This window comes from Nelumbo lutea, chromosome 2 (assembly GCF_056320005.1).
Source record: "Nelumbo lutea isolate HS-2025 chromosome 2, American lotus-T2T, whole genome shotgun sequence".
Classification (NCBI taxonomy): Eukaryota; Viridiplantae; Streptophyta; class Magnoliopsida; order Proteales; family Nelumbonaceae; genus Nelumbo; species Nelumbo lutea.
The window spans coordinates 34,369,536-34,477,826 of record NC_142685.1 but is presented as its reverse complement, the minus strand read 5'-3'; the positions used below and the strand labels follow the sequence as shown (position 1 = coordinate 34,477,826).

The 108,291-nt window shown below is 37.9% G+C and overlaps 3 protein-coding genes and 2 pseudogenes across 6 annotated transcripts; 3 read left to right on the top strand and 2 right to left on the bottom strand.

The window, feature by feature from the left end:
- Positions 1-4,994: 4,994 nt before the first annotated feature.
- LOC148869775 (VQ motif-containing protein 11-like) lies at positions 4,995-5,974 on the bottom strand. Its single transcript, XM_088967612.1, has one exon. It carries the CDS (start codon positions 5,827-5,829, stop codon positions 5,125-5,127), a length of 705 nt encoding a protein of 234 aa, XP_088823738.1. The 5' UTR covers positions 5,830-5,974; the 3' UTR covers positions 4,995-5,124.
- LOC148869774 (putative membrane-associated kinase regulator 1) lies at positions 5,845-7,444 on the top strand (annotated as a pseudogene). Its single transcript, XR_016106579.1, has 2 exons — positions 5,845-5,988; positions 6,476-7,444. The product of XR_016106579.1 is annotated as a putative membrane-associated kinase regulator 1 (transcript).
- Positions 7,445-28,084: 20,640 nt separating this feature from the next.
- On the top strand, positions 28,085-80,616 carry PNT1 (mannosyltransferase family protein). 3 transcript variants are annotated; one of them, XM_088971869.1, is made up of 6 exons: positions 28,085-28,760; positions 28,840-28,959; positions 48,068-48,340; positions 74,351-74,533; positions 79,293-79,840; positions 80,028-80,616. In XM_088971869.1, the coding sequence occupies exons 3-6, from the start codon at positions 48,079-48,081 to the stop codon at positions 80,340-80,342; spliced, it is 1,308 nt and encodes a 435-aa protein (XP_088827995.1). In that variant the 5' UTR covers positions 28,085-28,760; positions 28,840-28,959; positions 48,068-48,078; the 3' UTR covers positions 80,343-80,616. The 3 variants fall into 3 exon arrangements, with proteins under 3 accessions (XP_088827995.1, XP_088827997.1, XP_088827996.1); XM_088971871.1 differs by having other exon boundaries at positions 28,114-28,760; positions 48,110-48,340; XM_088971870.1 differs by lacking the exon at positions 28,085-28,760 and having other exon boundaries at positions 28,824-28,959.
- An 8,026-nt stretch (positions 80,617-88,642) lies between these two features.
- On the top strand, positions 88,643-92,427 carry PRPL35 (Ribosomal protein L35). The gene is made up of 3 exons (XM_088967601.1): positions 88,643-89,268; positions 89,389-89,505; positions 92,192-92,427. The coding sequence occupies exons 1-3, from the start codon at positions 89,020-89,022 to the stop codon at positions 92,267-92,269; spliced, it is 444 nt and encodes a 147-aa protein (XP_088823727.1). The 5' UTR covers positions 88,643-89,019; the 3' UTR covers positions 92,270-92,427.
- Positions 92,428-98,553: 6,126 nt separating this feature from the next.
- Positions 98,554-98,739, bottom strand: LOC148869771 (U2 spliceosomal RNA; annotated as a pseudogene).
- Between the last annotated feature and the right edge of the window lie 9,552 nt (positions 98,740-108,291).

Below are 108,291 nucleotides of genomic sequence, written 5' to 3'. Positions count from 1 at the left end.
CAACAATAAACAAGTGACTCGTATATATGTGATGTGTCAATACATTTTTCACCAATTTGTGATCAATCCAAAATGTTTAAGGTAGAAACAAAATGGTGTTGATGCCATTGTATCATACGTGCCAATAAGAAACATGTGCCCCACCTCGGGGCCAATATGGTAACTTCACATCACATGATCAGAGGGTAAATGGTAAATTTGCCAGGTATTTTGAATGCAACATGCGGAACCATAACAGATGCCCAGTACATGTGGGACCTGACTGGGTCATTAATGCCCGTGCACTTGTCATGCGCTAACAGTCAACCACGTGGCCTTAACTCGAAAGTGGATGAAACAAACCGACCTAGGGAGCCATTACAGGATCCACTACTCTCACAAGGTTTAGCTGAACATTTAGCAGTTTATCGAGCTGTGGATCCAATAATGAGGTTGCATGTCAGTAATAAAATACATGGGGTCCTTACTTTTACACTTTTACAGTGAGGCCCATGAATTTAGACGAGTTCTCGTTATTGATTCCACAGCCCTGAAACTCTTCTTCTCTTTTTCTCTCTCGACTCCCTTTTGAACAATCAGAGTTCTCTCTAACTCTCACGTATCTCGGTATAACTCACACCTCTACCCATCTACCAAGCCCCTCAGCTCATCTTCATAGCAAGCCGTTTTACTCACCTTGTGGTCTCTACTCTAATATCTATTTGTAACCACAAATGACACTTTTGCCAAGGTCTCCGGTCCAACTTTCCACTTCTACCCTCATCACGGACTGAGCATTAGCACATACCAAACACAACATTAGTCATTATGTGGGGCCCATGAATACCTTGTACGATTATGAGTCACGAAAACTCTATTCTCAAGTGGAATATGGAAAGCATTTATTATTGAAAATTTTATACCATAGTACCTGCAAAAACAATTATCACTATCAAACAAATATAACACAAAGAGAACTAAAATCTATCTTATCATATAGGTAAAAGCATGAAACCACAAATGAGCCCTTGTCTCATTAACCAACCAATTCTTGTTTTTTGTGGGTATTGAACCAATTCTTGATTGCGAATAGTTATTTTCTTTGGATTTTTTGTTACCTTTTAAAGAAGTGATTTATTTTCAATTGATTTTTTTATACTCTTTTTTTAATTCTCTTGAATCAACTACATAACAACTTTTGTCTTTTCTATGTTTTGCCTTTACCTCGTATCAATCTAATTATAATTACTTATTCTTTGGGGAAAAGAATTTAAAAGTTGGATGAGTCGGTTTCATTATTTTCCCTTGCCTTTTTATGAATATCATGATGAACATATATTTACTGGCCACGGTTGTTAATTTCTACTACTAGAATATTGTAATAGGCATCTGACAAAACACAACAAATATCTGATTCATAGTATATGAGCTTTGTATTGTAGCCTGATCATCTCCCCATTTGTACCTTCTTCTTCTCCTTCAATAAGTTTTATATTTTTATTAGAACTGAGGAGTTCACGCTCTATTCTGGAATAGTTGTCTTTCCAAGCTCAAGGCTGACACTGTCATTTTGCATGTTTATTCTTAGTCTTTTTCTTTTTTTTTTTGTTAAGTTGCACTAGATTTTAAGAATATATATGCAGCATTAATATATTTCAATTCATGGATATGAAGCATAGTTATACAGATCGGTATATGATGGCTAATTGTGTATGGTTTAAGGGGTTTCAATTTTCAAGCTAGTGTCCTCTAGTTCTAATCATATAGTATGCTAATTAAATTATGTGCCCACCAAAAATACTAAAATAAGGACAAAACATATAATTAAAACCCTCATCAATAAATAAAACTAAAATTTTGTAACTAGTTAAAGCCATAATCAGCTCCATGAGAAAAGAAGCTAGCTAGCTCATCTTATCTATCACTATAATAGTATAGAGGAAAGAGGGAGGCCAAGAGTCTTCCAACCTGAAAGCTCAAACATATCTCCTTCTCGATTGATTACCTTGCAGTAGGGACTTTTCATATATAGCCAGTGGAGTTCAAATCACACCCCCCCCCCCCACCCGCAAGATTGCCCCCCACGTCCCACAGCACATCTCCGCCATGTATTGAGAACATCTCCCGATGATAATATAAAAAATGATTATGTCATCATCGGGAGATGTTCCCAATACATAACGGGGATGTGCTGTGGGATGTTGTGGGGGGCAATCTTGTGGGGGACTGATTTGAGGCTCCGGATGTAGTAGGTACGTTAGGTAAGCACAATGAGTGAGCACCTAATAGTTGTGTGACACATGTCCCAGCTAATGTGTCTTTCAACCAAACGTTTTTGTTTCGTTAGACAGGAATTATCTACTATTTTACTATTTTGTCAAAATAATTAAAAATAAAAAACAAGGAAAAAGGAAAAACCTCTGAAGGTTCGGAGGTGGGAGAACCCTAAACGACAAAAGGTCGGAGAGAGTCCAATGAGTTCTAACTCCCAACACGTTTAGGTTTTTCTTTTTCATTGTTTTTTATTTTTAATTATTTTAACAAAAATAATAAAATAATAGATCATTCCTATCAAATGGAACAAAAACGTTTGGATGAAAGACACATTAGTTGGGACATGTGTCACACAGCTATTAGGTGCTCACTCATTATGCTTAGCTAACGTGCCTACTGCATCCGGACCCCTGATTTGATCTCTAGCCAATGGGCCTCATGCGCATGCATGCTCTACCCCACCCCTAATTCCTATGCAAAATAATAATAATAATAATAATAATAATAATAATAACAACAACAACAACAACAACAATAATAACAATAATAACAATAATAATAATAATAATAATAATAATAATAATAATAATAAAAAGGACCTTCTTCTTCTCATTGTTCTCACACATGTGTTTATGTTATTTTTAAATTAAATTGTTAATATATAAGAATTCACAATAAAAACTTCTCATGTCTTAATTTTCCCTAATAAAATCCATCATTGCTCTTTCTAATAAGACTTTTTTTTTTTTTTGAAATCTACCTCTCTCATGGTTAATGTTTGTAAAGTCTCCCTTCTCCCCGATAAATCCCTCCTTTTTCTTTAATCTCTCTTAAGTATTAACCCCTTTCTAGTTTTGACTCCCTCTAATAAACCAAGGCATGAGTTCCGGGACCCCTCCAATACCCCCCTACAATGGGTGTATCAGGTGTCTGACTGGTTCAGGGGGTGGAGGAGCCCTAAACCGGGCCCTGAACCAGTTGTGTAAAAAATAAAAAAAGTAAAAAATGCAATATCGATTCGCCCGATATGCTCCTATCAACGTATCGGGTGTATCGATATTTGAACCTTGATAAATACATGAGAAATACACACTTTAATAGGTTATATAAAGAGAAACATTACAATCAACAATACCGGAACTTTGGAAGCTGTACATGTCATACAATAATTATCACCCTATTTCAATTTTATAATTATAATTTTCATTTTTTATTCATTTTTTGAGAAAATTTTCTATTTAGTATTTTTATACAAATAATCTCTATTTTTTAAAATAATAAATATATTTTTATAATTTATTTTTAACATACAAATTAGTTCAATTTTTATAATTAAAATTTACAAATTTTATTATCTTTTTGGGAAATTATATTTATTTATCATTTTTATATATATAATAACTCTTTTCAAATAATAAATATGTTTTCATTTTTAACATATAATTTATATATAAAATAAAACATATAAATCATTTAAGATAAATAAAATAAATTAATTTTATAATTTTTAGATCTTAAGTTGTAGGATACGCACTAGACTTGGCAATTGGGTTGGGTGGGTCGGGTTCAGGTTGGGTCAAGATAGTTTAGGTTGTTTTCAAGTCGGGTTGGGTTATCAAATGCTAGACCCCAACCCTAAATGATTGGGTTAGGATTAACCCATGGGTCAATTTAGGTTATCCAAAAAATAACTAAAATTTAAAAAAATAAAGAAAAACTACATAAAAAATGTCAAAACTAAAGGAATTAGCCTTAAAATTCTAAATATAAAATAAAAAAAAACTTAAACATTTAATAATTTAAGGAGTAAACAATAAAAAGACTAAATAGAAAAAAAATCAGAGGACTGACCCATGACCTAACAGATTGGATCATATCAGGTCATTCTCACATTCGAATAATTAAATATGGGACCCTAACCCTGTTTTTCCATTTGGATTGGGTCAACTTTTTGCAAAGTCTAATACGCGTAGATACGGATACCGTAAGTCTTGCATCCGTGTATGGTATCGATATATCGAAACTCATGAAAGCAACAAGAGAAATGGCGTTAAATGGAATAGGGGCCACGGAGTTATAGTCCTTATCATGTGACCTAAGGACTAGAGCTTCTAGGTATTCCCACGACAGACTAATCAGATCACTGCCGTCCGTCTCGACCCTAAAGCATCCAAAAGGTCCACATCACACCGGGCATGTCGTCTCTCGACAATGATATCATAGCCCAACCGAAGCATCGGAGACTTGTTCTGCCTGTGGGGCCCAATAAAACCGAATAAGAACGCATGTGGGGCCCGGTACACAGAATTTCAAAAAGAAATGAAAGGCGGATCGCTCCAACGGTTTCATTATTCTCTCAGAAATGGATTTAATCGACTCATCACTCATCAGTCAAAATTTATTTAAATTACTAGAATACCCCTATTTTTACTTTTTTTTTGTAATTTTAATTTATTTAAAATTAAAAATCAAGTACTGTTTCTGTTTGTCTGTTTGAGTCTTTGAGCTTCCTGATTACGTTAGTGATTTTGTTGCCCAATTTGAATGAATTCTTTTACGAGAAATCGATGAGAGAACTGATTTTAGACTTGCTTCAGTGTTCAAAGCGCTGATTTTATCATTTTAAGCAAAATCGACGAAAACTGGTTTGAATTCCCAACGTAAAGATCATGATAATACGTCCATTGGAGTTCTTTGGGAGTTCGGATTCGATGAGCCATATTTATCAAACACAGAAACCCTGAACAAAAAATTTAGGTTTTTGAACTGTGCGCAGAACGCACCAAAAATGGCAAAAAACGAAAACATCGTAAAAAGAGAAGATGCAGAACCCGAAAAATTCTCCGTCGTACCTACGGTTGTAGGAACTTTTTAAGGATCCCCAGGTTGATGCTTGAGAGATGACAAAGGAAACAGTGGAAGAAGCTCGGGCGGTTCAGAATCTCGAGGAGTATTCAACGGTGACGGGTGCAAGTAGAACCCTTTCTCTGCTATCACTTTTTCTTCCTCCGACACCGCGGGCGACGACGGAGACTGGCTTCCGGAACCTGGGAAGTAGGCGGAGAATAGCGGGTCGGAGCTCAGAGGGGTGACCGGGCTCGAAATTGGTGGGGAGAAGGTGGGTGAGTTGCGGAGAGACGTGAGGCCCAGCTTGATTTCCATCTTCCTTATGTTCTGTCTCCGTTCTTGGAGCTTGAAAGCTGACCGACGAGGGCCCACGACTTCGCTGTAGTTCGACGATCTAGCTGAGAATCTCGCCGGAAGTGTGATCGGGAGTTTCTCAGAATCGTCTTCCCCGGCTCCCGTTAGCTTCTGCACGAGCTCCCTGAACGTGTGCGCGTCTGCTTGCACAAACGTTGTTGGCGTTGCTTCCATCACCGGCGATGACCCTATATTATATATGTGCTTGTCCATGTGTGTAAGAGAGATGAAGAGAAGACAGGAAAAAAAACCGTTCCCTGTGTGTGGGTGTGGGAGAGAGAGAGGGGTCTGTGGTGATGGGTCAGTGAATGGAAACCAGAGAATTTTCAGGGCTGCGTTATCAAGTCTTTCTGAAAGAAATAAACACAAGGCCATTTGTTTATATAGAAAGGAAGAAGGTGATGATTTGGAGAGAGAGAGAGAGAGAGAGAGAGGGAGAGAGAGTGGGGACAAGAGTGGTTTGGGGATTTCAAGCGGAAGAAGAGTTGGGAAGAAGTTGGATTATTAGGTTTCAGAAAGAAAGTTATAATGAGGGTAAATTACAAAGACCCCTATACTTTTTTTTTGCGACAAATACCTTCCTATAATATGACCGTGAGACAAAGACCTTCCTTGACCGTTAATGTTAGATGACGGAATGCCTTAAATTACCAAAATATTCTACTAAATTTTTTCTATTTTCTTTTTTTATGTTTATTTCCTCTTGAAACCTATTTAACCTATTTACTTACTGATTCGATTCAGGCGACGAAGCCTAGATACAGATTTTATATATATTGTTATTTTTATAAAAATAAAATGAAAGTTATCATTTCTCTCTATCCTATTTTGAGGAGTGTATCTCTCTTTCTTTGATCCCATTTGGTATGCCTCTTGTTCCAGTCAATTCAAAAATAGAAAAGACTGGAATAGAACTTGAAAGGTCTGAATTTCTTTTATGTTCTATTATTCATCGTCATAAGATCTCACCCACACTCTATTCTACTCTATTCTAATCATTTCTTTTTTCTGTTGGTATCAGAGCGGAGTAATGGAAATTTTCCACAAAGACAAGGCTGTTCGTCTCCAGAGCCACCATGAGAAGTACCTCTTCTTCGGACTTCGAGTTCACCATCTTTCTATCCCCTCGAATGGCCTCCTCCAATCTCTGTCCAGCCGACAAGCTCTTTTACAAGGGCCAGCTTCTCCCTCTCCATCTCCCCCCGCCTCTTCATGGTTCGAACTCTCCTGCTAGCCTCGTCCAGCCCTTCGTCTTGCTCCAACTGCACTACCACCGCTTCTCGAGACTCGACCTGCAGCTCCAATGACTCCAGCTCCTCTTTTTCCGGTGATCTCGTCTTGTTCACTGAGTGTGATTCGTCGCGGCCGAGCTCGGTGACCGAGGAAGACGAGTTTAAGCGTCTCAACCACAATCATCACCATCAGATAGATCAAGAAATCCAAGTACTTCTCTCTAGCGAGGTTCTCTTCTGTGTTTCGCAAGGACAACAACAAGCATAGAGACCAAGAGAATGTATCGGGTCCTTCTTCTGTGAAGCGGATGAGCGCGTCGGCCAAGGACGTGATAAGGAAGTATTTGAAAAAGGTGAAATGTTTATACGAGAAGTTATCACAGAAGCAGCAGCAGCAACAGAAGACGGCGACGATGGTAACAGTGGCTTCGTTGGCGATGAGGACAGAGAAGACCGGGAAAAACAAAGAAATCTCTGCTTCAAGTACGAGGATAGAGAACAACAGTGTATTCTCTCATTTCTCTGGAAACTTGAAATATCCACGAAGGAATAACTGTGTTTCTTCATAAATCAGAACAAAACGCTAGTGAGTAATAATTAGATCTGAAAGTTAGCGTTAATTTTGCTCAAAAAGAATGTATCTAAATCTCTGTTTAATTTTTGTTCCTTTCTAATCTCAAGAACTTAAAACCAGATGTCTCTTAGAAAAGAATGTACCTAAATTTCTTGTATTATTGGATGATGATTACTACGAGAAACCTATCTCGATTTTCTCTTGGTTTGGCTTGACAATCTACGTTTACGGATCTGGGCTCTTGGGCTCTGAATTTATTTGGCTTATGGGTATTCGACGTTTCTGACAATTTCGATCTACTTGCATGTTATGGATGAGAATTGAAATGTTCACGATGCCATTGAAGGGTCTTCGTTCATTTTGAAGGGACTGGAGTGAATGAAATGAAGCAAAAGTTGGAGGAAGAAACAGGGATGAGGATGGGAGCATGAACAGTGTTTTCCTCCAAATAGGGATTCAAAAATATTATAACGCATTTTTGGATGGAAGGCTAACAGAATGGGGTCTTTATCGCAAAACAAAGTAGAAGGGGCCTTTGTCACAGACCCAATAATACAGGGGGTCCTTTGTAATTTACCCTAATAATAATGGTGGTTGCTAATATTGTATTAGGAAGGTTGTGCTCGACCAATCGATCTATCTTCTATCTATCTATCTTTGTCTACCAATTTATCTATCTCTACTTTGGCATGTTTGTTGTCTCCCTTCTTGTGAGACCACATCTACGCCCCACAAATGCCCCACATGCACATCTCAGCGTGCATTGGAAACATCTCCCTAGTTTCCAGTTGGAGATATTCCTAATACACGGTTGGATATGCTGTAGGGCAATTGTGGGGTGCATTTGTGAATTCCCTTCTTCCAAAGAATCTAGGAGGAGCATTGCAACAATAGGTGATAAAATGAAAAAAAAAAAAAGAAAAAATGGGGAAATTCCTGATGTACTGAGTACTTTGGCTTGAGTGATGATTTGGTCCCTAAACTTTAAAATGCAACAATCCAATATCTGAACTTTCAAAATGTGACAATCCAGTACCCAAACTTTTAAAATGTGACAATCCATTACTTGTCGTTAACAAATCCGTTAATAATCCATTAAGTGACATTTGAAAAGTAAAAAATGCCCTTCGAATGCCATCTAATTTTCTTCATCAATCATCCAAACGTTGAAAAAAACTGAACAATCCCAAATCCTAGCCCCTTCTATTCAAAAAGGTTGATGACTATTTAGAAGAATCTAGAATTTGAAACTGTTCATTTTATTGTCAATGTTTGGATGGTTGATAAAGAGAATTAGATGGCATTCTTAGGGCACTTTTGACTTTTCAAATGTCACTTAATGGCTGATTAACAAATTTGTTAACGACAAGTACTGAATTGTCACATTTTGAAAATTCGGGTATTGGATTGTCGCATTTTAAATTTGGGGACCAAATTGTCACTAAAGCCAAAGTATAGATCGGGAATTTTCCTAAAAAAAAAATAGACTAAGATGCTTTGGTCACTTGCAAAGTCTTCATTAAAAGCATCCATAAGAATAAGTGATATGTTATAATTTAAATGAGATAAAAGGATTAGGGATAGAAAAAGTACATGGGTTGAAACAATAAGAAATGCTTGAAGTGTCTGTAATTTAACAATGAACATATGTGGCGTTAATCAGAAACCAAAGAATAGGATCCATGTAACCAACCCTATATAATTGGAATAATGATTTTGATGATGATGATGATTGTTGCCTAGAAACGGTGGACAAGCCTTTAATATTAAAAATTTGTTTAAGTAATATAGTATTTGATATTAATATCCTTCTTTTAAATAATCAACCTCATCATGAAAAGAATTATATTAGTATCATCTTCTTCTTGGTAGGTTTAGTTATAAATGGCTCAATATTCCAAATATATTATTAGATTAAGCCAAAAGCAATTTCCATAATGGCCTATACTAGAGAGAGTATTGTATTTCAAATTTGTTATTAGTTGCCATTTGATCATTTTGATCTTTAATATAAATCATTCAACTTGTTTGGACGAGGATATTGAATATTATTAATAAATTAAAATAAGGGGTATTCTTTTTTTGGATTTTGAGGAGGGGGGGGGGAACTTGGCCAATGGAATTTTGGTTTTCATTGACCAAGAAGCCCATGTTTATTTGTCATATTTATGTGGGGACCAAGGAAAGTTTATTTTCCTAGGTACCACTTACCCGGGTAAGTGATACCTATCTCCTAAGTGGGTAAATAAATTTTTCACCTAGGGGGGAAGTTGCTAACACTTGAATGGAATGCCCCTCTTAATAATGGATTTTTATGCCTAAAATGGCCATTACCTTATTTACTTGGGAAATAAAAAAACATGGGTAAATGCACTTACCCAGACAAGTGTTTCTAGGACTGGCAATCTTGACCTTAACCCATTTGACCCACCCAACCCACCTAAGCCCACTCAATCTATTGGTGGGTCAATATGGGTCAAGTAACCCATTAGTGTCAGCGGACAAGAGTGGGTGGGTTGGGTCGATGATACCCATTAGGGTCAGGATGGGTTGGGTCGATGATACCCATTAGGGTCAGGATGGGTTGGGTCAAAGTCAACTCTATCAATACTCGCCAAGTCTAAAAAAATTAGAAGTTGTAGTGTTTCGAACAAATGCCTCTTCCTATCGTGGCCACATCTCATTAGACTTCAAAACCACCATGCCACATTTTATTTTGAGATTAAAACTTAAAAGTGAAATAAAATAGATTTTATTAACTCTTGTGTTTACATGCAATTTTATACAAAAGCACTTTCACAAAAGCAATTTTATGAAAAGGACTTTTACAAAAGCACTTTTACAAAATTACTTTTATACAAAGTACTTTTATAAAAGTACTTTTACACGAAAACACTTTTATAAAAGTACTTTTACACGACAACACTTTTATAAAAGTACTTTTATGAAAGTACTTTTACAAAAGCACTTTTACACGAAAGCACTTTATGAAAGTATTTTTTTGAAAATACTTATGAAAGTATAAAGGCACTTTTACAAAAGTACTTTTATGAAAGCATTTTTGTTAAAGTACTTTTACGAAACATAAAATCACTTTCATAAAAGTACTTTTACATCACTTTTATAAAAGTAATTTAACGAAAGCACTTTTATAAAAGTGATTTTATGGAAGTACTTCTATGAAAGCACTTTTATAGAAGTACTTTCATATAAGTACTTTTGCGAAAGCACTTTTATAAAAATTTTGCATTTTTTGCAATTTCTACATTTTTTTTTGTTATTTTCTGCATTTTCTATATTTGTTGGTATTTTTGTGCATTTTCTATATTTGTTGGTATTTTTTGTATTTTTTACAATTTTTGGTGCTTTTCTACATAATTTTTGCATTTTTTTTGGTGTTTTTCATTCATTTCCTACAATTTTTTTGGTATTTTTGCATATTTTCTGATTTTTCTACAAAAGTTCTAAATTTCTGTAATTTTTTAGTTTTTTGTTTTTGTATTTTTCTACTATTTTTTGGTATTTTCTTGCATTTTCTGCATTTATCTACAATTTTTGCATTTTTGGGTATATATTTGATTAAATGACTCATTTTATTTGCACTGCGAATTTCTTTAGTGTAAATGCATGAAAGTGCAAACATGTTGAGTGTAGATTCTGGTTCAATTACTTTTGTTTTAGATTTGACTTTACATTATTTGTTTGTGAGAAGTAAAATGATGTGTTCCCAGTTCCCACTTATTAGCAATAGGAGGATTGTTTATTTGTTTCAAAGTGAGGTAATAAGCAAGATGATGTGATGTACACTTTATATGAGAGAGAATTGATGTAGGAGGGATGTGGTGTAAACTTTGCATCAGGTTTTATGATGCAAAAAGTTGCACCTCTGATTCAGATTTACACTATAGGCAAACACAACATGTGGCTCTTATTAAATAAACAGCATTTTAAGGTAAACGTAAGTATAAAACTTTAAAAATTATGAGAGTGGATTTTTTGATGGATCCACATGGGGCACAATTATAACCAGATCAATTTTGAATTCGAATAAACAGATGAAACCCTTTGGTTTCCTTCATCAACATGCATGAGTAGCAGCATGTAAGGAGGCATCTCGCAGGTGTGATCAGCACACAAATACACATATATTGGTAGTGCTAAAAGTATATGTGATGATCCTTGTCTACCATCCTAATAATATATTCCCTAGCTACTTGGTTTTGTCAAATATCATAATCTGGTTTTATACACCCTCGATCTTTTGATCAATAGTTGATTCAGAGAACCCAAGCTTTAGACATGCTGCAATATGTCTCACCTGCAATCATTTATTTGAGAACCAACATGCCTTACATCTACTTTCCAACTTCCTCTAGAAAAAATTTCCCTTTTCTCTGACAGCATCTCAAAAGAGAATCAGTTGGAGATAAAGTTCATACCCATTTTCAGGCATTATTGGTCTGATCTTCAATGACAAGAATGCCTCTATGCATTAGTCCTTTTATGACTCAGATTCAACTTGTCCACTACAATAGAAAACCACAGCTATCTCATTATTAAGGCTTTACTTCCCTGTAGATGCTTATTCCAGGTCCACAGTCCAAATTTAATTAAGCATCTCCTTTTTCTCATTTTGATTTCAGGTCACTGAGGAATCAAATGTCCTACATTTTGGTTCAAAGGGTTTAGCAATTGGAAGTGTGCTTGAGTTCATGTAGCATAGAAGAATAAGTCCAGCCCATAAGTTCTAACTATCAAGTCCTCGATTAATTCTAACTCATATGATTATGCAGGAATATATGTAAAAGAAAATTTAGGGCATTGATTGCTTAGATCAATAATTGAGAATCCCAATTAAATCAAACCCGGCCGCATGGTTTCTTGATAAGACTGCAACAGCAGAAGAAGAAAAAGGAAACAAGATATAGATGCATCTTTGTATTTCTGCCAGGAGTGGAAGAACATCTTCTCCTAATAATCAACAAGAAAGTTATTTGTATTTCTTTGGTTTGGGTTTTATTTAATTTAATTTATTTATTTATTGGGTGGGGGAATTCCTTCCTCAAATGCCGATTTTTAAGAGTGTCAATGGACCGGTTGAATTAGACCCCGTCTAATCCAAAATCAATTTTGATGGATTGGATAGACCAGTAAGATATATTAGATTGGACCAATCCAATCCAAAATATTTATTAGATTGGATTGAACCCGGTCTGTCCGTAATAAATTTATATTAGATTGGGTTGGATTAAATCAATATCTGGTCCATCAATATAAGATAAGAATATAGGTGTCAATGGACCAAGTTTGGATTGAAACCAATCTAAATGAAAATAAACTTGAACAGATTGAATGGTCTAGACATTAAATTGGACCAATCCAAAATGCTGCAAAATATTCATTGAACTGGATTGGACCTGATCCATTTATAATGTACACACATTGGAATCCAATCCAATTGACATCCCTAACTATTTATTCAAGTACAAGTAACTTTGCAAGGTTAACCATTAAAAGTACAAGTAACTTTGCAAGGTTAACCATTAAAAGTGAACAAGCCATCGTTACTTTTATTTTTTTTCCACTGGGACAGTACAATTTAATGGAATGTGGGAACCACCGCCGATCATTGACAAGTAGAAGTTCCCACTTAAGATTCTCTGATCCAGGGAATGATTGTAACTTCATCAATTAATGAAGCTTTTGTGTTGTATGGTGTTAAGAAATGGATGGATAGCAGGAGGGATTGCTACAACACGAATGTTTTTGTTTTCATGTTTTTGAGAAGTATTAAGAATAAGTTGGTTTTGTTTTAAAAAAGCAATCCATGGTTTTGAAATCATCAAAATAATGGTTTCTATACAAAAATGAATTTTGGAGTACAAACATATGATCCATAAAACATGAAATCAATTACCACAGGAAAAAATTTTCTTTAAACCAAATATATATTATTCAAGAACACATTTTAGGGTTTTAGTTTTGGAAATAAAACCACATATACAACCAAGATTGTGGTTTCTGTGTTTTTGTTTTAAGAATCAATTGTTTTCAAATTAGATTATTTTGATTTTTGCTTATGGGACTCGCAACAAGAAAAACAATTCACACTTGAGAAAACCCCCTGAAAGATGTTGATTTGGTTATCTCTGTTCAACAGTATACTAAGTCAATGTGGACTCAAAAAATAAGTAAAAAGTAAATTAAAAATATATATATATCAAAATTCAGTGTGCATGAGTTCACGGGGTTCTTGAAATTGCACTGTTTGGTTTGAAGCAACAAGACAAGATGTGCCTAGTGGATGTACTTGTAACACCCAAGTGGGGATACTTTGGGACAATTCCTCCAGCTGTGTCTCAATGGCTTCCGTAGTCAACATGAATAATATTAGGAATGGCTCTGGTCTTTTGGCAATTAAATGCTAGTCAAGAAGAATACCATTTTGCTTAGTTAATAAGGTATTATTTGAGGGAAATTAATGCATTGGAAGAACCCTAATATGAGATTATTAGGATTATTAGTCGCTTAAATCATAATAACACATGACCCAGTCTATGTTTTAGCCCCAAGTCCTAAAATATTTAATGAATTGAAGACATTGATGAACGAGAAATCAATTGATCTTTGGCCTACAACTACACTTAAAATGTATGGTAAAAGACTTAAACTCCCTTCAAATTTCTTGTAAAGGCTGAAGCATCCCCTCAATTTTCAAATTGGATTAAGACTTCCCTTCTATTATCAAATTGGACTAAGATTTACCCTGTAGGATGATGTCATCAGACAAAAACCTCCCTTGGGTTAACACTTCACCCAAATCTGTTTGCATATGATGTCACATATTTGTTAATTTTTTAAAATCCCAAATCTGTCCATCTCTATATTCTTTCTTTTTTATCATTTTCACATGAAGGAATGTTAGGATCCATCATATAGATGGCCGAACCATGCTAAATGATTGGGTGAAATTTTAAAAAATTTCTTAATCTTTCAGGAATTGAATTCCATGCAATTCGAAAAATTGCATTTTTCTAGAGTCGATCTTGCACTGAAACCGGATACCACAAGTGTAGCTCCCAAGGTAGAAGTTCATGCCCAAATCAGTTCCTAAAACCAGCTTCCACTAAAGATGGTGCAGCTTGATGTTGATGTCAATTCAGCAACGCAGTTTTCAGCAAAAGTGCAATCCAACAGTTTGGATCAAACTGGGGAGGTGAGCACGAATTTTCTCTGAATTTTTCTTGCAAAAATCATAGGAAGAACTAGTTTTTATTAGTCCCAAAAACTGTAATCGAACTAGGGTTTCTTGGGCAACAAGAGAAGAAGAGAGAGAGCAGAATTTTCAAGTTATTCAGATCAGTTTGCACTCTTCTTCTTTTATTTCTTTATGGAGCACTTCTCTTAATCAAATTAGAAAATTATCCATATATTTATTTGGATCTGGACTCTATTAAGAGATGGATCTTATCCTCTTTAGAGAATGGGTGTTTCATACCCATTTTCCAAACCCAGATTCGCCCATGTCACATGACAACTTAAACTATCATGTGACATTTTAATTAATCATTATGGGCTCCCAACCCAAGAATGTTGCTTGGCCAATTTATTTTTGATTTGTATAGGATAGGACCCACAATGATTACACATAAGCCCATACGTGTTTGGCCCAACCTGTGTGAAAAGGCCTAGCCAAATTCACTACCAAACGCAATGAACCCCTAAGCTCATCACTTTGGGCTCAAAATGGGCCCAATATTAAATTTAAATGATCATTGAACCCAAACATCTTATGAAAACCCAAGGATAATGGACTTAAGTAGGATAAAGCCTATCAGGTAATCAGCCCTTAATGGTCTCTTACACTTAACCTCTCAGCCCATAATGATCAAACACTACTCATGAGAGAATGACATCTCCCCTGACTGCAAGGCGTAGTGTCACACTCTCTGCTCAGATGGATTTCGGGAATTAAAACCTTTTGTAAACACTTTTCTTAATTCTTTCAAGTAAGATAAATACTAGTAGATCTTTTTGTTCCATTTATTCTCTGTAGCTTTATCAATTGATGTTGATAATCACTACTATGCTTAAAGTGTGTGCAATATGTGTTCATGTTCTCTTAATCTATAATGTTTAATTTTGTGATGTTTTGTTCCTTACTTGTTTTATTATTCTCTTAGTCAACTGAATAATTGTTATTTGTACTAATGCCCGTTGATGTCTCATGTGGCCCCACCTATCAGACCTGGGAGAGGGGTGCTTAACCCCTTCCCTCTCCCATAGTCTTACCCGGATTGGTTAGTTGGTGCCTCAGGCTTTGGATTCACTATTAAACCAAAATTATTTTTAAGAATCATTATTGGAGGTCCCATCACCTCCATTTCATTCACTTGATGGGTGGCGACTTCAAACCCAGCCTAAATGAACTGTTTTCCTCACTCTCACATTTATCTATCAAAAAAAGGAAAAATCTAGGATAAAAGACTTAAATCTCCTCTGAGGTTTCTTTTAAATAATGAAACATCCCTTCTCTTTTTAAATTGGACAACACCTCCCCTATAAGGCGATGCCATTACACAAAAACCTCCCCTCCTTCAACAATCTATCCGATCCCTTTTGAACATGACGATATGTATTGGCTTTTTTTTTTTTTTTTTTCAATTCAACTTTGCCCTTTACTGTTTTACTATCTCTTCACCTGCTACAGAACTAACCTCCTGGAGCTTTCTTTTGGTAGAAGTAAACAATTTGCCCCTCATATAAATTTTTAAAATTTTAAATTAAGACCCATGCAAGTAGTATGTTAGAGATTTCCATATATATATATATATATATATATAGATAGATAGATATATTATTTAATGGAGATTCTCCTCAATGGCTCAACCTTAGAGCATCCATACCCATTGGGGGCATACCAATCAAAAACAGGGAGAGTCTTGACTAGCCCCCGCCTCATACACCCATATACCATTTCCCTTAAGATAAAGATGGAAGATTACTCATGACAACAATACCAAACACAAGGCATGCTATGCTCCATGAGGATTTTCTTTCTCAATTGTATTAAAAAAAAAAAAGAAAAAATAACAGTGCTGCCAAAGTACCAAATGCATACTACGCCATTGCAACCTCTTTTCCAGAATCTACAACTTTGTGGGGGTTGGTGACATGCTTGGGTTCATAGTAGAGAGACATGGTAACAGTAGGAACAAACATGTCGACAAGCTCTCTTGTTTCAGACAGTCAAGTGTCAAAGGAGTCAAAAACTAAGATATTTGAAGAATTAACCACGGTAAAATAGACTTTTTGATGATTTTGTTAGATATAATTTTAAAAGGGGAGGTTTTAGTCAAATTTGAAAAGTTAGGGGAGGTTTCAGTATTGGACAAACCTCAGGGGATGTTTAAGTCTTTTACCCAAAAATCTATGATGTCCAAAAGATATGATATTGGGGAGGCTTTGAGCAATCAAAACACCCGTGAATTTTGATGGAAATCTATCAGATTGGTTATCACTTATGATGCCGGTTGATTGGTTATAAGTTTTTTGAAGAAAAACCATACTTCCCAAGCCATCTAAACCAGCCCAATTGATCTACAGGTTTTATATGGGTCATGTGTTACTGGTTTAGTGTTCAAAGAATCTCACTTATTTCTCACTCTTTTGCTTTCATTCTGCAAGTCTGTATCTCCATCCACCTCACATTGTCTCAATTCACAGAGAAGTCAAGCTTTCATTTCCACCAGCATTGATGGTACATTGGTATGATTTAGGTATGCCACCTACTCCTCATTCTTTTACTTCTTTCTTCTTTCCTTTTTTCTGCGACTCTATGCAAATATTTAATCTATGTCTCTCTCTATTTTTTTGTTAGTTCCATGTACCATGGAGCATGCTGATGAGATTTCTGTTTTCAAAACATAGGGAAATCAAGAAAAGAGTTGTGGTTCTCTTGCAGAGTTGTGTTTTTGGCTGCTCTTAAGGTATTTCTTCTTTGATGCTGTTATTTTTTATTTTTGTTGGTTTGAAGCATTCTCTCAGCAATTCATGCCCAATCTCAGCCAATTTACATTTACTAACAACCTTGTCTAAAAATCTTGAATTGATTAGTGAAACATTTTCCATAAGATTTTGGAGTATCTACAAAATGGGAAAGTTTGTGATTCTAATAGACGATAAAAGAGGGTTTTGTTCTTCAGAACTAGACAAGAGATGAACTCAACCATGAACTGGAATACTGAAACACCCTTTTCTATCCTTTTTAGTAAAAATAGACAAAAAGATTATATGCTTGAGATATTCTTTTTTCTTTTTGAGCTTTGTATTATCTTCTTGATTTTGAGTAACATACTGGACTGTTTACCTTTTTTCACTTCCAAGTGTACAAAATCTAATTTTCCAATAAAAAAAAAGTGTACACAAATCAATAAACAAACTGTTTACTTGATTCTTTTGTAACAAAAGAAAAAAAAAACAGTTAAATAGTGATGAACATAAACTTCAATCTTCGGAAATTATATAAGGTGATGATTTATCAAAAAAAGAAATTATATAAAGTGATGTCTTAACCAAATAACCAATAGTGGTCTTGTGGAGTGTTTCCTTAGATAGGGTGAACTGGATAAAGGCCTACCATTGGTATTTATTTTTCACCAAAGGTCCTTATGAGATACCATCTACATTCATTCTGATATTTTACCATTGCACCAACCCTAATTCAACTTGTAAGTTTCGTGAAGCATTTTTTTAATTACTTATTTTGGTTTAAAGTCCATGAAACTATTTTCAAATGACACAATCCGGTGTCATGAATCATGATAATTAATAAATATGAGTTGGGTTTTGGTGAATCATTTGCATCCTTGTTTGGGCATTTTATTGCAGATGGTGGGAATTGGCTATGAACATCTGTTGTCTTTAAGCACAAGCTAATTAAACGGAAGGCATGCGATGATTTAAGTATAAAATTGTAATATTAAATAATGAGATATACTCAACCTAAGTTTTCCCTCTTCTGCTCAATTAATGCCCCAAGCTATTTCAATATCTCCAGTGCAACCAAAGAAACTTTAGGTGTCCAAAAATATCCATGCAACATTTCTTTCCATTACAGAAAACCAGCTTACATTGCCATTAAATGCTAACTAGACCTTAAACACTGAACATTCCCACCATCTGCCTATAACAAAGCAGGACCCATGCACAAAATAGTTACCGACGTGCTCTTGCCAATTTCAGGTACTAAAATTGTAGAGGATACTGTCCTTTTTTCATGTGACTCTTTAAGGTTGGCCATTATCAAAATTGCTGATTACCATGATGTTGTTAGCAGCATATTATAAATATGCTAGAACTTGAACCAACTAATCTCTTGCTTTTCTGGAAAGAGAACTTCAAATCAAGCTTGGGGATGGTTAGTTTAGCATGTTCAAAACTCCAAGTCCAAGTCCTAGAAACTGCAGACGCCCCTCTAGGAAATAAGCAATTGGGATTAATCAAGAAACAAAATCAAAAAGGAAAAAGGAAGTTCAAATTAAAAACATGAACGTAAGGGGAAACTAAACATTCCTAGAGACTAGAGAGAAATCAAAATTAACTATGATTAGATCAAATCCTGACCTCAATTTTATGTAGGGAGATTTTCCGGTGGAATTCACAAGGGAGGAACTCAAAACTATGGAAGAATAAGTAAAATATGCACGGGCGGTGTAAAAGTAATGATTGGGCTTAGGACAAGGACAAACTTTCTTTAAGTGTATTATTGTGTGATCCCAAAGTTTGCACACCATTTCTAAACTTAGAGTCATCAAACTATTGGCCATTATCAGTGAATAGCATGTGCGGAATGCCAATGCGGTAAATGATGTTCTTCCAAAAAAATCGTATGGCTGTTATTGTAATCGACCGCAAAGATGAGGTGCCTTTTGTTACCCGTAGCCAAAGGAAAAGGGCCAATAATGTCCACTCCTCACTTGGTAAAGGGACAAGGAGATTACTAAGAGCTGAAAGGGCCGTGATAGGCCGATGGGATATGTTGGAATGCCGTTGGTATCAATCACATTTTTGGACTAGATGAATCACATCCTTTTGTATGGAAGGCCAGAAATATCCTTGTTTAAGTGCTTTTTGCGCGAGGGGCCTATTCCCTAGATGGTTGTTGTAGAGACGTTCATGGATTTCTCTTAAAACATAATCACCCTCGTCTAGGCATAAACATCTAAGATATGGCAATGTGAGTGATCTCCTATACAACCTATCCTCCAATATCATGTATCAAGTCAATTGGCGTCTGATTTGTCGTGCTTCATTTTTATCATGTGGTAGTTGCTCATGCTATAAGTAGGCAAGTATTGGGTCCATCCAGCAAGGCTTGCTTTGAATTGGGCACACCCGATTCTCTTCAATGCTCGGGCATGCAAAATCTTCTATGTATACTATGTAGCCGAGAGCTGAACCCAACGACCTGGCTAGCTCAGAAAGGGCATTGGATCAGGCATTTTTCGATCGTCGTATCTGATGTAGTGTGGAGTGTGAGAATTGTCTAATTAGCTCTTAGACTTTGCTCAAATACTTGATCATACCGGGTTTTCTAGTCTCGTACTCCCCATTCACCTAATCCATGACTAGTTGTGAGTTGCTAAAGGTTTTCATATACTCAACTTTGAGATCTTTAGCCAAATGCAGGCCGACAAGGAAGGCTTCATATTCGGCTTCGTTGTTGGAGGCAAGAAAACTGAACCGAAGATGCCAACTCTGTTTCCTCTTGTATTGGAGGATTTGTCCACATACAAAGTCCAAGTGGGCCGAGGTATCGGGGTGTTGTTAGAGTTGAAGGTGCATTTGACCAAGAAATCTGTCAGTGCCTGTGCTTTTATCACAGGTCTTGACTAGTAATGGATGTCAAACTCCGAAAACTCTATAGCCCACTTTGTTAGTTGACCCGAGGTCTTTAGTCAGGACTATTATGGTATAGGCTTGAAAGCATGGTCTTAGCTTTCAGGCCGAGATAACCAATGTGGAGGCTATCTTTTCCATGTCGGCATATCTAGTCTCAACATCATGAAGAACTTTGTTGTAGTACATTGGCTTTTGTAACCACTCGTCTTCTCATACCAGTACTAAATTAATCGCCTTGTCCCTCATCAATAGGTACAGGTAGAGGGTCTTTGTTGGATTTGGTTGACTGAGTAGCGATGGTGAGGCCAAGTATGCCTTTATTTCATCCAAGGCTTTTTGACAGTCTTCTAACCATTGGAAATCTTTTATTTCTTGATAACCCGGAAGAAGGGTAGGCACTTATCGACCGATGGAGACATGAATTGGCTAAAGGTTGCTACATGGCCTGTAAGCTTCTAAGTCTCCTTGATTGACCGTGGGGTTCCATGTCAATGATAGTCTAAATTTTTTCGTAATTGACCTCGGTGTCCCATTGAGTGATACAAAGCTAAGGAATTTGCCCAAGGTGACCCCAAAGGCACATTTTGTGGGTTTTAAGTTCATGTGGTACTTTCTCAATATGCTGAAGGTTTTGTCGAGGTCAATAATGTGTTGGTTAGACTTAAGGCTCTTTACCACTATATTCACCAATCTTTGGTACATGGCCTCATCATTCTTCAGTTTGAAAGGTGTAACCTTGTAGCAGTAGGTATTGTACTCAGTGATGAAGGACGTTTTTTCTTCATTGCTAGGGTGCATTATGATTTGGTTGTAGCTAAAAAAGGCATCTACGAAGCTGAGGAGATTGTATCATATGCTAGCATCAACCACACGATCTATTCTTAGTAAGGGAAAGTTGTCTTTGGGGCAAACCCTATTGAGATCTATGAAATCAGTGCAAATAGAATATTATACCCATTTGATGAAGTTGGCATTGAGTAACTTACCCACCTCATCTCCAATCGCTTTCCAACACTCTGATGCAAAGTTCCTCTTCTTTTGCGGAACCGACTTACAGCTCGGGTCCATGCTCAACCTGTGAGTAATGACCGAAGGTCAATTCGTAGCATATCAGTGGAAAACCAAGTAAATATGTGAGCAGTGGCTTTGAGGAGCTTATCAATTCGTGAAAGTTGTCTTGAGGGAGGCGTTAGGCAATCTATGCCTTAACTCCAATTAGAGTAATGTATGTAAATAATTATCAATGAATGAATAAAGTATATTATTGTTTCATGTTCTTATAGGTATGCTTTCTGTGAAATACCCCTTGAACTGGACACTTATGAGACTCGTGATAGTTTAGAATATTCTTGGCTATTGGATAGACTTGGGGATTTTATCTTGACAAGGATGGCACTAGTATGTTGTTGAACTGGTGGAGCAGCTTGTTTATTGGTGGAGATCGAATTCTATTTAAAGCACACCATGGTATGAATTCTTGAATTCTTGAGCTGAAAGTGTGATGGAGATCGAATTCTTTATTGGTGGTAGGTTTAAAGCACACCATGAAATATTGATTTATTGGTCTGTAATTAATTCTTTTTATATTCTAGAAAATATGCTTTAGGGTTTTTTTCATGATGTAAGCATTAGAAATTAGAGTTTTTCCTTTTTTCATTGAAATGTTCGCTGAAGATTGCAGAGAGTGATGGAGAAAGTGATCGATGTGAAGAGCATAGTGATGCTCTCCTACGTTTTGTTCAGATTAAATTCGAACCATCACACCATCAACCCTAGTTGTTTAATTCTATTATGTTGTTGATTATTTGCTTATTTGATTGTGAATCATACTTGTGAATTGATGCATGTTTTGGGCACCAAACCATAGCCTGATTTGACCTAGTTTTGGTCCACTTTACATGGACCGAACCTTGGGTTCTTTGGGGACTATTAACAATCTCTCAGAACACTAATTAAGTGATCAATTTTAGACTTAGGCCAAGGGTTTGATGGGTCATTGCATGGACTAATTCAGTCCACACTTGTTAAACCTAGTTGGGTTTAGACTAAAGAAAGATAAGTTCATTTCAGCATGGACAACTATATGGGTCAAACTGCTTTTTACAATTAAGCTTATATACCAAGATAAAGTTTTATTAGACAATTGGGTCCATTAATGAGATATTAATGTGTTAATTTAAATCGATATGGGCTTTACAAGAGTTAAGTTGATTCTTGATTAATTGTGTGTGATGTGCTATGTGAATGTGATTCATACATGGGTCATAAGTGTTTGGCCAAAAGATTTTTTTTGGCTATCTACGCCCATCATGGCTAAATGCACATCATTGCCATGATGACCATGGATCATAGAATGATCTCCCTTTTAATAAGCCCTTATCTTGTTTCCTCAAAGAGGGAACGGAACAGGAATTCGATTCGATATCCTATGGATATTGAAAACTAATATTCGAATTCAATCCGATTAAATATTCAAATATTCGATTCGAAATTGACTAATTAATTTTTAGGTAATTAATAAATATATAAAATAAAATTTTTATTTAATATAAAGTATATAAATATATAAACTATTTATGCAATTTAATTATTATATAAATTATATAAAACATTTAAATTTTTATATATTATATATAAGAATTAAATAATCAATTGAGTTTGAATATTTATCAAATTGAATCAGGTCATATACAAATTTGAATTCGATTAGCTATTCGGTATGAATAGGATATCTGAATTCGACTGGTTAGATGTTTGAATTATCTTAATTTATATCGATTATTTTAATTCTCAAATTCGGAATCGGATTTTCAAATACCATTGACACCCCTGATAGGGAATATCATAAAATGACATCTCTAAAGGCCTTTCATCACTAAAATGAAAACGGGCTGAACTGATGAACTGAGATGCACCATAAAATTGGATCGTCTGTTTCACTGATGCAACCAATTGAATTGCTTCATTGGATGATAGAAGCATCATAGACTAATGGGAGGGGTCTATTCTAAAATGGATGGTTCTTCCACAATACCTTAGGGCTTTTGATACGGCAGGTTAGCACTTACCAATTAGAAAGGTTTAACCTAAAATGAATATTAACTTTATCTTATGGAGGCCAAAAAAGGAAGCTCATAAGACATGGGTGGATTTATGATCATTCATAGAAAGTGGTAGGGTTATATATATGAAAAACTTGACCTCATGCACTTATATGATTTCCCACTTTTGTAGAGACATGAATAATGTCTCTATTCCTGGGATAGAGGGAAATCTCAAAGATGAACAAATGGAAAAAGTTCATTCTACAGTATATAACATGAAATAATAATCAAGTTTGTGGAAAAATTACTCATTACATTTGCCATAAATGGCACAAGGACCATTTGCTAAACTACTAGATGATAACAAATTCAAGGGACTTAACTACGTAGACTGTATTCGCAACCTTAACCTAGTGCTTACATTTGAAAAATTGCACAAAATTGCCAACGATAAGGCATCAAAATGTTCCGATGAAAGAGCTTCTAAGGCAAAAAAGAAGGAATATTTGGAATTAGAAAAAAATAATTCTTTTGTTCATTGTTACATTATCACCTCACTAGACAATTCTATCTAGAGACAATTTGATAAAATAACTATTTGCAAAGATATTCTGAATAGTGTGAAGGACATGTACGAGTAGCAAAATCGTTCTATATGACAAAAAGTTCTCAAATTGTTGATGACCACTAGGATGTCCGAGAACTAGTCGGTTCATGATCACGTCTTTTAATTAATTTGTCTTCAACTACAATATAAACAACCTACAAGCTAGCTTGTAAGATCTTGACAATATGTTGCAAAGGGCTGAGGATTTGATTAAAAAGAATAAGCCAGTAACTGGTCTTATTGAAAGGGGCAAATCTGAAAAGAATAAACGAAATGACAAGAAGATACCTCTGAAAAAGGGTGGCAAACCAATGAAGTAGAAGAGAGACAAATCATCAGATGAATGTCACTTCTGCAAGTAGATTGGGCATTAGAAAGGAATTGTCCTCAATATCTAGAATTCTTCAAGAAGAAAAGGAAAAGGTATTTTCGAAACTTAGGTCATAAAGAGCAACATGTTAGTCATTTCTACCTCTTGGCGTATTGACTTTGGGGTTTCTACTCATACATGTAACACTTCGCATGGGGTTCAAGGAAAGTTGAGGGTTGAGTGATGACGAGATTGTTCTCTACATGGGTACATCTGCAACTATTACAGTTGTTGCTATAGGATCAGTAGATTTAGTTTTTAGAGAAGGGATAATTACCTTAAAAGTAGGTTTGTAAACGGATCGAATTTGAATCGAATCAGGCTATATTTGAATTTGAAACCGATTATAAAAAAATAATATTTGAATTTGATTCAATATCCAATGGATGTCGAATGTTCAAATTTGAATTCGAATTTGATTATTAAATCGAATATTCGATTCGATTCGAATTCGATCGGTATGAGGCCTAGACTGAGTTTGCAAAGGAAAACAAGTGATTAGCTTGAGAAAAGAGGTAGGAGATTGATGGTGGCAATCATGGGTTCCGGGCAGTGGGCCAAGTCTGTGTGAGTGTGTGATGACGACTGTTGTGGGTTCCTGGCAGTGCGAAGGCAATGGTTGTGAGCAGTGTTGGGTGGTGATGTTGGAAGGTTGGGGGCCTTGAGGCGTTGAGCTTGAGCAGTGGCGAAGGAGATGGTAGTGGCCGGTGACTGGTGCTCGATTGCTATCACTGATGTTGCCATAAATGTTCACAGCTTGCAAAGATTGGGAATAAAAAGAATAGAGGGAGAGGAAGAGAATAGGAGTGCAACTGTGCGAATAGAAAAGACAGAGGGAGAGAGAGGGAGATAAGAGGAGGAAGAAGAAATTAAAAGCGGGAGAGGAAATTGGTATCTGGTTTATATCAAAAATAAAATAAAATAACGAGAGAGGAAAGGACGACTAGACGCGAGAGAGAGGGGGGAGGGGAGGGCTTTATTGAGAATGAGAGCAGGTGATATAATTGTAGAAATAAAATAAAGTAAAAGTGAGAGAGGAAAGGATGATTTGATGAGAGAGAGAGAGAGAGGAGGGGAGGGGTTTATCGAGAATGACAGTAGCTATCAGCTTTTTTTATGATGGACTCGGCATGACCCCTCTTTATGACTTTAACCTTTATATTTTATTATATTTATTAATATATACTAAATGTATATAATTAATCGAATCAGATCAACACGAATTCAAATTCGAATTCGATAAACTAACCGGTAAAATGTATAAATTCGAGTTCGACAATTAAATTTATTGAACCATTCGAATTTGATTCAATTACGTCGGATATTGAATTTGGAATCGAATTATTGGATATCGTTTGCACCCCTACTTAAAAGATTGTCTTTATGTTTAGTAGCTTAAGTGAAATTTGATTTTAGTTTCAAAGTTATGTAAGGATAGTTATTCTATTTTATTCAATAATAAGATTATTGTTAAGTAGAATGACAAATTCCTTACTTATGGAGAATTTGAGAATGGTCTTTATGTTCTCCACCTTTCTTTGTAAACAAATTTGTCCAAAACAACATTCAAATACATCCCCATGAAAATAACATGAAAAACTATTAACCCCACATGCATTACCGACTTAGACACATAAACATAGAATAAATCACATGATTGGTGAATGATGGTCCTCTAGATTTTATCACAGTTGAAGATCTAACAACTTGTGAACATTGCCTTCAAGGCAAGATGAGAAAGATGTCATTTACAGATAAGCCTGAAAAAAGTACAAACACACTTGACCTAATACGTAGAAATGTATGTGATCCCCTAAATGTTTGGACACGCAACCAACAATCTTATTTTATAACTTTTATTGATGATTATTCTTCGTAAGTTAAGCAATATTAGTTTTTTTCTTATTTTTATAGCTGAAAAGCATATTTAGTTTTGGTACAAAAGAGCTAATTGCTAAAAGGGTACGTAGGTATGCAAAGACAAATGGAAAGCATAGATAGGTATGCTTATGGTTTTTTTTTTTGATAATTGAATTATGATTTTATTAATCAAATGATATGGATAGTATAGGCATTGAAGGAGAGGCACGAGGTGCAACCTCTCCTTAAAAGAAAAATACAAGAAAATTACGGAGACAACAGTAGTGAAAAATTACAAACAAGGGGTCAATAGGAATGTAATGCTTATGATTAATACGCAATACTTCTTAGAATTTCAAGAATTATCTTTACAAAAGATAACAATTTTCTCTAGAAGTTAGTACCATTTGACATCAGGCTTCCCCACATTGTTCAATTTTTTTAGCAAGTTTTCATTCAAATTTTCTTGATTCGTGATCTCCTTGACCAACCTTGTCTATGATTTTCCTTTTTGCCCATTTGAATGTGGTAGAATTTTAGGAGTAACTTCTTTTTTTACTGTTTTTCTAGTTTTTCGGGATATGGATATAGAACGTGCTTAGTTTCTAAGTTAATTTGATGAGTGTTGTCAGCATCCGATTTTTGCATGGCCTGTTATATGAACCTCCAATTTACCTAAAATGCCTGATCAAACCCCTCCAATATCGCTAAAACACCCAAAACCCAAGAAACCCAACTTTCAACCCCAAAACCCTAAAATTCATTGTTAAACATGCCCGATACCTATTCAATGACCCCGATCGACCCCTACTCACACCTCAACCATTAGATTAGACACAACCATTAGACCTAGGACCTCCCTAAACACCGACCCATGAAATTTGAACTCAAAATTCCTCCCTTTACCCTTTTATCAAGTGAAGATTTCATTATGATGCCTTTCCTTAGCCTAAAAACTCAGAACTCAAATTTCCTCAATCTTAACACATCTGAACCGATGAAACCACACCATTAAACTCTTGGCATATCAAAATACCTTCCCATGAAGTTTCAATCCCAGATTCTCCTATTTGTCCTTTCATCAAACAAAAAACATCCCCTTGACCCAAATTCCTACGATCTTGACCCCCTAAACCGATTAGACACCATCATTAGACTCCAAACACACTGAAAGACCTTCCCATGAAACTTCAACCCAATGGTCCCCAATTTACCCTCTTATAAAACAAAGATTCTATTTTTATCCCTTTCGCACCCACAACCCATATCCACTTGATCCAAACACAACTAAACCAATCAAACATTTACAATCACTCCAAAATGGCATAAAAACCCTACATGTAAATTTTTAGCTCAAAACACCTCCATTTACCCTGAACCTTACCAAGATTCTATTTCAAGGCTACAGATTGATCAGAGTCCAAATTCACCCGATAACAGCCTAGTTGGCCCAATTTAACCTTACAAATCACCTTAGATTGCCCCAAAACCCTACCCTATGAAAATTCACCCAAAGTTGCATTTATTTGCCCCTTGATCACATGCATATTTGTTATGAGGCTCCAAATTAGCCAAATCAAACCCATTCTAGATCCGCTTGATTTGGGTTAGTTGTCCCAATCAAACCCTACCAATCAACTTAGAATGCCCAAAAACCCCACATGTCAAATTTCAACAAAAAATTCTCCAACTTAGAAAGATTATGTTTTGGCCAATCTCACTAGCCTGTACACACAAAACCCCTCTTTGTGGGCAGACCAATCTGCACCCTCTATTTTTTTGCCCAAAAATCTCCACCATTGTACCAGAATCCTTGGTTAAACCCTTTGAACCCAATTTGACCTAAATGCCCAAAATTACAAAAATGCGACTAGTTCGAGATCGAGAGATGATAGAGATAATACGCATCATTTCCAAAATATTGTAAGGGTATTTTGGATTATGCACCATCTCTAAAACGTGTTTAAGCGCATTATGAGCCGGCGGAATCTCTATTATTTTTCAAATATGAAAATAACATTCAGATCAAATTTAAGAGGTAAAACCAAATAGAGGATTTGAAAACTACATTTTCAGATTCACGTTTCTGGAGCGACAGAGCTCGCCTCAGTCTTTTCCTCCCCCCTCTCTCTTTTTCTTCATTCTCCCTTGTTTTTGTTCTTCTGTAACCACCGAACCACGAACCAGACAGCTCATCTTCCTCTCCAAAAGAGAACCAGCGGCGGCCGAACGTCTATCTTTCGTTTCTTCGACGCCTGAACGGCGGCGGCGACCAGATCCCTTTCTCCCTCTAATTGCACTTTTTTCTCCCATTCTCTCCATCTTTCCCTCTCTTCCCGTTCCCTGTTTGTCCTCTTTTCTTTTCGATTAAGTCATAGTTCATCGCCATCGTCGACGATAATAGAGGCGTTTCAGTGGCGGGATTCCTCCTTCATTCCTGCTATACCCCAGCGTAAAGTTCAACCGTGTTCGAGCTTATTTCTTTTTCCCATTCTTTTCCCACGTTCTCTCATTGTTTTGATCGTCCCAACCATTGGTTGAGTCCTCTGTTCCTACAAATTCTCCCGCTTAAATCGAACGAGCTGCTGCAGGTGGAAGTTCCATCACCGAATAAACTCATTTCTGTCCATCTCGGGATCATCCTCTGCCATTTCTAGGAATTTGGGAATTTGATGTCGAGTTCAATGAAATCTCCTGCGACATCGGTTCAATTTAGGTCGAAATCCCAACTTAGCTACGGCTACTTGAGAACTGCGGCGACGAACGTTGCTAACCCCTCTATTTTTCTTTCTTAGTGGCTCAGCAAAACAGAGTTATTAGTTTGGATGATTATGGGAGTTTGAGAGAGCGATCCAAACCCAGGAAATTCACATACTCTGTTGCAGCAACCGATCTTCGTCTACAACGCAATTCAGGTGAGCTCCATTTTACCTGCCCATTATGTTTTCTGTGTTTACTACGAATGGATTGAGTGTGGAGATCATTTGGTTTCGCTGGTTTTGACTTGAAGAATCTAGATACTTTACTTCTTTTTCAACATTGAGTAAGTTTATTTGAATTACAATTGTTTTTGGTTTAGTCTTTGGTGCTGAGAGGGGAGGCCCTGGATTCTGTTGGCCATGTTATTATCAAGGGTGGGAAGAGACCGTAACTGTGATACTCCCGCGAGCAGTGAGACTGCTACCAGAAATGGGATTTCGACTAAAGTAAGAAATAAAATAAAAACAAAAAGAAAAAAATAAAAGAAAGAGAACTATAAGATGATGACAGGAATGAAATATGAGGGCAGAGAGGCTCTTTTGTTTTTTTAGATGCTTAATAGGGAAGAATGATCATCCGGGGAGAATAAATTAGCTTAATTTAAAAAAAAAGAGAATAACAAAAATCAAACATTAAAAAAAATAAAAAATGAAGTAATAAATAAATTAGGCAAAAATAAGTAAACTGGAGAGGTCAGTAAAATCGATTATGCCGTACTTAAGTAATAGGAGAAAGAATAAGCTACTAATAAATAGTAAAAAATATAAAAATAAAAAAAAATAAGGAGAAGGGAAAAGTAAAAAAAATAAATTTAAGAAAATATAAAAGATTCAAAAAAATTAGAACAAAAAAAAAGTAAATAAATAGGGCTCCATAAGAAAACAACAAAAAAGTAAAAAAGAAATATAAATAAAAAATAAAATAAAACTATAATGGGGGGATTCTCTTTTGATGTTTTGTTCTCTATTTTCTTTGCCTTATTATGCTTTTTATTCAATTAAATAAGTATGTATTTTTCATTGTTTGTTTAGAATCCCATGTGGGCCCCACCTATTGGACCTAGGAGATGGGTACTTAACCGCTTCCCTCTCCCATCCGAGTCTTACCTGGATTGGTGTAGCCAATGCATGGGCTTCGGAGTCACTGCTAAACCAAAATGCTTTTTGATGTATATCTCAGAGGTCTCATCACCTCCTTTTCGTATCTGATGGGTGGCGACTCCATTTCAGGCCAAGTGAGCCGTTTCCCCGACGCTCACAATGTGTTTTCCAACTAAATTAGAGAAATTGTTTTTTTTTTTTTTATCAATAACTGAGCATTTTGCTAATGTAGATTAAAAGTACATATTACAAGCAATAGTGGGAGTGATAACAAGTTTTTATCTCCCCACCCCTGGCTTAGCTAGTTCATCGGCCATGCTGTTGGCTGTTCTTTGAACCCATTGAAGTCTCACATCCATCTCTTTAGTCTGCCATAGGAACTTTTTTAGCTCATTTCTATACTGCCATAGTATTGCCTCCTCACTCTTTAACCACCACTCCATCACCAATTTAGAATCTCCCTTAATAACTAACTTATTTACATTCATTGCTCTTTGAACCCTTCTATAATAGCCATGTCCTTCACTCTTAAGGAATCACCTACTCCCTCAATTGATTGTTGTTTTAGGGCCTTCAAACTTTTCAAACCACGCCTTTTCCACCCAAATAGAAACTTTAGAACCTTATTTTGCTTTACAATGTTGGCAACTAGCTTAATCTACTATATAGGTATTCCCCTTGGTTTCGTTATCAACGTTCACAAGAAGTAGAATCTGACAATCTATTATAACTTCAGAGATTCAGACCTTATTAACTTTAGATAATGACTCGTATTGTCATACAATTGTTTCCTTTTCTTTTTCTTAATATAGTTCCACCTTTTTTCCTTATGAGTGACAAATTTGGATATGTATTTGATGTTTCAAATATTTTTCTAATAACATGGTAAGAGCCACCCAAGTGTTATTTGGCAATATAATGTGTAGATACCCCATTTTTTGTGCCCTTCAATCTTTCTACAACACTTAGAGCTTTGAGCATGCTTCAGCTAATCTTGTAGCTGATCCAAGGTATTCTTGGAATTTTATAAAACTTTGGACCTCTAGATTAGAAAATCTGATACCATAGGTACGTAGAGCCCAAAATTCCAAATCCGATGATACCAAGATCACTTAAATTTGACACTACTTACCCCTCCATCCTAAGACTTGAAGCCAGAACCAATTCCGATCGTCTGATTGGGATTTTTTTTATCTTGAAAAATTTCCACATAAAGTAAAAAATCCAACCATGTAGGTACATAGGTTCTAAAATTCCAAATCTGGCAATACCAAGATCGCCCAAATCAGACACCATTTACCCCTTCATCTTAAGACCCGAAACTGGAACCAGTTCTAATAATCTGATTGGAATCTTTTTGATCATGAACCTTATCCCACACCAAGTCACAAATCTGACACCATAAGTACATAGGTCCCAAAATTTCAAGTCCAACAATACTAAGATTACCCAAATCCGACACCGCTTACCCCTTGATTTAAAGACTGGAAGCTGAAACTAATTTCGATCATCCGATTGGAATCTTTTTTGATCCTGAACCATACCTTACATAAAGTCAGAAATGCAACCCTGTAGATGCATAGAGTTCGAAATTCCGAGTCTAATGATACCAAGGTTGTTCAATTCCGACATTGTTAACCCCTGCAACTTGAGACCCGAAGCTAAACTCGACCTGAATCCTCTGTTTAGAATATTTTTCATTGAAGCTTTGAACTGAGGGACCCACGCAACTATATCTTGTTCCCAACCTCTAGAATAATCTTCAAATTCAAAATTTACTACCTAATATCTCTCCAATCAATCAAACCAATCACCTAAACTTGGAAAATCTATTTTATGTAAATTTACGCTTTTATCTCTAAGACATACCATCTATTCTCTTGATTGATTGAAAGAATCTCTCACATGGCTGGCCTGCCAGCCCTCTCCCACAATTAGTCTCCCTCCAAAATCACTTTAAACCCCAACCATTGATTTGCTTATAGAGCAACTGATTATTGAAGTGGATTCCGAGGTGGTGGTGGGCTGGTTGAAGAACCCCGAGGATGCTGTGTAGTGCTATAACAATGAAATCAAGAAATTCAAATGGCTGACAAGGAATATGTCTACTTCTATACAGTGTGTGGAGAGATTAATAAATGCATCGGCTGATATATTAGCTAAGCAAGGGGCAAATAGGAAAGATTTGTTGTAGGCACAGTTGTAATTTCTGCACCTTCTTTCAAGTTTCCTTGTAATCTGTTGGGCGAGGATGCAGCTCACGCCTCTCCAAGGGCTGTTGTATGAGCTTACAGTTCTAAATCAGTTTCTGAATTAATAAAATTTTCTTTACTTGTTAAAAAAGATCTCATCTCTAGCAAAGCAATATAGTTGTTTGGGGTATTTTGAGATATGGGAAATGGGTAACTCAGTCAGATTTGTTGTAGGCACAGTTGTAATTTCTGCACCTTCTTTCAAGTTTCCTTGTAATCTGTTGGGTGAGGCTGCAGCTCACGCCTCTCCAAGGGCTGTTGTATGAGCTTACAGTTCTAAATCAGTTTCTGAATTAATAAAATTTTCTTTACTTGTTAAAAAAAATCTCATCTCTAGCAAAGCAATGTAGTTGTTTGGGGTATTTTGAGATATGGGAAATGGGTAACTCAGTCAGTTTTTAAGTGTACCAAAATATCAGTTTCATATTTCTGATTTTCATAAAATTGTGTTGACGGTCTTAGTTATCTTTTAGCTTTATTATTATTTTCTGTTTTATTCATTGAATATGGAAGCAGGGGTATTTTTTTTGTCATTTTAAGTCTGGTCTTTATGTAGTGGTGGTGCGTATGAATGAAAGGGTGCAAGCCCAGATCTGTTTAGTTTTCTACTTTTCAGTATTTCTGTGTACTCTTTCTTCCTTGTAGTATTCCTAGTTTTCAAAAACAAGCATTCATATGGCTCAGTGTTTGGTGCTCTGATCCCATCTCAGAAATCAAGCACACTAAGAATGACCGATATATGGTGGAATTTATTATTTTGATGCATGGAATTATTTATAACTTCATTCTTTTTTTTTTTTCCTGAAAGGAATGGAAATAGTTGGAAACTTTATGCCCTTACTGCTTGTTTTTTGTTGTGCTAATCACTAAGTCAAATAAAGTTTCGATTTTAACATTAAAGAAATGTCAACAGAAAATGCAGCATTCATTTTTATTATAAAATTTATTTATTTTTGAACTTCTTGTGATCTCTACAGGTTGGAGTTCTGATTTGTTGTTGTCAAAAGTGCAAAGAAACTCTATTATTTTTTTCTTGTTGTGTTAATTTCATTGGTCTTTTCATTTGAATAAGAGAGGTTTTTTTGGATTGTTAACATAAATTTTCATGAATATATTATTAAAATAGTGACTTTAGATTGTGGATTATGATACTTTTTAATGATCTAATAGATTTTTGGTTTTGCATAAACATTTTGAATATAGTATTGTTTATGCTTGTTTGGAGAAACAATTCTGCTGGAACTTGAACCTGCATCTGTTGGTAATAAGATAATTTGTTTACCAAATAAGCTATATAGGATTGCATAGGAATTTAATTACATCTTCCTCCCATGTCTTATTTGTTTTTGGAATGTTAAAAATAACTTTTTGAGGCTTATGGTTCAAAACAACTTGAGGCTGATTCCTCACCTCTCTCTCTATGTCCTAACTGCCTTGTCTTAGTCTTTAGCATTGTAGAGCCTTGATACTCATATACATGCAATGGAATGGTGAAACACAATTCATGTTGCTGACCTCATATAGTTGGGACAATGCTTCTATGATGATGATACTGATTTGCATTGAAGGTCTATTTCCAATCAGGCCAGCCTGGCTTTCCCCAAATACAATCCAACATAAGTGACTCATGATTAGGAAAGGACATTTGAGCTGAAATAGGCAAAAACCTTGTGCACAACTACCGTGCTGGGCTTCAGTTGATCTATTGCTAACCCAGCCCAGTCTAATATGATGTCATGTGTACTCACCTCTAACCTAACCATTATTTCTGTTCTCTGGATCTCCACAGGGAGATTTCAAGCATAAAAAACCTAGTTCTCTGGTTCTTTCCAAGTATCATAAACCCAAAAATCCCCAGTAACCAACTTGTAGTGAGAGAAGGGGCTAGGAACTATTATTATTTCTGCAAGGAGAGAAAACATGGAGGAGTTGGGGTTGGATCACTGCTCTATGTTCATTAGGAAAAGAGGAGGAAGAGGGTGAGGAGGTGGATTTCCACCTTCCCTTGTTTTCTGTTGATATTTTGATTCATTTTACATTTTCCTGTTTTTTTTTTTTTTTTTTGTGGTAAAAATCCCTGTAGTTTTAGTTTCATGGTGATGGTGAATCTAATAAAATTCTATCTTGGCATCGAAAGCATATGTTTTTCCTAATTTTGATTTATTATACTATTATGAGAAAGTGCTATGAGAGTTGCAACGAGTCAAGGAGGAAATTATGAGCAGTCACTGGGGAGTTGAAGGATTACGGTTTTCTTTTAACATTATTGATTTCTTGATCTAGAAGCGGTGAAAATGTATAACAGTCACGGTGGTTCATTGGCTGAAATCCCTGAAGCTATTCTCTGAATACTCAGTTGCTGACATTATAAGAAAGTGGCAGGAAGTGGCTCTTACTTCAGTTTGGAAATCTAGGACCAGTACTTATTGAACTCCACCAGAGCTTGGGTATATTAAACTCAACTTTGATGGTAGCAGCAGTGCAAACCTTGGTCCCTCAGGTGTAGGAGGTGTGTTCCAGAATGAAGTAGGGCATGTGCTGGCTCTGTTTTCAGGTTCGATTGGTTTTGGGGATTCCCTAAAAGTTGAAGTGTTGGCATTCTTGGAAGGTGTATCTAGAGCAAAGGAGCTGAACGTGCATAAATTGATCATTGAAGTTGATTCAAAATTGGTCACCAAGCAGCTTCTAAATAAAGGGAATGATTTGTGGATTTATAACATTGATTTCAAAAGGTTTAAATGGCTGACCAGGGGTATGGATATTAAAATTCAATGGCTGCAAAGGGTGGCTAATAGCATGGATGATTCTATGGCAAAACAAGGGGTTGAGAGGACTGAAATGTTTTGGGCTAAGTTGTAATTATTCTTATAGTTGTGGAGATAAGCTGTTTTATTTCCACTCTATACTGTACTCCTTGTAATCTTCTTTAATTTTAATGCAAGCTTAGGTTATTGATAAAAATTGAAGTAGGTTCTTCTTTTTCCTTTTTTTCCTGATTTTATGGACGTTTTTGTGTAAATTTTGTGAAGTGAGTTGGTTTTAACAAGAGGGGCTAAATTTGTAGTTTCTTGATTTGTTTTGATATTTTTAGAGTTTTAAGATTGGATTTAGTGATTAGTTTGGAAAAGAGGTTCAGGTCTTTTAGTGGTTTAGGAATTTAGTTTTAAACACTTGTGAGATTTGGAGCAAAATTTGGCAGGAAGATGACTTGTTTTCTTTGCATGTAATGGTGTGCTTTTTTATTTTTTTATGTACTAGTAAGTGTGCACATGCTTTGCATGTGGCAATTTTTGATGATGACGATGACGATGATGATGATGATAGAGTGCAAGGAGATGGAGATGGAGGAGGTTTTTGAACAGCAGTTGACATGGAGGAGCTCTTTGAAGGCTGAAGCAAAGAAGTTATTTTTCAAAAGAACTAGAGTGCAAGGAAAGGTCACTCTAAAGGTGAGAGAATTGAAGAAGGCCATGATTCTTTTCTACTGGGAGGGACTGATGTGGTTGAATGGCTTCAATGATTTGTAGAGGGAGCTCTTTCTACCAGCAAAGAGATAGGATTGGAAAAGCTCGAAAGAAGGAGAAAGGAGGAAATACTTAGCTGAGAGAAAGTGTAATATCAAAGGCAGTTTTTTGGTTGTGATGGAGTTCTTTGGACAAAAGAAAAGACAACTTATCTGCATTCCTGAAGGAAGAAAAGGATTAATCTGGGCGGAGATTAATAGTCTATTGCAGGAGTTCCTGAACTTGAAGAGTGAAGAGAGAGGCTCGAAACAATCCTTGGTAGAAATGGAGGCTTCTTTCTCTGAAAAAGAACAGGGAGCAACAGATTTTCTGGTGAGTGCTTTGGGTGCTAGAAAATTAGCCTATAGAGAGGAGAAGGCAGATTGGGGAAAGAAGCTAATGGCAGTACTGAAAAAGGAACCAAGGGATTGGGGGAAAATAGCTGTATACTTAATTAAAAATTTAAAACTGAAGGGTCCTATCTTGATCACTCCATTTGAAGAGTGTAAAGCATTAATTGATTTATCGGAAGATGAAGTCGAAATCAGTACTTTGAATGTGCAGACAGCTGAAGGAAATGCTACAGTCATGAACTGGTTCCCTGGTTCAAACTCAAAGGGCTTGGCATTGGTAGATGGAATCAGAGTGAGGATTGCTGGCTTGTCGTTCCATCTGCGGAAGAAGGAGGCTTTTGAGTCCATTGCTTCTCTATGTAAGGAAAAAAGGGTTGGTGTATTCCTACTAGACCTTAGATCAGCAACTATTAGATTGAGTGGAGTTAAGCCAGAAGAAATCCCTAAGAAGATTGAAATTTTCTCTGTTAACTGTTTTTACTCAGCTTGGCTTCTCTCTTTCATTGAAGCTTCACTCAGGAGGAAGTCCAGAAGGGAGGAGGAAGAGGAGGTGGAAGAAGAATACATACGTGGAAATCAGGGATTGGCGGATTTGAAAATGGTTGAGGTTTACACAGTTTTAGAGAGTCCTGGAAAGAAGAATGCAAAAGGTGAGATTGCAAGGAAATTCCATGAGCGTGCAAGACAAGTTAAAGACACAGATAGGGGCAGGTCCTATGCCCAAGCTTTGACAGGTGGAGCATTAAATGAGCCATCTGTTAGAGGGGCTCACTTTTTGAGCAAAACCAGGCCAAGTGTTGAACTGGGTAACTTGAAGAGACTCAAACCAAAGCTCACAGAATTTCAGTAATGGGCTAAATTGAGTGGCACATGGGTTTGGGCCTTTGGACAATTCAAAGAATTTCAGTAATGGGCTTTTAAATGGGTCATCACCTAGTATTTTAAGGCTTAAGGAAGGGGCTGGGCCAAAGGAAATAAGGGCATCAGGTGATCACTTAAATGGTCACCAAGGCTGGATTGAAGGTGATAGACTAGTGTTTAAGTCTATCATCTTCTAACTCGAGACCTGACTTGAAGAGGGGGGGGGGTGTTCGAACACAACAGTGGCGGAGAAGTTCAGTTGGAGGCCGAGACTAGTCTCCTATTCCACGACCTCGGAGCGTACAAATCCAAAGTTTGATCGGTGGAGGTCTGATGACGATGGTTTTGATTCAGAGTGGGTAAACTGTGAAGAAGAAAAGGAAGATGATGAGGTTCTCCTCGAAAGTTCCAGTATAGGAAGTTTGAGAAGCAGGTACTCGAAAAGCTCATCTATAGTGGGTATAGACCTTGGAACAAGACTTCTTTTTGGAGAAGATTTTACCCCTGAGCCTATAAACTCTTTGGAGCTGTTGAAGAGCTTGGGAATGGGAGGCAGTATTTCGAGGGAGGTGAACGTCTTGACCAAATTCAGAGAAGAACCTGCCCCACATCTAGATCAAGGTCAAGCTGTCAACAGTTTGAGTATATTGTCTCCCAAGTCAAATGGCAAAGAAATAGGCAATCCCTGCTTCCCTGTTAGTGCAAACACAGGTTGATCCTAAGGAGACTTCTCCCAGCAAACTCCCTCAGAACCTAGGCAGAAATGGTAACATCTCAGGTTTTGATGTGTCTAGTTTGTTTTGTCTTGATTCTTGTATTCCTCGAGTTTTTGATACTAGTCTGCCCCCTTCCTCAGTTGTTGTTTTGTCTCAGCCCGCAGGTGAAGCTGACACTCATCCAAAAGCTGCCTATCTTTGTGATTCAATTGAAGTAACAGAGATGTTAAAGGATGTGGAGGCCTTGATGATACTGCAGATGAAAGAGAAAGGATTTGGGTATTAATCTTGCAGATCTTTAGACTCTTGGTAGAGGAGGAATTAGGGGAGAATTTTGAAAAGGAATAAGAGGGTGACACTCCAGTTCCTATTTCCTAGGTAAGGGGAAGGGAGGGAGAAAGGGTAAAAACGGATGAAAAAACAACAAAGAGAAGAAATAGGAAGAAAAGTCAAAAAAAGAAAAGAGCGGAAGAACAAGATAAATCGAAGAAAAAGCTTGAAGGAGGGACACCTAAAAGGAGGAAGAAGAAATTGAGTGAAGAGGAGAGATTGAGGTGTGAATTGGACTATGATAAGGGGTGTTCTAGGAGAAAAGGAAGGTAGTCAGGTTAGCAAAAGGTGGTTTCTAGGGTTACTCATAAGTTAGGTTCTCAATGAAGATTATTAGTTGGAACGTAAGGGGATTGGGGAATTCGAGGAAGAGAAGAGTGATAAGGGAAATGCTCAAAAAAGAAAAGCCAGATATTGTGTTGATTCAGGAATCAAAACTATCAGAGGTGGATAGGAGATGGGTGAGAAGTATTTGGTTGGCTAGAGGGCTGAGTCGGGCTTTTGCATAGTCTTGGGGGGCCTCAGGGGATATTCTGACAATTTGGAAAAACGAGGATTTGGACTGTACAAAAGAATTAATTGGTAACTATACTGTTATAGTGAAATTCAAAAGAAGAATTGATGGATTGGAATGGGCTTTAACAAATGTTTATGGGCCAAATTCGTATAGAGAAAGGGAGGGGTTTTGGGAGGAATTAGCAGCTATAAGGGGATTGTGGGAGGAGATTTTAATGTCATCAGGTTTGTAACTGAAACAAATAACCCCAACCATAGGATCACCTCAAGTATGTGGAAGTTCAACTGTTTTGTGGATTCTTTTGAATTGAGGGAGCTACTGTTGGTGCAAGCTCATTTTTACCTAGTCTAATTTTCAGGAAGAACCACTTTGTCGTGAGCTAGACAAATTTTTATTCTCTTCATATTGGGAGGAAGTATGGGGTGGTTTGTTGATGAGGGTACTACCTAGACCTACACAGGATCATTGTTCAATTAGACTATCCCAAGAAAGACTAGGAGGAGGACATTGCCCCTTTAGATTTGAAAACATGTGGCTGTTACATCCAAACTTTCAAAAGAAAGTGAAAGAATGGTGGGAAGAGGATCAGTTGGAGTTTAGATGGAAGGGATATAGATTTTATAAGAAGTTACAAAAGCTTAAAGCCAAGATCAAAGCTTGGAACAAAGAAGAGTTTGGTAGAACTGAAGACAAAAAGGAGACTATTGGTAAAAGGATTCAAGAACTTGATGTTGCTGAGGCAGAGAGAGGATTGAGGCGTGAAGAAAGGGAAGAGAGATGGAAGTTGAAACAAGATTTGGAGAAAATTCTCAGGAAAGAAGAGATAAGCTGGAGACAAAAATCAAGATGTAAGTGGTTGAAGGAAGGAGATGGTAATACAAGATTTTTCCATAGCTTGGCAAGTGGAAAAAAGAAGAAGAACATAGTGGAAAAGTTTGGAATGGAATGGGGCAATGCTGACAAGGGAGGAAGAGATTGCAAAAGCTTTTGTGGAGCATTTTAAATCCATTCATGACAAGCCTAGTAGATTAAGAGAGATTCTAACTGACTTTGAGTGGCATGTTGGAGAAAGGGAATTGTTGGAACCCCTAGAAAGACCGTTTGAGATTCAAGAATTAAAGGAGACAGTTTTCTTTATGGAAAGGATCAAAAGTCCTAGGCCTGGATGGATTCACTATGGCTTTTTATCAAGATTGTTGGGACATCTTAGGTGATGACCTAGTGGAGTTCTTCTTGGAATTCTTTGAAAGAGGGAAAATAAATGCGGGTGCAAATGCTACTTTCATAGCTTTTATCCCTAAGAAGGTACCTGCAGTTGAGCCCAAGGACTTTAGATTGATCAGTCTGATTGGGAGTTTGTATAAGATCATTTCTAAAGTTCTTGCACTAAGACTCAAGAAAGTCCTTCCTTCCTTAATCTCACTAAATCAAGGGGTCTTTGTGAAAGGGAGACAAATTATTGATCAGATTTTAATAGCCAATGAATGTGTGGATTACAAAAGTAGAAAAGGAGAGAAGGGTTTGATTTGTAAACTTGATTTAGAAAAGGCTTATGATTTGGTGGATTGGGATTTCTTGCTAGAAGTGTTGAAGAATAGAGGCTTTGGGGAGAGATGGTGTAAGTGGATGAAGGGTTGTATTACCTTTTGTCACTTCTCAATCTTAGTGAATGGAGTAGCTAGGGACTTCTTTCCTACAAAGAGGGGCCTTAGACAAGGAGACCATTTGTCACCTTTCCTATTCACCTTAGTAGTGGATGTACTAAGTGTCTTGATTCCTAGGGCTGACTCAAGAAATCTACTAAAAGGTTGGAGAGTTGGGAGGCAACAAGTGATTGTCACTCACCTATAGTTTGAGGATGATATCATTCTCTTTTGTGAAGGGGAAATTGAGGAGGTGGATAATTTGAGATTGGTGGTGATGCATTATGAAAGTCTCCAATCTGAAAATCAATTGGAACAAGAGTTGTGTAGTGGGGGTGAATTTACGGGATGATGAAGTGTAGTTGGTGACTAGGGCTTTAGGTTGTGAGGTAAGTGGTTGGCCTCTGGTATATTTAGGTTTGCCCTTGGGGGGAAATCCTAGAACATAAAACTTTTGGTACCTAGTTTTAGAAAGATTCACTAAGAAGCTAGCAGGGTGGAAGAGAAGTTATATCTTACTAGGGGGTATAATCACTTTAATCAAGTCCACTATGGGCAACCTTTCGGTGTATTTTTTGTCTACCTTTAAGCTTCTTGCCAAGGTTGCCAATAAGTTGGAAAAGTTCATGAGAGATTTTCTGTGGGAACCGGGTGACTCAAAAAAGGACCATTTAGTGAAGTGGAAAGTAGTTTCTAGGAAAAAGGAAGGGGGGTGGTGTCTAGGAATTGCCAATTCCTGATTAAGAAATGTAGCTTTGTTAGGAAAGTGGTTGTGGAGATTTCCTTTGGAGCACGATATTTTGTGGCACTTGGTGGTGTAAAGTATTCATGGGATGGCAGCTAATGGATGGGATGCTAGCGTCGACCCTAGGGCTTCTCATTTCTCCCCTTGGAAATAAATTTTTGGAGTCTTGCCTTCTTTTCAGCCTTTCATCAGATTTGTGAAGGGATGAGAGATCCATCGTATGGATGCCCAAAGATTGCAGAATAAGGGGCGAATTTCAAAAATTTTTCTCTCCCTTCAACTTGGAACCGCATTCCCTATTTAGAAAATCATATTTTCAAGGATCATTCTTGAACCATAAACTGAACCAGATCTGAACCAAAAAGGAGTAGGAGAGGATTATACCTGATACGGAGAAATAGTATCCCCCAACGAAGGTGCTCATGCCCAAGGAAGGATCCAAAGACTGATCCCACTGAAGATGGCGTAGTGCAGGATGGAGCAGATTCAACAGTGTTCTTCTCCAAGAACTCTGTCCTTCGCAAGAATCAGCAGGATGACACGTGAGCACAGCTTCCTATCAATTCTTTCTCAAAGAACTGATGTCAAGATCGAACCTTGACTTCTCCCACAACTGGAGATCGAACTGGCAAATAGGGCGGCATGAACAGGGAGGCGACAAGAAAGAATACTGCAGGGATGCTTAATTCTTCATTCTTTTGATTTCAGCATTAAAGAAGATCTGAATGAATCATACTCAAGGCTGCCACTCCCTCCTTCTTTTGTTAACCTAAAAGATCAACTCCTAATCCTATCAGGAGCTGCTTATCCAAATCGTATTTGGATCAACCTTCTCTTTAGGTGATAAGGATAAACCCTTATCTTATCTGAAGATTAGATCAACTTTCTCCTAATCTCATTAGGAGGTTTCTAGATCTGAATCACATTCAGATTTGGACTCTTTGAGTGGATTGGGTCAAGACCCTATCCTATCAGCTAATCCATCTCAGATTCGCCCCATAATTAACTAATTAAATATCCCAGTTCGAAATGGGCTTTAGGCCCATTAAGCTTATGTGCTCACTTAACCTTCCTAACTACTACCCAATTGGGCTTCCTTGTATGGCGTGGGACCCAAGCATTGATCTACACATCAGCCACATGGGTTCGGCCCAGCCTTTGTTACAAGGCCTGGTCGAATACACTGTTATGGACAGTGCACTCCTTGAAACCCATCAAATGGGCTCTATGGGCCCAACACTTACCCTAAGTGGTCCCTGGCCCAAGCCACCTTGTAACACCCAGGGACTGTGGGCAGATGCAAGATTAGCCCATTAGGTATTATCCTCAATGGTCTTACACTTAACCTATCAGCCCATAATGATCATACACTGCCCGACAAGAGAGGACCTCTCCCTTGGCTGCAGGAACAGTGTTGCACTCTCTGCTTACATGGATCCCGGGAATTAAAACCTTCTTGCAAACATTTTAGAAACCATAATATATATACTTTTATATCTCATATAAAATATATTTTGCAAAACAAATCTCAACGATTGAAATCGGCTGCCGGCAGTCTTGGTTTCCATCAGTGAGAGTGCATCCCCGATCATTACCTTTGTCCGACAAAGGGGCTGATCCTGTTACTATGATCACCCACTCAGATGAATTCTCAGACTGTCCCAACATACCCAGGTTTTGACCCTCGCTAAGGATCTCACTGATTGGTATATCAAAGAGAGCTCAATCCGACACCTAGTGCAGTATCATAATCGAGTCTAGGGGTCGGGTGTAACTTTCCAGTTTTGCCCATCAATCTCCAAGGTCTAGGGCAATACTGGAAATTTGGTCCAGTTCAAAGATTCAATTAATCCTACACTGTATGTGCCTAGGGTCTCACCCTGGCAACTGAGACAGGCCACCCCAACCGACTTGGTGGCACTACAGTGTCAGCCTTGTCAGGATAGGTCTCCCCAGACCGACCCATTGGCTGTGAACATTCTAAACTAACACGAGTCTCATTAAGTGTACAGTTTAAGGGTATTACACAGAAACATACCAAGGGAACATGAATCAAATATGCACTTTTATTCATTTACAATAAACTCATAAAGTACATCATTTTGATTGAAGCTAAGGGCATACAAAACTGTCTAACAATTTGATGTGTGCTTAGGTAATAAAATTCTGTTTTGGGAGGACCTTTGGCTTGGCAACACCCCCCTTAAGGATAGATTCCCAGTAATGTATTATCTTTCCCTTAATAAATTCAAAACCATCTCCTCACTTTGTGTGTCTGAGGGGACTTGGGATTTGGGTTTGAGAATAGGGTTGAGGGATTCAGAATTGGCTTTTGCAGATGAGTTATTCACTGTGTTGAATTCAGTTTTCCTAGATCTTTCCTGCCCAGATAATAGAGTTTGGAAAGAGTCCTCTTCAGGGACTTTCTCTTGATCATCTTTTTTCAACGCCTTAGTTCAGTCTTCTTTTGTGTCTTGTCTCTTTTCTTGCTAAAGAAATCTGGTATTCTCCTGTGCCGCCAAAGGTTAGGGCTTTTTACCGGGAAGTGATTCTTCAAAAGATCAATATTGTGCTTGTACTTCAAAGAAAAAGTCCAGACTGGAGCCTTTTTTTTGACAAATGAGTGAAATTTTATTAAACTAGCTAATAAGAGTTACATGCAACCCGTGGAAAGGCACGAGATGCGACTTTTCCTTTACAGCTAATTACAGAAATATAAGTACAAAAGAACTTACACTGAAGCCCAAAATAAAGTATCCTGGGAAACCCCTTGTTTTGAAAGTGAATCAGCCAATGAGTTTGCTGATCTGCCTACCCACTGAACTCTGATTGTCATATTCCTTGTTAACCATTTAACCTTTTTGAGAAGATCTCTAAAACCCCAAATCATAGTGTTTGGATCATTCAGCCAACCCACTATCACCTGGGAATCTCCTTCAATAATCAGATGCTCTATACATGGCTGATTTGCAAGCTGGATTCCTTGTACAACAGCCAGTAATTCGGCCCTTAAAGAGTCTCCCACACCCGTAGGACCTGGGTACAAAGATATCATGTTACTATCTTTGTTTCTCAGCTCTCCTCCTATGCCTGAAGGTCCTGGATTTTCTCGGCTACTAACATCAAAGTTTAGCTTGATAAACTCCTCCCCTGGTGGCATCCCTTCAACCCCATGTCTGTCCTTCCTAGTAGAAGTATTAGCCACTATTAATCATCTTCTCCATAGGTCATAAAAGGAGTATGCATCAAAGATCTTCAGAGTTTTCAGCCACTGAATTGCCCTTGTCAAAATACATTCCTTAACTTCTGAGAAGCTCTTTTCTTTTTCACAAAAGATTTTGGTGTCCCTTCCCCAAACTGTCCACAACAAAGCTGCTCTTATGCACTTCCACATAATTCTCTCTCTCTTTGTGTGCCATTCAAAAACAGACGGACTAAACAACAAACTAGTATCAGATGGTAGGTTCTACCTACACTCAAACAACGTAAGAATCCAATTCTATAAAGTTGTAGCAAAGGAGCAAGAGATCAGTAAGTGGTGACGATCATCATTCTGAGATTTACAAAGAACACACCAATTAGGGGATAAGCACCAACTTGGTCTTCTCTTTTGTAGGTTTTCAAAGGTGTTAATCTTACCATAATAAACTTCCCAACAAAAAACAACAATCTTTGGGGGAATGGGCCTAGTCCAAAATTCTTTAACTAGGAAATTTTGAGGTGCAGAAGTGGAACAAAGGGACTTGAAGAAAGAGGAGCAAGTTAACAAACCTTTCGGGTTAGGGGTCCAAATTCTTGTGTCAGGTTTGAGGGGATCTATACAAATAGATTCAAGTGAAGACAATAAATCTGAAACACAAGCACTTTCATCATTACATAACCCTCTACAGAAACCAAAATCCTAGTTTAGGGCCATAGAAGAATCTGAGTAGGAAATAAAACTAGAAACTGACTCTTCCTTATAAAGGGAAAGAGAGTAAAGAGAGGGAAAAGGTCTTTAGAGGTTGGTTTCCCACTCAAATGTCTTCCCAAAAAAGAACATTGTGTCCAGAATTAACATCATACTTGACCATATTGAGAAAATGGGGTAGAATTCCATGAATGGCCTTCTAGGGTGTTGCAAGAGTCACCCGTTAAGATACCCCGACATCCCAACTGTTCAGCAAATAGCCATGAATACTATTCACCACCTTGTGCCACAACCTCTCTCTCTCTCTAATGGCCATCTCCAAAGCCACTTCCCTAGTAAAGCTTCATTCTTAAGAACTAGATTTCCCAATCCTAATCCCCCTTCTTCCTAACTCCTACTGACTATCTTCCACCTAATCGAGTGATCCTTCTTCTCTTCCACTGACTCCCACAAGAAATCCCTCATCACCTTTTCTAGCTTCTTAGCTTCCCTTGAGGGTATCTTGAATACAGAAAGAAAACAAACCGGAAGACTAGCAAGTGTCGCCCTAATCAAGGTCACTCTACCCCTATCGATATGTAACTTTTTTTCCAAGCAATCAACCTCTTTTCAAACTTTTCCATAAGTGGATATCAGAACCGACTTTTTTCCCAAGCAGCCAGACTGGAGCCTTTCCCCACATGTCTGTTACCTTTGCTTAAAAAATGGTGAGACAATGATTCATCTTTTAATTTCTTGTCCTTTTTCTTATTATTTGTGGGATTGATTCTCTTCTTTGTTTGGTTATAGATGGAACCCCCCTCGGGTGTGTTGAACCTTTTTAACTCTTGCTTCTTCCGACAACCAAAGAAAAGGGGTAGGGTAATGTGGAGAATAACAAGAGCAGCCATCCTATGGTCAATTTGGGAAGAGAAAAACAATAGGATCTTCCTAGGGCAAGAAAAATCCAAGGAAGCACTTGTGGAGTTTGTCACCATCAAGGTTATGCATTGGCTAAAAGTACATCATATCTTCAAGGACTTCTCCTCAACTGGCTTAATTAGAAATTGGAGTGCTATAGCTGTATCATCGACTTCCTCCCCTTTGGTACAAGAATGTTGGGTATCACCAACTCAGTTCAAGGTGAAGATAAACTTTGATGGAAGTTCCTTGGGTAATCCAGGTCAGTTAGGAATTGGGGGTGTGTACAGAAACGAGGAAGGAAAAGTCTTGGTCCTTTACTCGGGCCCAATTGGGGTGGGAGATTCGTTAAGGGCAGAAGTAGTGGCTTTGCTTCAAGGTTTGAAACTAGTGAAACAATGGGGAATGCAACAATTAGAAGTGGAAGCAGACTCCAAGCTGGTAGGTAATAGGGTGGATGCAAGCTGGAAACCTGGGAGTGTGGTCTCTTAGACAGCCTCTAAGAGAGATTATTAGCTTAGCAGGGGAGATTGGGGTGCATTTTAAATGGGTAAAAAGGTCAGCAAATGGAATGGCTACACTTCAGCTAAGCAAGGAGTTACTAGGGAGGCTTTGTTTTGGGCCTGTTTGTAAGTTTTTGTTTTTCTTTTCCATCCATTTTGTGTGTGGTAAGCCTATAATCTTTTCAATTCTCTAATGAAATTTACCGTTTCCTATAAAAAAATGATGATAGTAAATAATACGTTTCCAAAGTCATCTACAATTCCTTTATATTTTCATGTCTATAAAAACTATTTTATTTGTCATACTTATTTTTGTTTATTATGATGAATATACAATATTGGAGATGTGCCCAAGTGTTTTCTACAAACTTTTTGTATTTCTTATGCTTTTGTATGTTATTATCTTTTTTTTTTTTAATTTTATTATTATTTAATCAGGAAATCTGTGGTTGACACATTTTACCCAAGAGGTTGAGTTGTTGACTCACCACCAAACAGGGAAAAAAACTCCATTTTTGTCTTGGTTTTAAATTTGTATTTTTTCTTCAATAAAAACAATTACTATTTCTCACACATTTTTCCTTAATATGGTTAATTAATATAGAATTCAATGAAAGAATGGGAGTTAATACCCTAAATATAGGACTTAATGAGAGGGAATTGAATGGGGAGAAATGTAGTTCAAATTACATTTTGTGCCCTCACAAGTAGAGAGGGGCCAAATTAAAAAATAAGGGTATTCTAATAAAAATATGACTAAATGAATGTTAGTGGGAATTAATACCTTAAATATAAGACTTAACGAGGGAATTTGAATCAGAAACGTGGTTGTTCAAGTTACATTTTTGTCGTTACAATTAGATAGGGACTGACTTAAAAAACTGAGGTATTTTAGTCAAACAGAAGTTCCACACTATCATTCCACACCTTTAATAGTAATATAGATTTCTTCAAAAGAGAAGATTCCAGGATTTGTTATTGAAATTATGGGTTTTCTTGGTTTTTTCAAGCTTTTGATTGATTTTTTTTGGATATTTAGTGTTGAATTTGGTCTTTTGTTGTACCTCTGGGTCAATGTTTAGTTCAATTACAGCATTACTAAAAACCATTCCAGTAGCCTATGGTTCTCTTTTTAGAATATTCTGGGTAGAAATGGTGTATTTGGGTAAATTGTTTTTCAATTTCTATCCTTCTTTATCTTCACAAAAAGTTTTTTGTTGTTTAATTTTGAGATTTGTGGAATTGATTTGGATGTCAAGTGTAGAATAAAGGTTCAGAGACAAAAAGGTTCTTAACTTCCTACAACATTAACTAAATTTTGTATTGTAACATTGCATTTATTTTCTTAATATAATATGTTTTAAAAAAGGAGACTAAAGCTTGTCATAGATGGTTATAATCAATTTTCTGAAGTTCCATAGCGAATTAGTTCTCTAATAATAGATACCCTTGAGTTGTTTTTCTGAAGTTCCATAGTGAATTAATTCTCTAATAATAGATACCGTTGAATTGTCCAAAATGCTTTCTTCAAGAGGTGGAATTCCTACACAATCATGAAGATAATTTGGTAGTGGACTGGATATCCAATGAAGGGATTAATTCCCATCTGTTATTACTACGGTCTCATGATTTACCATCTAGTTTACTATCTTTTCTTGTAGCAGACAGCTGCTTTCTTCAAGAGGTGGAATTCCTACACAATCATGAAGATAATTTGGTAGTGGACTGGATATCCAATGAAGGGATTAATTCCCATCTGTTATTACTACGGTCTCATGATTTACCATCTAGTTTACTATCTTTTCTTGTAGCAGACAGCTGGATAGTGGATACCTTCTTCAGTAGGCCCTGTTAAATTCTATCTTTATAACAAAATAAAAATGGCTTTTACGTCATTGGGTCTGAAGCTCAGTTTATTCCTTTTGCACAGCTATAATATCGATGAACTTCCGGTCACTTCTTTTGTTTTCAGCTGTTCTTCGAGTAGTTCTGATAATCTATGGTGAATGGCAAGATACCCATATGGAGGTCCGATATACAGATGTTGATTACCTTGTTTTCTCTGATGCGGCATCTCTAATGGCTTCTGGAAAGTCACCTTATGAGAGATCCACATATCGTTATTCACCTTTACTTGCATTTCTGCTCATACCCAATTCGTTTCTTCATCACTCCTGGGGAAAGTTCCTCTTCTCTGCTTCTGGTATTGATATATTTTTTTAAGAGTTCTTATTCATTTGTGGGTGTGCATGTATTAGCTGATGTGTATTACTTGATTAGTCTTTTCTCTGAGTTTGTATTTGTTTTGGTTTATAGTCTCTTGTTGATTACTGTTTCATAAATATTTTCTGTGGCATTTATATGCTACGCATTGTAAATGAGCTTTGGGTTCTTGCAACAAAGGTAGTTAAGAAATAGAGATGGTAACAAATTGATAAACACCGTCTATGATATTCTAAACCTTTTGTGGGTTTAATAGTATAATATGTGATTCTTTAATAGTTTTTTCCACCCCTCCTCAAGGGAGTACACTTCTAGTGCTAAATGCAAGGGAGGTTAAAATAAGAGAAGAGTACATTCAAGAGGAGGGATGATGAATAAACACCCCAAACAGCACAATATAACAAAAGGAAAAACACAGAAGAAAATAAAAAAACAATCTCCATTGCCAGACATCATGTCAAGAATGGACCAAGTACTAGAACCAAAAAGGGTTATGAAATTAGAAAGTTCTGGATGTGCCAAAATCCAGCCCAACATCCTTTTACCCACATCAGCACATAATCTTTTGCAATCTTTTTTTTTTCTTCCATTTAAATTCACTACTTTTTTTTTTCCAAATGTACCAACACAGTGAAAGGAACACAGCTCTAGAGGATTTTTGCCTTCTTAGTTCCATTGAATTCAGCCCAGAAGAAAAGACTTACTGCATATGCTCAGGTCGAAAAATTTTCTTCTAAACAGAAAAACAGTCAACCTGCAATAAACAAACAAATGTTTGGCATCATATATAACACTAACCGTTCAAGTATGATCGTCTTATTTTCATGTGATCTATGGTCTGAATACTATCAAAAGGCACCAACCATGTAAGTGCTTCAACTCTAGGAGGAATAGGATTTCCCATGCATCTTTAATCTTAACAAATTCCAGTTGATTATGAATAATGGCATTATAATAAGACTTAACAGCAAAGAGCCAATTTCATGTACTTCTACCATCTACCATCTAGAACTGAAGGAGAAATATGTTAATATTCAAATTTAACAAAATGATGTGTTCCTCTAATTCTCCATTTGACTATGGCCTTCTAAAATTTAGACACCAAGGAACCCTTTCATTCCTAAATTCTAAGCATTAATTAATTGTAATCATCATTGGAGCTCAACTTGTAAAATCTTTTGTTTTTTGAAGAAGTAAGGTATTTTATTAATGATATAGACAAAAAGCATTACAACTTTAGACCATGTACGCCCCTTGTGTATACAACTTGTTGGCAAGAATTTAACAAGAAAAGAAGACATACACCCCTTGGACATAAGTCACTTTATTTTCTTATACTACTTCAATCATCTTTCTAAAATCAAAATTTTGGACCTTTACCCTCCTTAACTCAATAAGACCCATAAAAGACTGATGAAAATGTATAAATACAATCCCTTTCCAAAGGCATCCAATCCATTGATGTTACTTCCCTAGGATTTGACCCAAATCTCACCACTCCATACTTAAAATCTATTATCCTTTCACCCCAAATCTCCAAGACCATTTTTTCCCATCAAAGCTTTATTTAGAACCCTATTCTTCTAAAACCCAAAGGACCAAATTTCTTAGGCCTACGTCAAGAAGTGTGCTAATTCCAATGCAGACGTGCTGACCAAACAAGGGGTGGGAAGAAATCATTTGTTTTGGGCTTATATGTAATCTTTTATCCTTTTTTAGGGAATTAAGAGAGTTTATCTCCCCCCTGCCTTTATACCTATATCTCATTTTTCATTAATGAAATGTTTCTGTTACTGCTCAAAAAAAAAACGAAAAAGTTTCTTAGGCCTACACACCGAATATCATCATCATCCAAGCCTTGTCCCAGCTATATGGAGTCAGCTACATGAATCCTACTTCGCTAGTCCATTCTTTATACCATATTCATTGTTAAATTATTGGCACCTTTAAATCATTTCTTTATTACTTCTATGTTCTTTTTACTCTACCCCCTTGCCCTTATAGCCCCTTCAACTTGTAAGAAATAATTTCTTGTACGTTTGGTGATGATCTTTTATGCACATGAACAAACCATCTTAGTCTACTTTCTATCATTTTATCACCTATCGGAGCTACTTCTAAGTTCTTAAAATACACATTTTTGCCACACTCATTTTCTGGACATGTTTCTTGAGTATCAAGGCTCTACTCCATACAACATAGCTAGCCTTACAACTATTTTATAGAATTTTCCTTTCAATCTAAGTGGTATTTGTCTATCACATAAAACTCCAAATGCACCCTTCCATTTATCCCCTCCTGCTTTAATTTTATAGGTGACCTCCTTGTCAATCTCTCCCTTGTTATGAATTAACCAAGGTACTAAAAAAGTTGCATTGAGTAATCTCTTGGTCTCCAATCCTAAGTGTACCCTGATTTGCACTCTCATTTTATTAAATTTACATGCCATATATTCTATTTTAGTCCTACTTTAAAATGTATTGTTTCTAAGGCATTTATACATAGGCTTAATTTTGCATTTAATCTTTCATTAGTTTTGTCAATTAAAGTGATGTCATCAACAAACAACATGCACCATGAAATGCCCTGAATATGTTTTGTCAATTCATCCATTGGAAAAAGAACTTGCCAGTTTATTTCCTCTCTTGTTTAGGATCCCCTCTTGAGAGGTTAAGAAGTTAGAAAAATTAATGAGGGAATTTATTTGGGAGCTAGGGGAAATGAAAAAGGATCATTTAGTTAGGTGGGAGATAGTGAATAGGAGTAAGGAGGAGGGTGGGTTGGGTGATTGGGTCTAGGGAATTTAGTTGAAAAGAATGAAGCTTTACTGGGGAAGAGGCTGTGGAGATGGCTGTTGGAGAGACTAGAGAGAGGTTGTGGCACGAGGTGGTGGCTAGTATTCATGGCTGTTTGGAAAATGGTTGAGATGTTGGGGTATCTCATTGAGCAGCAGCCAGCCCTAATAACACCTTGGAAGGCAGTACATGTTATCCTCTCCAAATTTCTCCAGTTTGTCATGTTTGATGTTTGCTCTAGAGATTCAATTATTTTCTGGGAAGATGTTTGGATGGGCAACTTACATCTCAAAGACCTTTTTCGTTCTCTTTACTCCATCTCCTTCTATAAAAAAGAAGTGGTCTCAATATTCTTCCCTTCTCCAGGTTCTCCTCTTTCTTTAAATTGGGATTTTGGTTTCCATAGGGGGTTGTGGGATGATGAGCTTGTCTGTGATTTTGACCTTTTACCTTCCCTTGGTTCTATATGTTTGAACTCTCTTAAGCTACATAGAGGATTTGATCTTTGGTTCCAAAAGGCTCATTTTCTTGTGCTTCCTTTTTCAAATTGTGGTAAAAGAAGTTTGAAGCAGGCCTATTCCCCCCAAAATTGCTGTATTTTGCTAGGAAGTGTACTATGAGTAGATTAATACTTTGGACAACCTATTCATAAAAAAAAACTTTGGACAACCTGCAAAACAGAAGTCCTTTGTTGTGCTTATCCTCAAATTGGACTATTCTCTACAAAACCCAAAATGAGAACTGCTATGATTTCTTGATTTCTTGTTCTTTGATTTTAGCTATTTGGAATTGGATATTTGATTTGTTTGGGTGTAGGTGAAACTTACCATATGAAATAAAGATGTTTGATCCGTCTACTTTTATGGCCTATGAGAAGAGGGAAAATCATGTGGAAATGCATTGGATCTGCTCTTTTGTGGACTATTTGGGAGGAAAGGAATGCCAAAAATTTTCAAAAAAAAGAAAGAAGCCTCTCAGAACTCAAGAAGTGCATCTTGACAAAGGCAATGCATTGGCTAAAAGCTTTAAATTCCTGTAATCCATTCTCTTTTGATGATCTTTGGAGGAGTTGGTTTGTAGTGGCTAATACGTCATCCGAGAAAACAGCATTAAAATAGCTTGTATAGGAAGGGTAATCCAGGACCTTTGGGTATAGGAAAGGTTTTGAGAAATGAGGGCAGCAATATCATATGTTTCTTTTCAAGACCAGTGGGATAGGAGATTCGAATAGGACTAAGTTACTAGTGGCCATACAGGAATCCAGATTGCCAACCAACTTGGGATGGAGAATCTACTAATTGAAGGAGATTCTAAGTTGGTTGTGGGGTGGCTATCGGATCCAGATTTTATTATTTGGTGCTATAGGGATCTTCTAAACAAGTTACTTGGCTAACAAGGGATGACAGTTAATCCCCCAATAGTTATTAAAACTTTGCATATCACTTTTATTCTTAAACATAGGTACCGTACTACTTTTTTTTCCAATCATCGTGCATCTTTCCTTTCATTATCTTATTGAAAAGCATAGCTAGCCATAATAAGCCTACCTCTCCTATACCTTTCCACATTTCCACTCAAATTCCATTGGGTCCTAATGTTTTTCTCCTCGTCTTATTTAGTTCTTATTTCACTTAAGTAGTTCTTATTTTATGAAGTTATATGTTATTTTTAACACTATTTATATTACTGCTCTCCTCCATTACTGTCCTTGACATGTTATTCATTTAATAGCTATTCAAAATAGCTTTTCTATCTTTGCTTGATTTCTTCATCCTTTTAACCTCCTTTCTCTTATCTACTCTTGCCATTCTTTTTGATATGCTCATTTTAATTTGGTTATATTTTAAACCTTTTCATTTCACCACCATGTTTCTTTAGTACTTCTCCAATTTTCTTTAGATTCTTTTAAGACATCCTTTGTTACTTTCTCTATGCAATTTGCCATTTTGATCCATATATCATTAGTCTTTTCATCTAAATTCCATTTTCATTTGCTATCAACCTATTTTTACATTGATATAGTTTTTTCTCCTTTTAGGTTTACCCACCTAATTCTTGGGCACCTATTTTCTTCCCTATCTTTCTTTCATTTCCCAATGTGGGCATGTACCTAAAACTGATGTTGTGTTGTTAAGTTTTCCCTTGGAATAACTCGACAGTCCTTACAAATCATTTGTCATGTTTTCCTAGTAAGGAAATTGTATCTCCTATTTCATTCCTCTCCCCAAAATCAAATATTCCATACACCATATCAAATCCTACATTTCTTTTCCTCACCTTCCCATTTATGCCTCCTCTCATAAAAGCCCTTTTTTTATAGTAAGAGTAAATTTATTAAAAAGAAAAACAAATACAACCTAAACAGTTGTTAAGGCAACACCTCCTGATGTAGCGCGATCCGGTCACTCCTAGCTGGCGCTCGCGTGGCTCCTGAGAGGTACGTGAGACGAGAAGAAAGAAGAACTCCCGGGGGGGTTTCTCGGCGGGAATGCTCCGATGCTTAAGTTAGTATTGTGTGCAAGAAGCAAAGGGTAAACGAAGGCTAAGAGTGTAGATGGCGCAGGTGATTCGAAGGTACCTTTTTCCTTGGGGATAAGCCTCTTATAACTGAATTCCGTTGCTTCAGGCCCTCTGACTTTTGATAGGGCAGGTATAACCGCCATTGTCAGTCTGCCACAACCGTTACAGGCAAGGTTGAGGTGGCACGTGCGGGGCCGTCGTTGCAGGGTACGTGCCCGTCAGGTGCGGGACACCTTTCTAAAGGTGGTAGGCATGGCACTATCTAACGAGGGACATGTCTGCTGTCCACAGATTTGTTGGGTACGGCGGTTGAGCAGGAAGCCCTCTTGTGGTATACCGAACTACTCTCCCATGAATTACCCCGAGCCGGGCTGTCCTTTGAGTGACGAGCTGCCTATAGCTAGTTATGCCGAGCTAGCTGACCCGAGGTGTACGCCTCGGGGTGCCCAGAGAAGGATCGGTGCATTCTTGCCTGGGAGTGGCTCGAGGTCCAACGGGAGGAGCTCGAGCCTTAAAAGAGGTCAGGGCGCCCCGAACTCGGGACCCCCTGAAGTGCCTTAACTCCGGGGAGGAGGTGCGGGTAAGGCGGCCTTCGGCGAGTAGTTTACCTACCGAGTTGCCGAACTGAATTCGGTGGGACTTTCCCTCCGAGTTGTGCTCACGCTCATTGCGCTGTCATGCTGAGTCACTGTTTGAGCAAGGTCATGCCCACGTGTACCCGTGCTACGAGGTCAGGCCAAATCACCCTCCATCAATTGCCCCCCACTCCCTGCGCTGGCGGCGGTGACCCAGCGCGGGGAGGTCATGACGCGCCAGGTGGATTTGGCGTCGGTATTCATGCCGCTTTGTCGCGCACTTCGTCCAATTGGACCGGTCTAATGCCCGGTTTAATAAAAAAAGGCTCGAGTCGCGTTTGGATTACGCGTAGATCTCACGCGATTTGGACTTTGCGGATGTCAAAAACGCGCTCAACCGCTTTTGCCTCGAGGAACCCGCAACCTTGGCTATAAATAGGGAGACCCTTGGCCATTTTCTTTGCCACAAAGCTCTCGTCTTTATCGTTTGAGCTCGCGTCAAAGGTCTCTTAGCTCGGGTCTTTCGGTTTGTCCTGTTCTCCCAGTCCAGTCGCGTTTCCTTTGGTGAGTCTCCCCGAGATTCCTTCCCCTTTTCAATTTGTTTCTTCCTTTTAGTTCGCTATGTCGTCTAGTGTAGACAGTCTTATCAACGAGCCCGAGGTGGGTACCTCGGCTCGGTGTGTCTCCTCTACTGCCCAGCCATCCGAAGTACGGGTGGCTTCGGGTCATATGGCGTCCACCTCCCACCGAGGTTGGGAACCAGATTAGTTCGGGCTTTCCATAATGACTTCGGAGAGGCTTCAGGACCTTATACAAAGGTTTCGCCTCCCTAAGGAATACTCATATAGCCTTCCCACTGGAAACTTCCCATGGGAGCACGGTCCCAACGAGATCGTGATCTTCAGGGAGCAACTGATAGCTGGGCTCCAACTTCCTCTTCACCCTCTGATCGTTGAGGTGTTGGTACACTTCAACATCACCTTGGGCCAACTCCATCCAACTCCATACGGAACGTGGTGGGGTCCATCTCTCTTTGTTTTGATCGCTCCCTCTCCATAGATTTAGGTGTTCTTAGTACAATTTTGGCTATAAAGAAGAGCGCTTCGGGCGCTTTCCCCGGGCATAGGCGGTCCTACTACCTGTCCCCCCGCCTGGGTTTCAAACTCATGCACAAGCTCCCGCGGAAAGTCCCAGCTTGGAAACGGGACTACTTCATAGTCTGGAGCAGTACGGGGTGGCCCTTCCCCACCGATTGGAGGATAGCCGTTCAAGACCCTGGTGTCATCCTAGACGGGAAGACCAAGAAGGTGCTCCAGTCACTGGCTCAGCTCGGGTTGAATTATAAAGACTTCACTTCTGAGGAGAAGCTCGTCTAGGCGAGTTTGAGCCCGGGTAGGTTTTCCCCCTCTTCGGCTCTCTGTTCATATGTTTGCTTTGGGTTGCTGATGTTGTGTTTCACTGCAGGTCCCATGGAGGCGGAGAGAATAGACAACCAGAAGCTCTTCCGCCAGATGAAGAGAAAGAAACGCGTAGCCAAGAAGGTGCACGTTGAATCCCCGCAAGCTTCAGCCGAGCCCCAACCTCCACAGACTTCTGCCTCGGGGCCCGAGGTGGTATCCGCTCCCAATGTCGACTTGGAAGAAGGGGCCGTGCCTAAGGGGCCTGAGGTGATGGCAGAACCTACCGTTAAGCCCACCGAGCCAACTGCCAAGTCCACTAGACCTGCTGGTGAAAGCGTTGCCGAGGCCAACGCTGCTGCAGCCGGGGCTCGTCCTGCTGAAGTTGCCGCCGAGGCCTCTGAGAGTTCCACTCGCGATGTGGAGATGACAGCTTCCAGCTCAGAGGGTCACGGGAGCCAAACCGTCTTGAACCCCCAATGCAGCCTGAAGAAGAGCAAGCTGGCTGCATACTCGGGGGAGGTCAGCGATTGGGCCGAACTCACTCCTGGTCAGCTCGACGTCCGAGTTGCCACTCATACTATGGTGGTGAGTCCTGTTTTTTTTTTTTGACTTCCCTCTTGACCGGTTTCCCTTTTGCAGGTGAACACTGCCATTCGCGCCTTGACCCTTCAATCAGATCGACACCTGAGGCGGGCTCTAGAGGCTGAGAAGTTGTCTTGTGTAGCCCATACTGAGTTGAGGGCAACTCGTTGTCAGGTTCACTGCCTGGAGAGTGACGCCTCGGCTCAAAAGAGCTTCATCGAGGTGTTAATGGCAGAGAAGGGGGAGCTGGCCCGAAACAAAGACAAATTGAGGGCCGAGGTGAATAGCCTCAAGGTCGGTCAAGAGGCCTTAGGGCTCGAGGTGAGCAGCCTCAAGGCTGAGCGGGATGCCTTGAAGCTTGAGGTGCAAGGCCTCAAGGAGGCGAAGGGGAAGCTGGAGCATGAAGTGGGGTACCTCCAGGAGGACATAAGAGAGAAGACTGCAATCTTCGAGGGTGCTCTCGAGGAGGCCAAGACTCAGGCCGTCATTGACTACGTCAACTCTTCAAGTTTCAACAACGTGATGACGGAGGCCTATCGTAAGGGCTTTAAGCTCAGTCGGTAGCTGATCAGGCACCTCTATCCCGACTTGGATACAAGCGCCATCACCACTTCACGGATCACTGACGACATCGTGCGTCAGTCAAGAGATGATCTAGATTCTGGAGACGAGGGTGTCGAAGATGAAGCAGAGGATGCTGGCCCGGTTACTGCCCCCGAGGAAGTCCCTAACAGAGGCAACGGGCTCCCGAAGTAGTTTGCTCCCTGTATTCGTAAACTTAATCTCCCTTGTAATCAAGACGTTCTTAATGAAATTTGTGTACCAAACTTCCCGTAATGAAGAGATTTTTTTCTTTCTTTTTTCCAAGAATTTTGTGCATTCCATCTTGTTGAAGTGGTTGTCTTACTCTGAACTGTTAGGCTACTAGATTGATTACCCGGAGTGTGGGTTCCTCAATCATCGTGGTCCCGAGCTGTATTCCGACACTTAGTAGGGGTAGCCTTGTGTACACCGAGGTGAGTGACATAGTAGGGTATATGCCCGACCTGTCTGCACCCGGGTTAAGTTGGCATTGGTTGTCTCTTACGGGTTTAACTTGTTGCATGCCAGGGCGGGCTATCCGTCACAGGGTTCCTGGCCGAAGTGCCTGTGCCTTAGGTATTACAAGCATTTAGCCTATGTCGATGAGACAACTAGATATTGTATGTTGTCGAGGTCTTTTCATTATCTCGGTGTTCTAGCCCTTAGGCTGGAGGAGTGGATCGTGGCCCACCCTCAGGGTCTGCCCATGCCATAGAGGCGGCTTGGTCCTGTTGTGTCGAGGTCATGTCTGCTCGGCGTTCTTTACCCTTAGGCTCTGGGGGTGACTTATAGTCTATTTTTGAGGTTTGCTCGTGCCTCAAAGGCGACCGGGTCTTATTGTGCCGAGGTCTAGTCCGAGGTACTTGTTTCCCTTCGAGGGTATCGAGCTCGTACGTTCCTTCCCCGAGCACTCGCTTCACTCGGTAGGGACCTTCCCAGTTGGACCCGAGCTTGCCAGTGCCGGGGTCAGGTACCATAACTTTACGAAGGACCAGGTCGCCAATGCGGAGGTTCCGCCTCTTGACCTTGGCGTTATAGTACCGAGCTACTCTCTGTTGGTAGGCGGCGGTCCTGATGTATGTGAGGTTTCTTACTTCGTCGAGTAGATTGAGGCTGGTGCATAGCTCATCTTCGTTTGTCTGATCACTGTATGCTTCTAATCGCAGCGTAGGTATTTCGATCTCTGTGGGGATCACCGCTTTGGTGCCGTAAGTGAGATTGAAGGGTGTTTCTCCCGTGGCAGTCTTCTCCGTGGTCCGGTAGGCCCATAGAACATTGGGTAGTTCATCTGCCCATAATCCTTTAGCTCGGTCCAATCATTCTTTTAGTCCACAGAGGATGGCTCTGTTCGTGACTTCTGCCTGGCCATTTGCTTGAGGGTGTGTGACTGAAGTAAAATTCTGTCGGATTCCTATGTCCTGGCACCAGTCTTGGAATTTAATATCCTCGAACTGCTTGCCGTTGTCAGAAATCAATACCCGAGGTAATCCAAAGCGGCACATGATGTTCTTCCAAAAGTAGTTTTGGACATTTCGACCTGTGATCGTCACAAGGGGTTCGACCTCTACCTACTTGGTAAAGTAGTCCACTGCCACTACTAAGAACTTCCTTCCACTCGTTGCTGGCGGGAATGGCCCGAGTAGATCGATTCACCATTGTGCAAAGGGCCACGGGCTGGTGAGATACTTGAGGTCGGCAGCGGGTTGGTGGTGAATATTGGCATGTCTCTGGCATTTGTCACATTTTCTAACGTGTTCAATGGCATCTGCCTTCATTATTGGCCAATAATACCCTTGTCGAAGTGTTTTCTGGGCAAGGGCCCTGCCTCCCAAGTGCCCGCCACACAACCATTCATGAGTGTCGCGGAGTACGAGCTCGACTTTGGTAGGGCGCAAGCAACGCAGATAGGGGAGCGTGTAGGATCTCCTATACAACCGCTTGTCTATCATGATGTATTTGGCTGCCTGGCGCTGCACCCTTTTGGCTGCATAGCGATCTGCAGGGAGGGTCCCGTGTAGCCAGAAGCTCGCGAGCGGGTCAATCCAGCTTTGCTCTGCTTTAACGACGGGAGCGACCTCCTCTGCCCCCCTGAGAATCCTAGGCCGAGACAGGTCCTCTATGTACACGGTTCTCATGGTGATGTCGCTAGTGCTGGCTAACTTGGACAGGGCGTCGGCCTTAGCGTTCTCCGACCTAGGGATCTGTCTGATGAAGTGTGACTGGAAGTCGAGCAGGGCCTCTCTAACTTTGGTCAAGTAGGCAATCATGGTTGGCTCGCGAGCTTCATACTCGCCGATGACCTGGTTAACCACGAGCTGGGAATCGCTGCAGATAACAATGTGCTTTGCTTTTACTTCTCTAGCTAGGGCTAGTCCAGCTATCAACGCCTCGTACTCTACTTCATTGTTAGACGCCGCGAAGTCGAAGCGTAGCGCGTATTCCAGTTTCATGCCGCTTGGGCCGTGTAGAACTATTCTGGCTCCGCTGCCCTGTTGGTTCGAGCCATCTACGTGAAGGATCCAGGGCTCCTCATCCCAACTCGTGGTTGGCCGAGCTAGGAGAGATGCCACACTGGCTGCTACCTCACAGGGTTCGAACTCGACCGACCTAGGAGCTTCGGGCTCTCCTGAGTTGGGAGCCTTGTGCTCAACCGGCCTGGGGGCTTCGGAGTTGAATGTGCATTCGGCTATGAAATCTACTAAGGCTTGTGCCTTAATGGTAGTTCGTGACTTGTACTGGAGGTCGTACTCGCTGAGCTCAACGACCCACTTCGTCAACTGACCAGAGACCTCTGGCTTAAGCAAGACTTGCCTCAGAGGTTTGTCGGTGAGGACGATGACAGTATGAGCTTGGAAGTACGGGCGGAGCTTTTGAGCTGCGATTATCAGTGCGTATGCTAGCTTTTCCATCTCCGGGTATCTCGTTTTTGCTCCCTGCAATACTTTACTAACATAATAGATGGGTCGTTGGACCCGATCTACTTCTTTTATTAGTACCGAAATGACCACTTCGTCACTCGCCGAGAGGTATAGTTCTAAAACATCGCCCTCATCGGGCTAGGTTAAGGTCGGCACACTAGCGAGGTATTTCTTGAGCTCGTTGAACGCGAGCTGACAGTCTTGGGTCCATTCGAACCCTTTGCTCTTAATTTCCTTAAAGAACGGCAGACAGTGGTTTGCCGATTTAGACATGAAGCGGCTCAGGGTGGCTATGCGGCCATTCAACCTCTGGACCTCCTTCAACTTCCGGGGTGGTCTCATATCTAAAATGGCCTTAATCTTATCCGGGTTGGCTTCGATGTCGCGCCGGTTAACGATGTGCCCTTGGAACTTGCCCGAGGTCACACCAAACACACACTTGTTTGGGTTCAGTCTCATATTAAACTTACGCAGAATTTCAAAAACGAAACGCAAATCTTGTATTAATTCATGTGAGAATTGAGTTTTAACGACCATGTCGTCTACATAGCATTCTACTTTTCTGCCGATTAACGACGCAAACAATTTATTCACAAGCCTTTGAAAGGTTGCCCCAGCGTTTTTCAACCCAAAGGGCATAACCTCGTAACAATATAGGCCAAATTCCGTGATGAAGGCAGTCTTTTCTTCGTCTGCCGGGTCCATCTTGATCTGGTTATAGCTCGAATAGGCGTCCAAGAAACTTAGCAACTCGTGCCCTGAGGTCGCATCCACCAATCAGTCATTTCTGGGGAGCGGGAAGCAGTCTTTTAGGCCGGTTCAGGTCGGTGTAGTCGTTGCACATGCGCCACTTGTTGTTGGCCTTCCTTACTAGGACGGGGTTGGCTACCCAGCTTGGGTAGTGGACTTCTCTTATGAAGTTAGCTGCGAGGAGCTTTTTGACCTCCTCGTCGACCGCTTTCCACCGCTCCGGGGCTAGGTTGCGTTTCTTCTGTCTAACGGGCCTAACAGTTTGGATCGTAGTGGTTCCTGGACGGAAGCGCCGATCTGAAGTGTTCGAGCTGGGTCTGCTGCTAAGGTCGGAACTACGACTGTTTCTTCTGTGGGCGCGGCTCGTTCCTCGCCTTGCTCCATAGGCCGCTCCAGCTTGAGGTCATCGGCCACCCTGGTTTTTCCCTTCAGGGTGGCGACGTAGCACTTGCGGGATTCGAGCTGATCGCCCCGCGCTACCCCTACACTGAAGTTTGTCGGAAACTTCATAGCCAAATGGTAAGTGGAGACCACCGCCCGTAGGACATGAGTGATCGGTCGACCTATTATGGCATTGTAGGGGGAGGGGGTCGTGACCACCAGGAAGTCGTGCTTGAACCTGACCACACAAGGCCATGTGCCGATTTCTACAGGTACTGTTATTTTCCCCAGGGGTCGGACTTCTTCTCTGCTGAAGCCTACCAATGGAGTGTCTGTAGGCCTCAGGTCGCCTCTTTGCAACTGAAACTGGTCAAACGCAGCTTTGAAAAGGATGTCGGCTGAGTTGCTTGAGTCAACAAGTACGCGCCTGACCTCGAAGTCGTTGATTTTTAGTTTTATTACGAGCCCGTCGTCGTGGGGGTGGTTGACCCCTTGTGCATCATCATTTGTGAAGAAAAAAAATTATCTCTTCTGTCCTTGGTCGCTTTGGGGGGTTTTGCTCCTTTCGGGTGGCCTCACGAACCGACGTTCGAGCTACTGTTGAAGTGCAACCCGCAACGATCAGACCTCCCACTATCATGTGGATGGTCCCTCGAACTGGCCTCTCCTCCGGAGGCTGCCTCTGCGGTTGTTCGGTCGGCTTGCTGCTAGACTCGGGAGCATCCTTACCATGCTCTCCTTGCCGACTTGTTTTATTACTATTATTATTATTCTGTACAAAGTTTCTTAGATATCCGCGACGGATGAGCTCCTCTATTTCGTCGCGGAGGTTTTTATAACTCTCGGTACTGTGACCGTGATCTTTGCGAAAACTGCAATACAGATTCTTATTTCTTTCATTGGGATTCCCCCTCAGACGGGGTGGCCACTTCACGTACGGGCGTTCTTGATCGTCATCAGGATTTCAGCCCGCTTTGCGTTCAATGGGGTGTAATCAGCTCGGTCCGCTACATGTCAGAACAATTGGCTCGGCCTTTTCCCCCGAGTTGTGTCCTTTTTCTTTCGGCTGTCCCCTTGATTGGAAAGCTCTCCTTCCCTCTTTCTTTTTTCGGGCGTGCCCTCACCCTTTTGGTTGATCTCCTCTTCGGTGGCTATGAACCTATCTACAAGCTTCAGAAACTCGGTTATGGTCGCTGGTTGGTTGACGACCATGTGCCATTTAAACTCTGTCTGTCATGCCCTTCTTGGCTGTTGCAGGGTCTAGGTGCGGTATCTGCATACAGGCATCGTTGAACCGCTTGATATAGCTTTGGATGGTTCTCCCTCTCTTTGCATTGTGCTGAGGAGACTTTCTTCAGTTCGCGGACACCGCTTGCTAGTAACGAAGTGGGATGTGAAGGTTTGTGCGAACTGCACCCAACTTCTTATCGACCCAGGTGCCAAATTCCGATACCACATGCGGGTTGCTCCTCTAAAAGTAGTGGAGAAGGCTACGCACATGCACGACTCACTGGCTCTCGCCAGGTGCATCTGTGACTGAAAGGCATATACATGATCATTTGGGTCAAACGACCTGTCATACTAGTCAAGATAGGGGGGATGGAACCGAGAGGAGGGGAGCTTTGACTTCGGCCGAGCTTACCTCTTCTTTGCCCATGAGCTCGGGCAAATCACAGGTGACAGATTGGCGAGCTCGGCGGTGACATCTCTGCTTCTTGGTTGGCTCGGCGTTCGTGCTGCTCACCTTTGCGCTGTCCGGAATGGTTTGTGCAGGAAGTAGCCCGGTCTGTTGGTGATGGCTGCGGACAGAGCGGTCTTGCTTGGAGTATGTTGCCAGGATCTCGAACCAGTTTTCAAGGATCGGGGTTTCAAACTTCGACTGCTGAGGTGATGTAGACCTGGCGAGCTAGGGTCCTTCCGACCTGTCTGCCCGCGGCGAGACGGGGTAGCCGGTCTCTCTCGTTTGTTGCGGGGGGAGGCTTGGTTTTTTGGGAGGTTTTGGGGGGCCTCTCCTTGGCCAACGGGGTGCTCGTCCTGGCGGCAAGGCTTAGCTTGCTACGCGGCTGGGTGCCGAGGCCCGAACTATGGCTGAAGTTGAGGTTGAGGCAGTTGGGGGAATTGCTGCTGATACTGATACTGATATTGGGAGACCTGGTGCAGTACGTGTTGTTGATAGAGCTGAAATTGTTGGAACTGTTGCATTTGAGCCTGCATGGCCCGCATGCACTACATCAAGTCCTCCAGTTGGTGCGGGCTGGCCGCTAGGGGCACGACCGAAGGTTCGGTGTGCGTTGCTCCAACTGTAGCAGGGAGTGGGGCGATGACAGGTGCCACTGTGAGGCACATTCAAGCTGGGGATTCCGTCCGCTGTGAGGAGGACGGTGAACTGTCCGATACAAACAATAGGGAGCTGGGGTTGTTCTCTGGAGTTATCCATTTCCGCTCTTCATCCGGCGTTGCTAGAGGAAGCCATGAGCGTTGGATTGTTTCAAGGAAGAACAGAACTGCGAAAGTTTAGAGAGAAAGGCCTTTTGAATCGTTTCCCACAGACGGCGCCAAATGATGTAGCACGATCCAGTCACTCCTAGCTGGCGCTCGCGTGGCTCCTGAGAAGTACCTGAGACGAGAAGGAAGAAGAAGAACTCTCGGGGGGGTTACCCGGTGGGAATGCTCCGATGCTTAAGTTAGTATTGTGTGCAAGAAGCAAAGGGTACACAAAGGCTAAGGGTGCAGATGGCGCAGGTGATTCGAAAGTACCTTGTTCCTTGAGGATAAGCCTCTTATAACTGAATTTCGTTGCTTCAAGCCCTCTGACTTCTGACAGGTTAGGTATAACCGCCACTGTTAGTCTGCCACAGCCGTTACAGGCAAGGCTAAGGTGGCATGCGCGGGGCCGTCGTTGCAGGGTACGTGCCTGTCAGGTGCGGGACACCTTTCTAAAGGTGGCAGGCGCGACACTATCTGACGAGGGACATGTTTGCTGTCCACAGATTTGTCGGGTACGGCGGTCGAGCAGGAAGCCCTTCTGTGGTATACCAAACTACCCTCCCGTGAATTACTCCGAGCCGGACTGTCCTCTGAGTGACGAGCTGCCTATAGCTGGTTATGCCGAGCTAGCTGACCCGAGGTGTCTATGCCTCGGGGTGCCTAGAGAAGGATCGGTGCGTTCTTGCCTGGGAGTGGCTCGAGGTCCATCTGGAGGAGCTCGGGCCTTAAAAGAGGTCAGGGCACCCCGAACTCGGGACCCCCCGAAGTGCCTTAACCCTGGGGAGTAGTTTACCTGTCGAGTTGCTGAACTGAACTCGGTGGGACTTTCCCTCCGAGTTGTGCTCACGCTCATTGCGCTGTCATGCTAAGTCACTGTTTGAGCAAGGTCACGCCCATGTGTACCCATACTGCGAGGTCGGGCCAAATCACCCTCCATCACCTCTAAACAAAACTAAGGAAAAACAAGTCACCCAAAGATGACAAATTTGACCTAAATAAAACTTTGCAACCCCAAACTTCCCCAATCTATACTACTATTAAAAGTGTGAATGAAGTCTAGGTTCTAGTTTTTTTACTAAAATACCCTTATTTTTTAAACCTGGTCTCCTTTTATTATGATGGCAAAAAACATAATTTGAACTATTACGTTATTCTTCATCATTAAGTCCTATATTTAAGGTATTAACTTTCATTTCCTTTCATTAAATCTTAAATTTAAAGCACATTAAATAAATGAGTTTTGTGGACTTTTTTTGTCTAGAACACCCTTATTTAAGAATTTAAAGTAGTATTAATTTCTACTTCATTAAATTCCCTCTCATTAAGGTATTATTTTTCATTATCTCCTTAGATTCTTTATGCGAAGTATTTTTGTTTCTCACCAATAAATTCCACAAATTAAATCTATATCCAATATTTTCATCATGTAAAGCCTATGTTCAAAACCAATATGAAAAATAATTAAGCAAACCACCTTTTCGTTTGAGTGGCAAGTAAATAGTTCAACCATCCACATCAAATGAGTTAACAATGTTCTCATAGTTAAATAATAAAAATTTAAAAATAAATATAAATATAAACATTACAAAAATTATAAAAAAATTGTGAAAAATTTTAGGCATATCTCTAATATTATCTAATTGTCATATCAAACAACAATAAGCATACTAAATAAAAGTATTTTTATTTGATGGAAATAAAATACAAGATTTAAAATTGACCCAAAAATGAAACCATTTTCCTATTCAAGTGGTGGGTCAACGGTTCTACCCTTTAGGTCAAATGGACCAATCCATGATATAATAAATAAATAATAAAAATTTTAAAAAAGATAGAGACAAAAATTATTAAAAACATAGTAATTTTGTAAAAATACATTTGGGTGCATCTCTAATATTATGTATTCATCATATTAAACAAAAATAAGTGTGATAGATAAGAGTTATTTTTATTAATGGTAGAAATAGAATTAAAAAGTAAACATAAAAAAGAATTATTTTTGCATCTGATTGATGGTCAATGGTCCATAGGAGGCAAATTAGGTGGGCTTAATTCTAGCTCGAATTGACCCAACTTGTAATTTTGGATAGGTTAACTTTGATTTTCGGTCCTCGACTTGGGCCTAGGCCTAAGCTCAAAAGTTTAGGCTTTTTTGTTTTTTAGGTTGGGTCTAAGCCTAGTCCTTAGGTAGCTAAAGTCATGTATGATTATATACATACATGATACAATCATAAATACATATATAGCACATATTTGCATATATGCATGTTCATGTAATTATACTCATACATTTTATGTCAAATTTTGTCATGGGGCTAATTGATAGAACCAAGTCCAAGACTAACCCAAGTGCATCAAATTTCAATGAAAATTGGGTCCAAGTTGGACAAATCAGGCTTGACTTTGGTCTAAAACCTTAGGTCCAATGCATAGGGTTGAGTCTGAGTTAAGATTAAATTCAACCCAACTTGACTTGCACCATAATGGTCCAATTGTTAAGTAAATGGATTAGCCAATGCTGTCACAATTAAATAATAACAATTGAAAAAGTGGATAAAAACACAATTTAAAAAAATACTTAAAATTTTAGAAATGTTTTTAGAATTAATTATGGGAATAGAAATTTAAAGTTTCCCAAAATGGGATTGCTTTTTTCAAGTCAAATCTCTAGTCCTTTCACTTTTCCCCCTTCTATCAACAACTACCTCCTCAGCATCCTCCGCAACTTCATTCTCTTCAGTAAACTTTATACCAATATCTTCGACCTGCCATTGACCCGAACAGTCAGATTGTTTGGCTCGGGAATTGTCCATGCAACTGGTTCCCTTTTACCCCAAACCCGATCCTTGGACAAAAACCGTTGAATTGGTCAGCGATCCATTGACCTGGGTGGTCAAATTGCCAACCCATTCAATGGTTTTTGGCCTTTTTATTTTTATTGTTTATTTTAACTTTTCTTATTTTTTTCGTCAGAACATGCCATCTGTTAGAATCGGACGGTCGAATAGTCAACCCAGAAACTGGTGGCCAAACGGTTCTGGTTCCGAGTTGGTTTTTAAGACACTGCTTTATACTATTCTTTCCCCCCTTCTCCCTTGGTGACACTTCAAATTTTTAATTAATTGAAACTAAACCCGTTACCTTCTTGATCGAGCCTACTCCAAAGAATTTGCTTCACTTATATCCTTCAAAGAATTCTGACCTCTGGCCTTGATCTTCAACCCCTTCCTCTCGTAAATTCTCTTGAACTATCGTCCCCACCAAACCCTTCCTTGAGATGATGAAAAACTTTGGTCACACGAACAAGCTACCCATTACTCGACCCTTTTAATTTTCTCAACTCCCTTTCAATGAAATTATCAATATTAGGATTCTCCAAAATTCCTTCACTTCTCCTTTCTAAATCCCCCCCCCCCCCCCCCCCCAATTTTCCTATTAAATCAAGTCCCTCAAATCTTTCTCCTCGCGCACTTGCTCATGATGCATGACACTCATAACTCCCTCCATCTCCTAACCCAACTCCCTACTGCCAATCTCACTAGAAAGGGCCTTACTCTCCAAAGTAATGAAGTAAAGTCCATTTCTTGTATCATCATCCACATCAGAATTTTCTCCTGCCTCAATTGTCTCCATCCGTTCCTCCAAAACCCCATTGTCACTAACCATAAGATGATGATCCACTACCACTTTAATTGATATTATCTAATCATTTGGAGCACTTTTGCTGCCTTCCTTTACCTAGTCTGAAATAGTAGAAAAACCTGTCCTAGAGGACAAAGCTCTATCCCTAATTGTTGCCCTGCCTTGTGGAACACCAACTTCGATAGCCAATAATGGTGATGGGAGTCAAACAATACCTTCTTTGAGTTTGCTTCGTCCTTTGAGCAACGTCGAAGAACACAAATTATGAGTGCGAATGAACTTTGTAGTCACCCACTCCCAAATCCCATTCTTCCTCTTTCCTAAGTCATCAAGAGTGCTTGAGATGCAATTGTTAAACATTGTTACTTTTTTTTCCCTTAGCTGCTTAATCGTGCCAACCCTCACCAATCTCCCTCCTCTAGATGACCAAATCCCTACTCTTTTTCTTCTGTCTCTCATGTCTCAAGAGAGGACACGAATTAAGATCAAAGAGGAAGAAAATGGACAGGAGTTACCGTCCATGAACACCCTTTCCTTAGAAATCACATGCCCCAAAGAAGTGTCATGTGATTTAATTGACATTGGCACAACTCCAATTGGGCCATCTGGCCCACATGGCCCAAACCGACAATCCATGTGGCAAGGCCTCCACAACCCATCCTTACTCAAGCTTGTACCATCTAATATGATATTTTGACACCTCCTCCTTCCGTACCCTTTCCATCCCAAATTAATAAATTGCCAAACTACCCCTTCCCCCCCTTTTTTTATCAATAACAGTGTATTTTATTAATAATTTGGAAAAGCTGAATTACAAGGTAAGGAGCTAAAAAATTTTAACTCCCAAATACCCTATAAACCCCAATTCTTGGAAAAATTATAGAACAGCCCAAAACATAGAGTTTTTGTTCACTCCTTGCCTAGCTAGACCATCTGCCAGTGCATTAGCACTTCTAACTATCCATGTACAACAGATTTCAATATCCTTGGTGTCTTCTAGCCAATTTACTACAATTCCAGAATGACCTTCTTTGATCAACTTTTTAAAGTTCATTTCCCTGGCTCTTTGTATCCCTTCAAGAGCTCCTAGGATCTTAGCCCTCAAGGAATCTCCCACCCCAATTGGGCCAGAATACAAAGCTAACAGGTTCCCATTTTCATCTCTTATCACTCCCCCACTTTGGAGGGCCCTGGATTACCCATGCTGCTGCCATCAAAATTCAGTTTGTTTAACCCATGAGGTCGATGTGTCCAGCAAGAATTTGAGGTCTTCTTGATTGAGCCTTACTCCGCAATCTCCTTCCACTTTCTGGCCATCTCATCAACTGAGCACACTGCAAACATTTCCAAGGTTTTTAACCAGTAAATTACCCTAATGTGGATAGTCTCCAGGATTCTTCCAAGCTTATCTCCTTATTAGAAAATACCCTTGAATTTCTCTCCTCCCAAATAGTCCAACACACTGCAGCCCTACCACATCTCCACATGATTTTGGCCCTTTTGGTTGACCAGTTAGGAATAGAAGTAAATAAGCTTTGCACATCCGAAGGGGGAGTTCACCTGCATCCAAACAAAGAAGTAAACCATTCCTAAATGACTTTAACAAATTGGCAAGAAATTAATAAGTGATATCCGGACTCACCATCAGATTTACAAAGGACACACCAGTGAGGAGACAAAAAACTACTGGGTCTTTTTCTTTGAAGTAGATCTCCTGTATTAACTCTTTCCAGAAAGGCTTCCCAACAAAAGCACCCAACCTTTGGTGGTATAGGTCGACACTACACTTCTTTAACAGGAAAAGACAGTCCAACAGAAGGGGGTAAAAGGGCCTTGAAGAAAGAGGCAAAGGTGTGGGAACCCGAGGGAGTGTCCCTGACATCTCTTCTCAAGTTCAAATTCCAACCGAACCCAGAAACTACCCCTTCCCCTTCATCTTCCTTAAAACATTTTTGAACCAACCCAGCCTCATTCATTGTTTCCTCACATTCTATGTTGTTTCCTCTTCCCTTCTCTTGACCTCCTCCCACTTCTCATCCTCTTCCACCTGTCCTCCAACCTGACACATCAGCATTGTCTTCAGACTCTTGGTCGCTTCTCCACAGCGTTGCTTCATCTTCTGATGCAATTCAAACCCTGTACCAAAGACCATCTACCTGCAACTCCACAGATCGGAGAATGGCTTCTGGATTCACCCTAGTAATACTGATCTTTGCAGCACGGAAATCATGGGTATCATGATGAACCGGCACCCATCTGATGCCTGTCGCAATGTTCTTGAATACATGTTCCACCCAGAGATTGAAAGGAGGATCCAGGAGCTTCAAAGTGATTGTATCGTCTGTGAAGGCCTACTGTTGCATGTTGGAAACCACTGTTCCACTAATACCAGAACATCGCATGTCTACTGTCTGCGGCTCGATCATTTCTTCCTCAATATCAACAAATCACCGTTCTAATACTGGACTTCAATCCCTCATCTTCCACTGTCAACACCAATTTTTTCTTCCATGCTTCTTTTTTCACCACTTAAAACTGCCTTCAGAGCCACCATTAACCAAACCATAATTGAGGCTAAGTTCTTCTCTTGTTCATCTTCAAGCCTTTTCATATCCACTCTTCTCACCCCTTCCCCTGCAACCTTCACCTTTTCCTTTCTCAATTGAAACTCCTTCAGCGCCTCTGGCTATCATGGCCCAACTCCTTCTCTGCTTACCTATTGGGACGCAAATCCTCTTCAACCTCCTTTTCTCCAACCGTTCTGTAAAGGAAATGAACCAACCCTTTCATTCCTCTTCAATACTGTACCAAAATCCCTACCTTCCTTTTGAAAACTATTCCTCCACTCTGGTATCTTCACAGCATTAACAGCCACTTCCAGAAATTCCTTTAACGAGATTACCATATCTTCCATCAAAGAAATTGAAGCCCAATTTTCCTCATTGATTTCCAAACATTTCATCCCCTCCCATCTAATCTCTTCCAGTCTAAATTTCTTTGCTTCAACTACGATCTCCTTACACCAACCCATTAAACCAGGACTTCCTTCAACTATGATGTCCAAGTAGCTAGTGTGATGTTAAACATGTTGCATTCTTGATACAATGAAATTCAAGCTGTTGCTGCTGCAAATCTAGTAGAAATAAAGAATTGAGTGGTAATAGTGTTAAGAAAAGAGTGTGGGTAACCTCAAATTTTCCACCCAAGAAGTTTATTACATTTAGATGGCCTTTGATTTTCCAGATTTAAAGAGGAACCACCTGCAATCTGTCTTGAATTTTGCTTGCAATCACTTGTGCTGATTGGCTGGTAGTGTTCTACTTCAACTTGAAACGTTGAACCCATGGCAAGGTAGGGACCTTTTGCTTGTTTACCCAAACAGTTAACTTCTTTCTTCTACTAGATATTATAGGGTTACTGATTAGGTGATGAATCTTGAATGATATGGTTATAAGGTTCCGAAAGAGAGAAAGAATTCATGTTGGCTCCCTCCGTACCTTTGCTTCCCAAATTACCAAATTGTCTATTGACTTCCTATTTAGCCAAACCATCGGCCGAATTGTTTGCAGACCTTTGTATCCACCTAATTTATAGTTGCATGTCTTTTGAAAACCATTTGAATTGTCTAAATTCATTCCTGAATTGCCCTCAATAATCAATCTGCCAACTCCCATTTTTTTGGCTTTTTCCACCCCAAATACTGCTACTGGGATTTCTGTCCTTGTTGAATCTGCTTCTATTGAACATGAGTACATTACAAGTATAGTTTCATTCTCATTCCTTATTACTCTCCCAATTCCAGAAGGCCCAGGATTACCCATGCTATTTCCAATCAAATTTCAGTTTCAACCACCCGCTGTCCAAAGGCATCCATTCCTTATTTTTCTTTTGATTTTTTAGACGAGGATCTTGTAACCGATCCCTAACTTCTAATAAATATTATCCACTATGGTTTTTTTTTATCAATAACACCAGCTTCATTAAATTAAGAGAAAAGAGGGAGTATGTATACAAGAGAGGAGATAAAATATCTTAGCTCCCCAAATACAGAATACAAAGAGAATACAGAGAGAAAAAAATAAAAAAATAGCCCAAAATACAGACTCCCTATTCACCCCTTGCTTGGCCAACCCATCCGCAAATGAGTTGGCACTGCTCTTCACCCAGCTGTATTAGATCTCAATGTCCACTGTGAAATTTAAGAAAAGCTCCATTATCTTCACCCTAGTATATTACTCTTATGGTGATGGTTCAATTAATGTTTCCCTACTTCCCTCTCTTTAAATATTCGTGTACTCCGTTCTTCCCAAATTGTCCAAACCACTGTCGCTCTTGTGCATCTCCACAATATTGTCCCTTCTCCTTGGATATCTGATCATAGTCATGTCAAACAGCCTATCCAAACTCACAGGAGGAGTCTACTTGCATCCAAAAGGAGCAAAAAACCATTCTCAATTACAACAAACAAAAGGACATGATATTAGTAAGTGGTAAGAAGTCTCACCATTTGATCTGCACATGATACACCAGGTATGGTATAAAAGCCAATAAGGGCCCTGTTTGATGATTAAGTACTTGTTAAAATAAGTACTTGTTGCACAAGTACTTCTTAGAAGTACTTATTTTAACAACCACTTAAAGCTGTTTGGTAACCCACTTCTCAAATCACTTATTATGTTTTTAAGCACTTATTGGGGTGGGGATGTTTGGTAAGCTACTTTCCCCATAAGTGCTTATATTGACACAAATGACAATTTTACCATCCACTGTAGCAGATCTCTTCCTCTCCCTCTATTTTCTTCACTGGAACTGTTGGAACCGCCGGAACTGTAGATTGGACAACAGAAAGACTTCATCCGATTAACAACCTTCACAAAATTCTCGGAATCCTGCAGGAATTGTAAGCCAAATGAACGTACTTGGAGCTTAATCAGGAAAGTATTGAGAGCAGATTTCTGGTTCTTCTCATCAGGGTCACTACTGAAGTCTCCATAATCCTGCTGAATAAGCCTTACAAGGGAGAGTGCCATTCTGGCTGTGGCCGATAAAAGCTGAAGCCAATAGAGCAACTTACCAATGTTTCGTGACAGAAAAACCCTTCTTGCGTATGGAAGCAAAGGGACATCTGATGCTGCCCATATCCGGGTTGGCGTTTTCTTTTGAAGCTGATGGCTGGGTCTTACTGTGCTGTACCCTCCTTCACACGTCGATCATGGTTGCTCTGTGGCCGGAGTACAGTGACTGGCTGGAAAATTTCAGTCACGATTCGAACAAGGAAGCGGGAGATGGATTTCAATGCCCTGAAACTATATATCCCAGCTTCTTCTATCTGCCATGTAGCCATGTAGACTGGTGTTGCCATTCAAGCTCACGACTCCGGCTGAAAATTCTGGTACCTTCAATCAGGAGTATTGTGGTGATGAACCAGAAGTCCATGGTGTCTATTTTAATGGCAAAACCGCCTAGCAGAACAACAGTTGCCCAGATGAAACCTAAGGCTCCTACATCGCTGGCCGCTTTTTCAAGAATCGCCAGCCGAAGAGTAAACAATGTCAGCTTCTTCTCAGGGGCAATGGCCTGCTGAGACGGAACTGAATTTCTGTTGCCATGCAATTGGAGTTGGAGATTCCTCGTGGGGTTCGAAAATGGTGGAGCTTGATGGGTAGTTGGTAATCTGCACCCGGATGGCTCCATCGCCTTGAATCAACTGTGGGCTCTGGTCCATGTTTCTGGGTTTTTCAGGAGCTCTTCAATGGCCGGATGTGAACCAGAATATCAATTCAGCAACACCGGAAGTTGCAAGTACTGTGTTGAAGCTGCCTGAGATGATGAAATACAGAAGAGCAGTGTTGAATTGAATATCTGTCATCATTAATTGCTGAAATAGGTGGTGGAATTCCGTTATCTTTGGTTTATCTTCATTCTGGTTATGTAACTTGGGCAGGTGGATTTCCTTGCTGTTGCTTGGGTGTTTCCCTCTTCACAAAATTCTCGGAATCCTGCAGGAAGAGTAAGCCAAGTGAACGTACTTGAAGCTTAATCTCAGAATCTGGCATTTGGGGGAATGCAACCAAATGCCGCCACTGCCTGTTGCTGTAGGGTTTCGAATGGAAGGAGAAGATGATAAGCTCAAGTGGGGGTAGTTTTGTCATTAATGAAAAAAAAACAGGACAGGTTTGTCCCATTCGAATGAAGAAGCACTTCTTCAAAAAGTGCTGAAAAAAAAGCCACATTCATGTCACTTTTTTAAGTACTTTTTTTTAATAATAAGCAGTTATTACCCTCTTTTTTACCAAACACCCATAAGTACTTAAAAACCACTTAATGTGTGGTCCCATGTCTTAAAAGAAGTACTTGTTTAACCTTTGGAGGGATAGGGACACACAACATAGGAGAAGAACAAGAAGAGGAATTGGACAGGAAAGAGTTAAAGAAGGATTTGCAAGAAAAACTACCATCCAGGATAGGAAACCACAACCAGCCATCCCCAATAGAATTATCAAAAACCACCCCTCCATAAGATTCAAAAGTTTAGACACCTGGAGGATTTCAGAATCCCTAAGATTCTTCGTGAGACCCAAATATCTGTCCAGCTTAGCTCCAATAGGAAGACCAAATAGGTAGACGGGACTCCCTAATAGCGAGATTTCCAATTTTTCTGCAATTCTGTAATTTCTATATTTTTTCTTTACTTTTGCTTTTTTTATATTTATGTTATTTAATTTATGATATTGTGGGTTGACCTGTTTGACCCAGATGGATGAACCGCTGACCTGCCATCTGTCTAGAAAAGTGGTCCCATTTCTGGGTTGGTTTTAAAAACATTGGATGGCATTCACTTTTGAAACATGTGAATAATTTTGCTTTCATCAGAAAAGGGTAACTTCTTTAAACTTGAGGAAGAAAAGAATACGGGAAAGGAAAACCAGAGACCAATAAACATAAACTGTTCCCGACCATAAGAAAATAAGAGATCTTGCTCTTTCTTCTTTTATTTTTGGTTTTTATTTCTTTTTTTATTTTACATGTTTAACTAGTTTGATATTCCTCAATCCATAATGCATTTCCTTGGAGTTGGCTTTTTATAGTGTACAATATAAATCATCTGATCAGGTTTGTTATTAACTATATCTTGGTAGGCCCAAATCCATGATTGTCCATTGCGGAACAATTTTTAAGAAGGTTACATTGTGTATTTATGTTGAAGAATTATTAGAATTATTTTTAAGACCCATGCAGAATAATTCAAAAAAGGAAAAATGCTAAGAAAGCATAATTACAAAATACTTGTTTAGTATATCTTATTTGCATTTTCCCTTAATGCCTTCAAATTGAACAACTGTGTATTTATTTTGCAGATCTGCTTGTTGGGTTGTTAATCCGTACCATATTGAAGCTACGTGGGGTTCCTGAAAATCTTTGCATTTACTCCTTAGCAGTTTGGCTTTTTAACCCATTCACCATCACTATTGGAACTCGGGGCAATTGTGAACCTATTGTTTGTGCCATGGTTCTCTGGATTATAATCTGCATTATGAATGGTGTAAGTTCAACTTCATTTTGTCTGTTTCTTTTTTTCAATTTTTATCCTTTTTTTTCTTTTTATTCATAACAAAATTAAACTAGGGGTGAAAGAATGATAAGGGAAAGGAACACTACATAATGCATTGAAGCATGAAATAAGGACTCCACAATATTTGCTGAAGTTTTCATGATATTCACATTAAAGGGGGCCCTGAAAAGTTTTTAGAGATTTCTTAATGTGTAATTCCAGCCTCAAATTGAGGACATCGCAGCAGATTATTGCAGATGTTATTTTGAAAATATCATGATTAACTGAGAACTTTATGTTAGATAAATCTTCTAAATTTGAGTTGAGGTTGGAGAATTTTTTATTACCTAAGCCATTTTTTTATAGGTATTATTACCTAAACGCATTAAACCATAAAAGCATTAAACTCCTTTATTTTTGTCTTGATATTGTTGATAAGCATAGGATAAAGTAATAACTCTTCTATGAGTTATGAGTTTATCTCGTGAGTTATTGTTAATTTGGGTAAGGCAGGAGCCATTACTTGGCATAATGGTAAAATTCCTGGGCTGGCAAGCATGAGAATGTATGTTCAAGTCTGAGAGCGGCCACTTTGTGAAAAAAAAAAAAAAAAAAAACCAGAAGTCAGGACTATGTTCACTATACCCCTCCCAAGATCCCAGATATTTGGACCAACATTGGGTAATGGCCTTCTATTTTTTAAATTTGGGTAAGGCCCATTCAGGTATCTTATAAATGGTCTCCTTAATTACATCTCAAAAAAAAAAAAGAAAAACGAAGATCCTTTTATAGTTCAATTAAAGCCCAATTAACTTATTGAATGTAGGTATTCTCCTCTTTGAAGTTCTTGAATGCAGCCAAGGTAAAGAGCATGGCTGTAGGCAAGGTTTTAAATATTGGTACACCTGATATGCATGAACCTTGTGTATCAGGTATTTCCAAGGCGTACAAGCCTTTCTTTTGTTTTTTTAAAAGTCTACAAGGGGTTGGTCTTAGGCCTGGCCACCCCCTCTAAATTTCCAAAATTCCATATCTATTTTATTTAGGTATATCAGGGTTCTGCCAGAACGATATAATACACCTTGATACATGATGAAATTTTAAATCTTGATTGTAGTCAGTTTCTTTGTGTAGCAGAAAGAAGGGACTGAAACCAACCTTTGTAAACAATAATTAACCTGATGGTAGGCATTTTATTAGGATTTTTCAGGGACTGCAATCAGCTGACTTAAATTCAACCAAGCAGTAATATTTTCTCTCCTTTTTGTTATACTTGAATTTGTAGGGAACTGCATTTAGCCATGTTAAAGAACAAGGCTTTAGTCAGTTTTCTCCAGCATGTTTTTCTGAGAAAAGTAACTTTCATTCAAAGGGAGGGGGGGGTTGAGTATACAGAGAGAGGGTATACAGCAATCCAATCACTCCAAGCTAATCACAATGGCAAAGAACTAACACTATACAAAACATCTCTTCCCACCCAAGACTTATCTAAAGAATCTGCCTAAACATTTAGTTCCTGACTCTCATTTAAAAAGTGAGACAATCTCCAAGGCCCACCATCACTTTTGGAGGTCCAACCAATAACGTTTCTAGAATCACCTTCAACTAGCAAAGGTTGCACATGAAAAGAAATAGCCAATCTCAGACCTGTTAAGAATGCTCTATTTTCTGCTTCAGAGGAATCCGCATCACCAATAGGCCCACTAAAAGTCCATATTAGGTTGCCCCTTACATCAGTGATGGCACCACCAATCCCAGCCAGCTCTTGATGGCTATCTACTCTATAACTTGCACCAAACTTGAAGTAGAAGTTACAAACAGGCCTCATGTCCAGATTGTTTCAAGGCTGAGGTTCCAAACCAGAAGTTTGAAGGTATTCAAACAGTTTTCTCCTACATTTCTTTTCCATTTTCTCTCTACAGGACTGCTAATAATTTAACATTGGATATGTTTATAAATAGAATGAGTTGGCGAAATAGGATTCATGTAGATGACCCCATATTAGTTGGGATAAGGCATGGATAATGAAATGATGATGAAGACTGCAATTAACCAAGTTCAAGAAAAAGGCTGTAGACGGTTTCACCTAGATTTTAATCCTAATTTGGGTTTCTTTTGTAGGAAAGAAAAGAGAACAAGACAGTTTTTGCCTTTATAGGAGGAAAGGAGGAGAACCAACAATAGAAACAGTATGATATAAATTTCGTCTTGAAGAAAAGGGAAGAGAACAACATAAATGATTAGACAAAAATTTACATTATGCAGGGAGTTTCCTACTTTTCTCAAGGTGTTTAAACCAAATTCATCATCATCATCCAAGCCTTATCCCAACCATATGGGGTTAGCTACAGGAATCCAGTTTCACCATTCCATTCTGTTTAACGCCATATCCATTGTTACTACTTCTATCCATGTCCTTTTTGGTGTACCCTTAGCCCTTCTAGCTCCTTCAACTTGCAACAAATCACTTCTTGTGTGTGTTATTGATGGTCTGCTATGCATGTGACAAAACCATCTTAGGTTGCTCCCACGCCTTTTAAAACATTGTTGACAACCTTATCCATGTAAATTGATTTACTTATGCTGAATGAATCTGGTCTAAGACGGTTTGGTCAAAAAATGAGTGTGGCGGTAGCTCCAATAGGTGACAAAATGAGAGAAAGTAGACAAAGGATGCTTTGGCATTCCTTGTTTTAAGGACTTATCTCCTTTTTGCTGTTAAAAATTCAGTGTTCATACAGACATTTTAACTGTAAAAAGGAGTCTTTAAAATAAGGAATGCCAAATGCATCCTTTGTCTACTTTCTCTCATTTTGTCACCTATTGGAGCTACCGCCACACTCATTTTTTGACCAAACCGTCTTAGACCAGATTCATTCAGCATAAGTAAATCAATTTACATGGATAAGGTTGTCAACAATGTTTTAAAAGGCGTGGGAGGCATACGCCTCCAAGCGAGGCGCCTCCAAGACACCTTGAGGCATACGCTAGAAGCGCTGACACCTTTGAGGTGTATGCCTCAGGTGCAAGAGGTTTGTGCCTCATATGCTTTTTTCATGAGGCGTGCTAGAGGCGTATGCCTCATGCGCACCTTTTGTAAAAAGATAGAAAAAAACAAAAAAGAAAGAAAAAGAAAAAAAAAAGAAAAAGAAGGAAAAAAAGAGAAAAAGAAAGAAAATAAAAAGGAAAGGGAAGGAAAGAAAAGATAAGGGAAAAGAAAGTGGGCCGGGGGCTAAGACCATAGACCACTTCGGCTGGGGGGCAACAGCCCGCCTTTTCGATGCTCCACTCTGGCTCGCTTGCCTCCGCTTCGACAAGACCCTCCCCCCCCCTTTTAACTAGTGTTATGCATCTTCATTCTTCTTAATATAAAAGATTTTTATAAAAATAAAGAAAAATGACATTCCTTCCTCTTCTCCCTCCTCCTTACCCCCCCTCCTCATAAGTAGGCTTACACCTTGTATGCCTCATGCCTCTACGTAGTGGAATGCCTCGTGTCACGCCTCCACGTTTTAAAACATTGGTTGTCACTGCCTCATGGGTGAGCACTTGTTTCATACAATTTGGAATATGAGACTCTTTTTCTTTCTTTCTTTTTTTCTTTCCCACACCTCTATTTGTCTTGTTTTTTGCTTTCAATTCTTCGTCAGGTCTAACCTAGGTCTTTTATTGATATGGAGGTAGTAAAGTAATTACCCCAACCAATTAGATGAAAAACAAGTGGCTCGGGACTTTAAAAGGGAAAGAGCCAGAAATGATCTTAGTTTTAAGATAGATAAATGGACTTTTAAATCAGTCCATATAGATTTCTAATTTGGCCCATCCGGATGGTCCCATATATTAGAAAGAAGGTCTCTATGTGGGCTTTCTATATAGACCTATTAATTCGGCCTTTAATGAAAGACTTAATGGGCTTTTAATCGGACCCAAATAAAAAGATATAGCTAGATACATCTTAATAGAGTAGTCCTCCTTTTAAAGGAACATATGATCATCAAGATTTAATTATCAAAACCATACAACTAAAAACACATTTATATTTGGCTATGGGACATTGTTAAGAGAATAAAAACCTATTCAGGGGCGTCCACCTAATGGGTTAAGCTTTTAGGTTGAACAGTTCCTTGACATGGTATTGGAGCATGTTTGACCAAGTGGTCTAGTGTCTGATCCTAGTCTCCACTATAATTAATTAAAATTCAGCACAAGGTATGGGTAGGTTTGTGCTTGTCCATGGCTCCACGCTTGAAGCCTGATGGGCTTTTGCGTAGGGGGTGTGTTAGAGAATAGAAACTTATTCATGGACCTTACCTAGCTGCTTAAGCTTTAGGTTGAACGGTTCCTTGACAGACATGAATGACCATTGCTAGGTAATGCATTCTATTAGACAAAGTGCTCATACTAGGTCGCACATCTAGATTTAGTAGAGTGATTTGTCCTTTTATATGGTAGGACCATTACAAAATCCATCTTTAAAAGGGCCTTTTGTGTTTGTTGTCATTGAACTGTCTACTAGCTGTAAGAGGGGGTTCATTTGAAGGCCCCATGATCTTACACTGACAGAACAGAATGCTAGATGTCCATTGTTTATTGGTCAATCCAAAACTATGGAGTATGGGCACTAAAACACATAGTTACCTATAGATATGGACTTTATTATTCATTTCTCAAACATGTAATCACCTCTGTTTTACCACCATATGGCTTCTATATGTATTTATTGATATAATGTTTTATTCTGTCTACAGGTAATTTGCTACAGGCAGCGTTCTGGTATGGGCTTGTTGTCCATTTCAGAATCTACCCAATCATCTATTCCCTTCCTATTCTCCTAGTTCTGGATCCACATAACTTTCCACCTGGTCAGACTCCTGCCCTTGAAAAGTGGATTTCTAGAGAACGAAGTCCATCCCAGAGTTGCAGGAGTAAAAGAACAGATTTTTTTCTCCAGCCATGGATTCTTTCCAGTAGCATTCTGACAAGGAACAGGATATTGTTTGGGTTTGTTTCTGGGGCATTGTTCTTCATTTGTACTGGTCTTTTCTCCCACCTCTATGGTTGGGAATTCTTGAATGAGGCACTGCTGTACCATCTTACCCGTACTGACCCAAGACACAACTTCTCCATATACTTCTATCACATCTATCTTCATCACCAACAGGGATTCTCAATAATGGAGAAGCTCATCTCTTTCTTCCCACAGTTGATGGTGCAGTTGGTTCTCGCCTTATTCTTTGCACAGGACCTCCCATTCTGCCTTTTCGTGCAGACAGTAGCATTTGTAGCATTCAACAAGGTTGGTTCCCATTTCATTAATGCAAATGATGTTCACATGATAACTTTTCAATAAAATAATGATCAGAAGCATGTTGAAAGTGCACTTTTCTTTAAATTTTATAGAAGTCATGACTTCATTATCTGTAAGTTATCACTTCACAACTATCTGTCCTGGAGCTTAGTTATGTTCAAAATCCATTTGACAGGTTATCACAGCACAGTACTTCGTGTGGTTCTTCTGCTTGTTGCCTCTGATACTGCCATGGAACAACATGAGGATCAAGTGGAAAGGTCTGGCAAGCATTTTCTTGTGGATGGGAGCTCAAACTCATTGGCTGATGTGGGGCTATCTGCTAGAATTCAAAGGCAAAAATGTATTTGTTCAATTGTGGTTGGCAAGCCTACTGCTCTTGGCTGCCAACACATGGGTCTTGATAATGATCATTCGTCACCAAAGATTATCTCCAGTCTTTGTACCATTGGGCAGCGTGAGGTTGAAAGATGCTAGAAAAGTCAACTAGAGGAACTTGTGTCCGGTGGGTTTTTCTTCTCTTTCTTTTTTCTCTTTTCATTTGTTGTTATATCCTGTTGGCTATGACTTGAGTATTTGCAGAGAAAATGTAATTTCATATTTCCTGTTCTGGTTTGAGACCTGACTGTTGGTTATAGTTGATGTTTCTCAGTACAGAAAATTCTATGGTTTCACTGTTCCTGGCTAAGTGTTTCGAACATTGTATATGGTTGGTTTAATCAATGTGTGACACTCTACAAATATACGATAGGGTGTGACCTAAATGTTGGTTGATCCCATTAGTTTTGTATTTTTTCTTTCATTTTATATATGCAAGAGAGAAGGCATGTGTAGTTGTCGCTAAGTCTAAACAGAATGGAATGGCGAAACAGGGTTCATGTAGCCGACTCCACGTTATTGAGATAAGCCTATGAGCTTAGAAGATGATGATGTTGATAACGAAAATGTGAGAGGGCACGTGCATTACATGTGGTAGTAAGAGTTGATAAAAAATATGTCCTTCAAATAGATTTTCTGCATGTTACATAAGATGGGTGGGTTTATCAGAGCTACATAGGTGATTCAACTTAACGTTTAAAAAATGCATTTGGTAGAGTAGATTCAACTTGAAATAGGAACGCCACATGTTGGTCGTGTTTAGTTTATATTCAGCGTGACACCATCCTACCATATCCATCTCTCTTCCAATGGTCAAATTTAAAAATAAATGATGATTGATTCATTAATACACAAATTAACTCTAGATGCAGATCTAATGTTTCATAGAACGAGAAAAGAACCTTTATTTTGGAGGTAGGATTTAAGGATATTCAAGGGTATAAATCCATATTTGCTAATATATGATGCACTAGAATATATCTATATATTGTCACGTAGTGCATAAGGGTCGCCTGTGGCACCGAATGGTGATGTGCTTACATATTTTACATTATAAAAAAAAGGAAAACCTATGATACGGAAAAAAAACATGGTATCAAGAGTTTTGACCAATCAAAATTCATCCATGAACTTTGATAAATAGCACTTGACTAGCTACCACATTTATAATTCCAATTGACTGGTCAGAAGTTTTACAGATATCAAATCTTTTCGATGTCATAATCGAATCCAAAAAGAATATTGTATTTCACATTCATGCCAATATATATCCCTGTTAAAAAAGTAGGAACCCCTATGATAAATAGCATTTGACTAGCTACCACATTTATAATTCCAGTTGTCTGGTCAGAAGTTTTTCAGATATCAAATCTTTTCGATGTCATAATCGAATCCCAAAAAAATATTGTATTCCACATTCATGCCAATATATATTCCTGTTAAAAAAGTAGGAACCCCTATTCCTCTTGAAGCTGACAAACAAATTGATTTGGATGAGTCCGACTAGGGAGAATGTTTGAAGATAAAAGTAAGGATAAATGTGAACAAGCCTATAGAGAAATGTGTAAAAGACTAGACAAAACGGAGAGGAGGTTTCATATCCTTTCCAATATGAACACTTAACCTATTTTCTACTTCAGTTGTGGAAGGCTAGGTCACTGTGAAGTGAACTACAGGTTCATTATAAGGCAGGACCCTATTAAAGAGCTATCAAGGAGAATGGCTGTTTAGTCTATGACACATGAGAGTAGACTAGTGGAAGATGGTTGACTAGCTAAGAGATGTTGATGCCCCTGCAGAATTAAAGCCCTTGAATGCTGCGACCAGAAAAGATAAGATAGTTGTAGAGAAGAGGGGAAGACCAAACTCCGTCTGGTAACAACTCTGAGTCAAGCAGTTATTCTAAGAAGATAAACCAGAATGCCATGGAGGAAGTTAAAAAAGTAGATGATGAAGGGCACCACAAGCTGACTCCTTTCTCATTCTATAGCACCTTTCTAATGTCGATTTATCAAAGAAGTGAGTTAAAATTGCAACATGTGAAGCCAAATGGCCAAAATATTTTTCTTACCAGTTGGTGTCTTTCGACCAGGGTAGAGGTTCCACGGTGCTCTTGACACAAAGGATAAAAGGCAGAAGATGGGAGGCCCAAGAATTGCCCATTTTAGCAACCGAGGGTTGGCTCCTTGGTGTGTTAACTGGTTTTTTACAGTATTGACACGGAATTGGATCTGCAACCAGTGGTGCATGGCACGAAAAAAAAAACAAAGCACTTGCCAAACTTTAGTAGTGTTAATAATCTAAAGGTATATGGCTTTCTAAAGTTGACCCTCCAGAAAAGGAAAACCTCGAATGTTATAATCGATGTCATTGAAGAGAACAGTCAGGAAGTCACTTAGAAATAGGTTTTGCACTGCAAAGCAAGTAGAAGGTTGTGGAGATTGCTGAAGTGGGTTTAGACCTTGCCACCATGGAAAGTTGGAAGCAGGAAGAAAAATGAGACTGACCCATATTGGCAAGGACAAGAAAAGAAATGTAATAAATCGATTGGAGATTGGTGAATACTCAAACTAGGAGGTGAGTGAACCCACATTAACTCAAGCATTGAAAAAACAAAAATAGGATGATTTTGAAATTTATCAAGAAATAATGGAAAACTTCAATAATGACATAGATATAAAAGATGATAATAAGGCAAGGACACTGAATCCAAGCATAGCTCAAGTACTTTGTTTAGATTTTCCTCCTACAAATTTGGTCTTTTTTAATTCAATTCATGAATTGCATGCAAAAGTCCCAAAGCGTAGTAAACCCAAGTTGCAATAAAAAATCCCAAAGTGTAGTTCTAGGAATTGTTTGGTCGGTTCAGCTCTGAACTCCATTGCTGAAGTAATAAACCTTGGTTTTGCTTTTAGAAACTATAATGTCTCTTGTTGTTCTGATTGAATTAGCTAGACAGTCTTGTCCATGCAAAAACCCTTTCAAACATGGAATAAACTACTCATAAAAGATTACGAAAGGTGTGGGAATGCCTGTAAGGTGTCTGATACTCGTTCATAAAGGCACAAATTTTGGGTCTTCAGTTACTTTGTCATTCAAACTAGACTAAGGCCCCGTTTGGTTCACGGGAATAGGGGTCTAGAATCAGAATTGGAATCGGATATTTCGATTCCAACTGTTTGGTTGGGTGGAATTGGAATCTCATTCCCATTTTTGTTGAAATGGCATTCCCCCATTTGAGGGGATGTCCATTCCCTGCTCCTCCCTTGGGAATGAAATCTCATTCCTACTGATTTTAATTCCCATTCTCATTCCTATCTGAACCAAAGTGATTATGGGAATGGACCATTCTGATTCCGATTCTAGAGGATTTCAATTCCGATTCCAACTATAAACCAAATGAACCTTAAGTCTAATCTAGATAAAGTTTGTAATTTGGTTTGATTTTCAAAGGGGGATTCGTTATTGTCATAGGTTGAAAGTGAAAGCTTTTAATTGTTGTAAGGGTAAACTTGTTGATAGTTTTCTAAGGAAGAATTCTCTGTTTCAGTTGAACTAGGGTGGCAGTGGATTTGAGTTGAGGCCTCTTCATAAAAATGATTTTCTGTAGCTTTGTTTAAAAAGAAAGTTCTTTGGTAAGGGGAGTATTATAAAGTTTTCTATTGAAAACCATGGTACTTCTCTAAAGAAGTGGTTTTTGGTGACTTTCTTGGAACAATCACTAGTGTACCCACGAAGATAATCAATTAGAATTATCGGGATTTGGGGACTATACTCCCTAACAGTTCATGCATCTCAAGAGGTCATCCATAAGTAAAAACCTAATATAGTCTTCCTTATTGAAACAAAAAAAAAAAAAAAAAAAAAAAAAAAAACTCTTATGGATCCTTTAGGTTGGGCAGGTGGCATGACTCTGAGTATGTTATCATACTAAAATTAACGATCATCAGAATGGCAAATGGGCTTGTTATTTTACGTATGGGGAGTCAAAAAGGAAAAAAAAATGAAGAAATTTACAGATGATTAGGGTATTTTAGCTGTTGACTATGTAACATTGGGGATTTCAAATTAAATTTTTTGAAAGAAAAAAGGAGGAAGAGCTCCTAGAAATTAAGAGCTAAAACAGGACATAAGTTACGGTCTCAATTTAGTAAGGGAGATACTTGGTGTACCAAAAGAGAAGAAAGTGAGAGTATTCAATAAGTGTTGGACAAAGCTTTATGTAATCTTGGGTGGATGTGGATTTTTAGTAAGCCTATGTTTTCCACATTGTGTCAGGTGGCTTTTGACCATTCCTATAGCACTTTAAACTCATCCTCTTGGTAAAAGGTGTAGGAAATCCTTTTAGATTTGATAAAATGTGAATGGAACATGAAGATTGCCATGGGATGATTGGAAGTTCTTGGCAAGAGGTAGCTAGAGGTAACTCTCAAGGTCAGTTTTGTAGGAAAAGTAGGAATCTTAGATTTGAGTTGAACAAATGGAATAGAGAGGTGTTTGGTAAAGTTCAAACAAGAATAAAAGAATCTAAAGAAAGATGAATGCAAATGTGAACTCTGGTTAAAAGGGGATCAAAGGAATCAAAATAATATAGATGAATTAGAAAAGTAGTTAGTCGAATGGCTTAAAGGGGGAATGAAATACATTGGGCCCAAAAGTCGAACGGTTGAGGTGGGGAGATAAAAATACAAAATACTTCTATAAGTAGAAGACCCAGAGAGCAAGGAATGGGATCATAAAATTGAAAAACAATGATAGAAATTGGATTGAGGACCCAAACGATATTAAGAAGGCAATTGTTGATTATTTTCAGTTAATTTTCAAATTACCCTACCAAAGTAACACTGACGAGGAAATAGATTATATATCAAGGGTGATAATAGACGAGGATAACAATGATCTTGATGAGAAGGTTACTAATGAAGAGGTTGAGCTTGCTCTGAGGCAAATGAACCCTCACAAGGCCAGATGGTTCTTTTTCCAAAGATTCTAGGGATTGTTGGAGAATATGTTAGAAATATAGTGAAAAGTTTCTTGTACGAAAACCACTTGAAAAGTGATCTTAATTTCATCTGCATCATCTTAATTCCCAAGGTCAAATATCCAAAAGAAATTAGACAATTCAAGTCCATTAATTTCTACAATACCACCTATAAAATTAGGAGAAATTTCTTAAAGTACCCTTATGATTTAGTAAATTGACTTATTCACCCCTAATGTTTAAAAATTGACTTAAAACATTCCCAAATTTTCTAACAATTGACTAAATCCTGATGGAAAAGACTATTTTACCTATTATTTTTCTTTAAAATTTCAAAATGAAACCTTTCAATAAATCTATTGCATTAGCACCCGACCACTAAAACTCCAACTCAATCTGAAATCCCAATTGGATCAACTATTCCTCTTGAATGGGCCAATGAAACCTCTCTATAGCGGGCACTTTGAAACTGGAATCCATGGGAACAATCCCTAGGTCGAAGCCCAACGGTCGTGCATGGAGGCCTAATGATGTCTTCTGTCCATAGAGCCTGCCTAATCTCTCAAAGCAGCATAGTTTTCCAACGAATGCGAAACGACATTGTGGTCATGAAACCATTAATTGGGCCTGCCACAGTTTTAATTTACGGCCTTCTTCGTGCCCTATCTGCTACGAAGATCTTGATCTCACAGACTCTAGTTTTCTACCATGCCCACGTGGATTTCGTCTCCCTTTGTTTTTCGATAAGAGGATTCTCGAGGTCCTATCATCACTGGTCATGAATTTGTTCATTATATGGAGAGGAAGAAGGGGCGACATCTAAAACTTGACATAGCGAAGGCGTATGATAAAATGGAGTGGAAATGTTTAGGATTTGACCAACAATGGATGAGGATGTGTATCTCAACTACAAGTTTGGAAGTTCTGGTGACGGGGATGATACATTAATTAAGGTTTGCACCAACAAGGGGTCTCCGGCAATGTGTTTTCTTTAATGATAGACCAAGCAATAGCGAATGGTAATCTGCATGGGTTTAGAATAAGGTGAGGGTGTCTGGTGGTGTCTCATTTTTGTTTGCAGATGATTTGTTGATACTTGGGCATACTTCTCTTGTAGAGGTGAATGAGGTGATAAGGATACTGAGTGAGTTTGGGAGCTGCTCAAGCAAAGAAGTAAATTATGGGAAGTCAAGTATATTTTTCAGTAAAAACTGGCTACATAGACAAGGAAAAACATTCTCCCATAGCTTAGGTATGGTGAGATTAGGAAGAAGGAAAGGTATTTGGGATTTGGGGATGCCTTTATTCATTGGAAGAAGGAAGACGTAGGTTTCTAAAGATGGGCAAAATAGTTCTGATTAATAAGATGGGCATGTCTAAGCGGTTGGCGGGCAAACACACTCTCACGGATGGGCAAAATAGTTCTGATTAATAGTGTGTTGTCAGTCATTCCCTCCTATACAACGTCAGTTCACTCTTTGCCTGTTCAAACTTGTGACCAAATTGAAAATATTCTTCTTGACTGGGAAATCTCGGTTGGGGAAGGATTTAAAGGCTTGTAAGCCTCAAGATGAAGGAGGTTTGGGTATAAGGAGAATTAAAACAACCAATAATGCTTTTTTCACCAAAATTGGTCGGCGTATATTGACTGAAAAGGAATATCATCATTTTGGAGAAAGCTAACTAATACAGAAATATATCAAACATTCTAATTTCTTATCAGCATTAGTTACTAGCACTTGCTCTCCTTTATGAAAGGTTTTTTGCAAAGTTAGAGGGATTTTGAGAAGTGGATGATTCAAGAGAGTGGATATTGGGAGAAGTATCAAAATATGGGATGATCCATGGGTTCCAGATATTGATGGTTTTGTGTTGCAAATCCACCTTTGTTTCTACATATAATGTTTATTTTGTTGCAGATCTAATATTGGCTACTAGACAAGCACAAGGAGCAACAGGCCATTAGGAGAATTGGTTTACTTGTTGAAGTGTTTGAAAGAGGATGGCTGGAAATGGGTGCACTCCAATCTAACTGTCAAATCTGTTTATAAAAAGCCACTGATGGATGGAGCAGGGCAACATAATGTAGTTCGGTGGAGAAAATTCTGGAACTTCTATGCCCGAATTAAGCTATTTGTTTGGAAGTTAATACATGGTTTGTATTCACAAAAAGTAGATGGTGGGGGGAGCATGTTGATAGGAAGTGTGTGTTGTGCGGGGAGGAGGATGAATTTGCGGAGCATTTATTTTGGTGGTGTAACTTTTCCAAGGTAGTTTTGGTTTGGAAGTATGGGGTGGAGGCCATAAGGACTTCAAGAAGATATAGTGGCAAAATGGCTTCAACAAATCATTCAACAGTTAAATATTCATGATGATTCATCTCTTTTTGTGCTGTAGATGCAAAGTACTGTGGGTGCTTTGGTTAACAAGGAATGAAATATTATTGACTGGAGGGAGTCCTTCACCTAATGCTGTGATTGAGAAGGTTCGAAGGATTGGAAGGGAACTAAAAGGCTTGCAAGTTAATTTAGGTGATATTTGGCATCGATGCTGTTTTTTGAGAAAATGGTATCACGTAGGCATCACATCAAAGAAAGCAGTGCTTCAGAAAATGTCTTCTTATTTAGTACCGTATTTTCAAAAAAAGAAAAAGCTATTCCAGACCACATCTTGGAAATCAGAAAAGTGTGATTTGAAGCAACACCAAATTAAATGTTTCTTGAGGAAACGGCACGTTGCTGCCAGTAATGCAATTATGTGACATCATCTTAGACATTGGATAATATATATCAATGCTGAAAGCTATTTCACAACACTAGTATCAAATAAGACCAATGTTGTTTACTTAAAAAACAGCTTATGTGACAGCACTAGTTCCAAACAAAAAATAAGTACCATTTTATTACATCTCCACATGCCCAGCATCATTTTTACAAGAACAATGGTGCACTATTCCCACCCCCAATGCCAAACACCTATTTACAAGATGAAAATACGGTATCACAGGTCAGATATCTGGTGAATGGATTCTCACCCCACCTAAATGTATTTATCATCTTTTAATGAAATAATTTTCCTTTTACAGCAAAACAACAAAGGGTTCAACATATAGAAAAAATATGATATCCGAAAAACACCTAACCAATCAACTGGAATCATAGATTGGGTAGCTAACCAGGTGTCATTTATCCAAATCCGTGGGTTTTGAATCTTTCATACCATATTTTTTCTATTATCATAAATTTTCCAAAAAAAAAAAAGATATGTCACGGTCTGACATGTTCGATCAGATGGTCGAACCGATGAATCAGTGACTCGCGACCAGAGGCAAAACACTTCAGCTCCGGTTCGGTTATTAAAACACCGTCGTATTCCTGAGATTCTTTTCCATAGTCCAGATACATTATTTCAAGACGGAATAACCAATCCGTATCAGCAATAGTTTGGAGATCATCGAGAATCTTGGCCGCACGTCAGACGTCCAGACTCCAGACCAACTTTAGAAGAGCCAGAAAGCATGAAATGATGAAATAGTTAAGAAATCTTGATAATCCAGTTTCGACCATTTCTGAGCATAGGATTAGGATTTCCAAGATGGGACCCGTTGAATGGTGATTTAAAGTTTTTTTTTTTTACATCCCTCTCCGTGCATCGTGTATAGAACTGTAGTCCATGATTCGTCATAGACATCCTCCGCTGGGAACATTGAAGAAAGCTTGGTGATCCCATCCTCGTCCCTTTTATCCACACAGTAGCTTTATGTTACGAAGGGAGAAAATGAACGGATAGAATTCTTAGGGAAGAGAATATGGCCTCTGCAACAATGATGTCCATCTGTTTGAGGTTCTCCCTATCGTTCCCTTCGCTTCGGAGCTCCAATGGCGTTAGTCTTGCTTCCTTCAACAAGGCAACTTCCTTGAAGCTTAGTTCGTCGCAAAACGTTTCTGGGTTTCTTTCAGTTCTTCCAAGCAGGCTCTGCACAATAACCTCTCGGCCTCAAAACCCTCAATCTCTGACTGTCTTCGCTGCAAAAGGTTACAAAATGAAAACCCACAAGGTATTTCTCCCAAATTTTTGTTTTTCTTTCCTCTAATCTCTGCTAACTACCTTTAGTGATTTGGGTGTTAATGAAGGCCTGTCTTTTTTGAAGATTTTCTGTTGATTTTTTGGTTCTTAGGCTTCAGCAAAACGATTCCGAGTGACGGGTACTGGAAAGATAGTGAGGAGGAGAGCCGGAAAACAGCATTTACTTGCTAAGAAGAACAGCAAGAGGAAACTAAGACTGTCGAAAATGGTGAGTTCTCTTGAATTATCTGGGTTCCAAGAAAAGTATTATTGAGTTCCTTTTGTAATAATCCCCCTGTTTCCTAGTTAGTAATATTGCCTGATGCAATTTTAGAGGTACAGTTTTCTAAGTGTTATATTTGCAGTTAGAAAGCAGGTGTAGGTCTCGAAGCATCCATTGAGGAGAATAAGAGATGGGCAGAGCTTTGCAAAGAGGAAAAGAAAATCCTACTAGGAAGGAAAAGAGCTATCAATTCTAGGAATCCTTTAATTATATTCAGGGAGAAGCTTATTTCTAATCTCATTAAGTTAATACGCCAGCCTCCATGGGCCTGAGCTAGCTATCCTAGCCCACCAACTTTGCCAATTCACCCCTCACAATTAATAGATGCTAAAATCCTTACTGACTACTGAGGTTTCCACAGAAAGGTTTAACTATAATCAGTTTAAGAACATGTTATCCGGATGTAGGATGGTAGCAGCAGTTCACTTTTAATAATGGTCGGATAGGATTTTTTTTTTTTTGTAATTTTTTGAGGTTGTGGTGGTTTAAGAAGATGATGTTAATGGTATCGTTATATCTTACCTTTTGATTCAGTGTCTTCTAGTTTCTTTGTTATATTTTTACTGTTCTCTTCCAATGCTAGTAAAACTTGATCAATGCCTTGTTTCTTGTCCCTAGAAAGGGAGATTTTGATGTTTTGAAATTATAAACTCCAATTAGAGCCCTGGGGAAATTCTTGTTCTCCCATGTTCTTTCTGAGAAAGATTTAGTCTTTTTTTTTAATGTTTTGTCAACAAGACTTGGCTTGTGATATGTTACCCGAACATACCATGGACACATGACCCATGCATGTGCCCAACTGCCCATGCAGCATAGCTAATTAGATTTTGGTCCTTCATATATGGTAACATTGTGCACATGTAAAAAATATATGCACAGGTGCATCTGACATGTTGGCTATCTTTGAGGAATACTTAGAATGTCAATCTAATACCACTTATTCGAATTATTCAACCTAGAGAGCAACAGCTCAACATGTAATGATCTCTACCCAGATTGTGTAGTTTATGTTTTGATTGTCAAATAATAATAAAAAAAAATTGTATGATGAATTACTGACTAAACTCATAATTTGAGTAGAGATCATTACATGTTGAACTGTAATGAGGAAATCCCGAAATGGGAGAAAATAAAAAGCAGAAATTCATGTTGAACATGATTTTGTGTTAAAAAATAAGCTCAGTTCCAAGAAATTCTGTGTTGTACTATGTTGATGCTATTGCCTTATTGGTCTACATGTTTTGGAATACCTTTACATTTTTTTCTTCTAATAATCTTCTATTACTTGCATATTTCCTTTGAGATATGCTACCACTAAGATCAGATAAAAAGCTTACAACCTTTGTTCATTTTTGGTATTCTATTACATGAAAAGGAAAGTAGCCTGTTCATCTTTTTTCAATTTAATTTGTCACCACCAAATTCACATCAGAAGCTAAACATTTTTTTTTTCTTTTCCTGGAACTTTATTTCATGTAAAGGGTGCAACCTAATAGCATCTTCTTCTTAGTTATCTGTAATATAGTCTTTTCAATATAATCAGATTGGTTAAAATCTCTCTTTCATAACGTCCTCTTAGTATATGTTTCTCTTGTCAGGACCAATTTCCCCTTGTTATGAATGCTTTTCTGATATCTAATTCTTAACTCATTTTAGCATCCATTTTGTAGTAAAAGTAAAATTACAATGACAAAACATTGGATCTATTAGATTTTTTCTATTTCTAATTTTTATTTTTTACTACCCTTGTTTTCTTGTAACCTCTTCACTGTTGCACGCACCATGTCATTGCTAATTTCGCCTTTCTCATTCAACCTATCAGAATGAACCTTCACTCTCAGTGGCATATCATATGGGACATCAGTCATCAAAGGGTAATCTTTTCCAATTGAGAGTCAAAAGGTTAATTGGCTTTAGAAAATCTATGAAGGAGTGATAAAGGAAGATGGATTAGGAGATTGAAAGGTTTGGTGGGAGGCCTAGAGAAAATGGTGTATTAGAAGGTCGATTTGAAAATTGAAATGACCAGCAGAAATTTGGGTCTGAGACTGAGTTTTGCAATGGGTAAGAAGTCCTCACCTAGATTACATGGGGATAGAAAGAATCAAACTGAAAATCTGACTCAGGCCCAATGAACTCTTTCTTCCAATGAATACAAAAAACAAAGTCAACCTTTATGGTCCCAAGCATAATAATCCCACCAAAATCTTACTCCCTTGTGTCACAAGATGGGTCCACTAGTGTCAGTCTTACTAGTCAACCTTTATTTTTTTTATGAGATACTAGTCAACCTTTATGGTCTTGCATGCTTTGCATAGTGGTTCTTTATTTTTATATTCATTTTTTTAGCTGGGCTTTTCTAGTGCATGCTTGAGGTTTCTACTCTCTACTAGCATGGGGATCTTTATGTAAGTAAATTTCCTGGATGTTGTATCAAGAACTGCAATTGTATGGACCATGGACAGAAATATACTTGCATATCTAATTTCACTGTAAGACAAGTTTCAATGTCTGAATAATATGTGAATTTCAATATTTCCATTCAAGATCTGCCAGTGCCATGCTATCTTCTTTGTTAGGGCAAGTTCATAACCTATTTTTCTTACATGTATGTGATTTATATTATCCACAGCACCCAGTTAGCCGGAGTGACTATGACAATGTTATTGGTGCATTGCCGTATCTAAAAGTGAATCGACAAGCAAACTGAGCTAATTGTTCTCTTTTGGGATAAGTTTGGTGGAAGGATTCTTCTATATCCTTTTTTATTTTATGTTTCATCTATCAGCATCAACATTCAAGAATGCAATTACTCTCTCTCTGTCTATTGCAAAATGCAAGTTTTCGTGCTTTCCTATTTTGGATAAATGGTTGTATGTTTTTTCCCTAATCTATATCCGCCTTTAGGTTTTCTCTTAAATCTATGTTTTGTTTTGCCGCATTAGGGGCCAGGAAATTTTCAATCTAAATATTTCAGCTTCCCCTTTATGGCCAAAATGAAGATTGGTGTGCGTAAAGACTGAAAAGGCCGAAAATTGGGAAGCTTAAAATGAAGCTTTTGGTCTTTCTACATTGAAAATAGCATTCCCAGTTAGGAATGGCAACGGGGCGGGGCCCATCCCCGTCCCCACAAAAATCCCCATCCCCATCCCAGCTAATGGGGACAAGGTTATATCTCCATTGCCATCCCCATGGGGATCTTCTTCCCCTTAAATTTTTATAATGTTAATAATTTTATTTTTATTTTTATTTTTTATTCTATTTAAAAAATAAAAATAAAATAATTAAAATTTACAATCTATTAAAAAAGATTCAAACATATTCAATCATATTTTTAAAACATTAATATATAGACGTGTTTGTATATATATAACATATACATACATATATACATATATATTAGTGGGGATCCCAAGGGCAGGGATCAGGGTCCCCGCAGAGCGGGGAGTGTTCTCCCCGTCCCACTAACAAGGATGAAAATTTCCTCATCCCTGTCCCCGCGGGGGGAGGGGGGGAATCATCCCATCCCTGCCCCATTTGTGGCGGATCCCTACGAGGATCGGGGAAATGGGGAAAATTGCCATCACTATTCCTAGTTGTTTTAACAGCCTGGTAGATCATGATGCAAACCAAACAGTCTTGGTCTTTAAAGACAGAACCCCAAAAGCTCAGTGCGTCTTCTTGTCTATTGGTCTGTTGGAAGATCTACTTAGAAAGATTTGTTAAACGGCTCCTAAGTTTTCCCATCCTTTTACGTTGAAACAACACAACTTAGGGAATGTTCTAGAGCATGAATGCCTTTTGTTTTAATTTGTTTTTGGAATCGCCACATCAACAAAAAAAAAAACATTTTCTTGAACTCTGCTTTTGTTTTCAAAATGAAAAACAAGTTGTCTTTGTTTTTAAAAATAATACATATTTTTTAAACCAAAAAAATATTGGTTTTTAAAATGAAAACAAACTTTTGTGGAAATTATATATTTATAGAACATGATGTTGAATAATAAGATGAAAACATGTTTTTCAAACCAAATTCAAGAACATGTTTTTGGTTTCAGTTTTGAAAACAAAAAACATGCACACAACAAAAAATATGTTTCTTATGTTTTTGTTTTAAGAAACAATATGTTTTCAAACAAGATCATTTTGATTTGTTTTTAGAACGGGCAATAAGAAAATCAATTCACATTGTAGAATGCCCCCTTAAAGTTGCCTCATGATATAATTGGTAAAGAAAGGTTTTTGAAGCCCTTTTGATGCTACCAATCAGATTGGATTTGGTCTAATCCAATATTGGTCCATTTACAAATGGGCTAGACCAAATCCATTCCAACATGAGAAATCCAGAAAAAAAAATAAAAAAACAAAGAACAAAAAACAAAACAACACCTACTACAAAATTAAAATGCAAATGGACCACCAATTTGGTCCAATTAAAATGTAAATGACTGGATTGGGTCCAAATCCAATCTAAAGTGAATAAATATAAGTATTTTTATAAAAGTGTTTTAATAAAAGTACTTTTGTAAAAGTGTTTCACAAAAATGTTTTCTTAAAAGTACTTTTGTATAAGTGCTTTTATAAAAGTAATTTTATAATTGTTTTTGTAAAGGTGCTTTCATAAAAGTAATTTCAAGGCTTTTGTAAAATTATTTCTATAAAAGTGATTTTATAATAGTACTTTCGTGTAAAAGTACTTTCACAAAAGTGTTTTTATAAAAATAATTTCATAAAAGTACTTTCACAAGGGTACTTCTGTGAAAGTATATAAAAATAATTTCATAAAATTACTTTCATAAAAATGCTTTTATAAAAATAATTTCGTAAAAGTGCTTCAGTAAAAGTGATTTTATAAAAATACTTTCGCAAAAGTTCTTTTACAAAAGTGATTTCGTAAAAATACTTTAGAGTACTTTTGAGTGTTTTTATAAAAGTAGTTTCATAAAAATAGTTTTATATTAAACTTGATCAAATCAAACCGCTTTCATTGTGATTCACATATTTAATGACTTTGGAATCAGTTTTGTCCAAATTCAGTCCACTATGTGTACAAACCATTTATATTTAGATTGGCTCGAGTCCATATAATCTTTTGGACCGTTTAACCCATCCAAAAGACATTTGGACTGGATGGGGTCCAACTCGAATCCAGTTCATTGTAGGAATGGCAACAGGGCAGGTTCGAGGCGGGGATAATATTCCTCGTTCCCGATCCCCACCGGGGATAAAATTTGTCCTCCATCCCCAATCCCTAATGGGACCCGAATCCCCAAAATTGTTTAGATAATAGTATTTTTTCAAAAAATAAGTTTATTTAAAATAAATATTTTAAATTATAAATAATGCTTTAAATATGTTTTGGTATATATATATATATATAATTGAGGACCTCAATCCTTATCCCCGACCCCATCAGGTCGGGGTGAGATGTTTTGTGATATACTTTGTATATGCATTTACATGATGGAAAAATTAAGATGTACATAAATGCACATGAACATTCAGGTGTAAATTGGGCCATGTTGGGCCAGCATAACACGGCCTACACGTAGCTTGTGCAAAGTGCAGGCCGAATTGGGTTGTACTTCCTTCCCTTTGGATACTTCAGGGGGTCGGCTTGGCACGGCCCACAGCCCAAGCCCGTGCGGGCCCATGCCGAGCCAGGTCATGTTGCGGAGGTGGGCTGGGCAGGTTGCAGGTCATGTAGTAAGTATGACCCGTGTTAGGTTGGGCTATGGGTCGGGCCTTAGGCCTAGGCCGAACCAAGCCAAACTTTATTTTTTGATTTTTTTTTTTACATTTTGATTTTTGATTTGCTAAAATACTTAACTTTCCTAAATTCAATAATTCCTTTGATCTTTAGGAACAAAGTGGAAAAATAGAAAACCTAACAAAGAAATTAAAAAAAAACTTAAATACTTAACAAAACACAAAATGAACAACAAATTGGAAAATTAGGAATTTTATTTCTTGACTTTGAACAATACGATGGTCAATGGACAATGGATGAATGAAATATAGAAAATGGAATAAAATATAAAAAATATAATACAGTTATAAATTGGAAATAAAAATTGCATTGTTGAAAAATAAGAACTAATATAAATAAATTGAAAATATTTACAATAATTTTAAAAATTGAAAAAAAAAATAAAATGAATGAAATAATGAAATATTAAGCATACAAAAGAATAAGAAATATTGACTTCATCATTTTTCTGCAAGTTCCACCTCCAACGACATCTTCATCTAATCATCTCCTTGATTGTCATCATCTGCTTCAGGTGTAATGTCATGCCTCCTTTGTCTTGTAATCTCTCTTTAGCATCCAACCAATCTTTAAGGTAGATGCACATCTCCAGACTTTCATTCAACTGTGTCGGGCCATGGCACTACCTTAAACTACCGGGCTGGGCCGGCTTAAAATCATGCTAGGCCACAGGCAGCCCAACCCGATTTACACATCTAAACATTCTATGAAAATTTAAATAAAGCTCAAAAATACATCATCATCATTTATATTGGGTCAACTAAAATATTAAAAATAATGCATCAATTACATTAAATCTAAATCTGAGATTGACTCATACTTCAATAGTTTATTAATAAAATAATGATGATTTATTGAAAAATCCACTAAAAATTCTGAAATTAGAAAAAAAAATCATAGACCAAAATTTTGAGATATTTTCCCATTTATTTTACCTGAAATTTCAGAATATTATTAAAAATAATATAACAACAACAATATTCAAACCAAAAAATAACAATAATATAAATATTGATAAAACAATGAAATTTTATAAAAAAGGCTTTTACCCCAAATTTCAGATATCAAAAGAAATTCATCATAGACCAAGTGACCAAAATTAGCTAAAACCTATCATACTTAAATCCTTGTATATTGGTGCGCTCGGGATGCGTCGTCAAACACCCGGGACACCAGTTTAATAATTTATATATTTCCAATCCTCAAAACTAAATAAAGAACGTAGCTTAGTGGTGAGGAAGGGGGTCGAATCCTTAAGGAAGCAAGGTTAAAAATTATTATTTTGTTTCAGACAAATAAGAAAAATAAAACAGATTTGGGATTTGCAGAAAATAAGAAAATAAAATTTATTAAAGCTGAAATTAAATATTCAGAATTGAAAAAGATAAGAAATTAAATAAAACTGGAATTAACAAGAAAATAAATAAAAATATGTTGAAATTCGGATCTAGTAGCGGTAGCTTTTCGAGAAGACAAACTACGAGTCGTCCACATCCGTTCAGCCCTCGAACCCCTCGAGACACCTTAGTCTTGAACTGGGCGAATTTAGATCTGCAAAAGACAAAGAAAAACAAAAATTAAATCAAACTAAAATAAAAAATTATAGAAATTAAATTGCTAGAAAAAACTAAATAACAAAAGGAAAGAAAATAAAACAAAATAAAAATGGTGGATTAGCTCCAGTGGCGGCAGTTGCAGGTTGGACAAACTATTTGCAGGAATCCCTCCTGACAAAAATTGGGCGTCATCCTTTCTATAACCCTTGAACCCCTCAAGAAGTCTTGGCCTTGTGAACTGGGCTAACCAACCCCTTCTCTAGGGCCCTTGGGGTCCTTTTTATAGAGAAGGGTGGACAAAATTGGGATTAGAGAGAAAGAGAGGGGCAGCTAGTGGGTTTATGCAGAAAATGGGCGCCCCTAGGGTTTAGGAATGAAGGGTTAGGATTAAACTAGAGGGATCCTACAGCTAGAGTAAATAGGAGAGAGCGCCTATAAGTATGGAGGGTTGGGATTTAAACTCCTAGGACTGAATGGTGGAGATTTGGGTGCTTAGGACTGAAAGGTGGAGGTTAAAAGGAGTGGGCGGTGCCCTAGGGTGAGTGGCTGAGATAGAGAGTGAAATAGAGGGCTAAGATGTAGTGGCTAAAGACTAAATGGTGGGGATTAGGAGTTAGGTGGCGGCTAGGGTTTGTTAGAGGTGAAAAGAATGATTTGGAAGGCACCCTAGGGTTTGCTAAGAAGAGGGGTGTGTGCTAATACAGTAAGAGGGGCGTCTTTCTGGGTTTAGCAAATAGGAGGCACTCTCCTGTGCACAGTTTTTCATAGAAACACCCCCCTCTCAGCTGGAATTTTCACCAATTTCCCAAAATCTACAAAAAAACTCTATAAATTTCCCAGTTTTTACTCAGAATTTGCACAGGGACCTTTAAAGGTCACAACATTGAATTTAACAAAAAAATTATGAGCCAAATGCTTTATAAACATAAAAAATTATATATATAAAAAAATATTTTTTATTTGAAATTAAAAAAATACGAATTATAAAAACTAGTTGTTATTATTATTATATATAAAAGTAAAATACTATATTAAACATTTTTATTTTTTATTTAGACATATGTATATTATTTTCTATATGTATAATATTTTTATACTAGTATGTATGTATGTATGTATGTATGTATGTATGTATATAAAAGCTTGATTAAGCTCGCGAGCCTCACAAGCTAAACTTTATTAGGCTCAAGCTCATCTCAAAACTCGATTTAGAATGAGCCAAATCTATATTTCCATGAGTCGAGCTCGAATAGCTCATGAAAAGCTTAACTTGTGGTGACCCCTAGGGAGATGTTTCAAATGCACGATTGAAACATGCTATGTGGTCAGTGTGAAGTGCACTTTATAAGGAGCATATCCAAATTCAAGACAACAATGCATATATTTTGGGAAAGAATAAATGCTTGTCCTCGTAAATGGGCCCATGTGTATGATGCTCGGCCAATTGTAATAGGCCACATCAGCTCATAGATGGATTCATAGATCTCTAGACCTAGTTTTTAGAGAAAATCTATGATGCCATAAAGACATGATTTCGAAAAGGTTTGATCAATCATAACCCTGTGAATTTTGATGAAAACCCTTGTGATTGGAAGTTTATCCGGTATCATGTCTTTCCAACACCGAACCTTTGTTTCTGTTAGATAAAAAAGAATTTTATTGTATCTACTTAAGTCATACAAAACTAATTTAGCAATTAGATTTGATAGGGTGTGTCAGGCCATAGCAAGCTATTGTCAAGGAACCTCACCCAAGAAAAGTTAATTTAATATCATGTGAGCCAATTGCCCACGATATTAAACTGATAAGAACAGATACTACACTTTATCTTAGCCAAAAGGTTGAGAAAGGCATGATTTGTCTAGAGTCTCCAGCCCTCTTATATAGCCTTCTCTCCATTGCATCCTTTTATTCCTTTCCAATGTGGGATTAAAATTTAAAACTATCTACATGCTTGCACGGATTGAAATGAGGGTCTGTTTGGTTGTCTATAATAGATGCCTGAAATTGGCCATTCCAATTCCCAATCGTTTGTTTGACAGGAATGGGATTTTGGTTCCCATTCTAGAGTTTGTCGAGAAGTAAAAAAGTCATGACCAATCCTCCAAATCCTAATATTAATATAATAATAAAATATTATTAAATTAGTAATAATAATAAAGTATTAATATATTCATAATAAAATAATTAATTATTAAAAATACTGGTATAATAGTAAGATAATATTAATAAAGTATTAATAAAATTTAAAACAATATTGAGGAGCACGATCTAGCACTCCCTACTAGCGGACAAATTGGACACTAGATTGGTAGATTGCCTAGCCAAGCTGCAAGGAGAGAGGGATTAGAGTTTCTATGTTGATTGATCCAGGGTGGTCACTTCAATGCTTAAGTTAGAGAAGAGTTTTGAGAGAGCCAGAGAGGTAGTGAATTGTGAGAGCTAAATCACACGTACCACATAAGGTTGGAAGTGAGATTTTTATATAGGCATTGTTTGGCATGAGCTTCACGCACTCTGGGAAGACGTGGCTGACTGGTCTGAAGTCCTCGGAGGTAATTTCACATGTAGACTAGAATTTTGTGCCTTCCTCCGCAAAGGAACCAAAAATGATAGGATGCATGCAGAGAAGGTCGGTGAGCACGTCTCGCAAGTCACCACCTGGACCTCAGTCAGGTCGGAAAGTACTCGAAGGAGGTCACTTCTCAAGCTGATGCCCTTTGAATCAATAACGACGAGGTACTAGAGATACCACAAGTCGGCCTTGGACGAGGTGTTGTTAGTTGCCATGCCAAGGTGACCGAGTTGTGTATGAGGTGCCCTACACTAATTTTGGGGTGTGTCTGCTTGACTTGGCGAGTAGGGGTGCCAACAGTATTCGAAAATCCAATTTCGAATTCGATATTCGATATAATCGAATTGAATTTGGATATGACCTTATTCGATTTGATAAATATCTGAGTTCAACCGGTTATTTATTCTTATATATAATATATAAAATATTTTATATAATTTATATATAATAATTAAGTTATATAAATAATTTATATATTTATATACTTTATATCAATAAAATACTTATTTTATATATTTATCAATTATCTAAAATAATTAATTAATTGAATCGAATATTTAATCGGATTTGAATTTGGATATTAATTGTTAATATCCATCACATATCAAATTGAATTCGGATATCAGATTTTCTAATCGAATTTGAATTCAAATATTGCCAGATCTTATTCGAATTTGATCCATTTACACCCCTAGACATGCGACTATCTGTGCGGTGCTGAGGTGTCAAGCGGCGAAAACAAATGCTACGTGTCGCTAGGTCAATGGAGGGCCAAATCACTCATCATCAAATATAATTTAAGTAGTAGTAGTAGTAGTAGTAGTAGTAGTAATAATAATAATAATAATAATAATAATAATAACAATTCATGAAATAATTATAAAACATTAATAGTTAAATAATAAAATATTAATAAAATAATAATATTATAATAAAAATATTAATATAATATAATTAAAGTAATAATCAAATACTAACATATTAATTATAAAATAATAAACAAAAATAATAGAATATGAATTATATATTCATAAAATATTAATAAAGTAATAATAAAATAATAAATAGACTAATACAAATTAAAAAATTTTAGTTGATGTTGATTCTTACTCTAAATGAACCAAACAACAAAATTGAAATCTAATTCTGATTCTCAATTAAACGAAACAAGCGTCAGGAATAAATGATTCTGATTCCGATCTTATCCATGAACCAAACAGACCTTGAGATCTTATCTAACCTATGGGACATGGGAGAAGGGTTTTGAGAAGAATTGTCACCCCAAATCTCTCTCTCTCTCACCCTATTATCCAAAATTTCTCTATCCCTTCCATTACCTTTCTTTTACAATTCTTCAAATCTCTCCCTCTCCCCACTTTTCCTCTCCTTCCCCTCCCTTTCATGTATCTACCTCTCTAACACACATGTTACTTTCATCATTCCATTCTCTTGGAAAATAAACTCAGCAACCTTTGGTTTTCCATTACCTTTCTTTTACAATTCTTCAAATCTCTCCCTCTCCCCACTTTTCCTCTCCTTCCCCTCCCTTTCATGTATCTACCTCTCTAACACACATGTTACTTTCATCATTCCATTCTCTTGGAAAATAAACTCAGCAACCTTTGGTTTTCCATTACCTTTCTTTTACAATTCTTCAAATCTCTCCCTCTCCCCACTTTTCCTCTCCTTCCCCTCCCATTCATGTATCTACCTCTCTAACACACATGTTACTTTCATCATTCCATTCTCTTGGAAAATAAACTCAGCAACCTTTGGTTATGCTATTATTATTTAATAAACTTATAAAAATTTCTACATGCATCATATGCATCCATCTCTCTGGTTGTTATTAAAAATAAAACAAATGTTGAGGGTACTATAATGATGAAGTAGAATACATTAATAATTATATTTTTTGCCTACCACTAACATGATAAAGGCAAGATTCAATCTCAAGTCTTTGCTATAGCCAACAAGAGACTTTATCAACAAGCTAGTTTGGAATCTTCAAGAACAATTATTATCATTCAAAGTATGGATACTATCTTTTTCTTTTTCTTAGCTATTTTATAAGAGGCTAAGGCTACATTTGGCATTTCTTATTTGAAGGACTTATATCCTTTTTGCAGTTAAAATGCCCCTATGAACACTAAGTTTTTAATAGTAAAAAGGACATAAGTCCACAAAATAAAGAATGCCAAATGCAACCTGAGAACATGTAAAGCAATGTTTTAAAAAAATGGCCTAGAATTGGAACTTTTCTGGCCACCGATTTCTAGGTGGATGGTTCAACCGTCCGGTCCGAAAGGACGACCCATTCTGATAAAAAAAATTAGAAAAAAATAAGAAAATGGTCAAAAACCATTGAATGGGTCAAATGGTCAACAGTTCGATAACCCAAGTCAACAAGTCATTGACCAATTCAATGGTTTTTGGTCAAGGATCGAGTTTGGGTTAAAATGGAACTGGTTGCCTGGACAATTCCCAAGTCGAATAATCTGACCGTCCAGGTCAACGATGGTTCAAAAACCATTATGTAAAGACATCTTGCAGTTGATAATTGAACTTCTATATGCAGGATTCTTATATTATCGATAATAATAGTAATTCTTGGGGTATTTAAATGTGCAAATATCTGTAAGGGTCAGGATTAAATTTGAACTTCTAATTTTAGATGTAGGACATATAAACCACATTTGGGATTGAGGAACCAATAACTTGTCATTTCTACATTGTTTCAAGTATTAGGATTTATAATTAAGGTGATTAATTGGACCAAAAAAATAGCACCAAATGTTATCCTTATCATGCATTTTTATTATGAATATTTAGACAATAACGAAAAGTACCATTGTTTTAAAAAATGACCAAAAACCAGAACTATTCTAGCAACCAATTTTTGGGTTGATGGTTCGACCGTCCAGTCTAAATGGACGTCCTGTTCTAACAAAAAAATTTAAAAAATAAAAATAATTAAAATAAAAAATGATAAAAAAACATTGAACGGGTTGATGGTTCAACTACCCGGGTCAACGGGTCGTTGATCGATTCAACGATTTTTGGTTAGGGACCAAGTTTGGGGTAAAATGGAACTAGTTGCCTGGACGGTTCCCAGGTCGAACGATCTGACCATTTGGGTCAATGGCGGTTGAAAAACCATGAAAAGTACTATAAAAAATATTGAAAACCTTAAGAAAATAATGCATGAACCAAATGACTCTAACTTTTTCCAGTCCTGTTGATTTTTTAGGTCCTCTCTAAGGTAGGATCAAACCAAAGGCGGTCTTGCCTTTTTAAATATCAAACACTTAGAAAATTATTGGTGCAACTACAAGTCAAGTTTATTGGAACAAGATAGTTCTAAAAGAATAATTATTTGTTTTACAATTTGGCAATGCTTATGGGGATAAAAAGTCTTTTAGCTTTTCTAAATTTTTTTGAAGTTCCACTAAAATTCATTTTCAGTCTATGGTACTGAAATATGCTAGGTTTATTTTACTTGTTCATTTGGAAATTTTGGCAAATAAAGTGTAAGTCTTAATGACTTTTAAATTGCAATATCTACTCGAAAGTATTTCTAAATACCTTATAGGCCTATTCTTTTGTTAGGAATAGTAGGGGTGCAACTTGGGTGGGCCTAGCCCGAATCTGAATCAACTCAACTCAAAATTTTATTTGGTTTAGGCTTGGATTTTTAGTCCTTGGCTTGGGTTGGGCCCAAGAAGTCAGGCTTTTTTATTTTTTGGGTCGGGATAGGCTTTACCTCTTTATCAACAGAAAAATGTGCAAGGCCGAGCCCAAGCCCAGCTTGACCATTGGGCCTAGATCTTGAGCCCGAGCCTAACCTGTACACAAGATGCACTATTTTTAGTGCACTTTTATAAACGAATATTATATTAATTTAGTAATAATTTAATAAATTAATAAATTAATTTGTATTTCCTAATAGTAAATTAATATTTATTAATAATTCAAGAAATAAATATATATTATATAACATAAATGATTTTTTTTATTATATGTAATAGTATCAGGCCAGGCTCGGGACCGGGCCAGGCTTATTTGAGAAAGCCCAAGCCCAAGGTTGTGGGCCTGAAGTTTTGTCCAAGCCCAAAAAATAACAAGTCGGACCGGGCTACCCAACCCATGAATAGGTCTAGGCCCAACTATACACATACACACTACACACACACACACACACATATGTATACATATTTACATAAATACATATATACATATATAATTTTAGAGTGGGTTCATTGACCAACTCGAACCTGGCCTAGGCCCGTGCTAGCCCAACCCAAGTGCATCAAATTATAATGCATCTGACCGGACTTGGATTAGGAAGATTAGGCTTGACCTCAGGCTTGGTCCTTAAGGCCAAATTGTAAGGTCAGGCCTGGGTTAACCATAAACCTGGCCCAAACTACCTGACTTACACCCGTAAGGAATAGGGGGCTGGAAAGTTGGTCAACAAGGAAGTGGAGAAGTTGGTCAATGAGGAAGTTGGCAAACTCGCCCCCCCCCCCTTTGTTTTTTTGCAAAGAACTATAATGCCTATAGAAAATGCATTTTCCCTCATGTAAAATTTTGGGCTACTTCTCTAGGTAAGTTATTCCCTTCTCCTAGGTGGATAATCATTTTCCCATTAAGGGGGGAAGTTACCCAATTTGTTATGGGACTAAAATGCTCTTGCCAGCATACAAAACTCAAGGGTGAAAGTGGTAATAGAGGGAAAAACAATTAATTAGTTGGGAAAGTGGCTATTGTAAAAATAGGGAACTCTTCCTTGGGTAAATGCATTTACTTGAATAAATATATTCCAACAAAGTAATGAGACCATAAACCCCTCCTATCAACTAGCCTTTGAAGTATTATATATGTTTAATGGTATTATTACTTATCCTCTTAAGTAGTGTATAATTGTATATGCATGCATGTATATATACATATACATACATAGTCAGGCTTGACTTGGGCTACCTAAAGGTTAGGCTTAGGCCCAACTCAAAAAATAGAAAAAGCCCAAATTGTTAAGTCTAGGTCTAGGCCCAAATCATGGGCTGAAAATCCAAGCCACCTAGTCTAAAATTGCGATCTGGGTCAATTCGAGCTCGAGTAAACCTACATAGTTTGCTTCCCTACGTTGACTACCAATTAGATGCAAAAATAGTTTTCTTTTTATTATTAGTTTACTTTTTTTATTCTATTTCTGTCATTAATAAAAATAACTCTTATTTGCTATACTTATTTTTGTTTAATATGATGAATACATAATGTTAGAGATGCAGCCAAATATTATTTTTTACAAAATATCTATATTTTGAATAATTTTTGTATCTCTATCTTTTTGAAAAATTTTATTATTAAATTATGATAGCATGGGTTGACCTATTTGACCAAAAAGGTTGAACCATTGACCCATCACTTGAATAGGAAAATGGTTTCATTTTTTGTTCAATTTTAAATCTTGTATTTTATTTCCATCATTAATAAAATACTTATTATTGTTTAATATGATAATATTAGAGATGTGCCTCCATTTTTTTTTACAAAACTTTTTGTAATCTTTTTAGTTTTGTTTATTTTTAATTTTTATTATTTTACTATGAGACCATTTAGTTGACTCATTTGACATAGATGGTTGAACTACTTACTTGCCACTTAGACAAAAGGGTGATTTATTTTTCATATTGGTTTTGAAAATAAGTTTTATATTATTAAAAATAGGGACATTTATAGTCTACTCCCACTCATAAATTTTTAGGGTAAATGACAAATAGGTACCCTGTACTTTGGGGCAGTGACACTTAAAGGCCTAAACTTTTAAGTTCAACATTTAAGTACCCTAAACTTTTAGAAATATATACTTGAGTCCAACTATGTTAAAACTGACATTACAATGAGGATAAAATTACAAAAATTACCATATTTATATTTTCTTTTTCTCACTAAACTTTTATTTTACTAATTTTCCCATATATATGAAACCATCTTTATAATTCTTTTCAATAAATAATAAAAGCATTAATGGGAAAATGAAGAATAATGAAAAATAAATAAATCTAGGACCCATTTAGTTTGCATGAATAGGGGTCTGGAATTGGAATGGACTATTTCGATTCCAATTGTTTGGTTGGGTAGAATCATAATCCCATTTCCATTGTTGTTGGAATGGCATTCCCCATTTGAGGGAATGGCCATTCCCAACCCTTCCCTTGGGAGTGAAATGTCATTCCTGCTGATTTCAATTCTCATTTCCATTCCTGTTTAAACTAAACAGACTATGGGAATAAATCATTCCGATTCCAATTCCGAAGGATTTCGATTTCAATTCCGATTCTAATTTTGGTCGTGAACCAAACAAATCCTAGATATGGTCATTTTTGTAATTTTACTCTCACTATAATGTTAGTTTTAATGTAATTGGACACAAGTGTATATTTCTAAAAGTTAAAGGTACTAAAATGTCACACTTAGAAATTCAAGCCCTTATGTGTCATTACCCCAAAGTATAAGGGAAAAATCCCAATTAGTACCCTATACTTTGGGCCTAGTGCCACTTTGGTCATTAAACTTTAAAATACGACAATTCAGTACCCAAACTTTCAAAACATGTCAATTTAATACCTATTGTTAACTAACTGTTAAGTGGCATTTGAAAAGACACAAATGCCTTTTGAGTGCCATATAATTTTCTTTATCAACCACCCAAATGTTGACAAAAAAATGAACAATCCCAAATCCTTTCTCTTCTATTCAATAAAGTTGGGGTCACATTTTAGTGGGCATTTAGGTGACCCCAACTTTCTTAAATAGAAGAGAAAAGGATTTGTGATTGTTCATTTTTTGTCAACATTTGGATGGTTGATAAAGAAAATTATATGACACTCGAAGGGAATTTGTGTCTTTTCAAATGCCACTTAACGGCTAGTTAACAATAGGTACTTAATTGATAAATTTTGAAAGTTTGGGTATTGGATCGTTGCATTTTAAAGTTCAAGGACCAAAGTGGCACTAGGCTCGAGTATAAGGTACTAATCGGGAATTTTCCCTAGATTTAATTAGTAAAATTTATTGGCGAGAAACAAATATACTTTAAATAAAATATATAAGGAGAGAATGTGAATTAATAACTTAATGAGAAAGAATTGAATGTTGCATAAGATTATAGTATTTCAAATTAAATTTTCTACCCACGCAATCAAAGAGGAACTAAATTCGTAATAGGGGTGTTTTAGTTAAAAAAGTCCACAAAACTCATTTGTTTAATGTACCTTAAATATAGTATTTAATGAGAGGGAATGTGAGTTAATACCTTAAATATGAGACTTAATAAGAGGGAATAGAATAGATTTAATAAAAGTAATAGTTCAAATTATAGGTTTTGCCTTTGTAATAAAGAGGAACTAAATTAAAAAATAGAGATACTTTTAATAAAAAATTTCAAAGTCTAGATATCATTCACACTTTTAATAGTAGTATAGGTAAAACTTTTATTATGTTTGCACTTTCATGAAACTACCTTTAATTAAATAGCACATTATGTCAAATTATTTATAATCCTTTTCTCTTTTCATTTTTCTGCACTTCACCTTCTTATTACATGGTCTCTTATAAAGTGAATTAGTCTCTATACGTACAAAACTACCTAAAGTATTGTAAAAGAATTCCTTATTCTTCTTATTGCGGTGGTAAAAAATTACCCAAATTTCTCTCTCTCTCAACCAAACCAAGGATGGATGACCTATAGATGATCCAATCCTTGATAAGTTCTTTTTTTTTTTTTTTTTAATTTTATGAAATCCAACCCTTGATAAGTTGTGTTCTAAAAAAATCCTTTTTTTTTTATAGCAATCCATTTACAGTACAAATACGTAGGAGTGCAAATGGCAAGAGTAAAATTTCTGTTTTTTCTATTACTTTGCTTTCGATTTTATCTTCATCAAGCAAAACTAAATAAAATTTGCACTTCAAAGTCTTCAAACTACTTGCATTTCCATACTTCTAGATCAATGCAATATGAAATTGAACCGCAGGACTAAATATTAATGCACAGTCATTCCAAACCCATGTAATTTTCTTGGGCACTTCAACTTGCCACCAACAGATAAAAGATTGATGATTGTTTTTGGACGTCCGATCTTCGAAGACCCTACTGTTGCCTCATTGGTTATCACATTATTTTAAATGTATTATATTATAGGTTATAACCATTGTTTAGAAAATCGGCCAATTTAACTATGACGTCGGGTTCATATATAAGTGAAATTTTAAAATATTGTTAATAAGAATTGAACTCAACCTCTTATTTTTACAGATTATTTAATTATCACTAATTCATCTCAAAGGTTCAAAGTATCGAAAAAGCAATGTGCATCAGAAAGATAATTTTAAGAGAATATACACTTTGGATACGGATGAAAAATCAAGATACACATAAATATGATAAAAAATTCAAATAAATCTTAAAAAATATATTACTAACTATATTTACAAAATTTATATAATTGTAAATAAGTAATTTAAATGTAAAAAAACGTAATTTAATGGTTTATATAAAGTGTGACATATTGGAACACATTTGGTAACCATTGAGAAAATGATGGAATAAATAAAATGTAAAAAACGCAAAAAAATTAAAATGTGAATGTTAATTTTCAAAAACTAATGTAATTAATCTTAATATTTATTAGTATATAAATTTTAATAATTAATTCTAGCATTTATTAATAAAAACTTGTCACTCATTAAGAAAAGTGAAAATTTACTTAAAATAAAAAATATCATAGCAAATAAATATGTGTGGCTCATTGGCGAACTTGTGGTTT

Excerpts from the sequence above, each read along its gene's own strand:
- PRPL35 (XM_088967601.1), top strand. The coding sequence starts at position 89,020 with ATGGCCTCTGCAACAATGATGTCCATCTGTTTGAGGTTCTCCCTATCG. Across the intron at positions 89,269-89,388 it reads ACAAAATGAAAACCCACAAG|GCTTCAGCAAAACGATTCCG; the intron begins GTATTTCTCCCA and ends TTTGGTTCTTAG. Across the intron at positions 89,506-92,191 it reads AACTAAGACTGTCGAAAATG|CACCCAGTTAGCCGGAGTGA; the intron begins GTGAGTTCTCTT and ends TATTATCCACAG.
- PNT1 (XM_088971869.1), top strand. The coding sequence starts at position 48,079 with ATGAACTTCCGGTCACTTCTTTTGTTTTCAGCTGTTCTTCGAGTAGTT. Across the intron at positions 48,341-74,350 it reads GTTCCTCTTCTCTGCTTCTG|ATCTGCTTGTTGGGTTGTTA; the intron begins GTATTGATATAT and ends TTTATTTTGCAG. Across the intron at positions 79,841-80,027 it reads CATTTGTAGCATTCAACAAG|GTTATCACAGCACAGTACTT; the intron begins GTTGGTTCCCAT and ends TCCATTTGACAG.
- LOC148869775 (XM_088967612.1), bottom strand. The coding sequence starts at position 5,829 with ATGGCCTTGTGTTTATTTCTTTCAGAAAGACTTGATAACGCAGCCCTG.